General features: G+C 38.0%; 3 protein-coding genes and 1 pseudogene across 7 annotated transcripts in view; 3 read left to right on the top strand and 1 right to left on the bottom strand.

Annotated features, from left to right (window-relative positions):
- The window catches only part of dkk2 (dickkopf WNT signaling pathway inhibitor 2), an 18,417-nt gene extending 9,887 nt beyond the window's left edge, over positions 1–8,530 (top strand). Inside the window, exons 2-4 of the mRNA XM_048196309.1 lie at positions 1,706–1,856; positions 1,953–2,084; positions 6,976–8,530. Of these exons, the coding sequence (XP_048052266.1) occupies positions 1,706–1,856; positions 1,953–2,084; positions 6,976–7,226 (534 nt within the window). The 3' untranslated portion in view covers positions 7,227–8,530. The remainder of the gene's footprint in view (positions 1–1,705; positions 1,857–1,952; positions 2,085–6,975) is intronic.
- Positions 8,531–49,210: 40,680 nt separating this feature from the next.
- On the bottom strand, positions 49,211–74,141 carry aimp1a (aminoacyl tRNA synthetase complex interacting multifunctional protein 1a). 2 transcript variants are annotated; one of them, XM_048196307.1, is made up of 7 exons: positions 74,014–74,141; positions 71,046–71,179; positions 68,827–68,940; positions 68,191–68,352; positions 64,760–64,965; positions 53,567–53,735; positions 49,211–49,472 (listed from the first exon to the last, which is right to left on the bottom strand). In XM_048196307.1, coding segments are annotated over exons 1-7 (954 nt in total). In that variant the 5' UTR covers positions 74,016–74,141; the 3' UTR covers positions 49,211–49,305. The 2 variants fall into 2 exon arrangements, with proteins under 2 accessions (XP_048052264.1, XP_048052265.1); XM_048196308.1 differs by lacking the exon at positions 74,014–74,141 and adding an exon at positions 71,617–71,768.
- tbck (TBC1 domain containing kinase) lies at positions 74,131–143,020 on the top strand. 4 transcript variants are annotated; one of them, XM_048196303.1, is made up of 27 exons: positions 74,131–74,272; positions 74,586–74,804; positions 78,393–78,465; positions 82,430–82,544; positions 83,268–83,341; positions 83,878–84,019; positions 84,552–84,612; positions 84,741–84,802; positions 85,192–85,253; positions 87,128–87,276; positions 87,388–87,526; positions 87,656–87,755; positions 89,118–89,167; positions 89,280–89,409; positions 90,152–90,250; positions 90,853–90,915; positions 91,190–91,316; positions 92,242–92,292; positions 92,698–92,781; positions 93,219–93,304; positions 99,766–99,802; positions 100,514–100,675; positions 119,027–119,071; positions 120,554–120,729; positions 135,924–136,099; positions 142,398–142,557; positions 142,687–143,020. In XM_048196303.1, the coding sequence occupies exons 2-27, from the start codon at positions 74,612–74,614 to the stop codon at positions 142,795–142,797; spliced, it is 2,727 nt and encodes a 908-aa protein (XP_048052260.1). In that variant the 5' UTR covers positions 74,131–74,272; positions 74,586–74,611; the 3' UTR covers positions 142,798–143,020. The 4 variants fall into 4 exon arrangements, with proteins under 4 accessions (XP_048052260.1, XP_048052262.1, XP_048052263.1 ...); XM_048196304.1 differs by having other exon boundaries at positions 74,132–74,272; positions 74,605–74,804; XM_048196305.1 differs by lacking the exon at positions 119,027–119,071.
- LOC125273188 lies at positions 123,653–123,769 on the top strand (annotated as a pseudogene).
- Positions 143,021–144,179: the final 1,159 nt, after the last annotated feature.

The raw sequence follows: 144,179 nt of genomic DNA, 5'->3' as shown, positions 1-144,179 counted from the left end.
GAGGTCGGTGACTTTTTAGTATTTAAACATTTTATGGGCTTCATTCATTCCTTATTCTTCTCGTGAATGCATCGTTGGTGGTTTGGCCGGGTTTCATCATGTGTTTTCAATGTTACCAATTCTGTTACTTGCATAAGAAAGGAAGATTGCCCTGAGGTCTGTCAATCTACAAAACAGAATCATTTCTTTTGTTATTAGATATTGTTCCCCCCTTGTCAGACCACATGTTCTGCATTTGATGCTAAACTGAAGATTGTTACGGGTGATGTAAAGCATTTCCCTCAGCAAATTTTCACTGGCTGGTTTCTTTTCTGGAGTTTGTGATTTGTGTAACTTTATGTTCAAGGTCTCAGTCTCATCTGTTTTATCTTATATTAAGGTCATTTAACCTTATATTAAGGAGCCGGGTCTGGTTTTCTGATTTTGGAGGGGGTTGGCGCACCAGCTAGACCACTTTAAACCAGTTTAGCCTGGCCTAACTTGATTATAACTCAAAGGTATGCTAATATAAAACACATATTAGACAACTTGTCAGTGTACTGTTATGTACTGTTAATGAAATGAATAAAATTGCATTACAACATTACAGATTAACCACATAAAAATCGTGGTTTTTGTTTTCCAGACAAATAAATCCAAAATTTTAAATGCCCACAGATTTGTGGAAACTCATTCCACCTGCTGATGTTGAGGGATCATCGCTGTAGGCACAAAGTTTCTTCGTGAAATCTACAAAATGTATTTTTATTATGCTGTTCTCTGGAATACTTGATTCTGCTTGGTCAGTTGTGAGATCCAGTGGTCTGATGGCATAAATAATGCTCAGTCGGTGCAACGATACATTTATCGTCAGAAGTCTGAAAATGTTTTTTAGATGTTATTAATGTTGAAGTATTTATGAAATTTCGCTGCGTCTGAAATCGCATACTATATAGTAGGTACTACATGTGGTTTGAAACTAACTTCGTGACCATTAAAAGAAGTGTGTTCTATGTAATATGAATGTGTGTAGTATGAAAGAAATTCGGACATTCTATATCCGCCATGTTGTCACTGTCATGTGACCTACGGCATCAGTTGCGTCACTTCACTGCCATTCAGAAGTCCTCTTCCGTAGCCTCATGGGATAGTAAAGTGTCCATCAGATGCACATTACAGAATCTTGACGGAAGTATCCGGTCATCAGAGTACTTTTCATTTTGCCTACTATATAGCATGGAATTTTTGGTCAAGATCTTGTATAGAAACATAATAATCACTGCAATAATGATACAATCATAGACTCTTAAGCATTTGCCTATTTTAATGTTTCACCTACTATATAGCATGGAAGTAGGCATATTCAGATGCAGGATTTGTTGTTTTTTTTAATTTGTTGATTTGCATGGAGTTTCATCCAGAATTTTCACATATTTTAAATAAAATATGGCTGGCAACAGGGTTGAGTGATGGTTGATACTGGGGATCCAGAGTTGGAATAATCAAATCTAATAAATGTTAATATTTTCTGTTTCTGACAATTTGATGGCATCACTTATCCTCTTATTTTCAAGACAGTTTTAATGTTTGTGACCTGTTGGTAAGACAGATTATATACACAATCATCACTCGTAATTCTTACTGAGGAATGTATAATGGCTTACTCTGATATACCTCAAACGTAGGTGGAGAAGGGCTGGACCTGATCTGTCTTTCTCATCCTCAGGGCTATCCATGCAGCAGTGACAAAGAGTGCATGGTGGGAACTTACTGCCACAGCCCTCAACACGCCCCGTCCCGCTGCCTCACCTGCCGCCGGAGAAAGAAGCGCTGCCATAGAGACGGCATGTGCTGCCCTGGAAACCGCTGCAGCAACTGTACGTTCCTGTGTTTATGCCAAATCGTCACAGTTTCCCAGTGTCTTTATACTAACTTGGGGAAATTTACAATGGATTTCTTCTGTCATTCCTTAGATATCTGCATCCCCATCTCAGAGAGCAGCCTGTCATCGCACAAATCACCTATGGAGGAGCACAACACGCTTTCTATCAATGACAAAGGCTGGAGGAAGAATAGCAAACCTCAGGCCAAGATCTCTCTCAAAGGTGAGGAATCGACAACATCACAAATGGAGAAAGAGGTGTTTTTGTAAGATCTGCACGGTTAGAGAGAGCATAGACTCGCACAGGCTTATACGATATAGTCTTGCTGCTTATTCTAGCTAAGAACCATCCACCAATAATGAACTTGAAAAATAAAATCTATGAAAAATAAAATTCATGTACAAAATGTCAGTCCACAGAAATGCTGTTGAGAAATGTGGATGATAACACTTTACAATAAGGTCCCATTAGTTAACATTAGGAAATGCATTTACTAAAATTAAATAACAATGAGCAATTCAGCTGTTACAATATTTATTAATCTTTGAATACACCTGTTCATTGTTAGTTCATGTCAGTTTAATTCATTAAATAATCTTAACAGATACAACTTTTAATTTTTGCAATGAGTGGACCATTTTCACAGACTATAGTGAGATGTTTCCAGTTATTAACATCTAGCAATTTTTTAAAAATATTTTCAATGTTAAAAAATGTATGTACATTTAAAACACTAAGCTTGTTTCCACTACTGAATAAAAAATAAAAAAGGTAATTACGACTTTTTATCTCACAATTCTGACTTTTTTTCCTCGCAATTGTGAGTTTACATCTTGCAATTCTGACTTTTTTTCTCAGAATTGTCAGAATTGCGTGATATAAAGTCACAATTGCAAGCTATATAGTCAGAATTGTGTGATATAAAGTTGCAATTGCGATATAAATTCTGACAAAAAAGTCAGTAATTTTTTTCTTCAGAATTGGACTTTATAACTCGAAACTGCGACTTTATATCTCGCAATTCTTTTCTTAGAATTGTGAGATATAAACTCAAAATTGTGAGTTACAAAGTAATTATGAGTTTATATCTCGCAATTCTGACTATATAACTCGCAACTGAGTCTTTATATTGCGCAATTCTGAGATAAAAAGTCGCAATTATCTTTTAAATTGTTTATTCCTTGGCGGAAACAAGCTTCCATACTTTGTGTTTACAGAAAACTAGTTAATGCTTCTGTGTGAGTGTTTCTAATACAACGTCTGAGAGAGTGATGGCAAATTTGACAATCAATCTCTGGATATATTTTTTTCCTTATTTGGAAAGTCAGAAATGCTATCATGGATTTTTCTTTTCTTTTGCTATTGGATCAAATGGAAACTCAAAAAATATATATGAAGTTTAAAAATATATGGATGTATATAGAAGTTTACCCAACTATGACAACTTCCATATCTGAGAAACTTGGAAATGTGATCAGGGTCCCTTAGTAAATGTTGAAATTAACATTAAGTAAGATCAATAAATAGATCAATAAATGCTTGACAAACTTTCCAGTGGTTAATTTGTCCTCAAAAGCGCTCACAGTGTAGCCTGAGTTCAGGAAGTTACAAATAATTTCAAGCAATGTGATCAGAGCATGTGCTTTTCTGTCTAGTTTTGTGCGCATCAGTCAATGATGGGACTGTGGGCGGTCTGTGGCCATCTGAGACTGAGAGTGTTTCATATTGGTACTCACTTATGAACAATGTCTGCAATGAGTTGATTCACTGGCTGTGGTTGCATGCATGTGTTGAGGGGGACGGCGGCCCACAACTACACGCACCTCGTATATCTTGAAGATTTAACCACAGCGGGAGGCCTGTGTAGGAAGAGTCACAATGCTGTTTCCACACCTCTGTATTCTCGCCTCAGTAACATGGCGGCACAGTCACGCTTGAACATTAATTAAACCACACCAGCCAACTGAGGCACCTACATTTTTTTTCCTTGTTTGAGAAGCCGTTTCACACTGATATATACGTAACAATAGGGAAGAAAAGGTCGCAACTTCTATTTTTATGCTGACTTTAACCTGCTCTGTTTCTGAACAACCATTGGAAAATTGCTTTGCATTTGTTTGTAAGTAGATCTATATCAGTAACAGTGACGTATTTGTTTTCACTTTATTTTCTCATTTCACTTGAACGTTGTGGAGAATATTTGCATGAGCGATAGAAAGGTGTAGTGTGCGTAAGAGTTGCCTTGGACTGGGTTGCCATTGAATGAGGGAAGGATAACACTTATAGTCTTGGAAATAGTGACAGATCTTTTCTTCTGTGTTGTGACATATATCTGAATGAAACGGTTTATCGAAAAGAAAAATTATTAAATGGTTGTTGATTGGATGGAGGCAGATCTGAATGTAAGCTTGAGAGATTGTAAGAAAGGGCCGGGGTTTACATGGACATTTTAATTAAACATTGCAAGATAAAAAAAGTAAAAAATAAATATATGAATGGAGGAGAGCTATTACTTTGAAAGTGAATATTTCCTGGCTAAATGTTTTTTCTCCTATATTCCATATACAGTTGCTCTGGGAGGAACTCATAAAAACACTTTTTGCAGAAAATTATTATTTAAAAAATATATATTTTTGTCATTATTTCCTTGTTTGATAGAAATGTGATATGCTTTCTTTTTTTTTTTTTTTTCCGTCAGTTGAACCCCTTTGACCTTTTACTTGAAGTAGAGTTTTTTAGTTAATATTTCAGTCATTTTAATGGTTCTCTGATATCAGTTAATGATCACATGACATATAGGTAAAAAAAAATGTAATCTTTTTTTATGTAGTGTTTTATTTTCATGATTTTATTAATTAATAGTTTTTAATCAACTCACAACCCCCCAGAGGCTTGGAAAGCTCTGTATTAAAGTAATAGTTCACCTAAAAATTAAAAGTAATTTTCAAGCAACTCAGCTGCATGATTCTTCAGAAATTCTAATTCTGTGTTTTTGAGGCTCTTGAAAAAGAAAACATGTAAATAAAATTTAATGTAAATGAAAAAATGATGATGTAATTATTTCTTAAATGCAAAATAAATATTTTCTGCAAAATCATCTTCATAAACAGTCATTTAAAAAATACAAAATAATAGCAAAAAATAATTATCGGCAAAACCATCTTTTTCCCAGAGAAATTGTTTATTGAATATACATTTAACCAGGAAATATTGGTTTACAAAGGTAACTAAAGTTCTACAGATTCCATCTTAGTCATGGTTGTATTTTATTGCATTACATTTACGCTGCATTCATTCACACAGGGCATCGGCGTTAACGCTTCTCATTTGCTTTGAATGCGTGACGTCATGTGTTGCTGAACTGAATTGTGGGTTCTGTTTGCGTTGCTTCACTCAGAGATTGTATATTGTAGGGAGATGAGAGGGTCTGTATCTCTTACCATTGGAGAAAGCATAACAGTGAACATAATCACGTGGGGCAACTCTCAGCCTATCGTGTAATGGCCTCTGGTCTCCTTCCCTGCATACCGCCACAGCATTAGCATTAGCCGTTACGCTTTTTTGGCTAAAGGTTACAGACTTGCCTTCCAGTAGCTTTGGCTTCATTCACGTTGCTCGCGGCAGAAGTTGAAGATTTCTCAACTTTTCAAGCGGCATCGCAGGCGTCAGCCAATCAGATCGCTAGACAATTGTGTTCATGCAACACTGGAAAGTAATGTGATTGGCTGTTGTACTATGACGGTCACATCGGCGCAAGCTTCAGACACGACCTTCATTAAGCGTTGACGCCAACACCCCGTATGAACGCAGCGTTATGCATTTGGCAGACACTTTTATCCAAAGCTATTTATATTGCATGCATTCCCTAGGGATCAAACCCATTAGTGCGTCCAAAATTGCATACTGCCTGAGTAGGTACTACACTTGAATTTGATTCGCGACCATTAAAAACGTATGTTCTATGAATATGGGTTGTATGAATGAAATTCGGATGTACTTAAAGGATTAGTTCACTTTCAAATTAAAATATCCTGATAATTTACTCACCCCCATGTCATCCAAGATGTTCATGTCTTTCTTTCTTCAGTCGAAAAGAAATTAAGGTTTTTGATGAAAACATTCCAGGATTTTTCTCCATATAGTGGACTTTAATGGAGCCCAAATGGTTGAAGGTCAAAATTACAGTTTCAGTGCAGCTTCAAAGCGTTCTACACGATCCCAGATGAGGAATAAGGGTCTTATCTAGAGAAACCATCGATCATTTTCTAAAAAAATTATATACGTTTTAACCATAAATGCTCATTTTGAACTAGTTCTCTTCTTCTTCTTCTCTATTAGAATTCCGGCAGTGTAGACACTGCTAAGTGTATTACTGCCCTCCACAGGTCAAAGTTTGAACTAATTGTTATATACTTGCACTAGCATATTGTCTATGACAATTTAGTTCAAACTTTGATCTGTGGAGGGCAGTAATACACTTAGCAGTGTCTACACTGCCGGAATTCTAAAATCCACTATGTTGTTACTGTCACATGACCTACCAGTGTCAGCTGAGTCGCTTCACTGCCATTCATAAATCCTCCTGTGGCCTCATGGGATAGTACACTCTAAAAAAATGCTGAGTTGAAAATGGTCAAACCCAGCGATTGAGTTGTTTTAACCCAGTGGTTGGGTTAAATGTTTGCCCAACCTGCTGGGTAGTTTTATTTAACTCAACTATTGTTTAAAAATTAGTGTATTGCTTGCTTAATATGAACCCAAAGTATGTTGGAAAGGAACTTTTATTAAAATGCCTCTTGTAATTTCCAACCTATTTTGGGTTAATTTTAAGCCAGCCACATAGTAATTTTAAACAATAGTTGAGTTAAATAAAACTGCCCAGCATGTTGGTCAAAACAACCCAGTCACTGGGTTTGTTCATTTTCAACCCAACTTAGGTTGTTTTTAACCCAGCATTTTTTAGAGTGTAAAGTGTTCATTGAATGCACACTTCAGAATCTCTTTCAATTTGTTTTATTTGATTTCGGACGCAGTGCATGATCTTATCACACTTAGGGTTCTGCTCTTCTTTTTGAGCCACAGAAATGGCATTGACTTCTCCCTTCACTTGCAGGTCACGAGGGCGACCCTTGCCTGCGCTCGTCCGACTGCTCGGAGGGCTACTGCTGCGCTCGCCACTTCTGGACGAAAATCTGCAAGCCTGTGCTGCGGCAGGGTGAAGTTTGCACCAAGCAGCGCAAGAAAGGCTCCCACAGCCTGGAGATCTTCCAGCGCTGTGACTGCGCCAAAGGACTTGCCTGCAAGGTGTGGAAAGACGCCACCTCCTTCTCCAGGTCCAGGCTGCACGTGTGCCAGAGGATCTGAGACGGGAGGCCCCTGCAAAACAAGCCGCACCTTGGGGCCCCTGCGTCCCTCTGGGGGAGGAGTGGGCGAGGACTCCTTTCTCCAGGACTTACTCAGCTGTGATTAAGGGAGAAAGGGTGAGATACAGATGAATGTGTGCCAGAACAGGGTGGGAACGAGCCGATATGGTGGACGCTCAGCCGTAGCAGTTGAGGAAGCACTCCATGCCTCTTTTCAAGATTATTTGCTGGAGGTTTATTGATCTACAAGCCATATTTATCACTGATGCGATTGATGCAAGCGCTGGCATTATTTCGGTATGCCTGTGCTGTCAGTTTAGTATCATTTTCAATGCTCTGATTTGGTTCACTAAATATTTCATGCACATATGATAGTTTTTCCACAGCATAACCACTAAAATATTAACTTTTTTTTTTTTTTTTTTTTTGGGTTACATTATCACAGACTTTGATTCTCATTTGCTAATAATTCTTTGGAGAGCAATTTTCATATGTAGTTGGGTTTTTTTTTCTTCTTCTAAATTTCAGACATCTGCCCTTCTGAAAGTGCACTTTGAGTTTGCTTGTATAAAAAATGGTCCTATGTGTACATAACACCCAAACAGAAGAACAATAGTATGTTTTCAAGGTAGCCACACACTAGCAATGCATTAGCCTGAGAAATATGATCACTAGTTCAGATTTACTCAGTAGATAGAATTTTTTATCATTGGTTCTGATTATCAAGGGGAGATGTTTACAGTTTGAGTGCTGTTCGGTGAATGTGCAGATGCTTTTAGAATTATGACATCATGAATCATAGTCCGTAATTTTTGTTCTGTAAAATTCTACACCAACTTTTAGCTAGAATTAAAAAATAATAATAATTAAAATCTAATAAGCTCTTATATTGTAAATAAAATGCAAAATTGTCAAAATGTATTTAAGAAACAGTTGTATATCATGTATATATTGGTAAAAAGGAACAGATGGGGAAATAAAGTACCGCAACTAGACATTAAACACTTTTTACTTTCAACTTCCTGTTATTGTCATAGCATGGTGTGAGATCATTTCCTCAAGCTGTTTTACACCGCAGATATGAATATCCCAACGCAGAACTATTTCTATTAAATTATTTTCAAAACATATTTCTTCACAGAGCTTATGTTGTGTATTGTTTAATGTCTGATTTCCTGGGTTAGTCCTTTACTTTGTTCCTGTTGTAACAGTGCTGTTATGTCTTATTGTGTATTTACAGTGATTTAAACAGATTAAAGAATGTATTTTGTATTACAAGCATTCGACTGCTCTCATATTTTCAGCTTTGAAACAAACAGCTACAAATACAGATACAAATTGGTATTTGATAGTGTTGGGGACTGGATTCTAGCAATTATAAATAAGAGCCTTCTTTCTGGGTCTGTTCCAGCTTTTTGTAAACACGCTATGGTGAAACCTCTGTTGAAAAAGCCATATCTGGACATAACCGTTTTATTGCATTTTAGGCCCATTTCAAATTTACGTTTTATTGCAAAAATCTTAGAGAGAGCTGTGTTTATGCAGTTACGGAGCTTTTTGGCAACAAATAGTATTTTTGAAAAATTCCAGTCTGGATTTATGAAAAATCATAGTACTGAGTCTACACTTCTAAGAGTATTACATTTTATTATTCGTTGACTCTGGGAACTTTAGTGCTTTTAGATTTGAGTGCAGCTATTGATACAGTTTATAAAGATATTCATTTATCCCGCCTTGAAAAGTGTGTGGACATCCAAGGAACTGCCCTTAGCTGGTTCAGATCTTTTCTTAGTAATAGAACCTTTTCAGTAGGTATTGCAGTTTCATCTGTAGCACCCCAAGGATCTATTCTGGCTCCCATTTTGTTTTCACTTTACATGCTTCCACTATAGTTTCAATTTTTAGGAAGCATGGAGTTTCTTTTCATTTTTATGCAGATGACACCCAAATCTATTTACCTTTAAAACATAATGACAAGCAAGGCCTAGAAACCTCGCTTGCATGCTTAGCTGATGTGCAATCTTGGATGTCTCTGATTTTTTTGCATTTAAATGAGGGTAAGACTGAAGTAATTGTCTTTGGGCCCTCAGTGGGAAAAGGAAAACCAAATATTAACTGTGGTCATTAAAATTCTTATATCAAACGAACTGTGAAAAATTTGGGAGTTCTTTTTGAAAATTCTCTTAAGTTTGACCAGCATATAAATTTAGTAGTTAAGTCGTTAAAGTCGTTGTTAAAAGTTAAAACTTTCCTGTCTTTTAAAGATCTTGAAAGAGTCACACATGCTTTTGTTTTTATCTCGATTGGACTACTGTAACTCATTGTATGTTGGATTACCTCAATCCTCCATGTCACGGCTTCAGATGGTCCAAAATGCCGCAGCCAGGTTTTCAACTGGGGTTCGTAAACGAGAACACATTACTCCGATTTTAGTGTCTCTTAACTGGTTGCCAGTGCGTTATAGAGTTGAATTTAAGATTTTGCTGTTTGTTTTTATGTCTTTAAATGGTCTGGCACCTTCCTATTTGTCAGAACTTTTAAATGTGAATAAGTCAGTTAGATGCTTGCGATCCTCAGACAGTGTTATTCTGTCTTATCCAATATCAAGATTGAAGTTGAGAGGTGACCGTGCGTTTGCAGTGGCCGGTCCTAAGGTATGGAACATTCTTTCTTTATCTATAAGATCTGCTTCTAAAATCATTTATTTACCGTTTATTTATAGGACAACGCTGTATCGGGGGCCTGAAAATGCAAATTTCTGAAAACGGGTTTCAAATTGCAAGTTTCTGAAAACAATACCGATATTGTCTCCGTGTTTTGACAACATTGTCGTCTGTATAAGAAAATCGTCTGGTGCGATTGCTCTGTTAGTGCGGTTCATTTGAACGTGTGAACGCTGCCATCCGAACCCTGGTGCAAACAAGAAGACCGAGACCACTGAAAAGATTGGTCTCGGTCCACTTCAAAACGAACTCTGGTGCAGTTTGAATGATATATGAATGCAACATGGACCAAGGACATGTAAACTGAACCAAAAACAGGAAGATGAGAAGCTAAAAAGGACAGAATCCTCATGCATATCGTTTTTTTCTTACTCTGAACGCTAATCGGACCAGGACTAAATGTTTTTTTTTTTTTTTTTTGGTCTGGACCAAACGAACTGAACTCGATTAAAACGAACCCTGGTGCGATTGCTCGGTTAGTGCGGTTCATTTGAACATATGTGAACGCTGCCATCCGAACCCTGGTGCGCACCAAACAAGCGGACCGAGACCGCTGAAAAGATGGGTCTCGGTCCGCTTCCAAACGAACGGTTCGAATGATATATGAACGCAACATGGACCAAAGACATGTAACCGAACCAAAAACAGGAAGACGAGACCCTAAAAAGGACAGAATCCTCACGCATGTCGGTTTTTCTCGTCATAGACGCGAGTTTGCCCATCACAGGGATCAGACGCGCGTCTCCATGCAGCAGATCAGATGTGTGTGTGACGGATGGATTCCCGCCGGTGTTTTGACTACTTTACACATTTTATAAGCTCTTCACGAGTTCCCAGCTGGCCAAAATACAATCACATGCAGGCTACGCACCGCTACGCGTACACAACGAGCACATTTACCTCAGCAAACAGCATTGTTTTGGATGTTCGGTAAGTTCCGTCTCAAAATAGGCAATACGTCATAAAATCCGACCAATCACGTTGTGAATGTATCCCTATGCCTTAAAGGTGATAGAGAGGAGTTTTTCGTCGACTGAGAATCCAAAGACTGTTACTGAGTTTTTGAAATGAGCGCATGCGTAAGAACAGCCCCCCTCCTTCACAACACATTTCAAAGGAACGCCTCCCAAAACTCGTAAACACTCGTATTGGAACACGAGTGTTTACCACCGGCATTCGCTGTGTCGTGTTTTTTGGATTCATTATGCCGGACTTACCGCAGGTAAGTCATGATCTGCACTTGTTACTCCTGTCTCCGGACAAAAACATCGCATGCGGCGCCTGTGGAGTGTGGAAAGTTACTGGAGCGCGCAGCCGCGCTCGTATTTCACAAGGAACATCATGGCGGTGATTGACAAGCCAGAGGGCCAATCCGCGCACGTCTCTCACAAGGACCGTCACGGCAGTGATTGACAAGCCAGATGGCCAATCGTTTACGTGATGATCGCGTAAACGATTGGCTGATGTTTTTAAGGCCCTACCTCGTGCACAGATGATGTATATTAATATTATTACTTTCAGTGCACCTAATAAATAGTCTTTTATCAGTTAGTAAAGACAGTTTCAAGTAATATTGCAAAAATGTATAAAACAAAACATCCTCTTTAGCACCTTTAAGGTTCGGTATTTTTTGGTTCGGTGATAAAATTGCCAATCTGAACGCTAACCGGACCAGGACTAAATGTTTTTTTTTCTTCTTTGGTCCGGACCAAATGAACCAAACGAACCGAACTACAAGTGTGAACGCACCCTAAGAGGCACTTCAAAGATGTCCGAGTGAAATGACTTTGCTATAGACACTGTGATGGATTTATGTATAAATGTGAGTTATTGTGTTAGTAAAGACTTTAAGGTATCATGAGGTAAATGTCAGATTGCTTACAGTTATTTCTTCTAATAACTGTATTTTACCTTCTCAAAAGCCATTTATGAAACTGTCAGCGTTCTGTGATTAAGTCTCAGTGGTTTTATATGTTCTATATTTCTGTGACTCTATCTGGGATGACATTTATTAGCTAACACACTTAAGGCTCTTTATGTTGAAAATAAGCAAGTTACATGCTTTTTCCCTTTCTTCTCAATGGCCGTTTCACGATTGCCTTAACAGCCATAAGTCTAACATATCAATAAAACATAAAGACTGGGCCTTGTGTTTCTGGCAGACAGGTTACGAGTAGACGAAAAAAATATAAAATGTCTGAGGCCGTTAACATGACAAACCACTTGCAAAGCTGGAACGGCCCATATAATGCTCGACTTATATGACTTGATGTTCATCTCCAACTTTAATACGACAATGTCCTTTGGGAGCAAAGAAAAAATGAACTGAAAATTCAAGTTTGTTTAGTTTGTTAATTAACACTTCAACAGAACTGTAAATCACAAGCTTCATAAAGTAAACATCATGGAATGAATCATGCTGTTGAAGGTTCATTTCACATAAATAAAGGTTAAATGGCACTATTTTTTTCAGTCATATATTTTAGTATACAACAAGGGTCCTCGCTAAAATTCAAAGAGCCTGGGACAAGGAATTTCTTGTGATTTTTGTGGACAAAAAGGATATGAATATGATATAAAGGAAAACTGGAAAAAATACCAGTCTCCAGGCCTCTAATAGAGTTGCATGTGGCAGCTCTACAAACATTGCGCTTTACTTCTTTCATCAGCTGAACGATTTGATTGCTTTCATTGGAAGTGTTGAAATCGCAGAGACTTTCCACACGCATTCCTTAAAACACCTTGAGAGTGCAGCACATAAAAAGACATATTTTTATGCTTGTATTTTTTTATTTTAAACAGATCAAATGTTGTCATAAAAAACAATTGGTCAGTGATCTAGGGCTAGTGAAAATCATTCTGAGCGGTTTATTTTTACGGACCATTAAAGGACCAAGCGTCTGATGTTGCAGCCCATAATAAATCATTTTCTCAATTTTTTTTTTTTTGGACAGTCTAGAGGCACAATCTGTAATAATTATGAAATACTAGCCTTTCAGCTCATGGTCAACCAAGTTATGCTGTCCAGGCGTTCGTATTATGTTTCACATGTGTTTTGAATTCTAAATAATGACTTGTGTCTTAAGCATTGGGTGGGCTTTTGGGACCTAGGTAAGTATTGTTCTTTGCTGCAGCTATCTATTAGTTCGTATTCATAAAAAGGTAGAGAGTCCCTCGATGGTCATTGAACCTCAAATCCGAGTTGAAATATAATGCTGACCAAAGCTCTTTTTTGAACACCAAAGCTAAAGAGAATGAGAAGTTAGGAACAGTCGGCCACCCACTAGCACAGAGCAGCAGCCGTAATCTGCTAATTGGTTCAAAGTGATGTCTGTGGCCCAAAGCGGCTCTCTCCTCAGAGACAAATGTGTCATCGTAATCCAACACAGTTGTTAGCGTTGGCCCTCCATGTGACTGTGCATGTGCCAACAGGCTTCAATGTCGTGTTGATGGATGGAGGGCCCTGGTGGTGTGCCTGAGGTAGCATGTGGCACACTTTCCTGGACATCAGATGTGGAATAATGAAAGTCAAGGCCACACAGACATCGGGGTGGCAGATGAGACCCCACCTAGTACTGGAAAAATTCACTTTCTTTTTGTGTCAGCTGTGACTTTTTCCCCTCAGATATATTAAAGAAATTCCTTTTGGCCCTTTGGGAAATTTCGCAAGCTGGGTTCGAATGTACATCGCATGAAAGCTGCAGCTCAATGTGTGCTATATTTTAATTTTTGTTTTCAACTTGAACTAAACTCTAATTTTCATTTTCTACACTAAGTTAACTAACATCTGTGGGTGAAATCACATATGAATATGAAGTTATATTCATGACTAAATTTGAGATGTATTTTGTATATTGACACTGACCATTTTAGATAAAAAGTGCATACCCATATGCAAAACATATTACGACCAGAATATATTTAAATATTTATTGTAAAACATATATTCAACCTTATATCTTTAAATGCTGAAATATGTAATAAAATGTCAATATATGAAAACACATTTTTGACTCATAGGATAATACAGGTTTACACGTTCTAGTGATAGATAGATAGATAGATAGATAGATAGATAGATAGATAGATAGATAGATAGATCACTATGACCTTGTTAAAACTATTCTCTCCACCTGAGTTTCAGTAAAAGACTCAAAGTTTCCATTCTTCGTTTCTTTTTCTACTCCACTATGACATAAGCCATTTTTCTTATGCTTTTTAAATCATTTCAATCAGGCCAAACCTCCCACAGAGGCCAAGAAACGGGTCATAATTGTTTCAGAGTTTATCCAAACACACTGGCTGCAATATGCCAGTCCCTTATTTCTGGAGCTCTTCCTGGTGAAACAATCACTCCGGCTCTCTCCTCATTACTCCACACTGAGCAGAACCCCTCAGACTGCCAGACAGGAATTCAAAGAAGCCCTGTACCTGTCACAATCCAGCTGTGTATTTTTAATTGGAAGACAAAAATGTTACAATTGGGAGAATTTATGAGACAATCTGTCATCATTAGATTAACCAAATCTTTGGTTTTGTATTCAAACAAGTGCCAGTTGGGAATTTGGACACATTTCTTGCAAACAGGATGAATATCAAAAGTTCTGGCTGCATGCTTTTGAAAGAATCTCAGCAAACAAGATTAAATGTAAGCGATATTATCTCAATATGATTAAATGTCAGCGATGTTATCTCAATTTATGTTTGCAAAAGATCACAATGAAAAGGAAATATTGCATATGTGGCTTTCATATGTCCAAACACAACAGATCCATTCTGACAGATCATGTAAACAGCTGCAGAATGTCATGTGCATCACAGAAAATATTTACTTTGAACTGGATGCTTCAATTTTGGTCAGAGGGTCACTGAATGCATACTTTAAGCTCAAGCTTGCATTATCTATTCCAGTTTATTCTGAGGTATGTACACATTCTTATAGGAAAACATCACTCTAATCACTCTTTTATTTCCCATTTATGCATTTGGCAGACACTTTTGTCCACAATGCATTCAGGACATACATTTTAACAGTTCATTCCCTTGAGACTGAACCCAATCCTTGGTGTTGCTAATACCATGCTCTACTGTTTGAGTTAACGCCCATTCACATCAAGAACGATAACTATATTAGCGTTCCCACCAGTGGACGATATTGTTCTGTTTATTCTAAGCACATGCTGTAGTTTTATCACCTACTGCTTTAAATGCTTGAGCTCTTAACCCTCTGTGGTCTGCGGATTTTTATGCTTTTTTCAGTTGCTTATAAACATATTAATGGCAAAAGTGTTATTACACTGTATTCAGCACAAACTAGTCTACCATAATATGTGAGCAACATGTATGTATAGTACATGATTGTATTTTTGAGAGAATAATGTTTATGCGTGGTTATTGAAAAATAAAAAAAAAATTAAGTCACTGAAATAAGGCCACAAAACAAATACTAAATATGTGTCCACAAGACTTCTGGGTACTGAATGTAGAAGCCTAGAAATTTGCTTCAAAATGATGTGAAAATCATCCTGCCAACTCATTCACATAACAATATATTGATTTAAATTTTGTAAGACATTTTTGGTTTAGAAAGACAGTATGTGTGGAGGTGCTGTGATTCACACATGAGGAGACAAAGACTTGCATAAAAAGCTGCACAATGAGCCTTTCAGTCAGGTATTTGTGAGAGAACTAAAGAATATGAGGACAAAGTAGTTTATTTTGTAATTTATTTAGAATAAAGTCAACAATATAAATGAGAGTTAAAGGCACATTTTGAGTACACAGTTTTACCTGGAAATAAATCCTGTTCAAAGATATAAGTGAACATCACCTGGAATTCCAAGGTGTTTGGCGTTTCTGTGTACTGGAGAAAAAAACGTTCCTGCTTCCTATCAGTGATCTCACCATTATATTCAAGCAGTCTAATTTGGGCCAATATCTGGTCACTATGATTCTCACATCTGTGAGATAAGAGAAAAAAACATCTGTGAGCATACTGATAACAGGATCATATCAACTATTGTATTAACGTTAATATAATGTCCACTCTAAACCGAAAACATGATTTTTGTGATCTCATGCATGCATGAATTATTACACATCATGTGAAGAATTTTTTTTGTATAGGCCTATTATATTTTAAATTACATACAGTACCTACCAGTCAAAAGATTGGACACATTACTATTTTTAATGTTTTTGAAAGAAGTCTCATGCTCATCAAGGCTGCATTTATTTGATCAAAAATACTGGAAAAAAACCCAGCAATTTTGTGAAATATTAGGCGATTACAATTTAAAATAATGGTTTTCTATTTTAATATACTTTAATATAATTTATTTCTGTGATGCAAAACTGAATTTTCATCATTCATTGTGAAACAAAAAAGCTTCATTGATGTGGCACTTCACATGATGGCTATTTTACAGTATACCCTTCATAATCTGTCCGAAACAGGCCAAAAAATATTGTTTAAACATTCATATTACCCCTATGACATTTTATGTATTATATTTGTTATATTATAGAGTCTATAAATGTTAATTTATAGATTTATTTATAGATTATAGATTTATTTAAATTTGTTAATTTTAATAATGCAGTTTAATATATTGCTTTTATTTCAGTATTTATTACGTATTTCAGTCAATTTCACTCATCTCAGTATAGAAATATTTTTGGGAAAAGCCAATAAGTCTTATAGAATGTTGTGTGGGCCTACCTATTATGACTCACTTGTGTATTTTATTAATTAGGAGACAAAATGTTACAACTGGGAAGATCTGTCATCATTTAAAAAATTAAATATGAGCCGATAAGATATTATCTCAATTTATGTTTGTGAAGCATCAGTGTTAAAAAAATTCACCACATATGTGTCTCTAAGGTGTCCAAACACAACAGATTGATTCTGACCGATTGTAAACTGCAGGATAATGATATGTGCGTCACAGAAATCGGTTTATTTGTTTTATTTGCTTTTAACAGTCTGCTCCAGGTTTGGTCAGCAGGTCAGAATGCACTCCAACCTCAGACTTGCATTACCCATTATTTATTTATTCAATATTTCTTTATTTATTGATTGTGGCTCTATCAGTTTGCCTGTAGCCTACTCTCGCTTTTTTGATGAACATTTGACTTTGGTGCACTTCATGAGTGGTAAACATTATGTTTTATTTGTACCTTGCTTTGATGAAGTGCACAGTATAAATCATTTTCAATCACAGATGACAGTAAATTATTTTATGCATCTGGGAATAGAGATCAGATAATTGTGTTTTATCTAAAACCTGTATCTGGTTTGAAATACATGTATTTGTAATAGGCCAAAATAGAGATTACAATCTAGAAAAATAGAATATAGAGTACAAAATAGAGATTATGATCAGTTTTCAATAATTTAATCATGATCATATTTTACTCAAGAAAAAACTGAGATAAGCCAAAGCCAGTGTTTATTATGTACATACCTCATTAAATTGCTTGTTGAGCCCAGTTTTTATTTCTGATGGCCTCAAATATAGTAGATATTGAAACAAAACTCCAATTTATTTAAGCTAGGTTAGTACATTTATATACACTGGGAGACGTGTCATAATTTTTGTCTGTTTTAATTGACAGCATGCCATGGATGCTGTCCATAAACATTAAGTTGAAAATAACCAAGAATATTCCCTTATTCCATCAGCTCTCATAGTTCAAATTGACTTAAAACATTTTCCACCCTGCCATAGTTCAGAAAACACTTCACTTGTCAAGTAAAGACCACTTTTGGCTCTAAGCGTGCGTTTTGTCAGGTCCGATATGGGATTGACAATTCACAAAGGAAGAGAACTTCTTTTGACAGCTTGAACAGCCAAATAGCATGAAGCAAAGTGAATGCAAAACTGCACAAAACAGTTCCACAAAACCACATCATAATACAAAAATCAAAGGAGCAGGGATATCCATTAACACAAATCATTTTAAGAGACCATGTAGGCCTACTACAGCATTTGTTTGCAATATGTGTAGTTATGACCAAATATGAAACTGACATTAGTGGCCTGTTTTGCAATATGACATATTTTCAACGGGATATATTCGACAGAAAAAATGTAGGATGGGACTTGGGAAATGCCTGCCATGCAATCTGAACTTTTTTGTTCTCGCGCTAGCCTTGAATTTCACCTGTAGCTATAGTGACTAAAGTAAATATCAAAGATAGTGATGTCCGTAACACTTGCAACATCTTACCTGTAAATGAGTCCAATCGAGACGCCAGTTAAACCATCAGATCAATTAACTGACAGCAGCGTTACCTGTGTGGAAGCAGAACGTGACATGCGCAGAACACATGGCGGGACGTGGGAGCGGGCAGCTCCGGTGGAAGACGGTGACTGAGTGGAAAGAAATACCTTTAGATGGCATGGCACACATCTCATCTCCGTTTCTGTGAGTTAACGTTTCTGAAACCACACATTAAAACACGCAACACACACGAGCAGCGCTGAGTGGTGTGAAACTACAGTAGTTGTCCAGTATGGTTCCATTCACACAGCAGGAGTACTGAAAATTTACAGTTCAGTTGTTGAATGCGGTTGTCACTGTTGTAAATATCCGAACTGTGTGTGAACGTAATGGTATTAAGAGCTACAGGGATGAATATCGGATTTTGCTTCATGAACATTGCTCATGGCGGGAAGATTTAATGGATTTATATGTTTGACAGACTCTTTTCATACATTTTTCCCCCCAAGATATTCAAAATGCAGTATTAGATTTTATTAAGTTTTATGACACTGCATGACATTATATTGAAAAAATGAAATGAGTTCAAACATACAGTCTTTTAAAGAGAAACATCATTTGTTGTTCATAGTTTTAATTTATTTGTTGTGATAGTCTTTTCTTCCCTATTGTGATATATAGCCTAGGGTTGGCAGGTTTTCACAACAAAACCCACCCAATTGTTAATCAAAACTAGCCCAGTCACTTTTCAGGGAGGGTAAAAAGCGTGCTCCTGGGGGTAAAATCCATGGTTTTGGGGAGGTTCCCCTGGTAAAATTTGCATCATGTTATTTGAATATCATGTTATTTGGGGTCGCTTCAACCCTCAGACATGAAAAACAACCCGCGGCAACAGTGTTAATGTAGCCCAATTCCACTGGAAAACCGCAGACTTGGCAACACTGGTATAGCCTATCTGAGTGAAAGTGAAACGACTACTGAAATATATGTAGTGCAGGACTTGATTTTGTCCATTGGGGATTGATTGGATCATTGGATTGTTGTCATTTGCTATAATGAGGGCACATGAATTAAAAAATGACAAACATTTATAATAAATACTGCAGTATTCCATAAAAAACAATAACTGTCTATTTTGATTTCATGGTGATCAAGTTTATTGACACAACACACCATGGCTGTGTCCGAAATCACCCCCTATATAGCCATTTGTAGTAGTGTCTGACTGTATAGTGGAGTGCACTCATTCAATCCCATAACAACCGATGTACACTCAATGGCCAGCCACTATACCAATTCAGTGTGAAAGCGTCACGCCAAATGAATTCCCATTTCTTGCCAGAAGATCATGGAGTTCGCAGAACTTCTGGCATACTTGGTTTCAGAATTCGCTATAATAGGGGAGTAATGTAGGGAATAGTGAAACTGAAGTGACGTGTAGCCAAGTATGGTGTCCCATACTCTGAATTTGTGCTCTGCATTACACATACAAGTGCACACAGACATCGTGAACACACACCCGGAGCAGTGGTCGGGCGTTTGTATTGTGCTGAGCCCGAGGAGCGATTGGGGGTTAGGTGCCTTGCTCAATGACCTCAGTTGTGGATAATGAGAGCAGAAGAGAGCAGGTACTGAGACTCAAACCTAGTTACAAGTCCAACTCTCTAACCATTAGGCCGCAACTGCCCCTATGGGGGTATGGGGGTGATTTCAAATACAGCTCATGTGTTATTGGGATGAGAATCTGTTTCCTGTTTGTTTTTAACTGCAGCACATGTAGGGTCAAGTGTGCCTGTCTACAAACAAACATGGGCAGTGTTTGTTTGCAAAGCAATTGAGGTCTTCGGGAGTGGGTATCCATCTTGTACTTTCCTCCTTGTGGTTTCCAGTGTTAAAAACCCTTGATCAACAGGAGGAGCAACAGTTAAGGGGTGTTTATGTACTCTAGGATCTCACAAATCATGCTGTGAGAGTGCAAGATCTGTCAGCAATAGTCCAATAAAAACGTCTGCCAGCCATTGCTCAGCTCTTTATACAGCTATATCCAGTCATATTTCACATAAGGGGTTTTGTTAAAGAGCTAATTTCTCCATCTAGTCTTGAAAGACTACAAAAGATAGCCACTACAAAGAACATCTATTGTCATCGAAACTCTGCAAGTTTACATCTACAGTACAAAGTGAAACACATGATCAGTTATTTATTGTGATACTGCTGGTTATCCAGCATGCTTTGCTGCTGGGTTCAAATCGGATTGATCTGATGATTCGGTAGGACTGTAAAAGTGTGTGAAACAGGTTTAGCAGGGTATTCGTAGTTAGGGTTTACATTGTACTATTGCAGATGTTTGTTACCATTGTTGAGCAGTATAGTCCAAAAAGCCATTTTCATTTATGTTTTGTTTGTTTGTGTTGTGCTGCTTGCAGTTGTCTGCTCTGTTAGTGTGACTTCAGTGTGATATAGATAAAAATTTGATAAAACTAATTGGTAATGCTTTAATTTATGGTCCAATTCTCACTCTTAACTAATTGCTTAATAGCATGCATATTACTAGGTTTTGGCTGTTTATTAGTACGTATAAAGTACATATTAATGCCTTATTTTGCATGACCATATTCTACATCCCTTAATCCTACCCAATACCTAAACTTAACAACTACAAACAATTTGGACCTTCAACCTGTTGAACCCATGGTGAAGTCCACATTATGGAGAGAAATCCTGCAATGTTTTCCTCAAAAACCATAATTTCTTTTTAACTGAAGAAAAAAGACATAGGGGTGAATAAATTATCAGGAAATTTTCATTCTGAAGTGAACTAATCCTTTAATATCAGGTACACAAATACATTTAGTCAGTTTGTTTTATGTAATTTTGTTTTTGTTGTGTTATTGTATTCAGTCAGTATTGAAATAATATTGCGTGTCACATTTGTATACTATTTTGTAGGTTTGTAGGGGTCTAAAAGTCTAATTTTCCCATTAAAGTGATCTGATTACTATTTTGGGGAAGTAATTAAGAACCTGTAGTGCTTTATGTTGAACTTCCTCCACGCCGCTGTTACCCCAGTCACCACAGCAAATCCATTTGTCAAACAGGACAATATGATATCCTGTTGTATTGTGCACCTTTCAACAGCTTAGAGCGACGACACTGCCACTCCTATTCCCAAGAGGATGGCTCCAATCGCCTCATCCCATCCACATCCAGTGTTATTCCGCATCTCCAAAAAGAGCTCTTTGTCCAGATGTCTCACTTTGGCAGTTTAACTGGATAGGGCCTTATTGAGTGCTTGTGGGTGGCAAAGGGTACAATTTCTCCCTGTCAACAATTGCAGGGCCCTTGGTGAATCAGCAAATCCATTGGTTGTCCCAACGTTCTCCCGACGCTTCCAGGAGACAGTGGAGCCAGAGACCGACTGGAGGTAGAATGTCACGGACAGAGCTGGAGCCAGCTGCTTCTGCTTGTAATCAAACTAAAGGCAGAACCACATGCTGCGCTCTGGTTAAGAGACATGCAAGCTCATACTTGGGTTTTATTTATGGGCCGGGTTGAAGCGCATTTGCCAGAGGCCACTTCAGCACATGTAGCCCTAATTGAGTCGCAATCACTGTTTTATGCATTAGCCATTTTGCTGACGGTTGCGCTGAAGGCAATACTGGAATCCTGCAGTGGCATCTATATGGAGCTGGTTTATAGACGAGCGCCAGGGGCCATGACTTCATCTGGCACAGGCGTATATTGCTGAAAGACAGTGAATGGGTGGCTGTGAGGGTGGCAGGCACTTCTTTTGCTGTCAGCAGACTTGTTCGACAGCAGCGATTACATGGAAAAGTAACATCTACAGTATATTACTGGGTTGTGCCTGATCATACATTACATTACATGCAGAGGTGTTTAGTGCACTGCTGTTTTCCAAGTTCCTCTCACAAATCAATTTCTGACCACCCCGGCGCTGACCACCTTTAAGAACATACGGCTAATTGGACGGATAATGCCTGTCGGATTATTCACAAAGCATTCCCAAGTAATGGAAAAAAGTCTTGTGTGAGGTCTTAATTATGGTAGTTATCAACTGTTGTGTTGCAAACTTTATTTGTGAGTTTGCTTCTATTACGACTGCATTGCTGAACTCTGTTGTTTACTAGTGATCAAACAGTTTCTGCTCTGATAAAACAGGTGGAAAAAACGCATAGACTCAAACTATATAGAGTTCAGAATATACAAACACGATTCCAAAAAAGTTGGGACACTGTACAAAATGGGAATAAAAACAGAATGCAATGATGTGGAAGTTTCAAATTTCAATATTTTATTCAGAATACAACATAGATGACAGATCAAATGTTTAAACTGAGAAAATGTATTTTAAGGGAAAAATAAGTTGATTTTAAATTTCATGGCATCAGCACATCTCAAAAAAGTTGGGACAAGGCCATGTTTACCACTGTGTGGCATCCTCTCTTCTTTTTATAACAGTCTGCAAATGTCTGGGGACTGAGGAGTTGCTCAAGTTTAGGAATAGGAACGTTGTCCCATTCTTGTCTAATACAGGCTTCTAGTTGCTCAACTGTCTTAGGTCTTCTTTGTCGCATTTTCCTCTTTATGATGCACCAAATGTTTTCTATGGGTGAAAGATCTGGACTGCAGGCTGGCCATTTCAGTACCCGGATCCTTCTTCTACGCAGCCATGATGTTGTAATTGATGCTGTATGTGGTCTGGCATTGTCATGTTGGAAAATGCAAGGTCTTCCCTGAAAGAGATGACGTCTGGATGGGAGCATATGTTGTTCTAGAACTTGGATATACCTTTCAGCATTGATGGTGCCTTTCCAGATGTGTAAGCTGCCCATGCCACATGCACTCATGCAACCCCATACCATCAGAGATGCAGGCTTCTGAACTGAGCGCTGATAACAACTTGGGTTGTCCTTGTCCTCTTTAGTCCAGATGACATGGCGTCTCAGTTTTCCAAAAAGAACTTCAAATTTTGATTCGTCTGACCACAGAACAGTTTTCCACTTTGCCACAGTCCATTTTAAATGAGCCTTGGCCCAGAGAAAACGTCTGTGCTTCTGGATCATGTTTAGACATGGCTTCTTTTTTGACCTATAGAGTTTTAGCCGGCAACAGCGAATGGCACGGTGGATTGTGTTCACCGACAATGTTTTCTGGAAGTATTCCTGAGCCCATGTTGTGATTTCAATTACAGTAGCATTCCTGTATGTGATGCAGTGCCGTCTAAGGGCCCGAAGATCACGGACATCCAGTATGGTTTTCCGGCCTTGACCCTTACGCACAGAGATTGTTCCAGATTCTCTGAATCTTTGGATGATATTATGCACTGTAGATGATGATAACTTCAAACTCTTTGCAATTTTTCTCTGAGAAACTCCTTTCTGATATTGCTCCACTTTTTTTCACCGCAGCATTGGGGGAAATTGGTGATCCTCTGCCCATCTTGACTTCTGAGAGGCTCTTTTTATACCCAATCATTTTGCCAAATGACCTAATAAGTTGCAAATTGGTCCTCCAGCTGTTCCTGCTGTATGTATATTTAACTTTTCCGGCGTCTTATTGCTACCTGTCCCAACTTTTTTGGAATGTGTAGCTCTCATGAAATCCAAAATGAGCCATTATTTGACATTTCAAAATGTCTCACTTTCAACATTTGATATGTTATCTATATTCTATTGTGAATAAAATTTAAGTTTATGAGATTTGTAAATTATTGCATTCCTTTTTTATTCACAATTTGTTCAGTGTCCCAACTTTTTTGGAAACCCAGCAAATGCATGTCAACATGCAAGAAACATTTTAGCATCACTGCAAAGTTACTTCTTTTTTGCTTGTTTTTCCTGTTAAAATATCTAAAAATCCCTAAAACAAGACAAATTTGATAAATTATGTCTTAAAATGTATTAAAATAGAAAACAGTTACTTAAATTTGTAATAATATTATGTTTTACTTTGTGTTGTTAGCTTATGAAAGGTTGTCTATGACTATTTGAGATGCTCTACCGAAATATCTTTAAGTGCTATAGTGTATTTTAATGTTTTTTAAGCAACTGCTAATCTACAAATCACGATTAGCATGCTAAGCCATATTTTCCTCTCACGTGGCACACGGCCCCCTCGTGGGAGCGATCCTTTGACAGTCTTCAGCGGGCTCGGTCGTGCTCATCGGGGACCGCTGTGAATGAATGACCTGGAAATGGACGTTTCATATGACCACTCTTCGGAAGTGGAGCTGTGAGGAGTCCTATTATGTGCTCAACAGCTCCCACGTCCATACACACACACAGAGACAGACAGGAAAGAGAAGGATGAAGGGAAAAAGACAGAGAGGGAGAGCGAGAGAAAGGGGCAGGGGCAAATTGGAGGGAGGGAGGAACGTACCCCACCCTGTTTGCTCCACACTAGGGATTCCGGTGCCCTGGTGACATCATGTCTCTTCAAGCGAGCAGACTGCATTGTTATCGCTGACTGGCTCAAACCTTTCTCTTTCTCCCTCCTTTCCTCTCGGTCTGTTTTTTTCCCCCTCATTTCTTTTTCACTCGCTGCCCTTTTTTGTTTTGTTTTTACAAACAACAAAAGGGACGCCAGAGTTTCATCAAGGCAGGAGACATCCTTCCTCTGGCGGTTAAAAAGAGAAGCACCCCACCTCCCCACACCCCACCATATGAATGGGCAGATCACACAAATTGGGCGGCTCCCACCGGATAACTTTACCTGGGTCTTTCCTCTCCCGCACCACCACAACCCCCTCCCTCCACAATCCCATCATTCATGAAATGTTGGGAAAGATCTTTTGAACGTCCAGGCTGATGCTCTTATGAGCTTTACCTGTGATAGCATACAGATTTATATCACAGGGATGAGCTCATCAGATGAAAACACCCATTATACTTTGTTTGATTTTATCTCAGATGCTGGGGGTGGGGGGTGGGGGGTTATATATGCATTACTGGGTTGAATCACTGTGAGAGGAAATTTTTTTTCTCAGTTTTTCAGCCATAATTTTTTCCCCATGTAGCTTCATCTGAGATGCTTTTTTGGGTTATATATACTTTATGGGGTTCAATCACTATGCGAGGAACATTTTGGGAAAAAATCTAGAAACAGGTTGTTTTCCTACATCAGAAGAATAAGAATTTGTACTGACTGAAAACACAGCTGTATACTCTTTCTTCACGAGTGGAGTGTGTGGCCGAGCAGATCATAAATTGTATAGTGCTCAGTTTTAGCTTGTCAGCTCTATTCATCATAACATAAAAGTTCTGAAAGAGCTCCGCTCTTTTGTTAACCCCGATTCAGCTTAGTGTAGGTCACTTGCGCTTCTGTTACCAATCACTCAGCCCACACAAAGGGAAATTCAAAATATTGAGTGTGTATTGTGAGAACTCTGCCCGTGCCACGCCAGTACGTCATGATCTCGATGACCCTATTCTAATGGATCTAACGTTCTTTCTGCTCCCTTCATAGACAGTTTTATTATTAATGAACATTTGCCTCAGTTTGTCAGCCATGTTTTTTTCCCCACCACAGAGCTTGTTGCTATGCATAATGGGATTAAAAATATGTACTATGCACAGATATTTAAGTAAAACTTAAGTAAAAGAGTTATGAAATATTGTAATGAAAATATGTATTATGTATATATTTATGTTAAATGTAAATGTATTTAAGTAAAACTTTAAAAAATGAAAACATTATTATTAAACATTGCAACATGTCATGAACTGCTCGGAGACGGAGAGGTTGAGGATACATATGCAGTAGTCTATAAAGGGGAATCCAAAGTCATAATTCAAAAAACAGGCAAAGGTCATAAACACAGGGTAAACAGTCCAATACAACACCAGGCAGGAAACTCAGGCAAACAGGGTGATCCAGAAAACAAGAAAACAGGGAAATCCAGAAAACAGGCTAATCCAGAAAACAGGCTGGGGTCAAAGCCATGGAACAGATAATCAATGGAGCACTTAGAAATGCAGTAGTGACATACAAGACTTGACAGAGAATGACAGAGACAACCAGGCTTATATAAGGTGAGATAAACAGGCTAATGAGACACAGATGTAAGCAATCAGGGATGAGATCAGGCAATGGGTTTGGGAAATGTAGTTGTTGATTGAGTGGCAAAAGTCTGGGGTGGAGTGCCCTTTGGTATGAAGGGCACTCCAGCTGGTGATTGTGAAATAGCCCTCCTATTCCAGATGCTCCTCAAAGGGTCACAGAAGTCCAGGAGGGAGGTGGAGCAAAGGCAGACCCAGAGGCGGGATAGAGGGTCAGGTCCATGGAGTGGAGGAAGGACTGGAGGCCAGGGCAGAGCAGGCAGTGCAGGTGGCCAGAGAGGAGCTGAAGTCCATTTCTGTGGAGTTAGAGACCACCATGGTGAAGCAGATGGCCACCACAGCAGAGCAGATGATACAGAAGATCCCCAGGGTGGAGCCAATGACCACCACAGCCGGGCAAACAGGACTGAGGATCCTCACAGTGGAGCCAAAGACCACTGCAGCATCGTAGACAAGAATGAAGATCCCCATGGTGGAAAAGATCACCACAGTTGAGCAGACAGGCCTGTGGATACCCACGGTGGAATAGATGACCTCCACAGCAGCGTAGTCAGGACTGAAGATCAGCAGACAGGGCCACCAAGGCATAGCTGAGGACCACCATGATGGAGTCGGTGGGACTGGAGGCCCTAAGGGCAGAACTGAAACATAGCTGAGCTCTGGGGCAGGAGTGGGCTCTGAAGCAGACTCATGGGCTAAAGCGGGCTCTGGAGCAGACTCATGGGCTGAAGCAGGTTCTGGACCAGACTCATGGGTTGGAGAACAGTGTGCAGCCCAAACACACAAAATGGCCATTGACGTAACATGGAGTACAATTGACGGTGGAAGAACCTCTGGGACCTTCAGACTAGAAACCACCACAGAGATGCCAGCTGCTCGCACCAACATCAGTGGTGTGTCCTCCAAACTGGAAGCCAGTCTCAAATGCCCAGGGACTGCCCTGGTAGCTTCAGATGCAACGCTTATGTTGGCCGGAAACACTGATGTGGCATCCATGACGGCTGGAGACTCGGGTCTGGTGGCCATGATGGCTGGAGACTCTGGCACAGTGGCCATGTTGTGAACAGGCACTGGTGTGGAGATAACTGGACTGGAAGGTACTGAAAGTACAGGGCTAGCGACCATCAGAACTGGACATGCTGGCAATCGTGGTAGGCCAACTCCCTGGCCACCAGAGCTTGCTGCACACTACCCTCCCCCAAAAAATTATTTAGGGGCAGCATCCTCCTCTACCTCCTTGACAGTGAAGGAGGAACCACTCAACAGCAGGGCGTAGTCCAGAAACTCAATCAGTGACCCTCAAGCAGTGGTGGAAAGATTATTAAAAAATTCTACTTAAGTAAATGTATTGCTACTTAAAGGCACAATATGTAATTTTTCGCTACTAGAGGTCGCCTATTCAAAACAAAGGTATAGCTTGATAATGCCGAGATTGAGCGTGGAATCATGGGAGATGTTGTCTTCACCTCACAGTCGGTGGAAAAGAATCCGATGGGATTCAGGTAGAAATCATGTTCATGGATGAGATTATTACCGTTACTGTAGAATGAAGCAGAGCTGGGCTGAGGAACAAGGCCGCTGGAGTGATTGCTAATGAGAGATGAGTGCGAAATGCGGCTCGAGAGCAGTGGAACTTTTATTATGCAACAGTCGCCGCTTCTTCCGGTCAAATGTATGTGGGTAACGCAGCGCTGTTTGTCATATTAGATACATTCGAGTGTGTCGAAAATGATGCTATAACGTTACTCGTTTGCTAGGTGGCTGCTATGAGACACTTGTTGCACACTGTAGTAAGCTAGATCAATATTGGAATTTCATATTGATGAATGCTGGAGATTGTGACAGTAATGAAAATATGTAGTATGTAGAAATATTTACATAAAACTTAAGTAAAATTCTGTCTTGGCTGATGGCAATAAACAAATCTTTATATTTCCAGAGATGCTATGGAAGGTGACAACAATGCATTAGAGTCTAGTAAAAGAGATATTATTAAATATTGTAACGAAAATATGTAGTACGTACTAATATTTATGTAAAACTATTACATATTTAACAGACTTATTAAATATTGTAATGAACATTTGCCTCAGCTTGGCACACATCATTTTTTCCCCACAGAGATTGTTGCTGTGCATTATGGGATTGACTGGATTTGGCCAAAAGAAGGCAGAATCTCAATTTCATCTCAGAAAATTCTGCAACAGACCTGTAGCGTTTCTCCACATTTTCACAGTTTATTAACTGCACAACTGGCTTTGTTCTTAAATCGACTCTGACTTGTGGTGTTTTTCATTCTGCCCTTTAACCGGTCCTAACCCTGTTTAATTGTCTACTCCACCCCTCTGGAGACTGATGTTACAGGTCCGACTATCTCCGTCTGCAGGAGGCCAGAGTCTCCAATATGTTGTTGTCACCTTCCTAGTGCCGTAGCAGCTCTGGAAATATAATGATTTGTTTATTGTCATCAGCCAAGACATAGAATTGGGTCCCACCGTGGGAGGAATGATGTATTCTTTGGCATGTAAATTGATACTTTTCTATCAAAAAACCAAACTCTGCACTGTCATGAGAAATTAACAGTAGTGATCCCCTGAGAGACTTTTTCTATGGGGATATGGCAAAACACTTGTTTCTATATAAGTAATGGTGCCTCACTATGTTAAGTATCCATGGAAATTGGAACAACAGCTTTAAAAATAAACTGCACACTAAGGACATTTCAGGGATAGTGTCTGGAGGAGAGGTGGCACTGTTTGAGTGTGTGCATGTGCGCTTAGGTAAGGGAGGGTTTGTTTAAAACGTGTGCTGAGAAAATACCATATGCACTTTGTCTTGGAAATTAGTAAGTAGAGAGAAGTTTATCTTAGTCAAAACGTATTACCCTCAAATAAGCGATATAAAAAGATGTTCCAAAAATTTGTGTAACGCACATTGAAATTAATGCATGGCTAAGAACAATCTATGTTTTGAAGTAACTACTAAAATTGTGTTTGATGAAAACAGCATGCAAGCCATTTTTCACACATGCTCTTCAGAACCTCATTAAAACAGACAGAAAAATGAAAGCCAGAGAGTCTGTTACTATAACAAAATAGCATCAACTTGAATTTACTGCCTTTTTTGTGGCCAAGCATGAGAACTTTTTTTTTCTTGTAACAAATAGGGCCTTTAATCATGGCAATGTATCATTTAATAAGGGTTAAGGACAAAGCTGGGGGCAAATAAAACTAAATAATATCAACAATAAAAATAAAACTGATCATATTCTCTTTGTTTCATATCGGGCATGAAAATAAAAGGCTCTTGGTTAAGAATGCCTGCATTTGTAACTTGTGGAGGCTTCATGTACATTTCCATCCTGCTGAGCAGTGCAGATTATTGACTGGCACTTTTAATATGCTTTCCAGAACTCGGTGGGTGGCTCTGGAGGCAGCGCACTTGAAATCTCTGGTGTTTTAATGTTTCATCTTTGCTAATATCCTCAAGGTCACTGAGAAAGTTCCTTTCAAAGCCAATTGTCTTCATCTGGACTGAAAAAAAAACAAGAATACACGTCGTGGATGTAACATCAAATGGCTTGTCTAATGCCACGACTGTGGCTCATCCAAGTCTCACACTGTTCAGATTTTGTGGAAAAAAGCTTAAGTCTGCTCATCTTTTAGACTTTCACTGTAAAGAGTTCTTGCCATTCCTCTTGAAGGTTTTCAGGTCGATGGAGGGTTTAGGTGATGACAGTGCTCGTAACTGACCTTTCACCTTTACTTTCGCGCCAGTTCCTCCTCGTCTTTTATGTTGCGGAATCTTGCTCTATGTGCTTATGTATATGATGAGCAGGCGCTACACTTCCTTCTACATTTCCTTAGCATATCCCCAGGCTACTGGTAGACCCTGGGATAAAAACTCCTCTCTGTGGGTCATTGTTAGTTGGGACCCACAGACTTTTGTTTTGATCCTTACAGAATGGATTTTTTTGTGTTTGCATGAGAAATGACGTGGCGTCCGATCTAAAAAAAAATCATCCGGAACAAAACAGAAAAAGGCAGGTAGAGAAAGAGACAACAAAAAATACAAACTACAATGCTTTTCCCAATGCTCTCATGTCTTTTCTTTGCCGCTGTCCCTTGTGGTAACAGGACACCTGGACCATTGGTGTGCTGTGTTTATCTAAATGTCTCTAAGGGACAGTTAAGTGTGGTTCCTTAATGGGACTCTTTTCACTGTTAACAAAAAAGTGCACCTCTCCCATGTGATCCATTCTTCATCCTTACTTACAGAGCTATACTTATGCAGAAACGAACAGGAACAGCCAAGACAGGTCAGACTGTATTCCCACCCTTATTGACACCACCACTGTTAAAAAACCCACTGGATGAATGGGATGTCAAGTCCAAATACTTCTGAATGTTTCTTAAACTATCGACAACAATTGAATTTATAAAAATGACCCCTTTTTAAAAGTTTACATACCCTTGAATCTTAAAGGGATTAGTTCACTTCAGAAGTAAAATTTTCTGATAATTCACTCACCCCCATGTCATCCAAGACGTTCATTTCTTCAGTCAATTTGTCTTCAGTTCATTTCAAAAGTAATTATGGTTTTTGAGGAAAACATTACAGGATTTTTCTCCATATAGTGGACTTCAATGGCTACCAATGGGTTGAAGGTCCAAACTGCAGTTTCAATGCAGCTTCAAAGTACTCTACACAATCCCATATGAGGAATAAGAGTCTTATCTAGTGAAAAAATCAGTCATTTTCTAAAAAAAATAAAAATGTATATACTTTTTAACCACAAATGCTCATCTTGCACTGCCCCGCCTACGTCACACGGGACATTTTCAACGTGATTACGTAATGTGTGGCGCATTGCAGAGCAGTGCAAGTCGAGCATTTGTGGTTAAAAAGTGTATAATTTTATTTTTTTTAGAAAATGACCGATTGTTTCGCTAGATAAGACCCTTATTCCTCTCCTGGGATCGTGTAGAGCCCTTTAAAGCTGCACTAAAACTGCAGTTTGGACCTTCAACCCGTTGTTTTCTAGCATCATCTGCATATTTGTCCCCTTTCCAACAGTGACTGATTTTGAGATCCATCTCTTCGCAACTGAGGGACTCATTCACTGATGCTTAAGAAGGAAATATGCCTTTTATGTAAGGTGTGCTCTCATTAGCGATATTTCAGCGAAAATTTGTGAGCAAAAAAAATGTTCATTGTCTTTTGTCAATATGTATAAATCACAGCTTACAGAGAAGTCACTTTCAAAGTACTGTAAGAGGCTTTCTGTTGGTCAGCATGGTGAATTCAAATGATTATCTTGTGAAATCTGCATAGAGATATTTTTCACCTTCGCTTGAAGTCCCAGAACGCGCAGATTCCTATTGGAATGACTTAGGGTACGTTTACACGAAAGCAATGTACTAAAAACAGAAAAAAATTTCCTTTGCATTTTTCGTGTACAGGTGACAATTTTGTCAAAATGATCCTGTTCACACGGATCCACGAAAATGACTAAAAACGCTATAGTATGCTGCCAGGCCAGTAATATGCATGCACATGATGTCTTCGTTTTTACAAATTTGTGTTTTTGTAGTTGACACAGAGATGATAATGTTATCACTTTCAAAAACTTTGAAACCTGTTTTCAAAAGTTTGCATTTTCAGGCCCCAAAAATGCCATTGTGTAAATGAATGGCCAAAACGCAAAAAAAGTTTTCCGTTTTTAGTCACTGACCAACAGTAAACATGACCGCACCTGTACCCTTATCACAGACCCATAATTTTCATTCTTAAAATATGAAAATGCATCATAAAAATGCTAATTACATTTTTGAAAAATTATTAATATCAATATTTTTTTCCCATATTCCATTTATATTAAAGATGACACATTTAGTAAGTAGTGCAGCACATTTAGATTTATTAGCCCATTCACTTGCTGTAACTTCTGCACAGCTGGTGCAATCCTGTCCAGGATTTGCTATAAAACTGCACACTTATCAGCGGAAATGTTTAAATTACATTTTCATCCTTATTTAGAGGAACAAGTACATACTTCAGCTCCTTATCAGGCTGTAAGTCTCTTATCAGGCTAGATGTTTATGCTGTAACCTGATCTCTGGCTTCAGGCAAAGCAGATAGCATTTCTCCTATAGTTCGCTCTTACATTCGGCAAAGTGTCCATGTGCCATGATGACGGTTTGAGGAGTGATGGACGTGCTTGAAATAGAAGGTCACTAAAAGGCAGCTGAGGTTCATGGAGGGCTAATGGGGGCCAGATGTAATGCAAGGGTCAAAGGTTATTTCCCATCTCTCTTCCTCTGTCAGTATGAATGCAGTGCATTGACACCCAAATCCAAAGAAGCTTAATTTCTCTTCTGATGAGCTAAGCTGGCTATTGTGTTTTAGCATATCATGTGACAAATTTCCAGAGGAAGACAATCAAACTGCAATCAAAATCCTGACTGCTCAAATGTCAGTATAGATAGGTAAGAAATATACTAAGACACTAAAAGCAGAGAATTAATCACATTTGAAACAAATCAGAATCAAGAATTCAACAATGCCATTGTATAAAGTTGTGCATGACATGGCTACAGTTAGCATTAAGATATCATGCTTTAGATTTCTGCAACACATTTCGTCACAGCATTGGAGTCAATTGTGGAAACATTGGCAGACCCTTGAGGCTGATGTTGGTAAACCCCTAAAACCCATCATGCGGTCACATCTGTCATCACAGGCTTTGATAAAAACAACCACCACACATCATGAGTAGATGATCTAGACAAATTAATTTCAAAGTGGGAGAAGGATTATGGAAAATGGCCACCATCAGTGCTGAGGACTATTCAAAGTAATGTTATATTATCACATTAGTATTGCATTACTTGTATTACAAAATAAGTTATTATTATGTAATTAAGTTGCATAGTTTGATGGAAAGTAACGGAATGCAAACTTGCTCCCAATCAAATGGTCAAGGAGCCTTTTTACATCACATGTATAGTCTCTAGTGAAGGGTTTGGGACTGTGCATGTTCTTCTGATGCCATCAGCCAATCAGCATTATGACATCATTTTTTAGCAACTCTAGAGAACTGGTCACATGGCATATATCACTTTGGTGATTGGCTGAAAGAATAGTCCAATAGTCTCTTGAGTAGGTACTTAGTTTGAATAAGTACTTACTTTGTGGCCGCTAAAAAAGAAAAATGGTTCTAAATAGTACCAAATTAGGGTTCATCGGCTTGCAACAATAGCAGAACCCTTTTTGGTGCTAAATAGAACCTATTTAGCAACTATTTCTATTTAGCACTGATTCATTTGTGCTCCGATTCTTCCTGAAGCAGTGAATAAGTCGGGGTTTTTTTTGCCGCTGCAAAAATATTTTCGTCACTTTATTATTAATATTGAACCACTGTACTCACATGAACTGATTTAAATGTGTTTTTAGTACCTTTATGGATTTTGAGAGAGGAAGTGTTATTGCTCCCTATGGAGGCCTCACGGAGCCATCGGATTTCGGATTTTTGTGTTCCGAAGATTAACGAAGGTCTTACGGGTGTGGAACGGCATGAGGGTGAGTAATAAATAACATTATTTTAATTTTTGGGTGAACTAACCCTTTAACCACACTTCAGAATCTTGCCAGAAATAGATCATCTGGGTACTTTTTGCCTCTTTTATGAGTACTGTGAATTTGGACATACTACTCTTGTTGCATACTATTTTTTCGCCTACTATATAGTAGAGAAGTACAGTATGTGATTTCGGATGCAGCCCAGAAGTGAGTGTCAATGGACAAAGATGGCATAATTCAAACAGCATACTTCTTGTGGTCCTGCACTAGCTGAATGCTGACATTGAGATGAGTGCTAATGGCTGGGTTTCTCCAGGTATTACAACCTTGTTGCTCCCAGAAAGGATCTGTTTGAATCGATGTCACATTCTGAGTTAAAATGCATAGAACCTTGAAATACACAATACATTTACACAAGCTGTAGTTGATTTGTATGATGTTTGGCTGTGAGACCAATAGGTCTCTTCTTTTACATAATTTACCAATACATCTGCCCTAAGCACGTGGTCTTCATTTGGCTGTACTGGAAGATAAACTACTAAAAACATTCTGAAGCGGGTTCTGGGTAGTGTCAGAAGATCTGTGCTTGGTTGATTTTTCACATTGCGTAATTGTAATTATAACTCCAGTGTTGGGAAAAGTACTCAATGTACAAATCCCTCTAAAAAGGAAGCACACTAACAGGAATAACTGAAGACTTTAAAATCAGTCACCGCATGATTGTAACATATACCTCTATATAAACTGAATAGATAATAAATTGCAAATGTGTTCAAGATACTGTAACAAATATTTTCGGATTTTCTAGACAATTTTAAGTACAATTTATTTTAAGTAAAATTTAGCGTACAGATTCGACAGGCATGTATTATGATACTAAGTGGGGTAAGCGGGTACCTGAGCCCTTCCCATCTCTACAGCATCCCACTATTTTCCAATGAAAATCTGTGGTGAGAAATGGAACTGCAGCGCACTCTAATTAAGAGCTATTGGGGCAGACTGCCCTGCTTATTTTCACATTACCTTACCATAAACCTTGCTCCAAATCAATACGATATCACTATGCTTCAGCTATGTGTCTGCATCGGGTCAGTAACTAGATGGCATGTCTCTTCTTTGTATCAAATTAATGAAAGTTTAAACATGCTAATGTGAATGGTCTTTATATAGTTCTGTTATGTTTGTTTTATGTTTGTTCTGAGAATAGAAATGACTTTCTTTTCCTCACCGGAATTCCTCAACAACTTGTAACATTCTAAAACATCATTTGGAGGCAATAAATACTACAGGACGTCAGACCTCTGCCAAAAGTGTGTCTGCATGTGTTCAGCAATTAGAATATAAAGCTTACACAATGTTCATCATAAACTAGTGCTAAGAACCAGAATCTGCCCTACTTAAATTTACGGTCAGGAGCCGCTACTGGGTAACACATTGATCTGACAAAACCTGACAAAGTTTCTGTTGCCGTTGGTCGCCCTCTGTCCGTGTAGTGTGAATTGGCCTTTAGAGATCTGGGATTGTGGGATTGCCTTCTCTACAAAAATTTGGCCAAATCTTAAAATTTGCCTATATAACAGCTCACTATGTGTTTTGGAACAAAGCATCATCATCCTTTCTAATTTTTAGAAAGTAAAACCAATACTAGCCATGATTTGGTGGGTGTGCTAAAAAAAAAAAAGAAAGTAGGTTGAATTCACCCGCGTTTTGTACTCTTCACCGCCGAGGATCACAGAGAACAGTGACGTGGACTTTCCAATTTTCTTTTAATCTTTAGAACTTAATATACTAGAGCAACAGAAACCATAACAGGTCGCGACAGCTATGACCATCTGCTTCCTTTCAAATGATCGTCACTCACCACCATGGAAAGATCAATAAAAGCACAGTCTTAAACAGCAAGGATGACTGCTTTCTATTGCTTTGATCATGATTTTCTCCAGTCTATATTCCAGATTCATCACCCCCTTTATCAAGGAGATACAATCAAATCTCAGCTGCAATCTAAAGCCCATTATGAGATTCCAAGAACATACTGACATTACTGACTTCTGTTAAGAGTATATATCTTCAATTAGGTTTTTTTTTTATTTTAATTTTTTTTTGTGAGGTTTATGTTTAAGACAAGAAAAAGTCCTCACTACTATATATATATATATTGTTTGACTTGGTTAGGGGTTTCCCCAAATCATAACAGACAAATTGAAGCAAACAAAGCCATCACTTATGATTTGGCACTGCAGTATTGCCAGCATCTATAACTCTGTCTTTGTTTATAGTCAAACCAGCTGGGCATAGCAAGTGTAACGTAACACAAAGCTAGATTTACAAGACAAACTGTACTAATATCACTTACACTTGCCTGCATTATGATAATTGGCCGCAAGCGCATTTGGAAAATGTATTTCATATGTGAAGTATATCTTTGGAAAATCCCAGTAAGACGCTTCAAACGGTCCTGTAAGAACATAAGACTTCAGGCCATTAGTGTGCTCAAATGTGTCTCAAAATGCTTTGAATGATGTACTGAGGTTGTGTGGGTAATATTCAGAAAACCAAAGAATATATCAGGCTAACCAACAGTGTGGTAATTGGCAACCGCACTAAGTGTTGACACAAAAAGGCTCTTTAGAGGTCTGGAACCTAAAACTACAGATAAGTACTGGGTGCTGAAACAACATTTGTCCGAAGGTGGCTAATATCTGGCCATCAGCCTGAAATTTGGTTGATTTCACCTGCGGGACAGTGGAGTCCTTGTCTTCCACTAATTATGGTCCTCAAATTCTTCCCCACTGGGATTCCCCACAAGTCTTCTGAAGCAGTTTAGTAGCTCCTTCTAAGGAACAGACTGAAATTTAAGATGTTATTCTCTGAAAATCTGCCTTTCTGCTGTAGCTCTCAAACCTCTTGTGCACCGCAATCAATCGTGACATTCGTGACAACATTTCAGCAATGAAATCAAACCTGGTTTGATACGTCTTTCTGCTGCATATTTGAACTGAATGTGAAGACTGAATACTGTTACACTTTAACATGAAATACACCTTAAATTTCAGACATCAGAAGACTTAAAATGTTGTGGCCACAATTGTGGTTACCATGTAAAGATAAAGATAATTAGTATAAGTGAAACAAGAATTCTTAGGCCCTGTTTACACCTGGTAAAGGATTATTTCACTTTTAAATTAAAATTACCCCAAGCTTTACTCACCCTCAAGCCATACTAGGTGTATATGACTTTCTTCTTTCAGACCAATACAATAAGAGTTATATTAATAATCACCCTTATGCTCCCCAAGCTTTATAATGGGAGTGCACGGAAACTACCTGTTTGAAGCTCAAACAAGTGCATCATGGGGTAATTTTCAATTTAAAGTGAACTAATCCTTTAAGATGCGTTTTGGTTGATCAGATCACAAGTGGACGATGCTGAATACAGGTATAATTCAATTCAATTCAATTATGTATAGCGCTTTTCACGATACTTATCGTTTCAAAGCAGCTTTACAGAGAATGCATGTCAACATCACAATTTAAAGAATGCAGTTAGCAATAATGTAATAATTTAGGCAATTAATTTACAATCACTGTTAGCAGTTTAACTGAACGTAGAAGCAATGGGGTGTAATATGTTTCCACTTCCAGAGGTAGTCGAAAACGCATTTGACCGGATTGCTTTCGTAGTGTAAATGCTCACAGTGGCGGAGCCCGGATTTTTGTCATAGGGGTCGCCAGGCAGGCGCCAGCAACCAGTCTGGGGTGGCACAGAAATCTTCATTATTTCAACATAAAAATGAGTCTGACTATAATGTACTCTGTGCCAACTACATAACTGAATACAGTTAATTTGTACTTAATTGTAATTGAGATAGTGAATTAGATCATGGAATGTTGAGTGAATTTGACCTTTTTTTTCTTTCTTTTTTTTTTCTTTTTTTAAATCATTCCCACTTGCAGGCATATTAATAAAGGGGCTCACACAATAGCTAAATTTCAACTTTTTCAGTCAGTTCTTGTTCTCCATTGTTGCATCTCCATCGATGAGACATGCAGATAACTACATGTCAAAGATTATTCAGCCTTCATTGAATTTTATGTATAATCAATTAACTTCAACAATTCTGAGTTTGTCTAAAAAACTAACCAAAAAAGTAAACATTAAATGTTTAACTTTCTATATCGTCATTATAAATAATTGCAACAATTATATCATACCTAAATGAAACTCAGTACAAAGAAAAAAAAAGTGTTCTCTTTTGAATTCCCAGGGCAGAAGTCAACAGCATATAAATGCCAGAATCTAAAATGAATTATTTTATGTTTAAATGTGATACATTTTTGTTTGTACTTTATAAATTAAAGCGAAATTAGCAACTTCTAGTACAAATGCACAGTTTTCACATTCATTTATTCATTAAAAAAAAATACATATCAGCTTGTGCCTTATATTGTGATCTCACATAGTGGAATATTTTAGTCCAGAGACATGTGATGCATATAGCATATATCAAATAGGCCTACACACACGCATGCACAGTTTTAACGCAGCTTTAATCGCCTTTTTGGTTATTTCATGACTTAATAGACGACAGAACTACGGCGTTGCATGCTGGTATTTTATTTTGCGCTTTATTTAGTGAGTAATATACAGCACACCGTATTTGCGCATGATTGAAAAGTGCGCGGTCTTGCAAACACTGACGTAGCTATATATAATGTTCGCCATTCACTGTTGTTCTGCTGAAGCTCATTCAGCACCTGTATCATTTCCGCGCGTTTGACTTGTGCCTGGAGCTGAGGTTAAGTTGAAGTGAGCGTCTGAAAAGTGTCCCGTTTTTGTGGTCTTAAAGAGACGGTTCTGCACTTAAGCAATTCTTGTCAACAAAAAAAGTAGACAGAAACAGCAGTTGTGAGCGGGGTGGCCAAGCTTAGGCCAAGGGTGGCCACGGCCACCCCTGGCCACCCCCTGGCTCCGCCCCTGAATGCTCATGTGGTTGAATGTATTCGAACAACCACAAAAGACTGTCTACTCTCAGACTACTGACCTAATGCGTAAAAAATTATGGGAAGCACACTAGCCAGATGGGATGTAAACTTTGTCGGCTGGAAGCCCAAGTTTGGTTTGAAGACAAAAACGTACCAAGCACAATGTTCTCTCACCATTCCTGATTTCTAAGACACACTCATTGCTTTCGGCGTGGTCCTGTGGCTGTTAGCAGAAACGAAATCTGTTGCTGTCTGTGTGTTTTTCGGTAGTCTCCAGTCGCGTTCATATGTAAATTGTGTGAGCTTATGTTATCCATTAAATCGAAAGATCTGAACCCATACTTTACCCAGCCATAGACCCTCCCCTCGATGAAATCAGGACAGACGTGGTTGAAAGTGAATGTGAAGACCAAAACACATCTTAATACCAGGTGTAAAGAGGGCCTTATGACTGCTTACAAACCCTGTTTCAAACATGTAATTTTAATATTCACACTTCATAAACACCTTATAACTAAATCAAATGGTATAGTAGATTGATTAACTGTTATAATCCATAAATTGGATTAAGTGATTTATTTATCTGTTTGGAGATTAGTTGTAATTTTTCAAACCATTTATTTGTGAAATACTGAGGCACTTATTTGTTTTTAACTTTTAATATTTGAAAAAAAAAAAAAAAAGTCTCAAGATGTAATTTTACACTACAAATTCTTAATTCTAAATCAGTTTTATTATATTATTTCTTTAAATTATAAGCTTTATCTTTCTCACCCCATTGTGAAAAATTTATTTTTAAAACAAAGCTCATTAAATTTTGTTTTAAATTTTGATTTATACTGAAGTTGTAAGAAAAATACACAGCATTCAAGATATATTGTCCTAATATATAATGCAGTTCATTTAAAGATTCAGTATTTTTATTGGAAAATCAATACCAATTAAGAAGTGCACTGCTTTGATGAATTGACCTTGTCGGCACAGTCCCCATTGCTGAAGACACCATTAATGGTTAGGCTCTGCCCTCCTGTGGTCGTCATGGCAACTCCTCCCCTCCATCACCCTCAAGGTGAACATGATTTCACCAAGTACAACATGTTCCTGTATCAACATCTTTGTTAATCCTGGAACAACATTCCAATTAAATCCAATCAGATTTGAGGGACAAGTTTAGAGTTTATGTCAAGCTTATGCTTTCAACCAGGGTTAGGTGCTTCTACATCAGTGTTATTCATCATTTCCCTCTGATTTTAGGAATAACTTATGGGTAGGGTTAGGTTTAGGGGTAGGGATAGGTTTAAGACAAAATTTTTGGACAAGAATGTTGTTCCAGGATCAACAAATTATGTCTTACTTGGCAAAATCACGAAGACCTCACACTCTCAGGGAAGGGTCAGTGGTGAGAGGTCAGAAAGGCTGGAGTCCAAACAGATCACTGCTTTACACAGTCATGCCATGGGAACAAACCGCATGAAACCCTCTGCCTTCTGTCATGTGCATAAGAACAGTGATGAGTGTTGACTAATTGGTAAACACTTCCTGATCTGTGGCTGTGCGCAGGGAAACTGAACAGAATTAAATTACACAATTGGTCACACTGCTCCACTTGCAGCTGCACAACTTCTTTTTACCGAATGGAGCCAAAAGGGTCACTTCAACACATGCTGTGCTATAGGGACGGAGAATGATTCTTTGATTCACATTATTCTAAACAGAGATTAATTCAAAAGAGCTATTTAGGGTTTGGATTAGTGGACCGCAGCAATGTGAAGTATTTTGTTTCAAGGGATCCCTCTGTTCTCTTGTTTGTTGAGTCTGTCATTACAGATTTCATGCAAACATGATATAAAGACTCTGGTTAACGTGTCACGGTGGCCCCGCCAATCCACAACACACAGGAACACTTATGTGCCCGTGTCCCACTGTGAACATGGAACTGGTATTAAGCAATGAATTACTGAAAACTGATTTAACTTCACTTCTTTTTTGGATCATTAAGAATGACTGCCTGCAAACTTCAGAATGTAGGTTTATAAATAACTTGCCAGTATAACTGAGTCTTGGTGGTCTTCCTCGCACAGTGACTCAGATTGTGAGGACAACCCATTCGGATTTACAGCTTTTCTGATTTTCAACTTTCTTCTACCTTCTATTTTTCTAGGCATTAAAATTGAAAGTGGCCAATATTTTAACGTAAAAAACAAATTTTAAAAGGTCCCATGGCATGACAATTTCACTTTATGAGTTTTTTTTTTAAAACATTAATATGAGTTCCCCTAGCCTGCATATGGTCCCCCAGTGGCTAGAAAAGGCGATGGGTGTAAACCGAGCTCTGGGTAAATTGAGAAAATGAAAGCTCAGATGGCCCAATCTGGAATCTTCCCTATATGTCATCATACGGGGAAAGGTTTCCTCCCCTTTCTCTGCTTTGCCCGCCCATGAGAAAATGAGCTACTACAGTGAGATTCGAGCACAATATTTTTTTTTTCTCCCTCGAGAGACATCATGGCTTGTAAACGAGCGAAGCATGGCAGTTGCTCAGTGTTTGGATGTACAAATGAACATCCGAGCCTATGAAGAAACAGTGGGTTAATTTTATTTTCTCTGGTAATGCTCCGATACAACTTCCCATAGTTTTGTATGTCTGCGCCACACATTTCACCAACGACTGTTTCCTCAGCGTGGGCCAATACAGCCCAGTTACTGTTGCTAATGTAAAGGTAGACAGCATCAAGTATGTGTGTGAATACACACACTGTAACGCCAGTGTTGTACATTTCTTTGTTGTTTGAAACCGTTCTGCTGTTATGGCGCACACGATATCCACATTTGAAGATTGCAGAGCTTGATGTAATTGTAATAAAGAAAGATTGTAAAAACTTTTAAGATTTATGAAATATAAAATATGTAAACAAATAAATGATGTTGGCATGGTAGCACATTTTCCAAAATGGCACCTATCCGAAAAGGTAACTTGTAACAAAGACTATAGAATAACACAAGACGTGTCACTCGTATTGTTTTGAATGGGAGAAAGTGTAACGCGCAATATGGCGGAACAAGTCCCGCCTTCTAAATAAGAGCCAATCGCCGACTGGTAAAGTCATCGCGTCACATCAGCGGCCGTTAGAATCACCGGTTTCTATAGAAACAGTCAGACGCGCGCCTCCGAAGAGACGTGCATTTAGGTCTGCGCATGCGGATTAGCTTGATCCAGCCTGAAAAATAGTTTTTTTTGGTCATGATTCGAGTTTAGAAACTAAATTTATGAGCCGGTTGTTGTTCATTGGTGATTTCAAATATGAAATTTAATCGTAAGGTTGGCAAACAGTTTTGGAGAATTTGATGTTTCCCCATTCAAAGAGATTGCATGATGCCCAGGATGCCCGAGCGTTTCAAAGATGGCCGCCGAGTGAAATGACTTGTCTTAAAGGGACTTTGCTTGTAATAATGGCAGAGGACTAATTTAGTTGCGCTGGTTAATGTCTATAGCTGATAATTATATATATAATACGATAGCAAATCAGAGCAACATGAAAAGCCAACAATGTAGGCTAGCATTAGCCACATGATAATAACAGTAACAGCATACATAAACCAACTAAAGTACTGTATACAGACACAATGTTTTAAACTAACCATTCGGAAACGTCCGGCTGTAGCCGCTGAGTTGCAACTGCTTCATCCGGATCAGATTCTGGGTCAAACTGAAAGCTTGAACGACCGCGTGTCTATGAGCCATTGGATACATCCACTTTCAACATGGTACAGTGGCCGCGAGCTGGTTAAGGCCACACCCACCCTCCACCTTGCCCCGCCTCTCTCCTCCTCATTAGCATTTAAAGCTACAGACCCAGAAACGGCACGTCCTGAGGACAGCTCATTGTGGGACTGGCTTGTAGTAGCTGAAATTCTGCACCAAGGCTGAATTTCGGGAAAGAGATTTCAGATACAGTACTAGGGACCACTTAGGCCTATATAAAAGCATCCAAAAAGTAGCATGTCATGGGACCTTTAACAGTAAAGATGTAAACAATATTACTGTGAAAAAAATACTTGCTAACTTTTTCTGTTGTTCTATGTTAAAACAAGACTTTATAATGGAATAATAATGTTTGTCTTAAAATGATAAGCTTCACATTTCTTTGGAGTCCAAGAGAAGAACAGAGTGCAACAGTTGCATTCCAGAAGGAAAAACTATTAATTTTCTCCCTAGGGAATTTTTTTTATGATGTTCTAAACCTTTAAAGACAGCCTTACTCTAAGCTACGAGGTTGTTAATTGATGATATTTGCTTCTGTTGAAGCCGTCAGTCCACATTATTTCAACTTAGTTTTAAAATAACTGTTTCACAGTGGAAAGTGGTGAAAAACTTTATTACCCATGATGCTGTACAGAAAAAAAAGTCAAAACAAGCAAAATGCATGAAAAAATATCTTTAGCCCCGCCCACTCCCATGAAGCACTGCAAATAATGTAATCGAGTCAGTCTCTCTTCATTCTCAAAATATTTAAGTTTTGCAATAAACTTTTGCAAAACAAAAATATATATATATTTATGTTCTCAATGCTTCTTGGGATTGTAGTTGTTTCCCTCACTAAAGCTGTTAAAGGGTCAGTTCACCCAAAAATTAAAATTCTGTAATTAATTACTCACCCTCATGTCGTTCCACACCCGTAAGACCTTCGTTCATCTTCAGAACAAAAATTAAGATATTTTTGATGAAATCCGATGGTTCAGTGAGGCCTCTATTGCCAGCAAGACAATTAACACTTTCAAATGTCCAAAAAGGTACTAAAAACATATTTAAACAGTTCATGTGACTACAGTGGTTCAACCTTAATATTATAAAGTGACGAGAATACTTTTTGTGCGGCAAAAAACAAAACAAAATAATTACTTTTCAACAATATCTAGTAATGGTCGATTTCAAAACACTGCTTCGAAGCTTTACAAATCTTTTGTTTTGAATCATGGTTCATGACCATGGTCAAAGTCACATGATTTCAGTAAACGAGGCTTCGTTACGTCATAAGTGTTTCGCAATTCCAATTGCTTTACTTTAGCAGTTTGATACATGCTCCGACTATATATATATATATATATATATATATATATATATATATATATATATATATATATATAAACATTGACTATAAAAGATCTGTTTAGTCAACAGGAATAATTTGCATAAACTGCATATGAACAGCATCTTACTAGAATGGATGTAGTCTTATGAGCAACTTTAAGGAAGACTGTGCTGCTGTTTGTGAGCAAAAAAATGTCTCAGTTGGTTTTTTAACATGGCTAATAGATTTCCTATGCTTTCATGCTGTATGAAACCACACACATAACAGCAGGCTTCTAACTTCCCTTTTAACAGCAGCCAAACATACTTGGACTGCTCTGGATAAAGATTAATACTTATACTAAGATAATTCCCAAGAATAATTTTTTACAGACCCTTCGAAGCTCTTTACAGAGTTTTTATGGGACCATAGTAAACTTCAAGTCAAGTGTGTAGATTTTCATTACTATACGCACATGTATGCCATTTATTTCGATCTCAAGCTGTTAATTCACTTTGAAGAGTGGCCTAAAACATCTTTGCATTTTCACATGTACATGTTTGTCAACCCGCATGTATGTCCCAGCTATGCTTTGAAGGACTCGGTCGCTTTTAACATCTTCGGTTTTGCAGCTAATTATTTCAATGTCACTTTGGGAGAGGAAATCCAAACAATGGATTTGTTTGCTGTTGTTTGTATTGGGTTTTAAAAGCAATATGGAAAATTCTACGTAATTCTAGGATATAGCCTTGTTCTGACTGGGTGTTGTCACAACAGTCGACCGCAAAAAGGCACACAAATGTGCAACAAATTTGTGATCAGAGAGCGCTTCATGTTGAGTAACAGCATCAGAATCCTTGACACACTTGACAAGCATTCTCAATGTCTGGAAGCCAGTTGAAGGTAGAAAGTGCACTCTCTTTCAACTCAACATATTTGTGACGAGCAGGGCGGGCAAGAGCCATGAGGGAACGGAGCGAGGCCGGTGACGCGAGTGATAATGAGCATCAGCTGCACGTTGCACCGGTCTCGAGTCTCTCACGGAGGAGCTCCGGAAGCATAAAAGGGGAGCGATGACAGTGAAGGACGAGAGAGGACCAGGCCTGGATTTTATATTATGTTTTATTATGTTTGTGTGGCCAGCAGACGTCCGTGAGGGTCTGCTGGCATATACTTTAGTGTTGTATTTGTTTATTTTATATATTAAAGTTATGTTAAAAGTTCGCCGGTTCCCGCCTCCTTCTTCCCGTACATACGAACTACGTTACAGTATTATTAAATATGTACATTACAAATAATCCAACTTCTATAATTATACATGTATATGTTCGGTAACACTTTACTTGAAGGGGTGTGCATAAGACTGACATGACACCTTCATAATCATGACATGACACGTGTCATGAATATGAAGGAGGTTTTATGCATGTTTATGACAACTGTCATTAAGTGTCATTCGCTCAGTTATGTCATTTTTAATGCAAAGATGACATTGTTTGAGATGTCTTTGTTACGACAACTTGACAAACCAATACATCATAACCTGTCAGTGTCTTTGTCATGAACAACTTGACATTAGCAAAACATCATAACCTGTCATAAACATGACATAGCAGATTAATTATCAAACTTAAAAAAAACTAATTAGCTTTATGGGTTAACATTACATTACATTATTTTGGTAACATTTCAGTATAGGGAACACATATATAAACGATTAACTATGACTTTTCCCTCAATAAACTCTTAATTTACTGCTTATTATAGTTAATTGTTAGGTTTAGGTATTGGGTAGGATTAAGAATGTAGAATAAGATCATGCAGAATAAGGCATTAATATGTGCTTTATAAGTACTAATAAATAGCCAATATTTTAGCCATATGAATGCTAATAGTAATAAGCAACTAGTTAAAATACCCTAAAATAAAGTGTTACCATTATTTTATAACAGTGTCATCTTTTTTACGAAATTTGAAATTGTCTATTATCTGACCTTCTGTTGGAGGAAACTTAAGAAAAACAAAAAAAAGAAAAACATGAAATGAAAAATAGTCATGACGCTGTTATAAAATTATTTGTCAGAGTATTGTCACTTAATGACATTTTAATGACAAGTTCAATTTGTACCACTGTACTTGAGCTCAAGATACATATTTATGACACTATTATAATGGCCTCATGACAGCCAATGTCAAAACCAACCACATGACAGTTTAATGTAATGTTAACCCATAAAGCTAAATGATGTCAAGCTGTCATGACAAAGACACTGACAGGTTATGATGTATTGGTTTATGTCTAGTTGTCATAACTCGGACATCTCAAACAATGTCATCTTTGCATTAAAAATGACATAATTGAGCGAATGACACTTAATGACAGTTGTCATAAACATTCATAAAACCTCCTTCATATTCATGACACGTGTCATGTCATGATTATGAAGGTGTCATGTCAGTCTTATGCACACCCCTTCAAGTAAAGTGTTACCATATGGGTAAATAACAGATAACAGACATTACTACTGTATGTCATTATTAATTAAAAACAAGCAAAATGCAAAAATCATACAGGAAAAAAGACAAAGTAGCAATTCCATGAATAAGGTACAAAATGGGCTCTTCAAAATGAAATTATTAATTTTTTTTATGTTAGTGAAAAGAATGTTTAGATAATGTTGATCACCTAAATATCTAACAAAATATTTCTATTTAGTTGAACTTATTTTAGAATTTTATTTTCTATTCATTTTAAATTTAAGGTTTACAGTTTTCGCATAGTGCCGGTCAAAAGTTTGTAAACATTACTATTTTTAATGTTTTTAAAGGAAGTCTCTTCTGTTCATTAAGCCTGCACTTTTTTTATTCTTATAAAAAAATACAGAAAAAACTGTATTATTGTAAAATAGAAATCTTTTGTAACAATATACACTACCGTTCAAAAGTTTGGGGTCAGTAATTTTTTTCTTTCACTTTTATTCAGCAAAGATGGGTAAAATTGATAAAAAGTGATAGTAAAGACTAATATTGTAAGAAAAGATTTATATTTTGAATAAATGCTGTTCTTTTTAACTTTTTATTCATCAATGAATCTTGAAAAAAGTATCACAGGTTCCCAGAAAATATTGGATGGCACAACTGTTTCCAACATTGTTAAGAAATCAGCAGAATGATTTCTGAAGGATCATGTGACACTGAAGACTGGAGTAATGATGCTAAAAATTCAGCTTTGATCACAGGAATATATTATGTTTTAAAGTATAAAAATAGAGACCCATTATTTTAAATTGTAATGATTTTTCACAATAATACTGTTTTTTCTGTATTTTTGAACAGACTTCTTTCAAAAACACTAAAAACAGTAATGTTTCCAAACCTTTGACCAGTACTCTGTGTATGTGTGTTTACATTGTCTTTAGTCAGCAAATTTCCTCAGAGAAGCCCTCAACACCACAATATACCAAGTAAACACTGGATACTAAATGATTCTAAATGAAATGACTGTGATTTGCACATTTTTATGAACTTTTTTTCAAATATAAACTGTATGCTTTCCCTAATTTGTAACACACTTTAAAGGGTTAGTTCCCCCCAAAATGAAAATTCTGTCATTACTCACTCACCCTCATGTCATTCCACATCCGTAAGACCTTCGTTCATCTTCAGAACACAAATTAAGATATTTTTGATAAAATCTGATGGCTCAGTGAGGCCTGCATCACCAGCAATAACACCTTTTTCAGTGCCCATAAAGCTACTAAAAACATATTTAAAACAGTTCATGTTACTACAGTGGTTCAACCTTAATATTATAAAGTGTAGAGAATTCTTTTTGTGCACCAAAAATAACAAAATAGCTACTTTATTCAACAATATCTAGTGATGGGTGATTTCAAAACACTGCTTCATGAAACTTCGAAGCTTTACAAATCTTTTGTTTCGAATAAGTTGTTTGGAGTGTTTATCAAACGATCGCAAACTACCAAAGTCACGTGATTTCAGTAAACGAGGCTTCGTTACATCATAAGTGTTTTGAAACTTCAATAGTTCACGGGACTCTGGCTGTTTGATACATGCTCCGAACCACTGATTCGAAACAAAAAATTTGTGAAGCTTCATGAAGCAGTGTTTTGAAATCACCCATCACTAGATATCGCTGAATAAAGTCGCTGTTTTGTTATTTTTGGCGCAGAAAAAGTATTCTTGTCGCTTCATAACATTAAGGTTGAACCACTGTAGTCACATGACCTGTTTTAAATATGTCTTTAGTACCTTTCTGGGCATTGTTATTGCTGTCAATGGAGGCCTCACGGAGTCATCGGATTTTATCAAAAATATCTTAATTTGTGTTCTGAAGATGAACGAAGGTCTTTCGGGTGTGGAACGACATGAGGGTGAGTAATTAATGACAGAATTTTCATTTTTGGGTGAACTAACCCTTCAAGTCTTACCGTTAGTTTCAACTAAAATCTTTAAATTAATCAACATGTGCAGCTAATTTTAGTGACAAAAACTAAGGAAAGGAGTGAAAGGAGTAGTTTCAGAACAAGTTTCTTCATTGTATGCGATTATGCAAAAGAGATACATAATACAAAACTGAAAAGTATGTTTTGTTTTTTTTAGATGACACTGATGTTGAGCTCATGGAGTTCATTATTTTTGACAGAATGGGGTTGGTATGGACATATAAATCCATCAGTTTAACAGAGCAGAGCAGAGCACAAGAGCAGAATCTGTTCAGCAGAAAATGACACTTCCTGTGCAAACGTCTATGATGTTCCTCTGGAGGGATCAATAAAACTAAGCGAATCAAAATGGCTTCAAGAAACAAGCTCAGATAAGATTAATTCAGAGGAAATGAACATGATTAAAAAAACTATTAAACATAATTATTTCATTATGGATCTTAACAAACAAAGGAACAGTCCAGACTACAACACCACCTGTTTCTGGACTTTAAACTGCTGCAAGAGCTATAAAATGTTCCTGTTCAAAATAGTTTTTTCTTTATATTTTTAGTTTAGATCTTTAACATACCTAACGTTGCATTATCAACAAATGTACTGTTTTATAATACACAATACTGGTCTTATTGTGCATGATTCATTGGTGCACATTATTCTTATGGGGAAAAAATGTCTTCATAATTTTGGTAACACTTTACAATAAGCTTCAATTCATTATTATTAATATTCATATTAACTAACAATAAAAACTCACATTTTATTAATGTAGATTAATGTTAAATAAATATACCATTGTTATCTACTGACATGTCAGTGTATAAACACATACCAAGAAAAAAAGACATTCAAAGAATAGTATTTTAAATACTTTATTCTCAAACGTGTCCCTTCATTCAACATAGTTAGAGAGGTCTAGAGGTTAGAAAATAAGCCTTCTCACAGAAGTTTCTATTTGATACCGCTGTTACTCATTGTCTGAGCTTTGCACACTCCTTTGCCAGCAACCTCAAAAGCAGCTCCCTTGTAAGTGGCCACACATTGGTCATTGGTGCGCAAGTCTGGCTGGACCTGCTCCCACACTTTCTTCTTTGGGTTCAGCTCCTTGTCAGGCTCACCTGGACCGACAGAACAAAGAGCGCTGATTAGTTTTTTTCCCCCAACAGCTGTAAAAAGACTGAAAATAAAAGCCGGTTTTGAAATCAACTCGGGGTATCATTAACATCCACTTCAATAGGCCAATTCATTATGAATCTAGAATGATTTTAAAGTGACTCAGTTCCATTAAAATCAAGCCGAGCCAAAGCGAGATGCTCCAAAACTCAAGGACTCATGGAAACCAGATGAAGACACCTGTTTTTGCTACTACCTACAATAAGCAGACATAAATCAAACCAAAATGAATCCAAACACTTGATTTGAATGCAGACTGGGATCCTGGTTTTGTGTCTGTTCTAGTGCTGACCTTTGCACAACCACCATAACTGCTACAATCCAAACGAGACGAAAAATTCACAGAAAGGTCACAGTCTGTCCCCATTACATTTAATGACAAGTTACAGATGCATGCTATGAATACAAAAAAAACCTCCTCACGATTGAAATGAATCACAGACGTTTGCGTGGGACAATAACAAATAATTGCACGTCAATTCATAAAAAAACTGCAGAACACAAGAAGAAAGTAGAAAAGGAAGTAAAAAATATATCATCAAACTTGTTGGCTGTAATCCCTCCCTGTAATTATTGTGTTGATATGGCCATTTTTTGTTGTAAAGGTCATTTTATGACTCCCAACAACTGGAGGAATTTGGAGAACTGCCTTATTCCTGCTACGTGCTTTGTTTTTCCATTGGGAACAACTGAGAACAACAACTGTGATTAATTGTGAAAAATAAAAAGAGACTGGGACAACATATTAGGCTTTTCAGCCAAAAGGAAACACAAGGAAGAGCTTGACATGGAGAGGTAGGAAGGTGAAAGAGACATTATTCTAACCGTGTCCTGTGCAGATGGTCCACCTCTGCACTCCACATTCACACAATTCTTGGGAATCTGTGCTCAACCACGAATGCTACATTTTTTCAAATCACTTGCATGCCAGATCCACCATATTTCACAGCTTGAGAATAAAATTGGGATTGTTTGAGGCTCCCCAAAGCACTGAGGAATTTGCTCTTTAATTTTAATGGGAAAATAATATTAGCTAATATAGTTGAATGTAAACAACTAAAGGCTTGAATACACTGTGAAACAGATTTATATTCTGAAGAAGCCAAGTGAAGTCACATTTATTTATATAGCACTTTATACAATACAGATTGTTTCAAAGCAGCTTTACAGGGAAAATAATGATTCAATGATGCAAACAGAATTCAATTCTGCTGTAAAGCAGCTCTAAAAAGACAATAGTAAACAGTCATTATTCAGTTGAAATCACTTCAGTATTGATTCAGTTTGGTTCAATAATTGTGTAAAGTTGTAGTACTTATGTAACAATTTCAATTGACCCTTCTCCGGGAGTTTGATTGACAGGTGATCTAACCAATCATAATGCTGAATCCGCTGTTATGTCTGACAGAGCAGTCAGGGGAGTAGGTAGTTTAACGTAGGTGGACTTGAACTTTAAAAATGGTGTGTAGACGTTTTTCCGCATTTGAAACAACATACCTTCTGATGTTCATTCATGTTTATTTGATGCTATGAATGAACTAGTACACTGTGTGCAGAATTATTAGGAAAGCTAACTTTCTGATCATATTTTTTTTCCAAACACATTTTACCAATTTCAATCCACATCAATCTTAATAACTACTATTAATAATGTTTTTAATCATTTATAAGTGATATATAATTGTTCATGAAGGCTGGAAATGAAAAATGCCTTATATTCAGGTGTGCAGAATTATTAGACAGGTTTGCTTTTACAGGCAAAATGACCAAAAAAAGAGATTTAACTTAGACTGAAAAGTCAAAAATGATTAAATACTCACGAGAAGGATGCAATATTAATGCAATACTAGAAATTGCAAAAGTTAAAGCATGACCAATGGACAGCAAAATGCTCATTAGGTCAGCGGGGTCATACAAAAACAGGTGGAAAAGAAAAGACACATGTTAACTGCAAAAGAGTTAAGAATTAAGGTGAAGAGTTAAGTGTGAAACCATCAGGAACCTTTTAGACTCCAGCGCCACCATTTTCCAGAACTGCAACCTACCTGGAGTCTCCAGAAGTGCAAGGTGTCTCAGAGACTTAGTTAGGTTAGCTAAAGAATCCTAAAAAATGACCCGCTCTTAATAAGAATCACAAGCTGAAGTGTTATAAAATACATGAAGACTGGGTTTTTATAGGCCTTATAGACAGACAGATTGAGAGTGACTCCTGAAGGACCAGCACCACATCCTCTTTTACCACTGTTTGAAGAATTTATCTTCCAGAATCTGGCAGTAAGTTTTGGAAGATCATTTTTAGTCCATCTCTGCAAGACGGACATTTCAGGATAAGAGAGGGACTAAAAGTGAACTCCCACACCTTACTGCCAGATTTTGGAAGATAAATTCTTCAAACAGTGGTACAAGAGGATGTGGTGCTGGTCCTTCAGGAGTCACTCTCAAGCTGTCTGTCTATAAAGCCTATAAAAACCCAGTCTTCATGTATTTCACAACATTTCAGCTTGTGATTATTATTAAGAGCGGGTCATTTTTTAGGATTCTTTAGCTAACCTAAGTCTCTGAGATCCTGACACCTTGCACTTCTGGAGACTCCAGGTAGGTTGCAGTTCTGGAAAATGGTGGCGCTGGAGACTAAAGGGTTCCTGATGGTTTCACACTTAATTCTTCACCTTAATTCTTCAATCTTTTGCAGTTAACATGTGTCTTTTCTTTTCCACCTGATTTTGTATGACCCCGCTGACCCCATGAGCATTTTGCTTTCCCTTGGTCATGCTTTAACTTTGCAAATTCTAGTATTGCATTAGTATTGCGTCCTTCTCGTGAGTATTTAATAATTTTTGACTTTTCAGTCTGAGTTAAATCTCTTTTTTTGGCTCATTTTGCCTGTAAAAGCAAACCTGCCTAATAATTCTGCACACCTGAATATAAGGCATTTTTCATTTCCAGCCTTCATGAACAATTATATATCACTTATAAATGATTAAAAACAATATTAATAGTAGTTATTAAGATTGATGTGGATTGGAATTGGTAAAATGTGCTTGGGAAAAAAATATGATCAGAAAATCAGCTTGCCTAATAATTCTGCACACAGCGTAGGAAGAGATGAACTGCTATGCTACAGCAATCTGTCATCAGCTTATTATTGCCAAACATGGACAGGAACAGACCACCTGAATGACATTTCAAACGGCCGACCGGTAAATCTGGGCATCCGTAAAGGCCGAGATATACTCATGGCGAAGTTCTTTTCAGTTCTTCGCTTAGGGGTAAAAAGAAGTTCGAAATACGTGAGCAGCGATATACTGTTATCGAATATCCGTTGCCGCCCACTCTGCTGAGATTCAGTCTCAACTTGTGAGACATGTTTTCACTCACAGACGTCTGACCTCAACGGACTGAACAGGATAAATGAACCGGAAAAGATTTCCACGTGAAAGAATGTGGAGCGTAACGTACTTTCTCTGAAAAAGTTTTGAATGGCAAACGAACTTCGTTTTGGCCTGATTTTGTTAGAAATTACATCACATCAGTTTGTTCTTTGATTTCGTTTTAAGTATATCGGGGCCTTAACAAGATGTTGTCGCAGGTTTGATCAATGATGCAAAAGAAGTTTGAGAGCTATGGCAAACGTGAATACCGACAAGCTATTATATGGCTTCAGAAAACTTGGAAAATAGTGCATGCGTCGTATGGATCGATTTTATGACATTTATATGCAGTGTTCTTGTCCATTTAGAGCACGACAGCTGCTGGACATCATATGCTCGTTTCATCTTCAAAAACAAGAAGTGTGAACATTTTGCCTAATGTCTACTTTTGTGTCTCATGGAAGGAAGAAACTCATCCAGCTTTCGGAGTAACGTAAAGGCTAGTAAATCAGAGCAGAACTTTGATTTTTGTTAGAGATATTCCTTTAATAAACCAGCATGAGGCACTCTGATGGGCTCCATGAAGCAGACTGCAGATGCCATTGGACCGCTGGACAGTAATATCGTATTTCATCGCAGTATATTTGTGTATAAATATGAAACGTTACCTGGGAAGCCCTGGACGGAAACCCTGTCTCCAGCAACGGCTCCACTCGGGGGATCCAGGATTTCAACTTTCTCTGGAGAGCTGGCACACATGACCATGGCCTGGGACAACACACCTCTCATCTTAGCAGGCTTCAGGTTGCATAGCAGTACAGCCATACGATTCTGCATCTGAACGGAGGAACCATAAGACAGTCAAATGGTCGGCATGGGAATCAAGTACGATCTTCTGAAGCAGAAGACTATAAATTAAATATATAACTTATTAGTGCATGGCAGAAAGAGAAGTTATGCAATGGTCCAAAACCATCAACATACTATATAATAAGGAACAGCTGGGCAACTTCATAATAGACGAATTTTTCGTTTTTATAACCAAGAACAAGGGATGCAGAACAAAACAGACCCCTAACAAAATTAATAAACTGAATACATGCAATAAGCAATCTCATTCATCTCATCTACTTCCAAATCCTGTATAAAACCAACTGTGGGCATTCATTATTATTTCAACTCTATAAATGCACAAACATACGTAAAGCAACTGTGATGTAGTCATAACCAGAGTGGGGAAACCCAACAATATTAAATGAATGAAGGAAACAGATGCGTTTTATAGGTGTAATTAGAATTTCTGACGAGCTGCTAGGAATCCCCTAAACAAATCGTAAACTTGGGGTTCTGGAAAATAAAACAAGAGACTGAGCTGTCTGCATGGAGCAGGTTTATGGACCCGCATGAATCGTGGTAGTGCAGACGTTTTATATGAAACAGTAAAACTGAAATATCCTCCTTCACAATATTCTGACACATAACACCTAATCAACAAAAGCTGCATTCTTTTTATGGCAAACAAAGATTGCTCTCAGTTACAGTACCGAGATGTACAGTGTTCAAGTTACTTCAGACTATTGCGTAACAGTCTAGTAGGGGTGTAAATATTAGCTTGATTACAAAGATTCAATTCAGATTTTTTACTGAATGATGCATTTGGCTAGTCTGGGTAAACCCAGCTTGATCTCGCCTGATTTCGCTCGGCAACTCAGTCTGGAAACCCGTGCATTCATTTCTGCTCCGCTGTTACACTTTTGCGGGAACCAATCACAGACTGGCTTATCCACCTTGCTCGCTATTGACGGGTATAACACGATGACGATAGAGAAGCGACGGCAAGCGGCTTTCAAACTCTATCTGATCTACCCGCCTCTCGCACGACCGTCACTTCAATATAACAATGCACAATCACAGTGACGCCGATTGTGTTAAGCATTTACCTTATCTGAGAGAAATGTAGCAGAGCGCTGATCCGACAGTCTCTTCATAGGAAGATTACAAACGGTGATTGATGACACACGACGATTCTCTGCTGTTATTTGGTGGTTTGCTTCACAATGTGAGCACAGGACTCTTTTACTTCAATGCCCCTTGATGGTAGACAATATTTTTATTATTTGCTCTATATGTTTCGTCTCCCTGCTTCTTGAATCTCGCCCCGCCTGAGCTGACTGGAATTCTTTTTGGTTGTCATGACAATGACGTAGTTTAGGGCGGCTATATTCCGCATTCATTTACACTGAACAGAACAGTATCAGAGTCGCCTTTTAACCTCTCGATGATGCTGAAATGACTTCTTTATTTAGCAAACAAATTGCTCGAGTGGGTGTATAGAGATCGCTAAGACATGTGACCAACTGGGTGGCAACGTCATCAGAACGCAAAGAATTATGGGTATGTTTGGCCAGTTTACATGGGCTGGCATTGCAGGCTAGTGTTCTGGCATGAAAATAATTAAAAATTAGCGTGATAAACAGAATATAATCCTACAAAATGCAGCGGGCTAAAGAAAACATTGTCGGACCATACCGCCTAAAACTAAATCCTAATGCAAAGACGAGATATGACGAGAAAATAAAGGGAATCAAAGGACTGGATCCTTAAGAGCAGCGCGACTGGTCAAGGGACGTCAAACTGTTGCCCAACTTCCAGCACCCATATATATATATATATATATATATATATATATATATATATATATATATATATATATATATATATATATATATATATATATATATATATATATGGGAGAGAGAGAGGTTTTAAGCCCCCTCATAAACACTCATTTGTCCTCCTTTTGGAGTTGCGCTGAATCAGCCTAAAAAACCCGCTCTAGAATCTTTATTAGGACGCTGCAGCATAGCGTTTAATGCCGTAAGATCTGGTCAAACAAACGATTGTCTGAAAGCGGTGTCAAATAAATATATATCATTGGTTAAAACGTAAACAAGCCGGCTGGCTACGTCATATCATCACGTTTTGTATATGTATTTGTTATTTCCAGAAGTCCATTAATTGTATGATTTCAGGCACTGTGCACTTTGCAAGACTTTTTTGAAACAGACATCACAATGTCTTGAATAAATACAAATACTGTGAACAAACACTTTTTGCCTCTTCTGTTACACATAGGTCTACATCAAATTGTCCGGCAATGAGTTCTTTTTCAGAATCACTGTATCATGATACCATCGATATAATGGACAAAATTGTATTACGAGTACATTGTAGTCGCGAGTACATCAGAGTCCTATGCAATTATTCTTGCCTCACTAAATGCCGCAAAGTGTCCTCCTTTTTGGTGTTATGGAAATGGCCACCATATATATATATATATATATATATAATTTTACACACAAATATATATTTACACACAACTACATGATATTAAGTGTTAGTGCATACACACACAAAGTTTTCAGTAACTTCAAGTCGCTGCAACAGGCCCAGGTTTACAGATGGATGGGTCCAGAACCTGGAGATTGTAAAAGTGGGGCAGAAAACTGTCTTCCGTTCAAAGGTATGCTAATGTTTTTAGCACACACTCCTCGCTCTCTCTCATCTATCTGCGTGCAGTCAGTTCCCTTTCGATACTTCACTCGTACTGCGTATGGGGAAAAGTCTCCCTTTTTCCCCGTCACTGAAGCCTTTTTCAATAACGCAGTGTAACTGCATCGTCATTGGTTCACTCATGAGAAGTTGTTGAACCAATGACGGCGCGGCATAGCTGCGCGCCCTATGGCGAGAAAGCGCGCGAATTTTCCCGCCGAAAGGGGCGGGGTTGAGTGCTATATAAGCGGGCGTTTCGCCATAGGAATTCAGTCCTTTCTCCTTCAGCGACGACTACACATCTCTTCGCTGATCTCCGCGCTGAAGCCGAAGAAGCTCGCCGCCTGGAAGAAGCAGCTCTCGCCGCCGTTGAAGAGGCCCCGCAGCGGACCCAGCTGAGCCGCCGGACTTCCACAGAGCCGGCGCCCTCGTGGACTACTGCCCCGAGCGCCGTCTTCAAGACGCCCGCCGCCTGCTTCCTGTTCCGGCTGCCGTCTCCTGCTGCCATCCGGCGCCCCCTCTGAGAGCGTTTTCCTCGCGGTTTATTACCGCTCTAAGAGCATTTTTCCTAGCGGATTCGTCCGCTCTAAAAGAGCTTCCGCGGCCCTCGCCGCTCTATAAGAGCCCCCCAATCGCCGTTTTCACGGCGCCGGCGTTGTTACAAATGCCGCGTCACTTCTGTGACACCTGCAGAGCCCCTCTGCAGGACAGCGATGGACACGATGAGTGCGTTGGATGCCTGGGTAAGCCCCATGCGGAAGCCGCGCTCACCGACACTTCATGCCCGCACTGCGAGTGCAAGAGTCTGGCCTCTCTGCGCACGCGGGTTGCTTTCTTTGCCGGAAGCAGTCCCGCCGCTCGCGCCCTCCCGTCCCCTTCCCGCCGCGAGCCTGCGAGGAAGAGACAGCGGGGTAGAGCGACTCAGCGCCCGGAGATGAGCGAGCTCACGTCGGCCCAGCCCCCGCGTGCCTCGCCCTCTCCCACCAGAGAGCAGTCGCCCGTCAGGTTCTCCCACCCTGAGCAGCGTCCCTCAGCACATGCAAGTGACCTCGTCTCATTTGGTGGATCCGGCGAAGAGCCACTGGATGAGTCCATGTCTCTCGCGGCTTCTGAAGCAGAAGGCTGGGTTGGCGAGTTGGACGACCCCGCCCCCCCGCCTCCGCTGGAGCCCATCGAACACGGCTCGGGTATGGACGCCGAACTTCTCCGCGTCCTCTCAAAAGCTGTGGAGGAGCTGGACCTGGATCGGGCTCCGCCGGAAGAGCCGTCACGAAGCCGTCTAGATGAGTGGTTCCTGCCGGGAAGACGCCAGGCCCCTCGTCAACGTGCTGCCCCGTTCTTCCCCGAGGTACACGAAGAGCTGACCAAGTCATGGCGCGCTCCTTACTCTGCCCGCCTGCACACCACGCACCGTTCAGCCCTCACCACTGTAGACGGCGCTGAAGAAAAGGGTTACGAGCACCCGCCACCCCTGGATGAAGCAGTGGCAGCTCACCTCTGTCCTCCCACGGCCATGGGCTGGAAATCTAAGAGAGCCCTTCCTTCGAAGCCCTGCAGAACTACCTCCACCCTGGCTTCGCGAGCCTACGCCTCAGCTGGCCAAGCTGCCTCGGCGCTCCACACTATGGTCATCTTCCAAGTGTTTCAAGCCAAGCTTCTCCGCTCTATGGACGAGTCCGGCTTTGATGCACCCGCCTTCAGGGACCTCCGCAGCGCCACTGACCTAGCCCTGTGAGCCACGAAGGCCACAGCCCAGGCCATTGGAAGGTCCACAGCCCAGGCCATTGGAAGGTCCACAGCCCAGGCCATTGGAAGGTCCATGGCCAGCCTGGTGGTTTTAGAGCGCCACTTATGGCTCAACTTGACCGAGATCAAGGATGCAGAAAAGATGGCCTTTTTAGACGCCCCTGTCTCGCCTTCCGGTCTCTTTGGGCCATCGGTAGAGGGTCTCACCGAGCGATTCAACGCAGCGCAGAAGTCGTCTCAGGCCATGAGACACTTCCTGCCAAAACGCTCCAGCTCCGCATCTGCTTCAAGCCGACCCAGGCCTGCGCCGGCTCAGCAGAGCAAGCCTGCCCCCTCTGCCTCCCAGGCAGCACCGCCAAAGGAGCAACGCCACCGCTCGCGCTCTGTTAGACGCTCCTTCCCGAGACGCCAGGGACCCCGGCCCAAGATTGCGCTGGACCCTGTGACGCCTAAGTCATCCTGATCCAAGAAGGAAGAGGACGGGGGAATGTCTCGCTGCGGCCGGACCACCCCCAAAGCTCCTTTGTGCAGTTTCCCCTCCGCCTCGTTCACATCCGGGCACGGGAATAATGCTCAGTGTTACAGATGGACCCACAAATGTTGCGTCCACTCAAACCGCCGTTTTCACGGCGAACACATTTTTACCTTCTCTAATAAAGGGCAAATTTCCTCTTCCACTACCCTCGGTGCACAGCCCCCCCTCAGGCGGGCTGTCAGCCGATGTTATTCAACCTCTTGCCGCCCGGGTCGAGGCTTGGCGTGCCATCCCCGGGCTGTCAGAGTGGATCCTAGGGATCATAAGTCAGGGCTACTCGCTCCAGTTCGCCCGAAGACCCCCACGCTTCGGCGGGGTGCTTCAGACTTCGGTGAATTCAGACAGCGCTCACGTTCTCCGAACCGAAGTCTTGGCGCTGCTCAAGAAAGGGGCTATAGAAATAGTTTCTCCTCCAGAGAGCGAGTCGGGCTTTTACAGCCGTTACTTTCTGGTCCCCAAGAAAGACGGCGGTCTCAGACCCATCCTAGATCTCAGGATCTTGAACCGCTCCCTCATGAGACGGAAGTTCAAGATGCTGACGCTGAAGCAGATCCTCGCACAAATTTGTCACGAGGACTGGTTCTGCTCACTGGACCTGAAAGATGCTTACTTTCACATCCAGATAGCCCCCCACCACAGGCGGTTCTTGAGATTCGCCTTCGAGGGTGTGGCTTACCAATACACGGTCCTGCCCTTCGGGCTGTCCCTGGCTCCTCGCACTTTTACCAAGTGCATGAATGCGGCTCTTTCCCCGCTCAGACAGATGGGAATCCGTGTCTCGACGATTGGCTCATTCTGGCCCACTCGCGAGCAGAGCTAGAACTTCACAGATCCGTGCTCCTCAGCCATCTAGAATGCCTGGGACTCAGGGTCAACCTATCCAAGAGCTCGCTGCTTCCCAGCCAACGCATCTCGTTCCTGGGAGCGGTTTTCGACTCTGTCCGCATGACGGCAGTAGTCTCGCCAGAGCGCGCTCTGGCCATTCAGCAGCTCGTGGCTTCTGTCACAAACAAAGCCTACCTTCCTCTGAAGTCCTTCCAGAGGCTATTAGGGCTGATGGCTTCCGCCTCCCCAGTTCTTCAGCTCGGCCTTCTTCGGATGCGGCCTCTGCAGTACTGGCTGAAGTTTCGGGTCCCCCCCCACGCCTGGCGGCACGGCCGCTTCTGTCTCAAGGTCAATCAGGCCTGTCTATCAGCCCTGAAGCCCTGGTTGAACCCCGAGTGGTTCAAGCGTGGTGTACCCCTTCAGGCGGCGTCGCGAAGGACGGTGCTCTCGACGGACGCATCCAACTCGGGTTGGGGCGCTCTTTGCGAGGGCAGACCGGCCTTCGCCTCGTGGTCACACGAAGAGAGCCATCTCCATATCAACTGCCTAGAGATGCTGGCAGTGATACGTGCCCTTCACTTCTTTCAGGCTCACCTGACGGGTCGCCACGTCCTAGTCCAATCGGACAGCATGACGGTGGTGTCGTACATAAATCACCAGGGAGGTCTTTCGTCCAGCCGCTTATGCGCACTGGCGAAGCGCCTACTGGAATGGGCTCTACCCAGATTTCTGTCGCTCAGGGCGACACACATTCCTGGGAAAACCAATCTGGGAGCAGATATGTTGTCCCGGAGCAATGTTCCCTCAGACGAGTGGACGCTCCACCCCCAGACGGTTCTCACAATATGGGAATTCTTCGGGAAGGCAGAGGTCGACCTCTTCGCCTCAGAAGACAACTCTCATTGCCCAACTTATTTTTTGAGGAAGGACGACGCGCTGGCCCACCATTGGCCCAGCTCCCTTCTCTACGCATTCCCCCGATCGCTCTGATCCCTCAGGTTATCAGACGAATCAAGGAAGACAAGCACAGAGTCCTCCTGGTGGCCCCGCTCTGGAGGAGCCATATTTGGTCCTCGGAGCTGTTCAGGCTCTCCACGAGAGCCCCGTGGCCCATTCCCCTGAGACGGGACCTTCTCTCTCAGGCGAACAGGACAATTTGGCACCCACAGCCAGAACTTTGGGCTATGCACCTATGGTCCCTCGATGGGAGCCGGTCAGCCTCCCCGGGGACGTGTTGAACACCATCTCTCAGGCGAGAGCTCCGTCTACGAGACGTCTCTACGCCCAGAAATGGTCGATCTTTGTTGACTGGTGCTCTGCACGCAACATAGATCCAGTGGAGTGTGACGTATCTCAGATACTGTCCTTTCTCCAAGAGCGTTTGAATGCAGGACGAGCTCCTTCAACGCTCAAGGTTTACGTAGCAGCCATTGCAGCGTTTCACTCTCCTATCGCTGGCCAGTCGGTAGGAAAAAACGGCCTAGTGGTGCATTTCTTGAGGGGTGCTAGGCGATTGAATCCTCCTCGCCCCCTCACTGTTCCTACCTGGGACCTATCTATGGTCCTTAGGGCTCTCAAAGGGCGTCCCTTTGAGCCGCTGTGCTCAGCTGACCTCAAGCCCCTGACACTTAAGACCGCGCTGCTACTGGCTCTAGCATCGGTTAAACGTGTCGGCGATCTGCAGGCCCTCTCTGTGAGCCCTGCTTGCCTTGAGTTTGGACCCAACGACTCTAAAGTCGTATTGAAACCCAGGCATGGCTACGTCCCCAAGGTGCTCTCGACCCCGTTCAGAGCACAGGTCATCTCCCTCTCTGCGCTCCCTGTCTCGTCAGAAGAGCAAGAGCTGGAGTTGCTCTGCCCTGTTAGGGCATTGAGAACTTATGTAGAGCGATCGCAGCATTTTCGGCTATCAGATCAACTCTTTGTTTGCTTTGGCGGCCGCACCAAAGGGTCTCCGGTCTCAAAGCAACGTCTCTCGCGTTGGATTGTCGACGCCATAGCTCTCTGTTACTCCTCCATGGGCTCGGAATGCCCCATAGGAGTTAGAGCTCACTCCACTAGGAGTATGGCCTCTTCTTGGGCCTGGTCCAGTGGAGTTTCTATCAAAGACATCTGTGAGGCGGCCGGCTGGTCCTCGCCGTCCACCTTTGTCAGGTTTTACCAGTTGGATGTTCCGGCTTTGCAAGCTCGGGTCCTATCGGTCTGATGCAGCGGCCTCTTCGAGCTCCGCCTCAACCGGTTTAGGAGTGATCTCCTCTTGTAGTGTAACTAAGGGTTCGACGGCTTCGGCCCTCTCTTTAGTTTCGTGGACCCCTTCTAGGTGTCCCAAACATGTCCAGTCGTTCCCTTCCGTGGCACGGCGCGGTTAAATTCGTTCCCCATACGCAGTACGAGTGAAGTATCGAAAGGGAACGTACTCGGTTACTAACGTAACCTCGGTTCCCTGAGATACGGAACGAGTACTGCGTTTCTTGCCGTGCCACGAGGCTGCGGCTTCAGGGTCGTCGCTTCAGTCGATATGGCCTGAATTCCTATGGCGAAACGCCCGCTTATATAGCACTCAACCCCGCCCCTTTCGGCGGGAAAATCCGCGCGCTTTCTCGCCATAGAGCGCGCAGCTATGCCGCGCCGTCATTGGTTCAACAACTTCTCATGAGTGAACCAATGACGATGCAGTTACACTGCGTTATTGAAAAAGGCTTCAGTGACAGGGAAAAGGGGAGACTTTTCCCCATACGCAGTACGAGTGAAGTATCTCAGGGAACCGAGGTTACGTTAGTAACCGAGTACGAATTCAACAAACCAGCGTGTGTGTGTGAGAGAGAGAGAGAGAGGCGCGGGCGCGATCGAACAGTGGAAACATAAAAACATACTCCGTCATTTTGTTCATACAGGACATCTTTCAAACTGCAAAGTGTTTACTTATATTTGTGTACACACAATAAAACACAACATTGTGCTTTTGTCAAAATGTAAACTTGTCAAACTGTAACCTACAACTGTCACCCAACCAAAATCTCACACACACACGCTGGTTTGTTGAATTCTGACTGCATGCAGATAGATGAGAGAGAGCGAAGAGTGTGGTGCTTAAAACATTAGCATACATTTGAACGGACGACAGTTTTCTGCCCCACTTTTACAATCTCCAGGTCCTGCATCCATCTGTAAAAAAGACCTGTGCCTGCTGCAGCGACTTTAAAACAGCAGGTATACGGCATCTTGAACACTGCGTTCTTCCCTCCATGCAAAGAAGTCTGGCGCCTTGTGTATGTTTGTGCCGCGGATTCCCAAAATGCTTTGCGTTCACCACCGGGAATACGTCATGATGACGACACATTAGCAATCTCTATACCGATCACTTTCATGTTTTTTTGCACAACCTGCAAAAATCGCTCGATGCCATTGCTGCTTCTGCAAACCGCGGATCAATGCTGCAAACCAATACAAACTAACCCTGCGTCTCAATCAGCTCCCTAGTTCCCTAGGTTGTGAATCAGTATATCATGAAAGTGAATGTGGCTGATTCCCTGATCAGTGCCCTGACTACTGAACTAGGGAGCTGATTGAGACACACGGTAAACCTGTCAGGAGTTTTCGCATCGCTCTGCAAAGTACGTCACCCGGATCGTTGATCTGATTGGTTGAAGGACTATCCAATTGCGTGACTAATGCTCGTTGATCACGCCTCTTGTGCAGTAGGAAATACATAGCGAACTCCCCAGACCAATGTTCAATTTTAAATTGAGCTTGGTCTGGTGATAGCCAGACTAGCATTTGGCCATGATACAGTTTGATTCATGAGTGATTGAAGTTTCAGTAACAATTTAATTTAAGGTGACAGTTGCACATTACATGTACTTACTATAGTAATAACAGGAAATTATGCATAATTACAAGAAACTAAGCCTAACCCTACAGTAAGTACATGAAGTTAATTAATATTACTGAGTACTTGTGTAATTACACTGTAATAGCATCACCTTAAATTAAAGAGTGACCCATGTTTCTTTGAATATGCTGAAGACACAAATGTAACTGGAGGGACAATTTAATGTAATATTTTTAGTGGATTTGGTGGCTTTTTAAATTAAACTGAAATTTCCATAGTCAGATCTGACAATGAAAATTCAATGCAATTATAATAACTGGAGAAAAAAAACCTCATAACTGCAATTACAAAACTAATTACTTAAAGGGATAAGTACACTCAAAAATAAAAATTATCCCATGATTTATTCACCCTCAAGCCGTCCTAGGTGTAAATGACTTTCTTCTTTCAGGTGAACACAATCAGAGTAACATTAAAGGGGACCGATTATGCCCCTTTTTTACAAGATGTAATGCAAGTCTGGTGTCCACAGAATGTTTCTTTCGTGCATGTATCTTTAAATGCAAATGAGCAGCTGCTCCACACCCCGCTTTCCAGAAGAGGGCGGAGCCTGTACAACTTGTGCCTCGGATACTCTGCCAAAAATGCGATTTTTGCATGGATTATCATCTCTATCGCGACCACACTCAAGTGACATTGCAGTTCTTCGTCATCATAAAAGTTATTATTTGCATGCGTTTTAAAGCCATAACAGTTTAAACTAAAATTCGATTTTTTCAAAGAGAAATGTCGGAGGATTTCGATATAAGAGAAGAGGAGCTTGAGTTTGTTTGAACCGCGAGAGTCATCTACTCTCACCTAAGCTTACGCTACTCCTGTATCCTACATCATACGTCGGGTCAGAGGTCACTCTTCCACCGGAACTCAACTGTACAGGAAGCCAGCTATTATAGTTTATAAAGTTTTAAATATGGATATTTTTCTAACAAAAACCCATAATTTTGCTTCAGATGGCCTTTATTAACCCCCTAGAGCCATACTGGATTACTTCTATGAAGAATAGATGGACTTTTTTGTGGCTTCAAATCTTCACTACCATTATAAAGCTTGGAAGAGCTGGGATATTTTTTTAATTTAACTCCGATTGTGTTTGTCTGAAAAAAGATAGTCACACCTTGGATGGATTGAGGGTGAGTAAATCATCGTATAATTTTCATTTTTTGGGTGAACTGTCCGTTTAAGGTGCTTTATAAATTAGTGGATAAATGCGATAAATGATTTGTTTTATTGAATTGATTTCCGTAATGCTTTTAATTCTGATGATCCTCAAAACTAATAAACACAGGTGTTTGTCAGGGGTTAGATGGGTACCTGCTCCAGAGGGATGTGTTTGACCAGGCCACTGACGACAGTACGTGGAGCCGCTTCGCCCACATCCACCTGCTCAACGTAGAGAGAGTCGGCGTCAGGGTGCTTCTCTGCGCTGATAATGCGGCCCACTCGCAAATCCAGTCGAGACACGTCTACTTTCGCCTCTTCTTGAGGCGGCGCCGCTGGTTTCTTCTCTTTCTTCTCACCTGGACCAAAAGCATGTCACAGAGCATTAGAAATGTGTCTTTCAGATATTTTTGTGTTTGTAAATCAGGACAGAATTGCTAAAATATGAATCATCAAATAACACGCCATATATCTGTAAAAAGCATAAGCTGTGTATGTACTGCTATTACAGATATTGCACCAACCTCAGCACACAGTGTCATTCTGGGATTTTATTACAGTGCATGTCCACCCTGAGGAAATGTGCCTTTAGTTTGTGAGGTGTTTTTAATGCAGCTCTTTGATAGTTATTATTAGCTTGTGCATATTGTTCCCCAGGGAGCTGTTGGGACACATCTCAAGCCATGGAAATTATACAGTTGTCATTTCTGTTCTGTTTTCAAGCTTTTCCCAAAATAGCTCTGCCAACAATGGCTTCAGTATGGCATTTGTTTCTAATCGTTCCAGTCATTTGAAAAGAGTACAACTTTATCACTGTTTCCGGACATATAGGCTAGGGGGAAACCGTTTTGGACCACCACTTAACCCGGCAAATCATGAAATTAAAATGTTTAGTCTATACATGCATAAGTACTGAACACAATGATACTCAGGCAGAGTTCTGGGTGTTTTCTTAGAAACAAAGTGCTTATTTAAAAAGTTTGAGGTCATTAATTAATAAATGAATACTTATACAGCAAGAATGCTTTAAAAATCAAAAATCATAGTAAAACCCTAAAGTGTTACAAAATGTTTCTATGATTTAAAGGTGCCCTAGAACTTTTTTTAAAAAGATGTAATATAAGTCTAAGGTGTCCCCTGAATGTGTCTGTGAAGTTTCAGCTCAAAATACCCCATAGATTTTTTTAAATTAATTTTTTTAACTGCCTATTTTGGGGCATCATTATAAATGAGCCGATTCAGGGCTACTGGCCCTTTAATTCTCGTGCTCCACGCCCACGGAGATCGCGCTTGCCTTGAACAGTGCCTTAAAGTTTACACAGCTAATATAACCCTCAAATGGATCTTTACAAAGTGTTCGTCATGCATGCGTCGGATTATGTGAGTATTGTATACTGTTATATTGTTTACATTTGATTCTGAATGAATTTGAGGCTGTGCTCCGTAGCTAACGGCTAATGCTACACTGTTGGAGATATTTATAAAGAATGAAGTTGTGTTTATGAATTATACAGACTGCAAGTGTTTAAAAATGAAAACAGCGACGGCTCTTGTCTCTGTGAATACAGTAAGAAACGATGGTAACTTTAACCACATTTAACAGTACATTAGCAACATGCTAACGAAACATTTAGAAAGACAGTTTACAAATATCACTAATAATATCATGTAATCATGGATCATGTCAGTTATTATTGCTCCATCTGCCATTTTTCGCTATTGTTCTTGCTTGCTTACCTAGTCTGATGATTCACCTGTGCACATCCAGACGTTACTGGCTGCCCTTGTCTAATGCCTTTCATTATGTTGGGAACATGGGCTGGCATATGCAAATATTGGGGGCGTACATATTAATGATCCCGACTGCTACGTAACAGTCGGTGTTATGTTGAGATTCGCCTGTTTTCCGGAGGTCTTTTAAACAAATGAGATTTATATAAGAAGGAGGAAACAATGGAGTTTGAGACTCAGTGTATGTCTTTTCCATAATCATAATAATTAGTTTATTGCAAATAAAAATTAAAATTGTTGATAAAATCAGTTTACAGTCAAGAAAGTAAATTCTCTGAGGCCAAAATGACTCTCTTACCCTTAAAAAAAGTCATTTTGGCCACAAAAGTTTGATCTTTTTGACTGTAAACTGTTTTTATTTTATACAGACATTTGATGAATTTAAAAATTTTCATGCCAAGTTAATTTTACCTTAGATCAATTTTATCTAACATATCCCTTGTTTCATTTCTGACTTTAATACTTGAAAAAGTCACAGAGCACAAAACTGCATTTTATTCGTGGAAAGTGCCAGTAATGCAGTTCTTTCATAATTATTCACTTTCACGAAGCATTGCAAGGCAGTCTGGTTAAACCCTCTTCACTTTCTCAGAACACCTTTTAAATTCCACGTAAAGTTGTCAACAGCTGTAAAATTGGCTTATTATTCCAAACTTTTAAAGAGGAAAAATGAGTGCAGTAGACAACCCTTCACTTTTGAATGCAGGCGCTGTATATAATTAATTTAATCACAGCCTTTTGTGGTTTAATAATCACACAAAGCTTTTATGATTTCTATTGTGATTTTGATTAATCATACAGCCCTAATTTAAGTCTAGAATAAAATGCGCCAAGATTCCTCAAAGCCTTCTAAATGTGACAAGTCATTTAGCACTGCCAAGAAAGAGATATGCATGAAATACAGGTGCAGGAGAGGCTCTCATTCACATTGAAACACAGCATTCATCGACACTGAAGGAGAAAAAGAATATTATTAAACTGCTTTTGACATCTGGCCCGCAGGAATGTCAGAGAAACACAAAAGTTAACTTGTTTTTCCTCAGCCCATAAATGCACAAAAATGATCTGCGATTTGTACTTCAATATGAACAGAGCGTTCCCAAGTTGAAGGGATTTGAGCGATTTGAAATGAAAATAATTTTCATAATAAATAACCATGAAAGGAAATCTGAATCATTTCAAATGCTCTGTTCTTTAGGGTATGAATACTTAGAAATATAACAACCAGAATACATCTTTAAATCTGGTTTGCCTTCAGATCAGGTTGTAACCCAAATGAGTTTGACCTTCATCCACAGCTAACATTCGCTTGCGGTCTCTTCTCAAACTCTATCTGTTCATTACACTGCATTATTTATGAGAGTAGGGTAAGCTGTGTTTAGAATGGCACTGTCCTTTAGTAAAATGTTTTTATGTGCTTATTTGTAAATCATCCACATATTCCCCAAAAATTCAATGCACCCCTAGACAAGATACAGCCTACTCTTAATAATTTTTTTTTTTTACAGTGTCCTTGTCACATATGTTACATGTAGTTACTATAGAAATTACTATAAATTATGCATAACTACCCCAAACGTTTTTGCCTTTCTACTGTATAGGCAGACAATTTTTATTAGAAACCCATTTTGCCAGTGGTGAAGTACCTTTTCAAAATGTATAAAGTTCTGACCATCCAAACGTTTTGGATGGTGTTGAAAATGAATCAACAGCAATGCCTGGAAACTTTGCCACTGCAGAGATGAACTGTTATAAAGGAAATGTCATTTTAATAGTCTCAAAAGTATGCTTACCCTTCTTCTCAGCTTTCATCTTTTTCATGTCATCGTTGTTTTTGGCTGGTGGGGTTTTTGTAGCAGGAGCAGAAGGGGCTGCTGGGGCAGGTGGCTCTGCGGCTGTCGGTTTAGATACACACTGGATGCTGGGCTCCTTTGAAGGCATAGCCACCTCATTTACTGCGAAGAACAGTTATTTTACTTCTTTATCATTAGAAAAACAATGTTTTGTTAATCCCAAATACTCACCACAAGGTGAAGGTTTCTGTTTGTGAAACAAAATAGTGCCCTCTATTTTGAAGGCACTATATTAACACTCATCTTACACTACACAGATTTGTATCCACTCAAATTCAAAAATGAGAATGTCCCTTCCCCTAATACCGCCTGCAACTAACTACGAATATAACAAGAAACAGCACAAAGTCTGGCTAACTTTTTCATATTTTACTTTTAAAATCAGTTCTGTGTTTAGGAGTTTCTGACCACCCAGCAGGCAACATTGATGTTTAAATGTGGGTGGTCATGTGTTGATGCGTTTAATTCTGGACTGTAGAAGTTTTGAATTCTAAAAGTTACAGTATGTTTTCCAGTACAGTATTTCATTATTTCAAGAACATCAGCAAGAATACAGTATGTTGCGTGATATTATACCTCCTCTCCTTCTTTCCATTTCAATAAGTTGTTTCTTCAGCTCCTCAATGTCCTTCTTGATCTTGGCGTTCTCCACCATCAGTTTCTTCTCCTCTTTCACTGTGGCCTGCACAACTACACAAAAAACACATTTATTAGAACAAGAAACACATCAATTCAGCAGTGACCAATAAGAATGCAGTCCCATTTAAAATATTATTAAAGGGGTAGTTCACCCATAAACGAAAATTCTGTCCATGTATTCATGCTCAAGTTGTTCCAAACCTGTATGAATTTACAGTATTTCTTCTGCTGAACTCAAAAGACAATATTTTGAAGAATATGGGTAACCAAATAGGCCAAAAAATAAAAATAAAAAAATACTATGGAAGCCAGTCAACTGTTTGGTTACCGACATTCTTCAAAATATCTTTTCTTGTTTAATTCATACAGGTTTGGAACAATTTGAGGGTGAATAAATTAGGTGAACTATTCCTTTAATATCTGAAAAATCCACTAAATCAAAGTTGTTGTACTTTAAACAACACAAAAAGGCATTTTAATTTTTATATTAATTTTATATTTGAATCAAAAAGGTAAAATTTTTACACCACCTTTCAAAAGTTTCATTTGGGGTCAAGTTTCTTTTCATGTTTTTGAAAAGTCTATTATGCTCACCAGAGCTACATTTATTTGAAAAAATACAGTAATTCTAATATTATATTAATTAATTTTCAGCAACATTACTCCAGTCTTCAGTGTCACATGATCCTTCAGAAATCATTCTAATATGCTGATTTGCTGCTCAAACATTTCTTATTATTATTATTATCAATGTTGAAAACAGTTGAGCTGCTTCGTATTTTTGTGGAAATCATGATGCATTTATTTTCAGCATTCTTATGAATAGAAAGTTCAAAAGTACAGCATTTATTTGAAATAGAAATCTTTTGTAATGTCTTTACTGTCACTTTTGATCAATTTAATGATCTTTTCTGAATAAAAGTATACATTTCTTTAAAAAAAAAAAATCTTAGTGACCCCAAGCTTTTGTAATTTTTCTGCTCAAATGTTTTTCTTTCTTTTAAAAAAAAAATAAATGCATGAAACCTTATAGAAGCTTGTTTCTGCCACTGAATTAAAAATAAAAAGATAATTGCAACTTTTTATCTCACAATTCTGATTTTTTTTCTCACAATTCTGATTTTATAAGTTTATATCTCACAATTGTGAGAAAAAACGTCAGAATTGTGAGATAAAAATTCACACTTATCTTTTAAATTGTTTAATTCTGTGGCAGAAACAAGCTTCTATAAACCTCCATGAAAGCAAATATTATATATTTCTAGGAACTTGGCATTTGGATCTTGAACAAAATTTTTAAAAGATTCTTTCTCTTTCTACTTTTCATCATCACACTGTAAAACCGAACAGTGAAATTAATTAAATGAAATGAGTTCGATTTGACTCAAATAATAATGAATGTTCATTGTACTTAATAAAAAAAAGGTTGCGTGAACTCAAAATTTGATTGTAGTAAGCTGAACTTAATATGATTGATTTGCACCAGATTTCTAATTCCGAGCATGCTTTCCGTCAGACTGTATAAGGAAAATAAATGTTGAAATTAAGTGTTATTTTGCACAAGATTAACATGCAGAGACAAAAGTTAGTGTTTAATGTTGTGTAATGTTGAGATTTACAGGGGGTTCTGTTATGTTAGTTTTGTAGGGTTACCACTGTGGTAGAAAGTAGAGCCTGTGGATAGGTTGAGGATGGACTGCAAAACTTTTAAGACCACATATACTGTATGTTGTTTGATTATATACAGGCAAGTATATAATAACAGTCTCTTTGATAGTTATAATAGCATGTATTTTTTTACTATGTAATATTTAACCAAGATCTGAATGTGATGTTTTTGTAAATTTACTGTATGTAATTAACATTATGATGAGTTGGGCGAGGCTGAGAACTGTGGTATGAAGGGATGTCGGTGACGTGATTGTTAATGAGAGACACCGGTGCTCTACACTGACCTAGTTCCGCTTCCCCAACCCCACCCCACTTGTCACCAAAAATGTAAGTTCTACTAACTTAAAGAAATTATTTAGTTTACTTAAATGTTTTAAAGGTAATCATTTTCCTCAAATGTTTTAAATATTCTTAACTTATTGAGCTTTGCAGTGCACAAACGTCCTTTTTTGCAACACACATGCATGCCTCATGCATCCACTTACTGGCTTTCTCCTTCAGCAGCTGGACTTGCTGCTTGAGGTATTCGATGAGCTGGTCAGCCTCCGCGGCCTTCTGTTCCAGTCTCATGAGTGAGGGTGTGTGGCCTGACATCCTGAAGAGGGATCTTACCAGGAACCTGGAAAAACAAGCCAAAGGGAAAGATCAAATGTGGTAGGAACTCTTAGTCACTCATAAACATGCTTTAAAAAAAGAGGATCTACAGGGACATCCTATCCCTGTTTGGGAACATGCGGCACTTGAGAGAGCATGACCTCTTTAAATGAGATCTTTCAGATCTTTGGCGCACGTAAACATGAGGTGTTTTGGCAACTTTACACGGTGCTTTAATTTGTAATTTATACCAATGTGTGGCCAAGTTTCTGTCTTAATCCGCTTCCATGAAGGGGAATCATAATGAAACATCTGACACCAGCCAGATGCTTAACAATAGATCGGCTAGACGCCAAACAACATGTGAAAACCTCATCAAAGAGTACATTCTCCATCCTAATCCCAGCGAACCCTGTTTCACACTCTCACTTCAATACCATTAGACCATTTGAATCAGCTCACCAATCTCCAGGTCAAGTAAGTCAACAAAAATATTCCCGAGCAAGGAAGAGGATGGAAATCAAGCCATATGGCATCTAAATGTGTGTGTTCTCATGTCCACCATGAGACAAATACTGTGTGATTGCGTCACTGTCCCCCCGCCACCACTATAAAAGTGTTTTGATCGAGGAATCCTCTTTGGCTCCACAATGGATCAAACAGCAATTCCCATTCAGTCAAAAGACAGCTGGTGAAGGAAAATGGACACATTACACGTTTGGCTTCGGCTCATCCACTGCAAAAGGACTAAGGGAATTTTTACAAGGCGTAGGAAAAGAGAAGAACACATCATAACACATAGTGCAGGGTGGTGCTGGAAAACAACAGCTGGCGCAGGATGAAAACAAAAGAGTTCAGATGAGGAAATTAGAAACACAAAAAAGCTGGAGTTGATAATATCGTGGATCAAAGTCTCTTGTTTTTGAAGTTCTTGAACTGCTTTAAATGGGCCTGTGGTGGAAGAATTTATGAGCACCATGACAGGACTGTTTTCATTTGCATAACCCCTGAAAACGAGTCCCGGGGCCGGAGCCGGAGCCCAAAAACACTTCCAAAAACATTTCCAAAAAGCTCAGTTGTCACCGTTTTCCTCGCAGCGGTGGTCATCGGCATCGCATGACAGCCAATAAATGTGAATGTCAGCCATGCAACGGATATAAAATTTGTGAAACGCAACCAAAAACACAACGGCGTCTGTGAAATAAACCATGAAAACATCAGTGCTCTTGAAGAGATTTAAAGCCATGTGTTACATCCGACACCAGTGAAAGTAACACTTACAGGAGCAGCTGTCACATTCATGCAAGTCTGAATGGAGAGAAAATGACCACGCACTTGTGCCACCCATGAGTCAGCGTTTTCATTGGCCATCAACCCCAGCCATATCGCAATTAAAACTTCATTCTCTTCCACTCATCTTTAAAGGGATAGTTTACCCAAAAATGAAAATTGTGTCATCATTTACTCACCCTCAAGTTGATCCACACCTGTATAAATTTCTTTCTAGGAAGATATTTGGAAGAATGTTTGTAACCAAACAAATCTCGGCCCCCACTGACTACCATAATAGGGGGGAAAATACCATGGTAGTCAAGATCTGCTTGGTTACAAACATTCTTCCAAATATCTTCCTTTGTGTTCAGCAGAACAAAGACATTTATACAGGTTTGGAACAACTTGAGGGTGAGTAAACGATGACACAATTTTCATTTTTAGGTGAACTATTTCTTTAAGAAATTCTAAATTATTGTAAATACCAAAACAAAATATTTTGTTAATTTATAATAATTATTTTAATTTGATAGTAATTTATTATTTAAATATATATATTAATGATAGTGATATTCTAACTTATTTATTAAGTTTAAGGTTTATAAAACCAACATATTAGGCCCATTTTAAGATAATAGAACTGAAGATCTGGTTATTTTATCAACACATTTATGATGACACATATTAATGTTTACAACACCTCCATGCAGAAAGTCACTACACTGATTTGTAAATTGTAAAGTAGGACATGTTCAATTATGTTAAACAAATCATAGAACAAGATGAAGGCTATCAGTCATATCTACTTGACTTAAGCAACACAGTATAATCATGCACTATACTAATTTCAATTATGTATTTGGGTACACTTTATTTTAAGGTGTCCATATTACAGTGTAATTATACATTTTAGTACTGAGCAATAAAGATTAAATACATGTACTTACTATAGGGTTAGGGAGTTGTTTAGGGTTAGTTGCATGTAATTGTGCACAATTTATAGCAATTACTACTATAGTAACTGCATGTAACGTGTAACAAGTACACTGTAAAATAAAGCGTTACCATGTATCCTAATTGAAATGGTAATTCAAAGTCTTTTTTAAGCCCTTCAGAACATGCATGGTGGCATTTTAATATGTTGACTTGTTCAGGTGAATAAACCAGTTTGACAGACCATATATAGTGCAAGTGAAAGTGAAGGTAAGACAGAAAGCAAGTAAGAATTGTTATTTAAGAATTATTAATTTCAAAGTACAATAGTATAAATGTTAAAATGACACACAGAGGGAAATATTTATATTTATTTCACTTTTTAACCCTTCACAGCAGATGTCTACGCAAGGATAAACATTTAACCATAATATGATTTTTTATGAGTAGTGATATTCATACAGGAGGATCATCATGACTGATGACATTATTGTCTTTATATAGATACAGTGCTGACTGTCACTTCACATGTCAGTCCACACAGCACATTTGTACGTCTACAGCTCTAAAACAGAGACTTACATTTCCTAATACGCTACATAGACAAATAAACAATACTCAAATTAAAACATTACTTCGTGCACTAGTACTTACATATAACTGCAACCGTATGTTTCTTTGCTATTAAGCCACACGCTACACAATCTTCTCTCACCGTCGTCGGATGATGACGCCACGGTCACGCGTCGTTCAGCTGTTCGCCGGCGCGGGATAAACGCGTCGCCACGCGCGTTTCAGCTGTTTACAGTCTCCGGAAGACTCCACCGATCTCTCAAAATCACAAATATATATCTGTAATATTATCAATGGACACGTGAATCAAATGGAGCAGTCTTTCATTTCAGATAAACAGGTATGCTGCAGATTTGTAATTCACAGTTCAGAGCGCCAGCAAGCATGTGTGTACAATGAAATACTGTAAAATATTATTGGTTTAGTTTATGTTGTAATCATGTTCATGGCGAAATATTATGTTATGCTCTAAAAGGAAAAATACACGTTTTAGTGTTATGAATAATCTAGGTTCTCCTGATTTATTAACTGTTGTAACTATTTATGTTGTATTTAAAAACACCTAGTATCCTTACTGATTTCAGAAATGACAAAATAATGTAAAAAAACCATTTAAAGTGATATAACTCTATATCTAAAGTGCTCCATGTCAGTGTGTTTGTTGAGCATCAGGTGAGTCATGCAGCCCCTCAGAGATGCTGAACTGGGGGCCTCCACCTTCTTCGCCTCTCCTCTTCCTCATGATGTGTGTGGCAGCAATGGACTTCCTCTCACCCCCAACTCCATCAAGATTCTGGGACGCTTCCAGATCCTCAAGACCATCACCCATCCCAGACTGTGCCAATATGTGGACATCACCAGAGGGAAGCATGGTATGATGGCTTTATTCTGTTTCTCGCCAAAGACTGGCATATCATCATCTTCCCAAATAAGAACGGCCGGCGGTAAATAATAATAAACAGTTGGTTTATTTCACAGATATAACTCTGTGACTCAATGCTATCTAGTTCATTTGCTACTCTCGCAGAATCTTTAAAATATGCATTGGCTTTTGTCAGAAGTGCTTGTTTTAGCAATATTGTACCTTGTTAAGAGTTTTGTTTCCTTCATAAAGTTTGAACTTTGCAACACTGTTATTAAACTGAATGGAATCAAAATTGAACTGAATTGAGCTGAAACATGACAATATAGTCAGCTACTTTAAAACCTAAATTGACGTCTTTTTATAATAGATGTACTTGCCATGTTCACGGATATTTTCCTGATTATTAATGTAAAGCTGTAGGATATAAAGCGCTACTTAAATAAAGTCATCCAATCATATTAGAGCTTTTTTTGTGCAATATATATCAGATTCTTGTCATATAAATAGCTGTCTATTGTACACCTTTTTTATTTGATTTTAAAATTAAAAGAAATATGTCATGGCACTTTTTTGCAAGTCATTAAAGGGTTAGTTCACCCAAAAATATTAAGTTCTAACCCTCATGTCGTTCTACACCCGTAAGGCCTTCGTTCATCTTCAGAACACAAATTAAGATATTTTTGATGAAATCAGAGAGGTATTTGACTCGTCCATAGACAGCAATATAATCAACACTTTCAAGGTCCAGAAAGGTACTAAAGACATTGTTAAAGGTGCCCTAGAATCAAAAATTGAATTTACCTTTGCATAGTTGAATAACAAGAGTTCAGTACATGGAAAAGACATACAGTGAGTCTCAAACTCCATTGTTTCCTCCTTCTTATGTAAATCTCATTTGTTTAAAAGACTTCCGAAAAACAGGCAAATCTCAACATAACACAGACTGTTACGTAACAGTCGGGATCATTAATATGTATGACCCCAACATTTGCATATGCCAGCTCATGTTCAAGCATTAGACAAGGGCAGCCAGTATTAACGTCTGGATCTGTGCACAGCTGAATCATCAGACTAGGTAAGCAAGCATGATGCTTGCTTACCTGTTTCGTTAGCATGATGCTAATGTACTGTTAAATGTGGTTAAAGTTACCATCGTTTCTTACTGTATTCATGGAGCGTGCGATTTAAAGGGGCCGCGCGCTGAATCGGTGCATAGTTAATGACGCACCAAAATAGGCAGGTAACTAAATTAATTAAAAAAATCTATGGGGTATTTTGAGCTGAAACTTCACAGACACATTCAGGGGACACCTTAGACTTATATTACATCTTGTAAAAGCTGGTTCTAGGGCACCTTTAAAACAGTTGACGTGACTGCAGTGGTTTAACCTTAATTTTCAACCTTAAAGCGACGAGAATACTTTTTGTGCACAAAAACAAAACAAAAATAATGACTTTATTTAACAATCTCTTCTCTTCCCTGTCATTATCCTTACGTAGTTGCCGCAGTAAGCCCAGTAAATGCTTCTGTCTTTACGCCCGAATGCCAGCTCACTATTGGCCAAAGCTGATCACGTGAGCAGTACGACGGATGCGTGTGATGCTGATGCCGGCCAATAATGAGTCTGTGTTCTGACGTAGAACCTGGAAGCGCTACACGTGAACAATATATGAGAATTACACAGAAGAGAAGATATTGTTGAATAAAGTCATTATTTTTGTTTTGTTTTTGCGCACAAGAAGTATTCTCGTTGCTTCGTAAAATTAAGATTGAACCACTGCAGTCACGTCGACTGTTTTAACGATGTCTTTAGTACCTTTCTGGACCTTGAAAGTGTTGATTATATTGCTGTCTATGGACGAATTATATACCTCTCGGATTTCATCAAAAATATCTTAATTTGTGTTCCAAAGATGAACGAAGGTCTTACGGGTGTGGAACGACATGAGGGTGAGTAATTAATGACAGAATTTTCAATTTTGGGTGAACTAACCCTTTAAGTTGAAATGTTTCCTTTACCTTTTAGAGCCTCATCAAGCCTGGTTTTGTTTTCTGGTGCTCTTCCTAGTGATTTTTATCTCTGTGGTTTAATGACATTATTCATGTGGGGAATCTTTGTGCGAGAATGTTTCTTTTTATCTTTACTTGCTTTATGGCTGTTAGCTCAGTATTTATCATGCACAGTGTGCTTTGTTCAATGCATGTGTGCCCTATGAGATCGATGCATGTGTATGCAAACACTTGTGTTTGAAGTCCTGTCCTAATGACATTATGCGGATTTATTAGTGTTATAACTTTCTTTCATGTTTGAGAAATGACCTTGAATGCAGGTCATCATCTTGCTGGAGGGAATATTCATTTCTGAGGATATTGAAAAGCAGTTTATAAGACGCTCTTCTTTAGGGAGCCAAGTTTTTTTTCTTCATTGTGTTGATTCAACTGGGAATAGTATGCAAGGATCTTGTACGTTTTGGAGCGGTTGCAGTTATAAAACAATAGTGTTTGTAAAAAAAGTAATAATTAAAATGACTGCAGCATATCAAAGTATCTCAAAGTTTGAATCTGTCCATTTTTAAAGGGTTAGTTCACCCAAAAATGAAAATAATGTCATTTATTACTCACCCTCATGTCGTTCCACGCCTGAAAGACCTTCGTTCATCTTCAGAACTCAAATTAAGATATTTTTGATGAAATCCGATGGCTCAGTGAGGCCTCTATAGACAGAAATGCCATTGTAAATCTCAAGATTCATGAAGGTACTAAAAACATATTTAAATCAGTTCATTTGAGCTCAGTGGTTCAACCTTAATATTATAAAGCGACGAGAATACTTTTTGTGTGCCAAAAAAACAAAATAATGACTTTTCAACAATATCTCGTGATGTCATTTCAAAACACTGCTTCAGTGCTTTACGAATCGAATCAGCGGTTTGGAGCACCAAAGTCACGTGATTTCAGCAGTTTAGCCGTTTTATAGGAGATCCGAATCACTGATTCGATTCGTAAAGCTCTGAAGCAGTGTTTTGAAATCGGCCATCACGAGAGATTGTTAAAAAGTCTTTATTTTGTTTTTTTGGCACACAAAAAGTATTCTCGTCGCTTTATAATATTAAAGTAGAATCACTGTACTCACTTTAAATATGTTTTTAGTACCTTTATGGATCTTGAGATTTACAATGGCATTGCTGTCTATAGAGTCTTTGGAGTCTTTGGATTTCATCAAAAATATCTTAATTTGTGTTCTGAAGATGAACGAAGGTCTTTCGGGTGTGGAACGACATGAGGGTGAGTAATAAATGACATTATTTTCATTTTGGGTGAACTAACTCTTTAAATATATATATTTTTTTAATCTACACTGTACATGTCACTTATTTTGGCCAACAAGTAAAGATATTCAGCATGTAATTAAACGTCCAGAAAATGTCAAAATATCTTTAAATAATAATTGACTGATAAAATGTATACCTTGAATGCAATGTGTAGATAATTGATATTAATATTATAAATAATATTAACCTAATACGTTCAGAGAATATTTTGTCTGTGTTTGTCATCTAAGCAAGTACTTCTTGTCTTCTTGTTATTTTGCAGAACGGCTGGTTATTGTTGCTGAGCACTATGAAAAAAGCCTAAAAGATCTTCTGAAGCAGGGGAAACCAGTCAGGTAACAATCAAGTCCAACTGAAAATAATGCGTGGTTCAAATGTTTGGGGTCTTTTTTTTTATATTTTAGAAAGAAGTCTCACCAAGAATGCATTCAATTGATTAGAAATGGCCAAAGCCATTACTCCAGTCTTCAGTGTCACATCAGGGTTCGTACAAGGTGCTTAAAGGGATAGTTCACCCAAAAATGAAAATTTGATGTTTATCTGCTTACCCCCAGCGCATCCAAGATGTAGGTGACTTTGTTTCTTCAGTAGAACACAAATGATGATTTTTAACTGCAACCATTGCCATCTGTCAGTCAAATAATGCTAGTGGATGGGAACTTCTACTATAAGAGTAAATAAAACTTGCATAGACAAGTCCAAATTAAACCCTGCGGATCGTGACGACACATTGATGTCTTAAGACACGAAACGATCGGTTTGTGTGAGAAACCGAACAGTATTTATATCATTTTTTACCTCTAATACACCACTATGTCCAACTGCATTCATCACTCGATTCGTTTGGTCTGATCGCGCTCTGACAGCGGCAGTGATGTATCGCGCATATACTTCAATGAGAGCGAGACATCACTGCCGCTGTCAGAGCGCGATCAGACCAAACGAATCGAGTGATGAATGCAGTTGGACATAGTGGTGTATTAGAGGTAAAAAATGATATAAATACTGTTCGGTTTCTCGCACAAACCGATCGTTTCTTGTCTTAGGACATCAATGTGTCGTCACGCGCTGCAGGGTTTAATTTGGATTTGTCTAAGCAAGTTTTATTTACTGTTATTGTAGAAATTCCCATCCACTAGCATTATTTGACTGACAGACGGCAACGGTTGGAGTTAAAAGTCATCATTTGTGTTCTACTGAAGAAACAAAGACACCTACATCTTGGATGCTCTGGGATGCTCTGGGGGTAAGCAGATAAACATCAAATTTTCATTTTTGGGTGAACTATCCCTTTAAGGTGCTTAAATTTGACTTCTTGAAATTTAAAGTCCTGGAAAACCCTTGAAAAGGTACTTGAGAAGTGCTTGATTTATTGAAAGACTATATATGAAATTAGTGTTTAATTTTATCGATAAAACAAACTTTTCACAGAAAATTAACAGTCTGGTATAGATATAGAGACATTTCGCATGGCTATGAGTGTGATATTGCTCATATAAATATCCAAGTATATGATACAGCTTTCATTCTTCAGGTCAATTATATATTCATGGGGAAAAAAAAGTTTGAATAAGGAAAGCGTTATCTTTGTCATAGTATCCTTTCAGTGGTTAAAGTTACCACAATCGTTGCATGTGCTGCACTTTATTTGTATCATTTTGTTTTATTAGTTTATATTTATTTATCTATTTGCCTTATTTGCCTTTTTAGAATTTGAAAGATAATAAAGATATATTTTGATAAGTGAGATCTCTGATTGTATTCCTTGATAAACAAAAAAGTAGTGCTTGAAAAGTCCTTGAAAGTCCTGGAATTTCATTTTACAGTATCTGTACGAACCCTGTCACATGATCATTCAGAAATCATTCTAAAATATGCTGATTTGCTGTTCAAGAAACATTTATTATTATGTTTATTATTATGTTATAATGTTTTATATATATATATATATATATATATATATATATATATATATATATATATATATATATATAATATAGCTTTTATTTTGACATTATTTTAATTCAGCATTTGAAATAAAAGTAGTCAACATAAATGTCCGAACTGTTGAAAAGTACCATGACATAACCATTCGATGCTATCACTGTACCATGGTACTGCCACAGTATTTTCTGAAAAGCATATTTGAACAGTTCATATTCTTCAGACTTCACTCAGTGACTAGTTTTATCATTTTTAATCTGTTCTATATTATCAGGTCAAAAGACCCATTGATATTTGTTGCAGAGGTTTTTTTGGTCTGAGATTCATTAGTGGTTTGCATCCTCTCATGTGGAAGCTATTGACACTATTGTCAAATTCTTCATGGGGACAGTTTTTGGGAAGCTTTTCTTTTCGTGAAAGCATTTGATCACTGTGTGTGTTATTTTTGTTTTTGTTATGTGTGTTATTTTTGTTTTGTAATATTGACACAATTGAGATCAGAGTTTAAGAAAATGATGAATGTTATCAGCAGGTGTAAATTGGGCCAATGTGACAGCGGTTCACTGTCAAAGACTATTGCCGTAGATGGTATTTTACTGAGCGAATGTTCCTAAAAATGACTAAAACAAGACAGAGGACAAAATCAACTTATTGAAACCAGTACAACTTCAAATTTTAGACAAAATGTAAAACATCAAGTGAGAATTTACAGTCAAAGCAATCAGTCTAGCAATATTTCAGTACTCCATTGAATAATCTATCCAGATATTTTTAAAGGAATGTGTTTTTTGTCATCCTGAATTTTCTACAGGTTTCTAGTCAGTGTGTTTTCAGTTTCCAGTGAAATTACATGAGTACTTTATTCAGTAAATTCATCCTTATTTTTCAATTCCATATTCCTGATTCAGAATAAAGCATTAATTAAATTAAATATTGTTTCTATGCATTTATATTTAAAAGAGCTGTAACATCACAAACAGCACCCAAATCTTTAATCGGCACTTCATCATAAATTCACCAAAAACTAACTCTTTTGTTCATGAAATGGCATGGCATAAACATTTTATTCCCATAAGGGATTTCATTCACTTTCATTCTTTAAGGTTTCATTTGTTAACATTAGTTAACTACCTTAGTTAGCATGAACTAAGATTGAACAATACTTCTACTGCATTTATTAATCATAGTTAATGTTAATTTCAACATTTACTACTACATTTTTAAGATGAAAAGTTGTGTGTGTTAACATTAGTTATTAAACTGTGAACTAACATGTGCGTTTTTATTAAAATCCCCCGTAGTCAATAATTTTATCACTTAAAACTCATCTTTGATTACCAAAATTACATGTTTTTTTTCCTGTAAAAAAAAAATCTGCCTTAAAATAGCTTGAATGTAACTCTACACCCTTGCCTCATTTAATATACACGGCTCTATGAATATGATAATTAGCCCCGCCTCCACTCACTCGCACGAGCTCAGACGAGATCCACTCGGTCAACTTACTGAGATAAATGCTGCACAGTGCTATCGCTTTTTACAAGTCGGACACATAACGGTAATTAAAGGTTCTCTAAGCGATCCTGGGTGGAGTAACTTCCTGTTGACGTTCGAAGTGTTGTCAAACAAAACAGAGGCTAGCTAGACCCTCCCTCCGCCTCCGACTGTCTTTGGTTTACTGCAGTTTTAAAGAGAAAAAACTCAGCAATGTTGTTGACATATGAATTTGCACATGGTTTGTCTTAAAGCATGTTAAAAACACAACATAGACATAAAAACAACATTAAACACTTGATTTTCACCACAGGGGGACTATAACTATCATTAACAAAGGTTAATAAATTATTGTAAAAATACATTTCTCATTGTTAGATTGTTAGCTTATGCACTAACTAATGTTAACAAAAGAAACCTTATTGTAATGTGTCACCGCAGTGTCTTTCGCTTTCAGCTCTCTTTTGTTCATGCAATATCATTGAGCATATAAATAGCTGTAAAAGCAGCATTCCCAGGTAAACCAGTGGTATATTTCCAATAACTGATTGATTTTAGCAGTGACTGAACAGCTCAGACTACTCTTGTTCTGCCATCTACTGTCTAAATCAGACAGTTTATTATGAAATAATGGCGCTTAAATTAATTCATAGGGAATTATACAGTATTTTGCCATGTTATTTCTATTGTGTACAATTGGATTATGCCTTTTATTTGACCTCACAGAGCCTTATTCAGTCAAACATGGCATAGGTTAACTCATGTGTATATCCATAGTTACTTAAGTTTTTATATATATGTATTGAATTTTCCAGTTTGATTTGATAGTGATGTTTTCAGATGTTCTTGTCTCTCTCTTAGTCCAGAGAAAGTGCTTCAGGTCGCTTATGAAGTGTTAGAAGGTTTGGAGTTTATGAACGAACACGGCATGGTGCACCGCGCATTGTCTCCCAACAATGTTCTCCTGGATCGTGAGGTATGTGGAAACAAGGAAGTGTATTGAGAACTCATTGGTGTGTTGTGTTGCATGATGTAAAAAAAAAAAGAAAGAAAAAAAAAAAATTTGGGGTGACCAAGTGCTCAAAACCATTTTATTTTATTTTATTTTATTTTATTTTATTTTATTTTATTTTATTTTATTTTATTTTATTTTATTTTATTTTATTTTATTTTATTTTATTTAGTGTTTTTTATTTTATTTTATTTAGTGTTTTTTGTTTTGTTTTGTTTATTTTATTTAGTGTTTTTTATTTTATTTTATTTTATTTTATTTTATTTTGTTTTGTGTTTATTTTATTTTATTTTATTTTATTTTGTGTTTTGTTTTTTACTTTAATTTTTGTTTTGTGTTTTGGTTTGGTTTGGTTTGGTTTGTTTTTTGTTTTGGTTTGGTTTAGTTTAGTTTTATATTTTTATGTTATGTTATGTTATGTTATGTTATTTTTTTTATTTTTGTTTTGTTTTGTGCTTTATTTTTATATAATTCTAACCTGTCATTATTGTTGCTCAAAAGTGTAACAGCTGTAGTTTAAGAGCTTTATAAACAAACTGATAATTCTGACAAACTTAAAACAGTAAACCCAACAAATATTAACAATGTGATGAAGTTTGTCAGAATGATCAGTTTCTTATTGTTACTTTGTCTTGCTTTCAAGTCACTGTTTTCCTGGAATGAAATGTTCTTTTACAAACTCAACAGGGTAAAGTGAAGTTGGCCAAATTCGGCCTGTATCATATGACCGACCACGGAGCAGATGTTGACTTCCCTATTGGGTACGTCATTCAGCTATAATGTTTTCCATTTGTTTCCTGCTGTAAGATATTCCTCAAAATGAAACTCCCGTGCTTTGGTGTCTATATAAGGGTACAGATAACATCTCGGCATCATTATAGCGGAGCAGAAAGTCAAGGCGAGCTTTAAATCTTGTGCGCCGTCTCTTTAAGATGCATTGTGGCTCTGAACCGAAGCGCCAGCCTTTCATGGAAAAAAAGATCAGTGGGTCACGCTGTGCTCTCGTAATAAAGAAAGATGAACTAACATTAGATGCGCATCATTGTGGCTCATCTTTGTTTTGATCAAAAGCAGATCCTGGATATCAAAGCGGCTTCCTTATGTGGCATCTTAAATAACATATCTGAGTGGCACGGCTAGGAGCCCTCATGTTCTCAGAGGGGCTGTCTTATAATATCCGGTTGTGATTTGGGTTTTGTGGGACACATCTTTTGTTATCTGGCATCACAAGGACCACATCTGCACTCTGTGAGACCTTTCCAGCACCCGTGTTGTCTGTTCCTCTCTGTTTCCGTAGGTATCCATCTTACCTGCCTCCAGAGGTTATTGCTCAAGGCTGTTTCTATTCCAGCGACCCCTCTATCATTGAGGCCCCGCTTCCTTCAGGGCCCAAAACAGACGTTTGGTCTCTCGGGGTGCTTCTGTTTGAACTCTGTGTGGTACGCTCTGAGTTTTCATAGATTCAGCTCAACAGGGACTAAACTGAATTTTACATTAATGCAAATCGGTTTTCCCCAGGATATGAATAATTTACAATGTTACATATATTTTTTATGCTTTATAAATGAAAACCCTTTTCCCCTAAGGTTTTACTTACAGTTTACATATTCATGAGTGTGTATCAGACAATGGCAGTAAAGTTTATAAATTACTTTTCCCCTAAAATAATCCATTGATTGAAATTTTGTTGATTGCAGAATGTCATGCAAGTCCAGTTATGTCTTCTTAGTCCAATTATAAACATTTGACATCAAATTGAAATGTTAACTAGATAGTAAAGTTTGTAAACAAGCTTTAATGTTGTTTAAAGTCTGTTTTAAAAACACAGATAGATGGATGGATGGATGAATGGGGTAGAACGTTTGCTTACTGCAGAAATATTAACTTCTCATTTTCACTGACTTTTTAACTAACCACACAGATTCTATAGCATTTACTATTTGATATCATGTGACTTGTGTTGTCCAACAGGGAAGGCAGATTCTGCAGAACATTGATATTAGTGATAGAATGAAATTCATCATCACCTTAGGTGAGTTCATGTTTACATTACGCTATTTATTCATTCACATCACATTATTCTGTCCATTTTCTGTTGTAATGAATTTCACCATTAGAATATCTCTGATTTTTTTTTTTTGCTTCTTATTGTCTCTACAGGATGCATGGATGACATAATCACTGTTCTTGCTGAGGAACACGGATGCTTGGATACAGTTAAGGTAAGTTTGCTCGTCTTAATGGATAGACTTTCATCGTTGTACTTTACATTCCATACAAAGATAGATCTCAAGTTTTTTTGTTTTTTCTAAACCTTTTACTGCAGGACAGAAAAGTACACAATCAGTGTCACAGTAAGATGTGGTTTATCTCTGTGGTTTCATTTCAAAGGGATTTAACTTTAAAAGGTTTACTTTGAAACCTCTCAGATAAACTCTTCTTAGCTTGACACTGAGCGCACACCAGTCGTATGGCTAATGTTTTCCAAATGTCCTCATAAAACCTCACTTTTCAGTGGAGTTTATAGCGTGAATGACAGAAAGTGCTGATTTATTAGAGTATGGCTGGGTTTGATGCTTTACTAATATTCTTGTCTCTGACTTTTCCCCAGGAGCTGCCTGAAAATGTGCAGGCTTTATTGAGGAAATGCCTGACGTTTCTCCCCTCAAAAAGGTAGTCTGTCCATCTCCTTTATCATTTCTTTATAGGAAAAAAAAAAAAAAACCTCCTTCTAATCTTCCAAAGCTTTTTATGCAGTCATATTTGCTTATAAATGGAATAAATATAAATAATAATAATATATAATAATAATATAATTCTATAATTGTAAATAAAAATAAAATGATGAATTTAATTATATTATTTATTTAATATAATATATTACATCTTTTATTTTATTTTATATATTATTTTTTTTAATATCATATTGGTGCATAATAAATGGAATAAATATAAATAATAATATATAAAAATAATATAATCGTAAATAAAAAAAATAATAATAATTTAAAACTTTATAACTTATATATAGTGGCATGAAAAAGTATGTGATCCCCTTGCAGAATCTGTGAAAATGAGAATTATTTTAATAAAATAAGAGGGATAATAAAAAATACATGTTATTTTTTGTTTAGTACATCCTGAGTAAGATATTTTACTTAAAAGATGTTTGCATTTAGTTCACAAGACAAAACAATAGTTGAATTTATTAAAATAACCCCATTCATAAGTATGTGAACCATTGATTCTCAATACTGTGTGTGGTTACCTGATGATCTACAACTGTTTGTTTGTTTTGTGATGGTTGTTCATGAGTCTCTTGTTTGTTCTGAGCAGTTAAACTGAGCTGTTCTTCAGAAAAATCCTCCAGCTCCTGCAGATTCATCGGTTTTCAAGCATTTTTGCATATTTGAACCCTTTCCAGCAGTGACTGTATGATTTTGAGATTCATCTTTTCACACTGAGGACAACTGAGGGACTCAAACTCAACTATTAAAAAAGGTTCAAACATTCACTGATGCTCCAGAAGGAAACACGATGCATTAAGAGTCGGGGTGTGAAAACTTTTGAACAGGATGAAGATGTCACAATTTTTCTTATTTTGTTTAAATATCATTGTTTTTCATTTAGTACTGCCCTTCAGAACCAACAGAAGACACTTGCATGTTTACCGGAAAAAAAATTAAGTACAATTTACCTTGATATTCGAATTCAAAAGTTTTCACCCCCCGTCTCTTAATGCATCGTGTTTCCTTCTGGAGCATCAGTGAATGTTTGAACCTTTTTTAATAGTTGAGTTTGAGTCCATCAATTGTCCTCAGTGTGAAAAGATGAATCTCAAAATCATACAGCCACTGCTGGAAAGGGTTCAAATATGCAAAAATGATTGAAAACTGAAGAATCTGCAGGAGCTGGAGGATTTTTCTGAAGAACAGAGCTCAGTTTAACTGCTCATGAACAACCATCGCAAAACATAAAAACAGTCGTGGATCATCAGGTAACCACACAGTATTGAGAATCAATGGTTCACATACTTATGAATGGGGTTATTTTAATAAATTCAGCTATTGTTTTGTCTTGTGAACTAAATGCAAACATCTTTTATGTAAAATATCTTACTCAGGACAGTACTAAACAAAAAATAACATGCATTTTTTATTATCCCTCTTATTTTATTAAAATAATTCTCATTTTCACAGATTCTGCAAGGGGTTCACATACTTTTTCATGCCACTATATCTATATATATATATATATATATATATTTGTGCATATAAATGGAATAATGTAATCTTATAATTTTAAATAAAAAAAATAGTTAATACAATTATATATTTATTTTTTTATTTATTTTGGAGTGTAAACATTATATATTTCACTCAGCCCAAGTCAAGTTATTTGCTTTGGTCTAATTGAATCGTCATGTTACTGGAATTGATTTACTATCTATTAATTATTAATAGAAATTTGAATAAACAGAGCAGAGCAAGCTTATGCTTAATTAATAATGATGATTAGTGTCTTCGCTAATTGTTCCTGTCTTTCAGACCCACCCCAGCAGAGCTTCTGGGAGACTCTGTGTTTGAGAGCATTTCCTGTCAGTACACGCCCTACCAGAGCCCTGTGCGTCTGTTTGCCGCCTCCCCGCGCTGTGCCCATTTAGAGCTTCCTGAGGACATCAGTGAACTCTGTAAAGGTTTGGGTCACCAGAACTCACACTAGAGAAAAATGTTGAAAATCATTTTAATGACTATAAAAAGGTTATTGCTAAAAATAAAGTTAATGAGTGTGCTGCTGTGTTGTGTAGATGATGGAGAGAACTACCTGGCAGAGAGAGGCATTGATGAGGTGTATCACCTGTGGTGTCTGGCAGGAGGAGACCTAGAGAAAGAGCTGACCAATCAAGAGATCATCCAGTCAAAACCTCCTGTCTGCACCCTTCCCAAGTACCCACACATCTCTGATCCCCACATAATGCCAGCTTTAGGATCAGCTTTATCATTATTTCAGGGTGCAAAATAAGACATCTTGTCATTTGAATTTTATTAATATTGTTGAATATGTTTGCTATTTAGGTTCATTTTGGAGGATGGCGAGTCTTTTGGTCAAGGCCGGGACAGAAGTTTCCTATTGGATGACACAACTGTGACACTTTCTCTTTATCAGCTCAAAAATGTAAGTGTATTTGCTCGTATGGGCCATCAAATGTAAATAATTAGAGGTGTGATGAGACACTTAGCTCACGAGACGAGACACAAGAGTGGGTTCATAAGAACGAGATGAGATTTTTGCACAGCATTTTTAAGAAATCCTCAGTGACAAAATTCATGACTGGAAAAATAGTCTGCATGTGCATTTTGAAATGTTTTAACTAATCATCTTGTAAATGAATGTAATTTCAGTTGTACTTTCTGAGTACGAATTATCATATGTATTGAAAGACAACAATATATAAACCCTGTAAAAGGTTTTGCCACAAACTCAAATGACTGACTTCTCTCCTGTATGATTTCGCATGAATCTCTTCAGACCTTTCTGTACATGAATTATGAGCTTCCAGAACTTCTGATTTAAGCTGTGTGTGACCTCCTAACTCTTTTCCACAAGTTGAACAGTGTAGTAGACTTAAGTTCGTAGTGGGGGAAGAAGGAGGCGGGAACCGGCGAACGTTCAACAAAACTTTAATACCAAAATAAACAAAGAACAAAACGAAAGTAATGCCGGCAGACCCTCGCGGACGTCTGCCGGCCACACAAACATAATAAAACGTAAAATAAAGTCCAGGCCTGGTCCTCTCTCGTCCTTCACTGTAGTCGCTCCTCCTTTTATGCTCCCGGAGCTCCTCCGTGAGGGACTCAAGGCCGGTGCGCCTCCCAGGTGAAGCTCATTAACACTCGCGCCACCGGCCTCGCGCCGTTCCCTCACGGCTCTCGCCCGCCCTGGTCGCCACAAACAGAGAAAAAGAAACTGTATAAATAACAAAAATCTTAGTCTTATTAATTGCAAACCTTAAGTGCAACTATAATCAAAGTACTCTATTAGTATTCAAAGTGAAAATGGCGAATCCTCCGCCATGGTCTTGTCAGTCATCTCGCGTTACTCTCATCACGTGATCAGTGAACTGTGATTCCTGCTGCACTATATGCAACTCTGCAGCTCGTGCTGGATGAGCAGAGGAGACGTTTACAAAAGTTTACAACTGAAGTGACCATTATCCAGCTGAATTAAATGTTTTTTTATTTATATATATATATATATATATATATATATATATATATATATATATATATATATATATATATATATATATATATATATATATATATATATATATCAATTATCTTTAACAATAACATGATTAACTTTTTTTTAAATGTCTACAAAATTGGTTCGTGTTGAAGCTGTCAAAAGTTTTGAAACTAAATCTGGACAATATTGGGCATTTTTTTTTTTTTTTTTATAGCACACCCCATATGATTTAACAAATCCAAATAACGTATTTTGACATGCTAAAACACTGCTAATCTCTCATTATAGAGGCTGAAGGATGTTGCAGGGGAGACGTACTATCCGTTATTGGAAGATGAGTAAGAAATCTTCTCTTGTTCATTAGCTCTCATTCTGTGTTCAGTATTCTGGTGTGTTTGGCAGCAGTCTGTGTCTGTCTGATGGTACAGAAATGTCCCGTGTGTCCCGCAGGCAATCCAGCCTGCCTCAGTCTAACAGCAGTAATGAACTGTCTGCCACCGTCACACTGCCCCTCATTATCCGGGAAAGAGATACCGAGTACCAGCTCACCCGCATTGTCCTCTTCGACAGACTGCTCAAGGTCCTTTACACACACACACAGTTTCTGAAAATGACCATATAAGAATAGCTGATGAAATCATCTCATGATGGACGTCCACCCACAGGAAAATTGGTTCATAAAGATTCTAAATTATGTGCTTTTTTTTATCTAAAAATGCTAAAGGTTGTTTTTTGAGGTTAGTTTTATGATTAGGGCTATTAACATTTTCATAAAGACACCAAAAACAGTCATTTCATGTCATTAATGTTGATTTATCGGTCCTTTTGAAACCTTTTTTGTTGATGGTGATAGCTGAAAGTTTCGTGTTGAGTAATAATTCATAGTAATAGATTTCATCAGCTCGTAAAATAAGTTTTAACACTCTGCTATTTCTATAAAATAATTTTATAGTGGAAAAAAAATAAGTGCAGCAAAACTACCATGATGAACAAATATTTTACTGTTATTTTACAGTTTAAATAATAACTCATTGTATTTTGCATAAAAATATTCAGAATAATATATTTTTTTTATATTTCTTCACTGTAAAACAATGCTGACTTTCATATCAATAAAAGCAATTTCTTTCTTTGTTTCTTTCTTTCTTTCTTTCTTTCTGAAAGTAATGTCACAGTGCATATCTTAAACCTCCTAAAAATACCTTTTTTTCCTTTTTCTCCTTTGTTTTTTATTGTGAAATATGACCCGGGCATGTTCTTGACAGGTCTTATGACATTCCCCTTTGTAATAATGCCATAAATGTTTTGCATTTATTTTTTAGGCATACCCCTACAAGAAGTACCAGATCTGGAAGGAGGCGAGGGTTGATATTCCTCCTCTTCTGAGGGGTCTGGCCTGGGCAGCCTTACTAGGAGTTGAGGTACCAACAAAATACTGCGTTGTACACCAAGGAACAGATTGTTCAATTTAATTCAGTTCACGTTTATTTGTATAGCGCTTTTCACGATACATATCGTTTCAAAGCAGCTTTACAGAGAATGCATGTCAACATTACAATTTAAAGAATGCAGTTAGCAAATAATGTAATAATTTAGGCAATTAATTTGCAATCACTGTTAGCAGTTTAACTGAAGGTAGAAGCAATGAGCTCCTGGAAAAATGAATTACATATTAACAATAACAATTGTCAAGGAATATATTGTAATTGTTCAGCAATAGATGTTTCACAACCTTTTTAATAGGGAACTGTGAGCTGGTATATTTATTTATTTATTTATTTATTTATTTTTTTGTGTGTAGTCAAATCAAACAAGTAAAAAGCATGCCTTGCATTTTTGGTCTTTAATGGACTATCGATTCCTATGTTTGCATGACGTGTGCAATCAATCAAATGTTGACATAAATTCAATGCACATTTCACTTTTAAGCAATGACCTTTTCCATTGTAATTTTGAACGTGCCTTTTAGTGCAACACTCCTATTTTTATTCCCACATTCAAATCAGTTTACAAACTCCCACAGGGGGATATCCAATCAAAATATGACGGCATCGATAAGGACACGCCCATCCCCACTGATAGACAGGTGAGAATCACGTCCATGTGTTTGATAGTCTTTGCACTGATTAGAGTTATTGAAAAACTGAATAATTCATCAGCCTGTTGAATAATTCACTTTGTTTGCGGAGTGCCTGTCTTCACCTTTAAGCCTTGTTAAGATTTGACTATCCACTGCTGAATATTTCAAGCAATCCTGGCGCAAACAGCGCTGACAGAAATCTGAGTTCATTTAAGACTGCAGATTTTATGCATTAGAAGCTTTAGAGATTCGTTCAGCCTTTGTTATATATGTGACACAGATTGAAGTGGACATCCCTCGCTGTCACCAGTACGATGAGCTGTTGTCGTCGCCTCAGGGTCACGTCAAGTTTCGGCGGGTACTCAAGGCCTGGGTGGTGTCTCATCCTGACCTGGTCTACTGGCAAGGTGATGGAGCAATAGTTGGGTGGGGTCAGATGCACGGTTGAATTTTTCTACCACTAGATGGCAGCAAAGCCTCACAGTGTTTGATTTGTAACAGGCATCTTTATGGTCTAGTGGCCTAAAGGTTCTTACTATCTGATAAAGATAACAGATCAAATCAAGTTTGTGCGCTGATGTGATTTATTAATGTCTGTGTGGGTGAGTCTCACAAAATCTGTCAAGAAGATCTCTGGGTCATATTTCACCCCAATGCAAAGAAAAATAATCAGAAATTATATTTTCTTTAGAGAAAGGTTTTTTTTTTTTCATTTATTATCATTACAATTAAGCAAATTTTCCATCCATACATAACTCATTTAATTTTGCATCAAGAAAATTTGGTATATTTATTTTCAGGATGTAAATTTTATTACAATTAAACTAATTTTCTCCTCTAGAATTCTCACTAAAATGTAAAGGAATTTAATAAGATATTATATTTTCCATAAAAAAAAAAATTAAGCTTATTTTAGGACCATTAAGGTGTTTTTCATTATGGCATTTATTATCATTACAATTAAACACATTTTTCACCCAGAATTCCTCTTATCATGATATGTAATTCTTCTCATTGGTGATTCTCATTATATTCTCATTACTGTAATACAGTCATGTATGCCTAGTTTAATTAAAAAAACACAAATCACTGCAATTTGTTAAAATAAATAAATAATTGCAGCAAAACTGCCATGATATAAAAATATTTTACACTTTAAATAATAACTCATAATATTTTCCATAAAGAAAATACTATCTTCTTTTTATTTTATTTTATTTTATTTTATTTTTTTCTTTTATGGTGAAATATAACCCAGGCATGTTCTGGACAGGTCTTATGAGATTCCCTTGTGTGTGTTGATTACTTTCTCATTTGATGTTTTTGCTTTAGGCTTGGATTCCCTTTGCGCACCTTTCCTTTATCTAAATTTCAACAATGAAGGTAAGATTTCTCACTTTACATTGAGGTCCATTAGTCAATGTTTTTTGATGTATTAACTATCATTAACTAACAATGAGCAATACTAGAGACACTAATATCAGGACAAATATCATGTTTAAAAAATAATAATTTGGCCATAAATCAGTAACACTTTACAATAAGGTTCCAGCTGTGTGTTAACCTTAGTTTACTACATTAGTTAACATGAACTAACAATGAAACATAATTCTAAAGCATTTATTAATATTAGTTCATGTTAACTAATCTTAACAGATGGAATCTTATTGTAAAGTGTTGTAAAGTGTTACTGATTTCTGGCCAAATTTTTATTTTTTTAAACATTCTTCCTGATATTAGATGCCTCTAGCTGAGCTAACTCAGTCTTGATTTCATTTTCTCTCCCAGCTCTTGCGTATGCATGCATGTCTGCCTTCATCCCCAAATATCTGTACAATTTCTTCCTGAAGGACAACTCACATGTTATTCAAGGTAAGGTGATCTTTCTGTCCCTCCGTAAAGAATATAGCTACAGTACTGTGTTGGGAACATGCAATTTTCATTGCAGGCTAAAAAAAAAAAAATACCCACATTTTATCAATTTACAACATTTCTGACTTTTGTGTGGCATTTACACGTGCTTGCTTATGATGCAGCTGTTTCGTAAAAATCCTTTAAGTGTGTATGGCTGTTACACTACAGTGATTACAGCCATAAACACTTAAAGGATTTCTGTAGTCTGATATTCGGGCATGTTTGTTGTTGAGTTTTGCTTGCTCAGCTGTCAGCACTTCAGCAGCAGAATTGCTTTGTTTTGCTCTCTGACTGAGCTTTAAGCGAAGTGTTTGTCCTGCCATGGGTATAACGTGGTAAAAGTGTTTTTGGCTGAAGTACAAATGCCTGAATGCTCTTATTCTTCACTTCTTCAGAATATCTGACCGTCTTCTCGCAGATGATTGCGTTCCATGACCCTGAGCTCAGCAACCACCTCAACGAGATTGGATTCATACCTGATGTAAGTGTCCTCCTGAGATAAATATTTCAAAACAACATGAAATCACATCAAAATCAAATCAAAACTCACCCTATATTTACTTTGTTACATGCTTCATGACATCTGTATTTTACTTTTGTGGCTTTTAGTTCATTCTTGTTAGCTTTGAGTGTCATTTCTAAGCTAGTTTACTTCTAAAAGAAGTGTTTCCATTGGCAGAGCAATAAAGTAATCGTAGTGCTTCTTCGCCCCAAAACCAGTATGGGATGAGAAATCGTAGAGCTTCACCACTAAACACATACTCAATGAGAAATCATAGCACTTTGCCACTAAACCCAAACTCAACGAGAAATCGTAGCGCTTCGTCACCACTAAACCCATACTCAATGAGAAATCATAGCTCTTCGCCACTAAACACATACTCAACAAGAAATCATATGGCTTCACCAATAAACCCATACTCAATGAGAAATCATAGAGCCTCACCATTAAACCCATACTCAACAAGAAATCGTAGAGCTTTGTCGCCACTAAACCCATACTCAATGAGAAATTGTAGCGCTTCGCCACTAAACCCATACTCAACAAGAAATCGTATCGCTTCGCCACTAAACCCATACTCAATGAGAAATCGTATGGCTTCACCACTAAACCCATACTCAATGAGAAATCGTATCGCTTCGCCACTAAACCCAAACTCAACAAGAAATCATATGGCTTCACCACTAAACCCATACTCAACGAGAAATCATAGAGCTTCGCCACTAAACCCAAACTCAACGAGAAATCGTAGCGCTTCGTCACCACTAAACCCATACTCAATGAGAAATCATAGCTCTTCGCCACTAAACCCATACTCAATGTCAAAATTATATCGCTTCGCCGCTAAACCAATACTCAACGAGAAATTGTATCGCTTCGCCACTAAACCCATACTCAACGAGAAATTGTATCGCTTCGCCACTAAACCCATACTCAACGAGAAATCGTATCGCTTCGCCACTAAGCCCATACTCAACGAGAAATTGTATCGCTTCGCCACTAAATCCATACTGAATGAGAAATTGTATCGCTTCGCCACTAAACCCATACTCAACGAGAAATTGTAGCGATGCACCGCTAAACCCATACTCAACGAGAAATTGTATCGCTTCGCCACTAAACCCATAGTCAACGAGAAATTGTAGCGATGCACCGCTAAACCCATACTCAACGAGAAATCGTATCGCTTCGCCACTAAACCCATACTTAACGAGAAATCGTATCGCTTCGCCACTAAACCCATACTCAACGAGAAATTGTATCGCTTCGCCACTAAACCCATACTCAACGAGAAATCGTATCGCTTCGCCACTAAACCCATAGTCAACGAGAAATCGTATCGCTTCGCCACTAAACCCATACTCAACGAGAAATCGTATCGCTTCGCCACTAAACCCATACTCAACGAGAAATTGTAACGATGCACCGCTAAACCCATACTCAACGAGAAATTGTATCGCTTCGCCACTAAACCCATAGTCAACGAGAAATTGTAGCGATGCACCGCTAAACCCACACTCAACGAGAAATCGTATCGCTTCACCGCTAAACCCATACTCAACGAGAAATCGTATCGCTTCGCCACTAAACCCATACTTAACGAGAAATCGTAGCGCTTCGCCACTAAACACATACTCAACGAGAAATTGTATCGCTTCGCCACTAAACCCATACTCAACGAGAAATTGTAGCGATGCACGGCTAAACCCATACTCAACGAGAAATCGTATCGCTTCGTCACTAAACCCATACTCAACGAGAAATTGTAGCGATGCACGGCTAAACCCATACTCAACGAGAAATTGTATCGCTTCGCCACTAAACCCATACTCAACGAGAAATTGTATCGCTTCGCCACTAAATCCATACTGAATGAGAAATTGTATCGCTTCGCCACTAAACCCATACTCAACGAGAAATTGTAGCGATGCACCGCTAAACCCATACTCAACGAGAAATTGTAGCGATGCACCGCTAAACCCATACTCAACGAGAAATTGTAGCGATGCACCGCTAAACCCATAGTCAACGAGAAATTGTAGCGATGCACCGCTAAACCCATACTCAACGAGAAATTGTATCGCTTCGCCACTAAACCCATACTGAACGAGAAATTGTATTGCTTCGCCACTAAACCCATACTCAACGAGAAATTGTAGCGATGCACCGCTAAACCCATAGTCAACGAGAAATTGTAGCGATGCACCGCTAAACCCATACTCAACGAGAAATTGTATCGCTTCGCCACTAAACCCATACTGAACGAGAAATTGTATTGCTTCGCCACTAAACCCATACTCAACGAGAAATTGTAGCGATGCACCGCTAAACCCATAGTCAACGCGAAATTGTAGCGATGCACCGCTAAACCCATACTCAACGAGAAATTGTATTGCTTCGCCACTAAACCCATACTGAACGAGAAATTGTATTGCTTCGCCACTAAACCCATACTCAACGAGAAATCGTATCGCTTCGCCACTAAACCCATACTCAACGAGAAATTGTAGCGATGCACCGCTAAACCCATACTGAACGAGAAATCGTATCGCTTCGCCACTAAACCCAAACTCAACGAGAAATCGTAGCGCTTCGTCACCACTAAACCCATACTCAATGAGAAATCATAGCTCTTCGCCACTAAACCCATACTCAACAAGAAATCATATGGCTTCACCACTAAACCCATACTCAATGACAAAATTGTATCGCTTCGCCACTAAACCCATACTCAACGAGAAATTGTATCGCTTCGCCACTAAACCTATACTCAACGAGAAATTGTAGCGATGCACCGCTAAACCCATACTCAACGAGAAATTGTATCGCTTCGCCACTAAACCCATAGTCAACGAGAAATTGTAGCGATGCACCGCTAAACCCATACTCAACGAGAAATCGTATCGCTTCGCCACTAAACCCATACTTAACGAGAAATCGTAGCGCTTCGCCACTAAACACATACTCAACGAGAAATTGTATCGCTTCGCCACTAAACTCATACTCAACGAGAAATTGTAGCGATGCACGGCTAAACCCATACTCAACGAGAAATTGTATCGCTTCGTCACTAAACCCATACTCAACGAGAAATTGTAGCGATGCACGGCTAAACCCATACTCAACGAGAAATTGTATCGCTTCGCCACTAAACCCATACTGAATGAGAAATTGTATCGCTTCGCCACTAAACCCATACTCAACGAGAAATTGTAGCGATGCACCGCTAAACCCATACTCAACGAGAAATTGTATTGCTTCGCCACTAAATCCATACTGAATGAGAAATTGTATCGCTTCGCCACTAAACCCATACTCAACGAGAAATTGTAGCGATGCACCGCTAAACCCATAGTCAACGAGAAATTGTAGCGATGCACCGCTAAACCCATACTCAACGAGAAATTGTATCGCTTCGCCACTAAACCCATACTCAATGAGAAATCGTATCGCTTTGCCACTAAACCCATACTCAACGAGAAATCGTATCGCTTCGCCACTAAACCCATACTCAACGAGAAATTGTATCGCTTCGCCACTAAACCTATACTCAATGAGAAATTGTATCGCTTCGCCACTAAACCCATACTCAATGAGAAATTGTATCGCTTTGCCACTAAACCCATACTCAACGAGAAATTGTATCGCTTCGCCACTAAACCCATACTCAACGAGAAATTGTATCGCTTCGCCACTAAACCTATACTCAATGAGAAATTGTATCGCTTCGCCACTAAACCTATACTCAATGAGAAATTGTATCGCTTCGCCACTAAACCTATACTCAATGAGAAATTGTAGCGATGCACCGCTAAACCCATACTCAACGAGAAATTGTATCGCTTCGCCACTAAACCCATACTCAACGAGAAATCGTAGCGCTTCGCCACTAAACACATACTCAACGAGAAATTGTATCGCTTCGCCACTAAACCCATACTCAACAAGAAATCGTATCGCTTTGCCACTAAACCCAAACTCAACGAGAAATCGTAGCGCTTCGCCACTAAACACATACTCAACGAGAAATTGTATCGCTTCGCCACTAAACCCATACTCAACGAGAAATCGTATCGCTTCGCCACTAAACCCATACTCAACGAGAAATTGTAGCGATGCACCGCTAAACCCATACTGAACAAGAAATCGTAGCACTTCGCAACTAAACCCATACTCATCGCGAAATCATACGGCTTTGCCACTAAACACATAGTCAATGAGGAATTGTAGTGCTGCACTGCTAAACCCATACTTAACGAGAAATTAGACAGGTCCACCCCCAGGGCATAATCCGTCCCTGGTATGAGCCTTGATATTTCAACAGCAGATCCTCCCCAGAGTGATTGAGTGCATCTATGCATTCTTGTCCTGTCACACATCAGATCTGCTGTGGCTTCTGTCATTGATAGGGCGCTCACACGCGCAGCTGACCCTGAGATTTGAGCTCTGGCCAAGTGTTCCACAAGCACGCACGGACCGGAACGTTCTGGAATTCACACACGCCTCCCTCTTTATTTATTAAAATGCCGGGTTGATGTCTCTCTACACTGATAGATAGGTGACCTCCACAGACAAATTCACCCACAGCTCTATGATTGAAGGTCCAAATAAAAGATGAGTTGTGGGAATCAACACTGAACTGGTCTTTGATGCAAGAGGAGTGAACTGGCGTTCTGTTCAGCCTCTGAACAGCTGCTGTTATGGTTCGACAGCAAGAATGAAAAGAAGACTCATGAGAGGATGTAACCACTGCCGAGCTCTGAGAAGACCATTATATACGCTTAACCCTGCCATAATTCCCAATGCATTTGATCTGGAAGTGTTTGTTTTCTTGTCAGCACAATCCCAATGTCACCTTGCGCTCTTATAAAAGGGCCACGTTAATAGCATTTTACATCTTTCATTGAAAGAAAATGAGCCTTGTTAACTTGGGCCAGAAAACAACTGCCCAGAATATGCTAACAACCATCTGCTCATGCTCTAGCAACCACCAAGAACACCATGGTGTGTTATCCATGGGCAAACGCCAGTCATATTATGTTCAGAAAAGTTTAATCTAGTTTCTTTTTGTCTGAAACCAGATGCTTTCAAACGATGGCCGTTTCTTTCCATAGTTGTCATTTTAATTTTCCCTGTAGTTGGGATAATATTTGATCTTGATTTGACTTATCTTGTTATTATCAAACTGTCTTTGAGGCATGAATACATCTTGGCTGATGTTAGTTGAGGATTTGGCTGAGTTCAGTATGTCTGCATGAGTGCTATTATATTTGGCAACATAAGGCCTGAAATGCAAAGCAAAGTGACCTAGTTCTGTGTCCTGCTTCATGTTGGCATTCTGATGATGTTGGATAGGCCCATTTTTTGCCAAAACTAACCTCTATTATTATGCTTTCCTTTCAAAGCATTCATTAAATTGCTTGGGCGAAATAGCAAACACGTAATTTTGGACCTAATTGGGTAATGTTTGTTGTGATGCAATTGAAGGCGGTCATTTTCTTGTCATTGTCTTTTCATTTTCTCAAGATCAATGTTAGAAATACAAAAATATTAAGCAGCACAAATGTTTTCAACATGGATCAAACGTTTCTTGAGCAGCAAATGAGCATATTAGAATGGTTTCTGAAGGATAATGTGACACTGGGATAATGATGCTGAAAATTCAGCTTTGCATCACAGGAATAAATTACATTTTTAAATCTATTCAAATAGAAATCAGTTATTTTAAATTGTAATAATATTTCACAATATTACTGTTTTTATTGTATTTTTCATCAAATAAGTGCCGTCTTAGTGAGCATTAGAGACTTCTTTACAAAAAATTGCAAATCTTACCAACCCCAAACTTTTGAATGGTAGTGTATATTGTTCTATATTGAGTGTCAGGATGTCACTGGACCTCATCCCATCATGCACCGCTCCTTATTGCCTCTTAATTCAACTCCTCCGCGGCAATGCTGTCATGTTTAGCAGCGGTCAGTCTGTCTCAGTTGGAGATGGAGCTCTTCCCAGCAGGGAGCTGAGCTGGCTAGACCGAAGCCTGTCTCGCGCTCGTCCTCTCATTTCTCTCTAAACCCCTCTGAGGCCGAGCCACCAATCAACTGCTGAAATGGATTATACATCCTACCCAACCGCAACAGAGCAGAACCATGGGAAAAGAGGCAGTGTTGGAACAGGTGCTGGAGGGAGACGGCAGTGAGACGCAGGGATGTTGGCTGTTCATTACACTCCCACACACGTCCTCTCGTTTCACAGTGAGCTGTGAAGCAAAGGCCTGAATTACAAATACAGGTTTCCTCTGATGAATTGAACAATAGCTGAGGTGTTTTATTGGGAATTCTAAAAGGGCCCGTGCTGTTTATTCATATTAATCACATTGTTGCTCATGTAAAAATGGCTTTTGTGCACGACTGAACATTCTTTCTTTCTGTTCCTTTCAGCTGTATGCGATCCCCTGGTTCCTTACAATGTTCACACGTAAGTATCAGCGACTCATGTTGAATACAGATCTGAAGCATTAGGCAACGTTTAACTATTTTCTAGATTCATAGATGATACCTAATGCACAACCTATTAACAAATAGGACCTTATCATAATTATATTAATAGGACATTATTATAATAAAGTGTCAGTTTTCCTCGTAAAGTTGACCAGTTCCTTTGTTTTTGCGACCTTAATTTGAAGAGTGTTGAGATGATCCAGATGGTAAAACTATAGAAGGATGTATAACTAATTATGGTGGGTTTTTTTTTTTAAATGATTTGCACTGTAGTAATTTATGGCATTTATTTTGGTTTGAAATATGAAATGTGCATCTATCTTCAAAGACGTAATCAGAACAAGAATTGTTCTTTTTCAAAGACTTGCATTTCCAAAACAATAAGCACTGATGGACTAATCCTGCATTGTTTCATCAAACACGCTGTAATATGCAGTAGCTTGTGGTAAAAATACACATAATAATAGCAACAATAATGATATTTATTATTATTATTAGTCTCTGAAACAGATGGTTTGGATAGTTCCTGTTCTGAAATCTCAAAATACACAATCTGGGATTACAAAATACACAATATAGCAGCAGTTATGATATATTAATGTTGACCGTATTAATGCACAGCTGTTTCAGTGCAAAGGCTGCAAACTACACTTGCAATAAGTCATTCGTTGTCCCATTTCCTTCGCAGATGTGTTCCCCCTGCACAAGATCTTCCACCTGTGGGACACTCTGCTTTTGGGAAACTCCTCTTTCCCCTTTTGCATCGGCGTAGCTATTCTACAGCAGCTGAGAGACCGTCTGCTGGCCAATGGCTTCAACGAATGCATACTGCTCTTCTCAGACCTGCCCGGTAAGAGTCAGCGGTGCACACGCACACGGAAAACATTTTTTCATTACCATGTTCTTTTGAAAGCATTTCATGTTTTCCCCTAAAGTCGTGATTTAGTTTCTCATAACCGCCTCTGACCCAACAAGCTGTTGCCTCTGTGCCTTTAAGACTTGACAGCTGTTAGGTTTAGCTAACCTCTGTATACCAGTTTAGTTCAGACTCTCATTCAAGAGGGCAAGTTGTTTGAATACTGAATATTGATGTGTAAGCATGGGCTGTTGTATGCTTATGGCAATTTGTGAATTACTTTTTTGCAGTTTAGTTTGTATAAATTTGCATTGCGGATGAACATTTCTGCATTGGTTAAAAAAGTTAGGAAAATCCAATTTTGACCACTAAAGCCAAGTTTACACTACAGGACTTTAAACGTCGGCAGATCGCTGTGCTGTTCACAGCGTGACTTTCTGTGGAGTCTTTAAGTCGTTGTGGTGTTCACATGACGTGACCCTATGTAAATGATCTGCAACAGGAGGTTACACACTACACAAGCTGACGACAACTGTCACCCAACGACTTTATTTGAAAATGGATGTTGGGAGGAAATTAGATTAAATTTTGAATTCAGTTTAATTAAAATTAAAATAACCCTTTCACACATCAGTTTAAAACATTCTGGCTGACCTACCAGAGTTAAGGCGTCTGTTATTTTAGAACGTTTCCCTTTATTGTTTCGATGACGATGCATCATGCTTGTCACGTGACACGCCGCAGCCAGCTGGCCACACTGTATGACAGATGTATTGCTTTTCTCACCATGTCATCCGATATTCCAATTCTCAAATATGTGCAAGTGAGTGTTTTGTCATTTAAAAACCTATATAATGACCTTGATCCTAATATATAACGTTAATTCATCCATTTGTCCTGAAGTGAGTGAGTGATTGTTATCATTGGCTGTTGCGTCGCGACACGTGACACCACAGGACATCGAGTCTGCCGATAACTCCAGATATTTAGCGTGCTAGATATTTGTCTGGCTTCAGTGAGGTGTCGGCGACGCGTCAGCGAACCTCTTTGAAGCGGCGTTGAGTAGATCACACATAAAGATTGGCGAGTGCCGATCACATGCTGATTTTCCCCCGATCACAGCCCGACCTGTCGGCGAGCTCGTTAACTTGCAAATCGGGCTTAAAATCCTTTAGTGTAAACTTGGCATAAGTGTATGCTGGAATTATGTAGACCAGGTGCATTGTGGGTAAATCTGCTTTATACTATTGAAACGGTGAGTGTACACTCAAGAAAAGGTTGTATATAGAACCTTAAAGTGCTCTATAGGGGCTTTCGCACCAGGTAGTCATAGGAACTAGCCACCAGGACGGTCCCCCGAGATCTAAATTTCCCCCTAGGGCCATTTTCCTCGTTGCAGTAGTAACTCTGAAGTGACGTAAGCCAGCAGACACCGATGTCATTTAACAGCATCAACAACTGGAGGATGGAAGACGCTGTGATCGGTTGAGAAGTGCCTTCGGCGTTGGTTCATCTATTGTTGTTTTCCTTGTTCGTGGATTAAGTATATGTAAACTGAGTTTACAAGGCTTTTTAAAAATGGCAGGTGCAGGTGTTTCATATGGCATGCATTCGACCAATCAGCACACACTTAAGTTATGTCGCTGGTAGTTCATATTGTGCTTGGTTCAGCCTCAGACGTCATGCTCACAGACCGTTTGCTGAATGTCTGATGCATATGGAAACTTAACTGGAAACACTTCAGGATTTTCGAAGTCGTCATCTGGTTGGTTGAATTTAACAGGATGTCTAGGAGACATGTGTGTCACGTTCTTTGACGGTCCGTCTGGAAACAAATGCTGTGACGCCAAACCCCCTCATAGAAGAAGAAAGTCGTCGTGTTTACAACTGTGACAATAAGCGCTCACCAGGATCAACTAAACGCTGGATTCTGAAAGTATGTAAAGTTCGCAGCTCCATTGTTGCAGTAAACTTGCACAACATTTTTGAATTAATAGTTTATTATATCTGTTATTATAGGGACATCGACTTTACATTTTCGGAACAAAACAAACTGTGATTGGTTGTGTTACATACCTATTGGGTGGTCCTTGGCCAATGAAAGCTGCAATACATTCCAGACCTTCTGCCATCAGTTTGAAGGTCTGGCTATGCAAGACTAGGTTAGACCCAACTCTGAGCTAATTTAGTTCCCCCAAAAGGTGTTTCCATAGCTAAAATCGTTCCCAGTTCCTGTGGTGCGAACACGCCAAAAAGTGTGCACTTCCACTAGTAGTTATAAGAACTATGAAAACGTTCCTACTGTGCGAAAGCCCCTTATCAGGCGCTTCATATAGAACCTTTTAGGGGTTCCCATTATGGGAATAATGTTAAAATGATGTTAGAATAATGTTAGAATAACGTTAGGGGAACGTTAGAATAACGTTAAAATAATGTTAGAATAATGTTAGAATAACGTTAGGGGAACGTTAGAATAACGTTAAAATAACATTAGAATAATGTTAAAATAACGTTAAAATAACATTAGAATAATGTTAAAATAACGTTAAAATAACATTAGAATAATGTTAAATTAACATTAGAATAATGTTAGAAAATTGTTAAAATAACGTTAGAATAATGTTAGAATAACGTTAGAGGAATGTTAGAATAACGTTAAGGGAACGTTAAAATAACATTTGGGGAATGTTAAAATTATGTTAAAATAATGTTAGAATAATGTTAAAATAACGTTAGAAAAATGTTAGAATAACGTTAGGGGAACATTAGAATAATGTTAAAATAATGTTAAAATAACATTAGAATAATGTTAAAATAACGTTAAAATAACATTAGAATAATGTTAAATTAACGTTAGAATAATGTTAGAATAACGTTAGGGGAATGTTAGAATAACGTTAAGGGAACGTTAAAATAACATTTGGGGAACGTTAAAATTATGATAGAATAATGTTAAAATAATGTTAGAATAATGTTAAAATAACGTTAGAAAAATGTTAGAATAATATTAGAAGAACATTAGAATAACGTTAAAATAATGTTAAAATAACATTAGAATAATGTTAAAATAACTTTAAAATAACATTAGAATAATGTTAAATTAACGTTAGAATAATGTTAGAAAAATGTTAAAATAACGTTAAAATAATGTTAGAATAACGTTAGGGTAATGTTAGAATAACGTTAAGGGAACGTTAAAATAACGGGAACGTTAAAATTATGATAGAATAATGTTAGAATAATGTTTTATTCATTTAGATTTATTTAATTTGTTTAATTTTTAATTTTTAATTTAATTTTATTTTAATTTGTTTTTTATTTTGATTAAATGTTATGAATTAAACAGCTCTTAACATACTTAAAACACTAGAAACAATTAATTAATAATCTGTTAAAGGGATAGTTCACCCCATTTTCGAAATGAAAATTCTGTCATTAATTACTCACCCCCATGTCATTCCAAACCCGTAAGACTTTCATTCATCTTTAAAACACAAATGAAGATTTTTTTGATGAAATCCAAGAGATTTCTGTTCCATTGACAGTCCATGCAACTACCAATTTGACGCTTCAAAAAATTCATAAAGAGATCATAAAACTAATCCATATGAATTGAGTGGTTTAGTCCAAATTTTCTGAAAAGACTCGATCACTTTATATAATAAACAGATTTAATTTAGGCTTTTATTCACATATTCAGCAGAACCTGCTTCAAGCACAAGAGCAAACCTCTTCCAGAAGTTCAAATGCGCTGCGTAACACGAGAATGAACCTCATTGGTTTTTGCTGAAGTTCAAACATGATGCGTAACACAGGAGAGATTGGCAAAGTGGTAGTTGTGTAGCTGACTATATAGGGACAGGTAGCTCTCAGATTTCATCAAAAATATCTTAATTTTCCGAAGATGAACGAAAGTCTTGCGGGTGTGGAACGACATGAGGGTAATTAATGACATAATTTTCATTTTGTGTGAACTAACTCTTTAAGCATGAAGTATGTGCAATCATTAAGACATTTCTCCTTATATAGAAACTTTTTTGAATAAAAGTTCTTTAAAATTGAGTTAACACTCTAGAGTTCTATATAGAGCCCCATTTAACCTTTTTTCTAAGACTGTAGTGCTATAAGGATGCTAATAAATGCACGTGAGTTTCTGCAGTTGCTGTGTAGCCAAATTTGGAAACGGCAAAGTAATGCACACTTATCTGTCTAAACACACCTCTGTCAAACAGTGTGCTTTATTCCCTGTAAGCTTCCCGATGCCGGGCTCAGTTGGGACTTGTTTGCGATGAGCTCAGGATAAGTTATGTGGCTTATGCCATTCTTTCCCCGTGGTATGTTGGAGGAGGCAGCTGGTACCGGTGTGGCCTGACAAGTGGCGTTCCGGTCAGGACAGCTCCGTGTGTTTCCTCTGGCATCTGCCTGCCACGATTCCCCGAGGTTGCTGTCAACACGGAGTGTGTGCCGTGGCTGAAGTGATGGACGATGATTGAGTCTAATGTGAGGGAATTAGCTAGGAGCGTTCAGCGCTGCAGGAATGCTGATGGTGTGTACACTCAGTCACAATGCAGGGATTACTTCCCAAAATAATGTGGAAAATACCCTGTTACCATGGCAGTTGAAAGCAGGAGAATTCTTAAAACTTGTCGTGGTGTCTCTCAGGACAAAACACACAGGTGTAAACAAGGGTTAGGTCAACAAGGGTTAGCTTGTTTCGTATTGAGGTGTGTGAGTGTGTCTGTGGGTGTGTGTGTAAAATCAGGGTACAAAAAGCAAGAAAGAGGCATTTAAATGTCTTGTTCTTATTTAAATGGCAATGGATATGCATGCTGGTCATACTACCAGCCAGGCGCATTGAGATGAAAACATCTCAACTTTTCAGAATGACGCAAGTGCACTGCAGGTCATGTGACAAGAACCAACCGATCAGCTTCAGGATTTCCGTAACAAAACATCGAAAGCTCAGCCGAACCGCTGATCATAGCTGTATAGCATAGGTTTTTATATCTCATCTCCATAAATACATCTAGTAGTAAACCTAATGCAAGGTCTAGAAATCAATTTATCCTTTGCTGAAACTCCCTCGCCGTCTTGGAGAGCACAGTTCATGGTTGCATAACGACAGACGCCACGGGAGCGCAAGCGCTTCGGAAAGAAGGAGAAAGCGAACGGCCCCAAATGCAGTTAAAAATGTTATTTTAGTTTTGACATCAGCTTTTGGTCCAACCATTCCTTTAAAGGTGCAATTAGTACTTTTTTCCACTTTGCACGCTTTACACATAAACAAATGTGACATTTTTAAAAACTTGTGCACTCAGATGAGATGAACACTCACCTGGTCCAATGTTGAACCTAAATAGAAAAATTTAAAAAAATAAAAAACAAATAAAAAACAAAAAAGCGCAAAAAAAAAAAAAAATCTAAAATTAAAATTTAAAAAATCTATAAAAATAATAAATAAAATAAATATAATAATATAAAATACAATCTAATTAAAAATTCAAAATATTAATCAATACTATAATAGAATACACATAATACTAAAATGACCAGTACAAAAGCTTGTTTTCGCCACAGAATAAAAATTCTGACATTTTCTCACAATTATGACATTTTCTCACAATTGCGAGTTTAGATCTTGCAATTCTGAGAAAAAAAGTCAGAATTGTGAGATAAAAAGTTGCAATTACCTTTTTTATTTTTTATTCAGTGGCAGAAACAAGCTTCCATAGGCCGGCTTATTCTAGTATTTGACCAAGTTAATAAACTAAAACACCTCGACCTTTGACATGTTGGAATGCCTGTCTGTTAGGCCGTTCTTCTAGTGGAGACCACAAGGAATATAATACTGTCATATTAGCTGTTTCGGAAGACATATATGAAACATAAACACTACTTATTGCACCTTGAAAGCTGGCACTAGTAGCACCAAATGGGATTGCAAAAGTAATTACTTCTAACTCATAGTACCGTCTAAATTCATTTTTGCCATTTCCAGAGACTAGGGTTGTCACAGAAGACAAGTATGATTTGGCGGGAAGCATTATTTGGTTATATCTGTCAGGTGGTAGGGGTGTTTTTATGTGAGGCATTCCAAACCAATTTTGAAAAAGGCAAAAGAAAAGCAAAATTCTGATCAAATCAACTTCAACATCAGCAAAACCATTGCACCAGCAATCACAGAGAAATCTGTTATAGATATGGCAACGATGTTCAACAGCAGCCTGTGAGACACACCATTACTCTGTCCTGTCAGGAGACAAATATCCAGCTGGAAGCAAAGCACAAATCACATTTTGACAAAAAGAGCATCTGACTACAAGTGGCTAATAAGCATCTGTCACTGACAAGTCTGAAAATAGCTTCAGAGATTTTACAGGACAGTCTTTCATCAGATACTTCTGAATACTTGACTTCACCAGAGAAATGCTAGGGATGCACCATGGCTTCAGGCTGCAAGACTGGGGTTTGATCAGTTTCCAAAGCCAGATTAACCAGCAGTGCTGTTTTCGAGCTGTCCAGTTATGTCAAAACCTGTTAGTCAAGGTTAAATCATGTAAATATACTGGCCTGTATAAGTATCTGGAGTCTAACACTCAGTGGCATGCAGTTGACTTCAGAAATAAGGAAATTTCCTTATGAATTATAAGGAATAAGTGGTCTGGATATGTTTTCTTTTTATTATTATCCATTATTAATGGACTAAATCAGCTCGGGCATACATCATCCATCAGAAATCATTGCTGTTAGATATTTTCTCTTTAGAAAAAGGAGTTCTGTACATAGAGTTTGATCTCTTTTTTTTGTAATATTTGTTTTATTTTTGTACTGTTGGTTATTTTATCACCTCTAACACTATTTTCTATTTTTTTTTAAACATGCTTTTTGATTCTGTATCTTTCATTTCTGTAAATAGGTCTGTGTCAAATAAGGGTATGCATAGGGAAAATCTTTTAAAAATCCAATAATTTAAAAAAAAATGCTTGTACAGTACTTCAAAAATTGACTGAAATGTGTTTAATGAAATTAATGAAAATGAAAAGTGTAAAGTAGCCGTGCATTATGGCTGTATATCAGTATGGCTGTGATTCGGCTGGATATACAGCCATATCGCAGGTCTACGAGTGTGTGATAATGCATTTATAGATCAGTTTGATGGCACAATTGAGTAAATAAATAAGAAACAACAATGGAGTATCTTTAAAAACCCTTTTCTGTGCAGAAATACTTCAACTTCAAATCTGAAGTTGACAGTTTAACAGTTGTGACCAAACCCATATAAAATAATGTTTATTGAACAATAATATTTAAATGAATAACAATCGCCGTTATAAGAGACAATAGGAAATAAACACACACAAACAATTCAGTCAAATATACCAAAGCAGCAGTATAGGAGTATAGGATTTTAAATATAGCCTAAATATTAAGTTGTGAAACTTAATTTTCCCCTTAACCCTAATTGATTTGCTCTGGAACAAGTAATAGATTAATAAGACCAAAGAATGCCCATTTGATAGACCACAAATTAATTATATCTCATGTTTAACCACTATAAGAGCCAGCTGCAAATTCCCGAAGGACTTTTGACATCATCTTGAAGAGATTTAAAATAATATTAATAAGAAATAGTGACCTTGACAGACAGTCATGGCAGTCTACAAATGTCTTTTTTTTCCTGATAACATAGCCTGATTTTCAAATACTAATAATATTTTATAATAAATGTGGTACTGTTTTTCAAGACATATTAATGCAGTGAAGTACTTGGGAAAAAAAAAATTACTATCTCCAGAGCGTTACACCACCTAGACACTTTTTTACTTTAACCCTCTGGAGTCTGAGGCTGATTTGGGGCTTGGGGAAGTTTTGGCATGCCCTGACATTTTTGCTTTTTTCAGTTGTTCATAAACATATAAATGACAAAAGTGTCATTACACTGTATTCAGCACAAACTAGGCTACAATAATATGTGAGGAACATGTATGTACATGTTTGTATTTTTGAAGGAATAATGTTTATGCGTGGTTATTGAAAAAAACAAAAAACTTAAGTCACTGAAATAAGGCCAAAAAAAGTATATTAAATCTGTGTTCACAAGACTTTTGGGTATTGGAGGTTGTAGGCTAGTTTTTGCTTCAGAATTATGTAAAAATTATGCTGCCTACTCCTTCATATAAAACAATATATTGATTTAGTTTTTGTAAGACACTTTTTGTCAAGAAACACAGTGTGCATTGAGGCGTGAATGATCATGAATAATGGGCCATTTACACCTGAGAAGACAAAAGAATCACATAATAATGACCTGAAATGACTTGCATATTAATGAGGCCTTTCAGTCAGGAAGGCTGTGAAAAAAACCCTCTGTAATAATGTCTCAGCTCAATTTAAAATAATGGTATTCTATTATATTCTTTAAAATATAATGTATTTATGTAATGCAAAGTGTCTGAACAATTATGTTACCTCTATGGCATTTCATATAGGCTTTTAGCTTAAAAGCATGCACATTTGGAGAAATATTGATGGATTCTTATATATTTATGTCAATTTTCTATACTGAGAAGTAATATTTATTGTCATCAATATGAGTGCTGGATACTGTGTTTTCAATTCATACTTGCAGCCGGAGGGCGCTCTCTGTACACCTTTAGGCCACAAATTCATATAAAGAAGAAAAGGAACTAGGAACTAACGGCATGTCTTCTACAGATCGCTAACCATGGCTTTAACATCCAAATAAACACTTTTCAAGACAATAAATACACGATTGAGACAATGAATGCATGTATTGCCTCTGAATTTGCGTCTGAATAGCGCTGGCTCAGTGGCCGTGGCCGCATTAGCGGGTAATGAGCTGAATCACAGACTTCTGACATGGCTCACTTTTCATACAGATTACATAAACACAGAATGTTTGTTTTCGATTTGACTTGCACGATTTAAAACCTGACATTTCAACGTTTCTTTAGACATAAGTGTCATTTTTTTTTGTCATTAGTATTCATAAGTTACAGTTCATTTTCTGAGAACTATCAGATTGAACTCACTTCGTTCAGAGGGAGAGGAGAGATCACGCATCATGTTAGTTTTCTTTATTTTACAAAAAGCACAACATTGTGTTTTTACTCTGAGTGTACACAAATAAAAGAAGACATTCTATAGTTTCAATTGATATATTACTTATGTCTCTATGACAAGAAATGACGGAGTATTTTAAGTCTGTTTTGCTGCAATGTGAAAAAAATCCTGCTAAACGCACCGGCGCGTTTTCAGACCTCAGGGAGTTAAACTCCACAAAAATATCAAAATGAATTTTAAATTTGAAACATCATACAAGAGATGTTTTTCAGTAATTTCAGTCTGTACTAATTGCAATTTTAATGTAATTTCATAGATGGTAAATAATGATCATCTCTGATTAATGTTTTATGCTTTCTATGCTGTTAAGTACCTTGGTATTACCATGGGTTTTAGATATGCTATGCTTGTGTTATTACCTTCATTTTTAGGCATGTAATTCAGTAGTACCATGGTATTCTGTGATGTTTTTTGGAGTACCATACTAATATCATTGCATATAAAACAAACTATCATACAATACCATAGTATGTTAAAGTGACATAGTTGTATCATCTATTATGATAATAAAACTTTTGCAAGGCTCAGCTAGTTGTCTAGGTAGGATTTTGTGATTCAGAGGAAGACTTGAAGAGAATTATTTACAAACATGTCATATTTTTTCTCTCAGGGAAGTCTGTAAATATTGCCTGGGGTTTTTGGGCATATGCAAAGCATCTGTATTCACAAAGCAGGGAATTTGTTTCAAAGCAAAACTTTTGTCAGCTTACCGACTAGTAACATTATGCTGTGAAAATCTAAGCTCTCAGAGAATTAAACGCCTTTGAAAGTTTCGCTTTTGAAGCTGAGGATGGGGCTTTTTTTTCGCAGGTTGAACTGAGGTCTCGAGGGATTGGCATCTCTTCTTTTTTCTGTCTGTAATTGTGGCAGCAGTGTAATTAACGCCGCGTGGGGCAGTAATTCCTGCCGAACGTGGATGAACATGCAGACACTTATGTTTGAGAAGGTCACGGCTGTCATTTCTTCCACCACATGCTGTTGAGTTGTACTCCTACCTTTAATGCATGCCTCAAATGCCTCGATTTGCCTCGCATGCAATGCGTCTGCCTCTGCTGTTATTGGATATCCTTGGCAGGCGTCCATGATGTGGGCCGTTATCTCACATCTTGAGATTGTTTCGGTTCGTTTGTCTCCAAATCGCTCGTTTTAAATGGCTATTTCCTCGTCACAGAGGAGCGAGTGGCATTAAACATTTAAAAGCCATTGGAAGGAGGCTGGTGTATCCAATCAGGGTGCGGGGTCAATGCAGCTGAGATTTAGGGGTTTTCATTTTTCTGTTATTTTCACTGGCAAGCCAAATGAAAGTCTAAGAAGTTGAGGAAGAAAACTCCTTTTATAGGTAAAATATTTGTCCTTGCTGCTTACCAGCTCACTTCAGTCAAACACTTTCACCTCAGATGTTGATTTCACAGTTTTATATGCAAACCCAAACTCTAAACCTAACTCTCAAACCAAATCAGTAGATTTAAAGCCAAACATGATTGTAAGGGCATTTTAAAAAATGTGATCCTTTTAACTATTGCCAAACCTGCACACAAATGGTAATCAGAAGCACTTGTTTCTTCTTTGAGATCCAGCCAGCAGTGCATAAACATATGAATCGCTTGCTGCACTTGTTCAACTCATTTTTACATTTGCCGCAGAGCGTGAGCAGTGCTTGGATGTGCAATTCTTGCTTACCGCAATGCTATAGTGTTGTGGATGCTTGCCAGGGCATTAAAATTTTATGATAAAAATATCAATATTTAAGGCGCTATACATTGATTGTCATTGTTAACCACTATGATTGAATCATTGAGCGAGATGAACCCAAGAACTGAGTCAGTTCCCTTCTTGAACAAATAATTCTGACCGGTTTTGTCAGCTGATTTCTTCCATGAACACATCAAGCATTTTGGTGAGTAATAACTTAAATTTCGGTCTGTTTGACTTCAGAACTCTTTAAAAATGGTGCACAATTCATATGGACCACTTTTATACTTTTAAGGTGGTTTTTTGCATGATTAGGAGTTCAACTGAGTAGTACTGAAACCCTACTGTAATCTTTAGAATTTCCAAGGATCAGCATTCTCCCATAAAAGTGATTGGGCAGACCAAACCGTAAGTCATAGAGACTTGAAACTCTGAGGAATGTTAGTACCCACCCCATCTACAACGTCACCAAGGCTCGCCCCAATTGGCCTGATGGTGGCGCTACAACGAATGTAATGGCTCTTAACTCCTAAACCATTCATTGCAGGCTCAAGTGTCCTATATCATTGGAATCCTTGACTTGATGCGGATAAAACGCACGTCTCTGATTTGATGGTCACTCTATGAAATTTTCGGGTATTTTGAATTTTTTAAAAAGCTACTTTTGCAAACTAGTTCTAGGTTTTTCACCTGATCGAAACCAAACCAGTACAGAAAGATTCTGATTGTCAATTGATTCACATCAGCGACAGGACGCCAAAACGTTCAGGTTTTACTAAAACGGATATCCCTCTTGAAGGAAATGAGATCATTTCACCAAACTCTATACACCAGGGATGGGCAACTTCAGTCCTGGAGGGCCACTGCCCAGCAGAGTTTAGCTCCAACCCTAATCAAACACACCTGAACCAGCTAATCAAGGTCTTCAGAATTAGTAGAAAGCTATAGGCAAGTGAGTTTTTATCAGGGATGGAGATAAACTCTGCAGGACACTGGCCCTCCAGGACCAGAGTTGCCCATCCCCGCTATACACTTAAAAAGGATGCGGTGACTGGCCACTTGGTGAAGTTATAAAATGGAAAAAAAAAAAGGAAAAAAAACTACTATAGCTACACACCAGTCAGATTGACTTGAAAACTGGCATGCGGTGTCTTTGTAAAATGTGCTGCGACCATCTATGAGGATATTTGCGTATCTCGAAAAAACACGGCTGACTTCAGCCAATGAATTCCATGCAGCTATCAGATAAGGTTAGCGGAGGCCAGTCGGAATGAAACTCGCTGGGCCTGTTTGACTCACGGCCCTAGAGGCCTGTGAGAAATTCAAAATAAATTGGCCACTGGGGGGCGCCTTTGCGTTTTTCACTGTGTAAAGGATTGTATATTACGCAATTATTTTTTATTTTTTTTTGCACATACCCACGACATTAATACCATATAGTAGAATTCCTCATTCTGAGCATCTTTACCTCTAGGACCGCCACTGTCCATCGAATCATTTGCTAAATATTAGAGATTGTGTCAAAATCTACTTTTGCGAACTAGTCCTATATTTTTGGCTCAACATCCATCCAGAACTGTTAAAAAGCTTTAAATCATATATTTCCTTTGTAAATAGTTTCGGCTGTAAATAGCCTTTTCCATCTATGATCTAGGTGGTTACAGGCTTGCTAAATAAAACACACTCTAAGAAATAAAACATTGGTTCAACAAAAAAAAAATGTTAACATTTTCCACTAGAATTTTTAACTTAAGCCAATTGGGAGAATTACATTAATTCAAAGCAATATTTTGAGTTGATCCAACATAATGTTTTAAGTAAGGTGAAGACGTTTTTTTTTCCACAATAAAAACACATTTCTAAGTAACATGAACTTAAAAATTGTCAACATGAATGCAACTATTTAAGTTGATCCAACATAATGTTTTAAGTAAGGTGAAGACGCTTTTTGGACACAATAAAACGCATTTCTAACATGAACTTACCAAGCACCGCTTGTCACCATGATGGTAAATCTCCAAAAACCCACATTAACAGAAACTCTTCTAAATTAGCATAACAAAACATTAATTACTGCTAAATCTCCCTTACCATTAATCTTGTGCAAAAAACATTATATAACACTTAATTTTAGCATTTACTCTCCCTTTCAAGTGCCATGGGCAAAGCATGATGGGAAATATAAATCCCAGCCCAGTTTCACTTAACTTAAGTTCATCTAAATTAAAAGAAGTGTTCATACAACTCAAAACAATGAAACACGTTTACACGTCATCAGATTGTATTTTACATTAACAGAACTTAAAATTAAATACATTTTTGATTAACTGAAAATGTTAAACTATGACAAGTCATGATAGTATATCGAATCAATAGGCATAATTTGTGTCATCCAAGCTCAAAAAAATAACAATTACAAGTAAAAAGTCTAACAGCAATTTTTTTCACAACAATATATATTTAAGTAATGACTAAAGGTCCCCTGAATTAGTTTTTAGAATCACCTTTTTTTACGCATGTGCTTAAATGCCTCCAAGCGCTTCAACCCCGTTAATTTTTCGGCATGAAACGGAAGTTGCGATAGTCTTTTCTTTCATATTGTGACGTATTTCTGAGTGAAATGACTTCTTGAACAGGAAAAAACGTCCTCACGCCAGTAATCACGTCATCAGAGAAGAGATTATGAGGGCACATGAATAAAAAAAAAAATGATGTGCATGGTTAAATCTTTTATAATAAATATTGCAATATACCATAAAAACAATAACCTCTTCCACAGAACCCCATTTTACACTGTACACTTTAAAGTGCGTTATTAATTTATGCCCATGTTCTTCTCCCATTCCCATAGCATCCAAAGACATTTTTCTATTGAGACTTTAAGCACCATCATCACATTCCTCAGTCCTAACGTGTTTGTTTGACCCACTTGTTCCGACATGACTGTGTTTACTTTACACTCTGTTAGCGCTAAATATAGAGTTGGTGAATCTGTGCCTTTTAATTCCTGCCTCCCATACACAAACGTCTCAACTTGTTAATAACATGTTACCGTTTTTTCATTTTTATTCTCTCACGCAGGTTGCTAATTAAATGATGGAGACCGGGTTTGTATACATGACTGTGTTTTGTTTTGGCCACAACTGCAGACATTCTTTTTGGTTTTAAATCTCAAAAGCAAGCTATATTTCGTTTGAGAAAGGTCATGGAGGTGAATTTTTCTCCTCAGTCTTTTTTATTCACTCATAAAGAGGTCTTAGCTAACCGCTATCATCTTTATCAAGGCCATTCTTTCCCCTCTTGTGCATTTTGGAAACTGTGGGCTGGAAAACGATGGTAGTGATGAAGTGTATTCATGAGCTGATGGGTGTTAAATGGCCCTGAATCACTCCCTTTTGTCCCTTTGTAGACTCTGAATCGACATGCTAACATTAATCCGTTCTGTCAAGAGAAGTTGTGAAGATCTGTGTGGTGTTCAGTGTAAGTGCCCGACATTTTTTTTAAAGGGCCATGCTGACATTGACGCCAATAAAGGCGGGTGGTACTGTTGATGCTATGATATGATATTGATATGATACTCTTTAATGATAGCAAATGTACGGAAGAGGATTAGGGCAAAGCAATAATAAAAAAATAAAACCATCTCGAGATTAAAGTTGTTAAATTTCGAGAAAAAAGTCGAGATAAAATGTTGAGAATAAAGTCATTAAATTACAAGAAAAAAAGTCGAATTACGAATTTGTTCTCGTAATTTAACGAGTTTTTTTCTCGTAATTTAATGACTTTATTCTCAACATTTTATCTCGACTTTTTTCTCGAAATTTAACAAGTTTTTTTTCTCGTAATTTAACGAGTTTATTCTCAACATTTTATCTCGACTTTTTTCTTGAAATTTAATGAGTTTTTTCTCGTAATTTAATGAGTTTATTCTCAAAATTTTATTTCGACTTTTTTCTTGAAATTTAACGAGTTTTTTCTCGTAATTTAATGAGTTTATTTTCAACATTTTATTTCGACTTTTTTCTCGAAATTTAACGACTTTTTTCCCGAAATTTAACAACTTTAATCTCGAGATGATTTTATTTTTTTATTATTGCTTGGCCCTAATCCTCTTCCAAACAAATGAGACATTGCTGAAATTAAATATTTTATACGTTTATTTAATAATATTTAATATTACATAATATACAAAAAAATCTAATCAGTATATCTTGGTATAAACATTTTATAAATTTTTTTTTTCATTAGCATTCAAAAGTTTGGGGTTGGTAAGATATTTTTTTAAAGAAATTAATACTGTTACTCAGCAAGAAGTGGCAGTAAAGACATTTGTGATTTTTTTTTGAAAACTTATTTTCAAATAAATTCTGTTCTTTTAAACATTCTAGTCAGAGTATATGCCAAAAATGTATGCCAAATCATCATATTAAAATGATTTCTAAAGGATCATGTGACACTGAAGACTGGAGTAATGATCACTGGAATAAATTACATTTGACAAGATATTAAAATAGAAAACAATTATTTTAAATTGTAATAATATTTCACAGTATTACTGTTTTTACTGTATTTTTATGAAATAATTGCAGCGTTTTAAACACTGTCAAATCTTACTTACCCCAAACTTTTGAACAGTAGTTCAATTTATATTTTTATTTAGTTGTTTTCCTCTAAATCAACCAAGTGGACTTAGTCATGTCTCAGCGCTGATATAATTTCATAATAGAAATTCTGCAAAAATGGGACAAAAGCACGCACCTTCACTGGCAAAAATGCTCAGGTTGGGTGCTCGACAAAGGAAGTCATCCACCAGGTGCCCAAAAAAAATTACCATGATAACCATTTGTTTACACCAAAATATTGTAGTTACTACAGTTATTGTTGTTACAAGCATAATAATAATGTCTGTTCCACATCCTGTAGAGGCTGACTTCACTCCTTCAGTTGTAGAGGATGAAATCAAGAGAATTTAGTACTCTGTCATTTAGTTCTTATTCCCCTTTACTACTGAATCCAGATGCATTTCATGCCATCTGAAAGTCAATATCAGTGTCTGGATAACGTCTGCAGCTAATACTGTGACGAAAGCTGTGTTTATAAAGATGAAATGTGGAATGCATAACCAGACCTGTCTTTCGATTGCGTGGTATTTGTCTTGACTACAGTGGGAATACTGTGCTGGAAGGTGAAGGTGTTTCATGCAACATTCATGCATTGTGACTGAATGTCTTTACTCATTCCTTCTGTGCCACTGTGTAGGGTTGGGATTTGAGACACAGTTCTTATGGAGTCTGGATTGTATGTGGGGCACACATGTCAAGGACCCCTGGTGCATGCATTGTTCTCTTCGATTGGGAGGATTGTATGTTACTGCAGAGGTGACAAGCACCATATTTATGATGTGCGCATTTCTCGAACCTCCAGATCCATATGCCATTCCTCATCTCAGCCTTTAGATTTGGGTCAGCGGAAGGAGAGACAGGGAGGTGATGTTTGGAGGAAAGGCGGATCATCTGTCAAGTCTCTAATGCACTGACTGATTGGTGTCTCATCTCTCATGCTGTTTGCATTCATCCTCCTCCTCCTCCTCTGTCTCTGTTCCAAAGCCTTCCTTGCCATCTTATCAGGAATGAGTCTCATAGGTGACTGATTTGAAACACATCACATAGCCTGAAACTCTGTGTGCCATACAAATAGCAATTCTCACACAAGCATATAAGACACTTGACTTGATTGCAGTTGCATGCAGTAGTCAAGTTCCAGACATGAAAATCACATTTATTTTTTGCATTGACAAGTCTTTTTTTTTTTTCTGAGAATGTGTACAAATTTTAAGACAAACATAACATGAGTGTTGAGATGTGATGGAATATGTAACATTTATAATTCAAATAAATGCTGTTCTTTTGAATGTTCTATTCATCAAAGAATCCTGAATTTCACTGTCTCCACAAAATATTAAGTAGCACAACTGTTTTCAACATTGATAATAATAATAAATGTTTCTTGAGCAGCAAGTCAGCATATTAGAATGATTTCTGAAGGATCATGTGACACTGAAGAATGGAGTAAGGATGCTGAAAATTCAGCTTTGATCACATGAATAAATTGCATTTTAAAATGTATTAAAATAGAAAACGGTTATTTTAATTTGTAATAATATTTCACAATATTAAAGCTTTTAGTGTATTTTTTTATTAAATATATGAAGCCTTTGTGAGCATAAGAGACTTCTTTCAAAAGCATTAAAAATCTATATAAAGTGGGTACGGAAAGTATTCAGACATCCTTAAATTTTTCACTTTTTGTAAAAATTGCAGCCATTTGCTAAAATCATTTAAGTTCATTTTTTTCCCCTCATTAATGTACACACAGCACCCCATATTGACAGAAAAACACAGAATTGTTGACATTTTTGCAGATTTATTAAAAAAGAAAAAAAAAGCACCCTTTTGATCTAATACAGCCATGAGTCTTTTTGGGAAAGATGCAACAAGTTTTTCACACCTGGATTTGAGGATCCTCTGCCATTCCTCCTTGCAGATCCTCTCCAGTTCTGTCAGGTTGGATGGTAAACGTTGGTCGACAGCCATTTTAGGTCTCTCCAGAGATGCTCAATTGGGTTTAAGTCAGGACTCTGGCTGGGCCATTCAAGAACAGTCACAGAGTTGTTGTGAAGTCACTCCTTCGTTATTTTAGCTGTCTGCTTAGGGTCATTGTCTTGTTGGAAGGTAAACCTTCGGCCCAGTCTGAGGTCCTGAGCACTCTGGAGAAGGTTTTCGTCCAGAATATCCCTGTACTTGGCCGCATTCATCTTTCCCTCGATTGAAACCAGTCGTCCTGTCCCTGCAGCTGAAAAACACCCCCACAGCATGATGCTGCCACCACCATGCTTCACTGTTGAGACTGTATTGGACAGGTGATGAGCAGTGCCTGGTTTTCTCCACACATACCGCTTAGAATTAAGGAACCCTAAGTGCAGCAGTTTTGTAACCTTGGCCAGTTCTGTGCCTTGCCACAGTTCTGTCTCTGAGCTCTTCAGGCAGTTCCTTTGACCTCATGATTCTCATTTGCTCTGACATGCACTGTGAGCTGTAAGGTCTTATATAGACAGGTGTGTGGGTTTCCTAATCAAGTCCAATCAGTATAATCAAACACAGCTGGACTCAAATGAAGGTGTAGAACCATCTCAAGGATGATCAGAAGAAATGGACAGCACCTGAGTTAAATATATGAGTGTCACAGCAAAGGGTCTGAATACTTAGGACCATGTGATATTTCAGTTTTTCTTTTTTAATAAATCTGCAAAAATGTCAACAATTCTGTGTTTTTCTGTCAATATGGTGTGCTGTGTGTATATTAATGAGGAAAAAAATGAACTTAAATGATTTTAGCAAATGACTGCAATATAACAAAGAGTGAAAAATTTAAGGGGGTCTGAATACTTTCCGTACCCACTGTATATCTATATGTATATTTTTTAAAAGCTTCTCTTTCTCTCTCGCTCAGTCTCTCTTATGCTACTTTGGAGGACAGTAATCACAGCCCCTCAGAGTAAGTCCAGTGTTTATAATCCAGTATTCAGATCATATCCTCTTAAATAAAATGAAGCTGTCACACTCGGCTTGATTTGAATAGGAGACCAAACAGGCTAAACCACTTCATTAGGGATACTTTTTTCACTAACAGGATAGAAATTGAGTGAGATAGCGAGGAAAGAATTCTTGATTTGTTTATATCCATGTGAATCACTTTCACTTTAATCTCCGGTTTAAGGCTCATGGCTCAACAGAGTTCGCTTAGCATTTGAAGGAAGCAGTTGAATCTCCCCTTCTACTCTTCATCTGCTGCTGTGAGGGTGTGAATGAAGTGTTGATGTCTTCACTAAATTTGTTTTTGACTGAATGAAGCATTGGCAGGGAGTCAGAGTCTCTGGATCAGTTGGAGGGAAACTCTGGAGAGGGTTTCCAAGGTCATCCAAGGCGGAAGTTAGACAGTCTGTAATTCTCCTGTGGCTTTGCCAAATGAGCATAAAGTTGCTATTCTTCTTAGCACTCTTAAAGTGATAGTTCACCCAAAAAATTTGTCATCATTTACTTTCCCTCATGTTGTTCCAAATTTGTATGAGTTTCATTCTTCTGTTGAACACAAAAGAAGATATTTTGAAGAATGTCAGTAACTAGGCAGTTGACAGCACCCATTGACTTCCATAGTATTTTTTTTTCATACTATGGAAGTCAATGGGTGCTGTCAACTGTCTGGTTACCGACATTGTTGAAAATATCTTCTTTTGTGTTCAACAGAAGAAAGAAACTCATACAGGTTTGGAACAATTTGAGGGTGAGTAAATGATGACAAAATGTTTATTTTTGTGTGAACTATTACTTTAAGATATTCAAATCACCCAGAACTGCAAGTATTCAATAGCTTAGGACTTGCTTATCATAATGAAATAATTTTATTTAGGATCACTATCCTAAAGCACGATTTGTGCTTTACATCACTACATATACACTACCGTTTAAAAGTTTGGGGTCAGTAAGAATTATTATTATTTTTTTGAAAGAAATAATACTTCTGTTCATCAAGAATGCATTAAATTGATCAAAAGTGATTTTTTTTTTTAGGGATTTTATAATGTTATAAAAGATTTCTAATAAATGCTGTTTTTTTAGCTTTCTATTCATCAAAGTCCTGACTTAAATTGTATCACGGTTACCACAAAAATATTATACATCGATATCGTTCAGCGCAACTGTTTTCAACATTGATAATAATCAGAAATGTTTCTTGAGCATCAAATCATCATATTAGAATGATTTCTGAAGGATCATGTGACACTGAAGACTGGAGTAATGATGCTGAAAAATTCAGTTTTTCCATCACAGGAATAAATTACATTATAAAGTATATCAAAATAGAAACCAATTCTTTCAAATTTTAATAATATTTCACAATATTACTGTTCTTACTGTATTTTTGATCAAATAAATACAGCCTTGGTCAACAATTCTCTCTTTCCTGTTTTGCATTCAGAGATCGACATTGAACGCTGTGTCCGGGAATCCATCAACCTTTTCTGCTGGACTCCTAAAAGTGCCACTTATCGTCAGCATGCCCAGCCAAACAAAACTGCCAGTGACAGCAACAGCTTCGGGAAAACACCCTCCTTTTACTCTTCGGAATATCAGGACCTGACCAAAACGGACCTGGTAAGTGTCCTGAATTGACCTTTGACCTCTGAGTGCCTCAGCTCCATAGTCAGTCATCTCAGAAAGAAGCTTTGCTTATAACAGTCAACAGTCAGATGTCATTTCAGAAGATTATTTACTGTAATCAAACTGTTTTCCTTCATTTTGGTGAATGTAGTTGGTTTTTAGTGGTGAAAGGCCAACAACTAACTTTTGAGAGAAACTCTCTTTCTCTGTTATATTACTGTCATGAGAGTAGTTGCTATTGGAAATATAAAGGTAAAAATCCTAAACAACAGAGTGACCTTTATTACAGTAATCGCCTTCGACATCTTGCTGAGTTCCTTTTGCCCTTTTGGGATTTTAAAGATTGCCTTGTGCCGAAAGGTAAAGTCAGAGAGTATGAAGGATGGAGCCAATTACCCACTGCTAATCAAATGATCCATGAAGGTTTGCAGTCAGAAAAGTGGTGAGTTTAGCCACTCATGATCTCAGCCACCCACATTTCCTAATGAGATGCTTTAGCTCGCTAATAAACTTTCCAGTGCCTGCCTAAAGCAGAGGTAAATTGGAAGATGGCAAAGGTATGGTCTATGTATCTTCTTTTTTTTTCAAAATTAAGAAAGTTTAAATAATGAGTCAATACATTATCAATTCTTCCAAAAGGTGTTTTTGTCTTACCCTGATTCACTATGGTAAGCCTATTATAAGCGTTAATATTTTAGACCTGACGAGATGGTTTTGACAGTAAATTGCATTTATACGTCACTCGCCCGTGCCTGTCTCATCATATCCGTAAATAGAGAAAAGTTGCTCCAGCTGGTGTGGGAGTGGCATAATTTGTCACAACGAACGAAAAAGGTTTACATTGAGGAATCACCCGGTTCAAACAAAGGAGAGTCTGGTGGCAAAAAGAGAAACTGAAAAAGCTTGTAATAAAACCAGAATCAACATTGGCTTGGCTTTTCGGTGATGGAGAGAATTGATGGATTTGAAATTATTTAAAAGTGACACAGAGATGGAGTTTTTCATCCTTTCCATCTACACTGGTTATATCTCTTAAAGGTGCCCTCGAATGAAAAATTGAATTTATCTTGGCATAGTTGAATAACAAGAGTTCAGTACATGGAAATGACATACAGTGAGTCTCAAACTCCATTGTTTCCTCCTCCTTATATAAATCTCATTTGTTTAAAAGACCTCCGAAGAACAGGCGAATCTCAACATAACACCGACTGTTACGTAACAGTCGGGGTGTACGCCCCCAATATTTGCATATGCCAGCCCATATTCCCAACATTATGAAAGGCATTAGACAAGGGCAGAACGTCTGGATCTGCACAGGTGAATCATCAGACTAGGTAAGCAAGCAAGAACAATAGCGAAAAATGGCAGATGGAGCAATAATAACTGACATGATCCATGATTTCATGATATTTTTAGTGATATTTGTAAATTGTCTTTCTAAATGTTTCGTTAGCATGTTGCTAATGTACTGTTAAATGTGGTTAAAGTTAACATCGTTTCTTACTGTATTCACGGAGACAAGAGCCGTCACTGTTTTCATTATTAAACACTTGCAGTCTGTATAATGCACAAACACAACTTCATTCTTTATAAATCTCTCCAACAGTGTAGCATTAGCCGTTAGCCACGGAGCACAGCCTCAAATTCATTCAGAATCAATGTAAACAATATAATCCGACGCATGCATGCCGCATGAATGACGAACACTTTGTAAAGATCCATTTGAGGGTTATATTAGCTGTGTAAACTTTGTTTATGCACTGTTCAAGGCAAGCGCGAGCTCTGTGGGCGTGGAGCACGAGAATTAAAGGGCCAGTAGCCCTGAATCGGCTCATTTATAATGATGCCCCAAAATAGGCAGTTAAAAAAATTAATTAAAAAAAATCTATGGGGTATTTTGAGCTGAAACTTTATAGACACATTCAGGGGACACCTTAGACTTATATTACATCTTTTTTTTTTTAAAGTTCTAGGGCACCTTTAAGCTTAGTAGTGGATGTTTTATGAGCTGTACGATAATCTATCTCTCTCTTTTAGTTATGAGAAAGAACCATAATCATCCGTCACGCAGAGCCGAAACACAACCAAAACAATGTTTTTCTGCAAAATGCATGCGGTTTTAACTGCTAGAGGGCCAAAAGTTACATAGTGTACTTTTATTTCAGAAGTGTAGGACTGTTCATAAGTAATTTAAAAAACATAAAAGTATAGAATATTTGCAAACTAATCACATAAAAATATGCTTTTTTTTAATGCGTTTGCTAAGATTGTTAAATGTAAATGTATGTGTGAGTGTGTAGGCATGTGAGACCCTGAGCGTTTATCAGCCTTTCACAGATACAGATATAGCTAGATATCGCTGAAGCAATGCATTTCCAGACATCAGGCTGTGTTCAGTCAGAGAATAGAGAGAGATTAGGTCAACAGCTGAGTGTTTGTGAAGCTTAGCGCTGCCTTGGCCCATCGCTGATGAATCACAAACAGTTTAAAATGACATGAGTGCAAGTAAATGATGACAGATTTTCAGTTTTGGGTGAACTATATTTTCAATAGTTCATAGAAATGCATAAATGCACCAATAAATCAAATCTTCCAGGTGTTGTTGAACAGGTAGTTGTAGGACATTTTGTTCTGGCTATCTGTTCTGCTGGAAACTCTCACATGTAGGTTACAGGCATCAGTTGACCTCAGTTGCCTCGCATGCCACCATTAATTTGTGAAAGTAAGTCTTAATGCATGCAAGACTTCAACCCTTACCCATAAATATTCCATTTTCTGCTCTCATCCAACCTTTCTGATGACCTGACCTTCTGATTTTGCTCGTTACTCTTCCTGTCATTTTATGAAAATCTCCTGCTTGACATATACCAAAGAGCAAAGGTAATACGAAGACTTTTCATATTCTTATTAAAGGCTAGCCAGCAGCCATATCACCCTGTAGCCCAAGACTGGTTGCCCACTGAAGCTAAGCAGGGCTGAGCCTGGTTAGTACCTGGATGGGAGACCTCCTGGGAAATCTAGGTTGCTGCTGGAAGAGGTGTTAGTGAGGCCAGCAGGGGGTGCTCACCCTGTGGTCTGTGTGGGTCCTAATGCCCCAGTATAGTGATGGGGACACTATACTGTCAAAAAGCACCGTCCTTCGGATGAGACGTTAAACCGAGGTCCTGACTCTCTGTGGTCATTAAAAATCCCAGGATGTCCTTCAAAAAGAGTATTTCAAATTTGCCCATTGGCCTCTGTCCATCATGGCCTCCTAATCATCCCCATACACTGATTGGCTTCATCACTTTGTCTCCTCTCCACCAATCAGCTGGTGTGTGGTGGGCGTTCTGGCGCAATATGGCTGCCGTCGCATCATCCAGGTGGATGCTGCACATTGGTGGTGGTTGAGGAGATTCCCCCTTCAATATGTAAAGCGCTTTGAGTGCCCAGAAAACCGCTATATAAATGTAAGGAATTATTATTATTATTATTAGTTTTAAACACATTTGGCTGCTGTTTGTTGTTGAGAATCTATATAGATATATAATACAATAACAGTATTAATAATAGTAATTAATAATATTAATAATTAACCTTAATAAGCAATATAATGTATTAATAATATAAGGTTATTATTATAATTAGGGGTGCTTGTTATTTTTACCTAAAATTTGCTGTTTAGCTTCCTAAATTTCAGATTTTTCCCATTTTCTTATAATGGAAATAAGTTAATTATTAAGCTAGATATACATATTAAACACTGGGGCTTCACATACTTTAATAAATATTTTATAGGTGTTTCTGCAAAACCAGGATAAAAATTATCAGTTACGCCGCCACTTAATGAATATAATAATCCGGCCACATCATTAGGAAGTTTTTGCTTGCTTCAGAAGCATTGGCATATTCTATTAAATTGCTTTTCTTAGCACCGATGTGACTGGTTATGTGCCATGAGGATGTGAGATGCATTTTGAGTCACACTGAGAATGTCTATCTAACCTTTTACCTCTTTGCGTTTGGCTCTCTGTTTGCGATTCATCAGCGATGGGACCAAGGCAGCGCTGAGCTTCACAAACACTCAGCTGTTGACCTAATCTCTCTCTATTCTCTGACTGAACACAGCCTGATGTCTGGAAATGCTCTACTTCAGCGATATCTAGCTATATCTGTATCTGTGAAAGGCTGATAAACGCTCAGGGTCTCACATGCCTACACACTCACACATACATTTACATTTAACAATCTTAGCAAATGCATTCTTACATAAGCAGTTAACAGCAAGTGACAATAACCAGCTAGAAAGCATCTCAAGTGTGATTTGGACTGGTAAACAAAAGGTTGTAGCTTTGAACCAAGAGGGTTTGTGTAGAATCGGTTCTCAGTGGCAGTTATGAACTTAAACCAAGCGTACTACAGCTACTTAATGAGTCTTTAGTGCATGTTTTGAACCAGTTTAACTATTTTAGACACATTCTCCTGGGTCATATAAGACCATCCAAATTTTTATTTATTTTCTGTTTGGACTAGTATTTGGGTCAATGACGTGACGGGTCATTTTTTTGTGTCCAAAGGCCTTAATGATAATGAAAAACAAAGATATGACATCCAAAGTATGTAAGATAGTACAACTAGATCTCTTTTATTGAATCCAAAAGGTTTTAAATAATTTTTGCTACATATAAAGGTATTTTAAAGATTTCAGAAGAAGTCATTCGGTTTAACCGTCCAAAGGCTAATACAGCCATTTCATTTGTGATTAAAATATCATAAAATGTAATAAATGTATATATTTTTTTATTCTGGCATTATTTTACAACATCATATATCAACATAGTGCAAAATGGGATTAAAATTATGTGTAGAAGTCGTCGCTTTTGTTATGAGAAAGAATGTCTGGAAAAATTAATTTCATTGATGTCATTCGGCGTAACCGAATAAGGGACCATTTTGGATCAAGTCATGCAGTCAGTATCATGTGACAGGATGTGACATCATTCAGACACCTGCAAAAGACCACATGGTCGTGAAGCAAAGTGACTAACTCTGTCTTAACTCTTTGACAAATTCATGTTTTCACTCATACACGCGTCCCGAAATATCAGGTCATTTGGTACAACCGCTATAAAACATGGAAAATGTTGTAATATTTGAAAAACTTGTACTAAATATGAAATGTTTGATTGTCCTTTTGTTGCCTAGATATCAGCCTGTTAGCATTGTTTGAAAATATCGTCATTCGGTAAAACCGATATGACTTTTTGGCAACAAATTTTGTCCATCTTGTAAAAAATGACAAAAGCAATGTTAAAGGTGCAATATGTAATGTTTTTGCAGTAAAATATCCAAAAACCACTAGGCCAGTGTTATATATTTTGTTCACTTGAGTACTTACAATATCCCAAATGTTTCCAACAACCCGCGTTACCCTCGGTTTTTATTTTGTAGAAACCATGGAAACACCAAAGATGCTTTAATATATTACATGTTTTAATAGACAAGGGAACAACTGTTTTAATATATTTATAGACAGAAAACGAATTATTGTTATAAAGCTCAACATGTTTAGTCTTATTGTTTAACTCTAATTTTCTTGATTTTTTGCGAGTACCATGCTTTACCATGCCTCAGAGAAAAACACTATTTTGTCAAGTAGCTAACATAGCATAATCAGATGCAGCTTTATTTTTAGTAACAGTAATACAGAATTTTCTCCATCATACAATATGTGTTAAAATGAATTGCATGCCATTTATCAACACAAGCCATCCAGCATTTAATATGATATTCTAAAATCGATCTATCATACTGCAGTGTGTAACAGTGTCTCACAGCAGCCACCGAGTGAACGCACAGAGTAACGTTATGACATCATTTTCAACACACTCAAATGTATCTAATATGATAAACAGTGCTGTGTTACCTCATACTCATGACCGGAATAGCGAAAGCAGCGCCGGCGACTGTGGCATAAAATATCTGCTGCTCATGAGGCGTGTGTTGTGCAATCGCTCCAGCGGCCTCGTTCAGCTCCCACAACACTCGGTCCTGCTCTGCTTCATACTATAGTAATGCTAATAATCACATCCATGAACATGATTTCTTCTCAAATCTCTATTCTTTTGCAATGTCCGTTGAGGTGGAGACCACATGTCCCAAGATTCCGCTCTAATACTTGGCGTCATCAAGCTACGCCTTTGTTTTGAATAGGCCTCTAGCGACCTCTAGCGGCCAAAATTATTACATACTGCACCTTTAACTGATTATAAAAAAACATAATATCACTGTTATCACTTAATAAAACTTCAAAATTAATTATATCTCCATTATGTTTTTTTACTCTTTTAAAAAACGTATTTGTCAATGACCCATTTATTCATCCTTTGTCGTACATTTTCTCTGTGCAGTATCACTGGTGTTCTCTCTAGCTGTGTTTCGGGTGGTAAATGGTGCGGTTAGGCCTGCTGTTGATTGTCATCTCCTGGTCATTAGAGCATGATGTGTCTGCTGAACAAGCTCTTTCTCTCTCTTTTTGTCGGCCATCTGACAGGCGCCGTCACTAAAGCCTGACTCCAACAAGTCGGAACTCGCAGCCAGACCGTCTGCCAGTGAGCGTGTGTGTGTGCGCGATAGAGATGATGATACCAGTGACTTCGACTGATTATGAGAAACATCGTGTGCATGGCTGAATGCGTTTTTAGTAGTTGTAGATGGCGTCGTTCTGAAATTGCTGTCACGATGAACAGTAATAACCACAATATGCCTTTTATTGTGATGGTTACTGACTGCAATAAAGTATAATCAAATGGTCATACCTGATATGGATGCATAACACTGGCTAGACTTGATTTGAAATGTGTTATGTAAAAAGGCAATATATTTCTGTGATTGAATTAGAATTTCCCAGACCATATGTGCATCGTTTGGTGCGAGCTGAAAACTCAAAATCAATTACATATTTTGCTTTTTTCTACACTTAACATTTAATTTAAGCATAAATGTGTTGCAATGTATTGTCTGAACTGGACTGATACGTTTTTGTAAGGTTAGAGAAATGCTATTTCTCTGCATTTTAAAGGGATAGTTCACCCAAAAATGAAAATTTGATGTTTATCTGCTTACCCCCAGTGCATCCAAGATGTAGGTGACTTTGTTTCCTCAGTAGAACACAAATGATGATTTTTAACTCCAACCGTTGCGATCCAAACGATCGGTTTGTGCGATAAACCGAGCAGTATTTATATCATTTTTTAACTGTAATACACCACTATGTCCAACCGCGTGCAGCACTCGTTAGTAAGGTCTGATCGCGCTCTGACAGCGGCAGTGATGTCTCGCTCTCATTGAAGTATATGCGCGGGACATCACTGCCGCTGTCAGAGCGCGATCAGACCAAACGAATCGAGTGATGAATGCAGTTGGACATAGTGGTGTATTACAGGTAAAAATGATATAAATACTGTTCGGTTTCTCGCACAAACCGATCATTTCGTGTCTTAGGACATCAATGTGTCATCACGAGCCGCAGGGTTTAATTTGGACTTGTCTATGCAAGTTTTATTTACTCTTATAGTAGAAGTTCCCATCCACTAGCATTATTTGACTGACAGACGGCAACGGTTGGAGTTAAAAATCATCATTTGTGTTCTACTGAAGAAACAAAGTCACCTACATCTTGGATGTGCTGGGGGTAAGCAGACAAACATCAAATTTTCATTTTTGGGTGAACTATCCCTTTAAGACCTGTCTAGATTTACAGGAGAATCCTGATGCTGTTTGAGACTCATTTCTGAGCTTTAGTCCTTCAAACAGTTCTATCAGTTGCTCATTAAAGTCCCAGCCATTAAACGCACAGTAATGTCAGTCCATGTTGTGAAGAATCTCCCTCCATTAGTCCGACTTTACTAGCTGCTTTTAAAGGCTATTTACTGCTTGTTTCGTGAATAAGCTAGTTTACTCAATAACTCAATAACAAGGTTCTCAGTAACATGCCACTCTAACACAAAGAGCCTGTGGGTAATCCTCTTAAAAACATTCCTTTTAAGCTGTGTACATGGCCTTTGTGTTCACCTGTTAATAATCGACTGTTGGAATGACAGAGCAAATGACTTCTCAGTGAACTGAGGTTATTGTCACGACCAAAAATCTCGAAGTGAGTGGACCTGTATTGTGTTCTCAAATATCATTGTAGTGTACTACTCATGTCTATGAGTCTTTATGAGACAATATTTACCTCATGTTGGATAAATAATGCAGATTGCTGCTGTACTGTTTTGCTGTTCAATTCTTTATGTGAATTGGTGTTGTTGGGCCACTGAGTTACAAGTCATGTGGTCTTAATGCTGTCCTTTAGTATGTGGGCGTCTCAGTGTCAGTGTGTTTCATGTGTTGGACATTAAGGAACCTGATATCTGTAATCACCTATCTTCCAGCTCTGCTGAGGCAAATAAGTAACAAAACAAAAAACTGAATATATTAGCAATGAGCAAACTACATTCCCACTGTGATGTTATTATTGTACAGAAAAAAAGTATTTGGTTACACTTTATTTTGATGGTCCTTTTTACACATTCTGTTGACTATAAGTAACTTTGAACAGTTTGGAAGCTGTAAGATTTTTTTTTGTTTTTAAAAGAAGTTTCATCTGCTCACCAAGGCTGCATTTATTTAATTAAAAATACAATAAAAACAGTAATATTGTGAAATATTATTACAATTTAAAATAACTGTTTTCTATTTGAAAAATTTGTAAAATGTAATTTATTCCTGTGATCAAAGCTGAATTTTCAGCATCATTACTCCAGTCTTCAGTGTCACATGATCCTTCAGAAATCATTCTAATATGCTGATTTGCTGCTTTTGGCTGGTAGTGTACATGTCTACTAACTTTTAATTAGAGTGTTGCAATGTTCCTTGTGATATACACTTGTTTAAAGGTGCCCTAGATTCAAAATTTGAATTTACCTCGGCATAGTTGAATAACAAGAGTTCAGTACATGGAAAAGACATACATTGAGTTTCAGACTCCATTGCTTTCTCTTTCTTATGTAAATCTCATTTGTTTAAAAGACTTCCGGAAAACACGCAGATCTCAACATAACACCGACTGTTACGTAACAGTCGGGGTGTACGCCCCAATATTTGCATATGCCAGCCCATGTTCCCAACATTATGAAAGGCATTAGACAAGGGCAGCCAGTAACGTCTGGATCTGCACAGGTGAATCAACAGACTAGGTAAGCAAGAACAACAGCGAAAATGACAGATGGAGCAATAATAACTGACATGATCCATGATAGCATGATATTTTTACTGATATTTGTAAATTGTCTATCTAAATGTTTCATTAGCATGTTGCTAATGTACTGTTAAATGAGGTTAAAGTTACCATCGTTTCTTACTGAATTCACGGAGACAAGAGCCGTCGCTATTTTCATTTTTAAACACTTGCAGTCTGTATAATGCATAAACACAACTTCATTCTTTATAAATCTCTCCAACAGTGTAGCATTAGCCGTTAGCCACAGAGCATAGCCTCAAACTCATAGAGAATCAAATATAAACATCAAAATAAATACTTTACTCACATAATTCGAAGCATGCATACAGCATGCATGACGAACATCTTGTAAAGATCCATTTGAGCGTTATATTAGCTGTGTGAACTTTGTAAATGTGCTGTAATATAATCGAGAGCTCGTGTGGCAGGGAGCACGTGAATTAAAGGGGCGGCGCGCTGAAAAAATCAGTGCATAGTTAATGATGCCCCAAAATAGGCAGTTAAAAAAATTAATTTAAAAAAATCTATGGGGTATTTTGAGCTGAAACTTCACAGACACATTCAGGGGACACCTTAGACTTATATTACATCTTGTGAAAAAGCATTCTTGGGCACCTTTAAGTGTTGTATTTTAAAGACAGTTTTTCATCGCAGTTGATGCCTTTCACTTTTTCACTAGTTATATGGCACTATTTTTTGGTAATACTGGTTTGGAATAATATTTATTATGCAAAGTTGAATTTAAAATATAATTTTCAAATATTGGGAAGCAAAAAAAAAAGCTGTTAATTGACTACATATAAATATTTAAAATATATTTACTAGCAATATATATAAATGTATTCAAATATACAATAAAAAATAAATTTTACATTTTATGTTTTATATAGTTTAGTACAATGACAAGTCAAAGCTAATAATTTAATTTTGTCTTATTAATATTATGCTTTCTGTCAGACACAGTACAGTATATGGGTCTGACCTCGAAATTAAAAAGTTTAAAAACACTTGATGTATATCAACAGAAATATAACTGCACTGTATGTGAGCTGATTTTTTATTTGTGTTCAACAAAATGCCCTTTTCTTTGTTTTTAGTAGTATATTCCAACAGCTTTGATTAGATGGACTGGTGCCATTTACTGTATTTGGCCTCGCCGCTGCAATGTTGAGCTCTGATTGGACAGGAGGGGAAAGTGAGCAGACCATTGTCTCCTTTCTTAAGTGTTGGATCTGTCTTTTTATTTCGATTCCAGACTTTGTGTGAGACTCTCTGATGTGTGGCAGCCTAAGCACGTCACCTGTTCCAGTGCAGCCAGATGTTGGATGGTTAAATGCCTCTCACGCACCACAGGGCATCGTCACAAGACTGAATTTATGCAAGATCTCCATCCTTCATCATTTTTGATAAAAGATAGCATACATTTTTGACAGCACCTGTCATGTAGATGTTAAGCCTTTCAAACTCAAGCTTGTTTTCAGATTTGCACTGGTAATCCTTTTCAGACCGTAAATACCCACAGGAATGTTTGCATGGATTTGATTATTTCTGCATTTTTAAGGCTAGCTTCTTTCAGCTTTGAGACCAAACATTTACCATTTTGACTTGGTGATCAGACCAGCTCAATGGCTTTCGATTCTCTTGGCCGTCTGCGAAACCACAGAGCATCCAAACAGGCAAGTTTACGGCCTATTGAAATGTCACCAGTGATAATAAAAGGTCAAGACTCTTGCCTGCATTTAGAGTTTCTGAAGCCAGGGCACAAGGGCCTCCTTTAGGCAATGATGAGAATGCCACAAGCCCTACGGGTCTAGTGCACTTTAAAACCAGAACCCATTGGACATCAGCCTCCCTCCATTCCTCAAACTTACCTCCATTGCTAAGGTGACCTCATAGGTAATTGGCTGCACTCTGTGGGAGGCTGGTACTCTGTGACTGATTGGACTGATTTCATGGGCTACTGAACATTGACATTTACGAGATATCCCCCCACCCCACTGCCCTTTCCTGTGCTGTTGCCCTTTGTTTCAGAGTCCTGCTCCTAGAAGTGTGGAATTCAGCGATAATGCGGATTGTTATTAGGGTGGGACGGTATGACCGTATGTATGCCATGCACCCACTGGTGCTTTTGTCACTAATCAATTGTGAAATCAATCTCAAAATTTACTTTATACATAAACTACCTGCCAAAAGTTTTTGAAAGAAGTCTCTTGTGCTCACCAAGACCAAGATTTATTTTGATCACAAATACAGTAAAAACATTTCTTAAAAGAACCAATTTTATTAGTGTGAAGAACATTTTAATAATCTAAAGAACCTTTTTCCACTATAATGGAAATGGAAAGGAAAGATTGATGGATGTTGAAAGTTCTTCATGGAACCATGGATGCCTATAAAGAACCTTTATTTTTGAGTGTTAAAGGATTAGTTCACTTCAGAATTCAAATTTCCTGATAAGTTGCTCATCCCCATGTCATCCAAGATGTTTATGTCTTTCTTTCTTCAGTCAAAAAGATATTAAGGATTTTGAGGAAAACATTCCAGGATTTTTCTCCATATAGTGGACTTCAACTGCTACCAGTGGATTGAAGGTCCAAATTGTAGTTTAAATGCAGCTTCAAAGTAGTCTGGGTAAACCCAGCCTGATCTGCCGGCGATTTGATTTCGCTCGGCAACTCAGTCTGGAAACCTGTGCATTCATTTCTGCTGCGCTGTTACACTTTTGCGGGAACCAATCACAGACTGGCTTATCCACCTTGCTCGCTATTGGCGGGTATAACACGATGACGATAGAGAAGCGACGGCAAGCATCTTTCAAATTCTATCTGATCTACCCATCACTTCAATATAACAATGCACAATCACAGTGACGCCGATTGTGTTAAACATTTACCTTATCTGACAGAAATGTAGCAGAGCGTTGATCCGACAGTCTCTTCATAGGAAGATTACAAACGGCGATGATGCTGAACAGTATCAGAGTCGCCTTTTAAACTTTCGACGATGCTGAATGACTTCTTTAGTTAGCAAACAAATTGCTCGAGTGGGTGTAAATACCGATCACTTTCATGTTTTTTGCACAACCTGCAAAAATCGCTCGATGCCATTGCTGGTTCTGCAAACCGCGGATCAATGCTACAAACAAATACAAACTAAACCTGCGTCTCAATCAGCTCCCTAGTTCCCTAGGTCGTGAATCAGCATATCATGAAAGTGAATGTGGCTGATTCCCTGATCAGTGCCCTGACTACTGAACTAGGGAGCTGATTGAGACACACGGTAAACCTGTCAGGAGTTTTCGCATCGCTCTGCAAAGTACGTCACCCGGATCGTTGATATGATTGGTTGAAGGACTATCCAATTGCGTGACTAATGCTCGTTGATCACGCCTCTTGTGCAGTAGGAAATACATAGCAAACTCCTCAGACCAATGTTCAATTTTAAATTGAGCTTGGTCTGGTGATAGCCAGACTAGCTTCAAAGCGTTCTACACGATCCCAGACGTAAGAGTCTTATTTAGTGATATGATTGGTCATTTTATATATTAAAAAAATTACATACTTTTTAACCACAAATGCTCGTCTTGCACTGCTCTGCAAAAGTCAAACGCCCTTTATAAAAAAAGATAAAACAACGATATCGGACGATGTTGAAGTTGGAGGAGAAAATGAGTTTTTCGCCCTTCCGCAGTACTTTCACCTACGTCACACCTGACCTTTCCAACGTGATTACATAATGTGTGGTGTATCACAGCATTTGTGGTTAAAAAGTATATAAATTTTTATTTTTTTAGCCAGTGAAGTCCACTATATGGAGAAAAATCCTGGAATGTTTTCCTCAAAAACCATAATTTCTTTTCGACTGAAGAAAGAAAAACATCTTGGATGACATGGGGGTGAGTGAATTATCAGGAAATTTTAATTCTGAAGTGAACTAATCCTTTAATTTAACACATTTTACATTTTTGCATTTGCCAGATGCTTTTATCCTAAGAAATCATTCAAGTCAAGTCAAGTCACGTCACCTTTATTTATATAGCGCTTTTTACAATGTAGATTGTGTCAAAGCAGCTTTACATTGATAACTGGTACATTATTTTAGCTGCACAGCAGCTCTTAAAGAATAGTGTCGATGCAGGCAGATCAAAGCACTGTTGAATATCAAATGTCAAGTCAAATGTCAAGTGTCCCCAACTAAGCAAGCCAAAGGCGACAACGGCAAGGAACACAAACTCCAACAGGTGACATCTGGTGACAAACAAGTGGCAAATAGGTGTTAAAATGGAGAAAACCCCAGGCTTAGTCGGAGGGCCAGCTCTCCTCTGGCGAACACAACAAAGTTAATGGATTCCATGGGAATTGAACACATGATGTCAGCATTGCTAGTGCCTTGCTCTGCTGTTTGAGCAACAGGAATGCAGAGGTTTAAATATATTTCAATCTTTCAAATGGAAAAAGGGATAAAATACTGCTAAGGAAAATGATTTTTATAAAATTACACTTTGTTGTTATATTAGATTGGTCATACTGCCCACCCCTATTTGTAATCCACTCACATTCTGCTGTTACTGTAGATGATTTGTTTGATAATTTGGCCAGTGTTGAGGTATAGGGAAGATATGCAGGAACAGTGATTGTTATTCACTCCTATTGTGCCTATTAAAATTGGTCCTTCCTGATAAAGATCTAATGTGCCTGAACCTGAAGTGCCAATTAGAGCTATGATATTGCTGTATTGCTATGCTTTTTAGTCGAGTGGGAGAAATGATATTTATGTGAGAATGGATAGTGTCCTTTTGAGTTCAACTGGTCCATTTGCTGCTCTTTTAATGATCAGGATGTGGCACAGATGGAGACATTTCCAGACAGGTGGGAGACTGCATGGAGCTAATTCCTCCAAACGGGCTGGGAAGAACAGGGTTTGATAATAGATCTAAGGTAACAGGGGCCCAGGGCATCGGCTGCAATGGTAGGCCAGAAAAAGTGTGTCTTGATTTAGATTCAGGCAAGTTTGGGCACCCCGTCTAGACTTAAGCAAAAATGCAACTTGTGAGGATTTCTGACAACAGCTTGTGATAGAATTTCTGGCGGTTAACTGTGAATTAAGCAGCAGTATTTTGGATGCCCTTGAGGGGTCATGCTGCACATACAGGTAGGCTGGTGAGCTGTCGCTTTGAATAAAAAATAGCTAGTCTTACAGACTTTTAACTTAAAAATATTTTGTCAGGAAAAGACCGTTTGACTGACATCTAAACATATTTGGTTTTGTTTCTACTTGTGGTTTAAGGTCGAGTGCAATAATGATAATCTCAGCCTCTGCAATCTGAAAAAAAAAAGGTTGATTAAACTTTTTTTTTTCTGAAGTTGTGCGTCATAATGCTGCAAAACTGTGTGAGTGCTTTGATGTGTTCACTGAATGTGCGCTGGTCATCTTGGATGACTTCTAGGACTTTTTTTCACCTCTGGGTAACAACTGTGTTTTTTCATCCGAGATGGAGAGATACTGAGTTGGAAACTATCTTCAGCAGCTCAGTCTTGACAGGTTGAGCTTGAGGTGTTGATTATTCATTCAGGTTGAGATGTCCGAAGGATATGAGATCACAGGGGTGAACACAGTTAGAGGCATTAAAAGCAGCTCTGATTTTTGTCGACATGGCAGTGAAAAAGAAAAGCCTTGCATTTGGATAAGAGAATCAAGTGATCCGGTAAAAATGGACATCATAGTGTCATCATAGTGCAGGATGCAGGAATTGAACATATGCATGTGTTTTCTTTGAATATACTCAGACTCTTCACTGTTTTTCCTGCTCAACACTAACAGGCAGGCTAACATTTCAACCCACACATAATTTTTTTCTCACATTTTTTAAAATACCACTCACTGCTGCAAATCTGTTGTTTTACCACATATTTCTTTGCACCCTCAGAGCCGCGAGCCACTCAAGCTGAGCGAGCTGAAAGCAGAAGTGTCTCCGCGTATATCTGTGGAAGACCTCATTGACCTGTGTGAGCTGAGTGGACCGGCTTGCTTTAAAACTCCTGCCAAGAGGGCCAGGACTGGGAAACCCAAGATTCTGGCAGTGGACATCCGGAGCCTTGAAGAGTATCCTTTTAGTCTTAATATTAAATGCAATTCTGACTCTGAAAAAAAGAAGCCTTTTTTAAATTGTTTTCCTGTATACCCTACTGCTAAAAACATTGGGAAGTTTTTTTTAAAAAATGAAAAAAGTATCTTATGCTCTCCAAAGCTGTTTATTAATACAGTAATATAATGAAATATTATTACAATTTAAAATAACTGGTTTCTATTTGAGTATATTTTAAAATGTAATTTCTTCCTGTGATGTCTAAGCTGAATTTTCAGCATCATTACTCAGTCTTCAGTGTCACATGATCCTTCAGAAATCATTCTAATATGATGATTTGATGCTCAAGAAAGATTTCTGATTATTATCAATGTTGAAAACAGTGCTGCTTAATATTTTTGTAGAAAGCATAATACATTTTTTTTTTCAGGATTCTTCAAAAGAACAGCATTTATTTCAATAAATTTTACCCCAAACGTTTGATCGGTAGTATCAGTGTATAAATGTATCTAGATTTTTAAGATATCAATAGTATTTTAGATTTAGATAGTATTTTTGTCAAATTTCCCTGTTAAGAGCAGGATTTTTTGCTGTCTATGTGTTGTCCCTGAGAGCCCAAACTAAACATCAGAACACTGATGTAAGAGACATGGAAAAATGTGGAAAAATTGTCAGGCCAACTCCAAGACATGAAAACATCTAGTTGTAATGTACTTGCTGAGTTTCCATAGTTGTGTTTCTTTCTTTGAAAGCAATCATTTAGGAGTTTTATTCTATTAAATTGTATGTAAATAATGTAAAAATCAGATCAATTGAAAGCAAAAAGTCAGACCCTGAGACAGATTGTTGTCTGTTGTTAGTAGTGACGGCATAGTGGAATGTGTGGGAGAGCATTACTGCGGTTAATTTGTTTTAAGAGGTTTGTCACTGTTTCCATTAGTGCAGCTGTAAGTAGATACACGATAGTGTACACAAGCAGGATAAGAGCAATCATAATGCATGTATACAGGGCTTTCAGGGAAAATTGAATGTCAAAGCTGCAGCACTTGTATATGGATATAGATATTCAGTGTTCTCTCATTTTGTATTCTGCACCATTTATGGCCATATCAATATTTGATATAAATGTTAGACAAAGACCTTTCTGTTCTAATGCCTGTTTAAGATCTGCATGAACATGAACATTTTCTCATCCTCTTGAGAAATGGAGAAAGGTCTTGTTAAATGTTTCTGAAAAGTTCCACTGCTAATCATTTTTATTGAAAGATGTAGCACAAATATCACTGGTTGTAACTTTATCTATGGAGGAAGGCAGCTAAAAAGAGTTATTATTCAATTACACTATGCACTTGTTCTCTTTTCCCGTCTCATCTTTCACTGCGCTCACCTGCTGCGCTTCTCTTTGAGACGCTGTTCTTGCGTGCGCTTGTCTTGGTCGTATTTAATCAATGTCCCAAGGGACTTTATTCTGCTCATTTTTTTTTATCTTGTCCTGCACACTTTGTTCTCCGTCTCTTTTCTTTTGTAGTTCTGCAGTGGGTTTTGGATGGAGTTGGACTGTTTCCACAAAGCCCACAGATCTGTGTAGGGTTTGTTCTGTAAATCCTGTGAACTTCACCTGACACAATTACAAACGACCAGCTCAAGAGCTTACAAGAGATTGTGTTCTGCTTAGATGTCTTACCGCAACACATGTATACCAAAGTACCTCTAGGTATTCACTGAATACACCGTAATGCCCACATTAGAGCTGAACTTCCTAATGATCTTCACATTTTTATTCTGACACTGTTCAGTCACTCTGAAAGCCACCAAACTTCTTGATCTAAATCAAAGCTTCTTCCACACTGCAAAACAAAAAAGGTTACACTTTATTTCAATAGTCCACTTTAGACATTCTACTAACTATAAGTAACTTTGCAACTAAATGTCAACTAGCAGTCATTGGAGTATTAGTAGACTTAATATCTGCTAACACTTTATTTTGATGTTCCCAAACAGACATTCTACTGACTAGAAGTAACTTTGAAACTACAGGGAGTGCAGAATTATTAGGCAAGTTGATTTTCTGATCATATTTTTTTCCCAAGCACATTTTACCAATTCCAATCCACATCAATCTTAATAACTACTATTAATATTGTTTTTAATCATTTATAAGTGATATATAATTGTTCATGAAGGCTGGAAATGAAAAATGCCTTATATTCAGGTGTGCAGAATTATTAGGCAAGTTTTCTTTTACAGGCAAAATGAGCCAAAAAAGAGATTTAACTCAGACTGAAAAGTCAAAAATTATTAAATACTCATGAGAAGGACGCAATACTAATGCAATACTAGAAATTGCAAAGTTAAAGCATGACCAAGGGACAGCAAAATGCTCATTGGGTCAGCGGGGTCAGACAAAAACAGGTGGAAAAGAAAAGACACGTTAACTGCAAAATAATTAAGAATTATGTGTGAAACCATCAGGAACCCTTTAGTCTCCAGCGCCACCATTTTCCAGAGCTGCAACCTACCTGGAGTCTCCAGAAGTGCAAGGTGTTAGGATCTCAGAGACTTAGGTTAGCTAAAGAATCCTAAAAAATGACCTGCACTTGATAAGAATCACAAGCTGAAGTGTTATAAAATACATGAAGACTGGGTTTTAATAGGGCTTATAGACAGACAGCTTGAGAATGACTCCTGAAGGACCAGCACCACATCCTCTTGTACCACTGTTTGAAGAATTTATCCAGAATCTGGCAGTAAGGTGTTTGAGTTCACTTTTAGTCCATCTCTTATCCTGAAATGTCTGTCTTGCAGAGATGGACTAAAAATGATCTTCCAAAACTTACTGCCAGATTCTGGAAGATAAATTCTTCAAACAGTGGTACAAGAGGATGTGGTGCTGGTCCTTCAGGAGTCACTCTCAAGCTGTCGGTTTATAAGGCCTATAAAAACCCAGTCTTCATGTATTTTATAACACTTCAGCTTGTGATTCTTATCAAGTGCGGGTCATTTTTTAGGATTCTTTAGCTAACCTAAGTCTCTGAGATCCTGAGACCTTGCACTTCTGGAGACTCCAGGTAGGTTGCAGATCTGGAAAATGGTGGCGCTGGAGACTAAAGGGTTCCTGATGGTTTCACACATAATTCTTAATTATTTTGCAGTTAACATGTGTCTTTTCTTTTCCACCTGTTTTTGTCTGACCCCGCTGACCCAATGAGCATTTTGCTGTCCCTTGGTCATGCTTTAACTTTGCAATTTCTAGTATTGCATTAGTATTGCGTCCTTCTCATGAGTATTTAATAATTTTTGACTTTTCAGTCTGAGTTAAATCTCTTTTTTGGCTCATTTTGCCTGTAAAAGAAAACTTGCCTAATAATTCTGCACACCTGAACATAAGGCATTTTTCATTTCCAGCCTTCATGAACAATTATATATCACTTATAAATGATTAAAAACAATATTAATAGTAGTTATTAAGATTGATGTGGATTGGAATTGGTAAAATGTGCTTGGGAAAAAAATATGATCAGAAAATCAACTTGCCTAATAATTCTGCACTCCCTGTACATGTCAACTTTTTCTACTAACCTGAACCCTAAACTAACAGTCTACTAATACTCTAATGAGAGTTAGTTGACATGTAGTTGCAAAGTTACTAATAGTTAGTAGAATGTGGACCATTGAAATAAAGTGTAACCAAAAAATCCTGATAAAATTAATGATAAAAATAATTTGTTTTCTGAAAGTATATAGTATCTTGAATTAAGTTCATTTTTCTTAACCCAGCCGAATCAATCGAAGATTGTTTGTGAGGTTTTGAAAAAACTTTAAAAAAAATGTATGACTACAACAAGTTAAATGTCAAAAAAAAAAAAAAAAAAAAAAAAATGGAAATAGGGTAAGAAAAATAAACGTAATTCAAGATAAATTCTTATTATCTTTCATAATTTTGATTCTCAAGTACATTTATCTTGATTTAGGGATGCTTAAATGTTTTCTTATAACAAGACAAAAATACTAATGGAAAAAAAAGTATTTTAGTCTGAAACCATTTTCATGGTTTTTCATGGTTTCCAGAAAAATATTAAGCAGCATAGCTGTTTTCAACATTAGCTGCTTTTCCACCGTTCTCTTTGCTTATCCGTTCCATTCCGTGCTGATCCGGCCCAGCCTGTACGGATATGGTTTCATTTTCCACTGAGGCTGATAATAACGTTGCTTTTTGGAATGTAATACAAATGTGTCAGTCGTTGTCTTGTTAAAGGGTTAGTTCACCCAAAAATGAAAATAATGTCATTTATTACTCACCCTCATTTTGTTCTACACCAGTAAGACCTTCGTTCATCTTCAGAACACAAATTAAGATATTTTTGATGAAATCCGATGGCTCAGTGAGGCTTGCATTGCCAGAAATGGTACTTCCTCTCTCAAGATCCATTAAGGTACTAAAAACATATTTAAATCAGTTCATGTGAGTAAAGTGGTTCTACCTTAATATTATAAAGTGACAAGAATATTTTTTGTGCGCCAAAAAAACAACAAAACGACTTTTTAATATCTAGTGATGGCCGATTTCAAAACACTGCTTTGGAGTGTTATGAATATTTTATGTTGAATTTGTGATTCTGATCGCATATCAAACCGCCAAACTGCTGAAATCATGTGACTTTGGCGCTTCGAACCACCAGGTACTGTTAGCTTTGGCACTGTGTGCATGTGCCAAGTCCTGTTGGAAAATGAAATCTGCATCTCCATAAAGTTGGTCAGCAGCAGGAAGCATGAAGTGCTCTAAAAATTCCTGGTATACGGCTGTGTTGACCTTCGACCTCAGAAAACACAGTGGACCAACACCAGCAGATGACATTGCACCCAAACCATCACTGACTGTGGAAACTTTACACTGGACCTCAAGCAACGTGGATTGTGTGCCTCTCCTCTCTTCCTCCAGACTCTGGGACCCTGATTTCCAAAGGAAATGCAAAATTTACTTTAATCAGAGAACATAACTTTGGACCACTCAGCAGCAGTCCAGTCCTTTTTGTCTTTAGTCCAGGTGAGACACTTCTGACACTGTGTGTTGTTCAAGAGTGGATTGACACAAGGAATGCGACAGCTGAAACCCATGTCTTGCATACGTCTGTGCGTAGTGGTTCTTGAAGCACTGACTCCAGCTGCAGTCCACTCTTTGTGAATCTCCCCCACATTTTTGAATGGGTTTTGTCTCACAATCCTCTCCAGGGTGCGGTTATCCCTATTGCTTGTACACTTTTTTTCTACCACATCTTTTCCTTCCCTTTGCCTCTCTATTAATGTGCTTGGACACAGAGCTCTGTGAACAGCCAGCCTCTTTTGCAATGACCTTTTGTGTCTTGCCCTCCTTGTGCAAGGTGTCAGTGGTCGTCTTTTGAACAACTGTCAAGTCAGCAGTCTTCCCCATGATTGTGTAGCCTACAGAACTAGACTGAGAGACCATTTAAAGGTCTTTGCAGGTGTTTTGAGTTGATTAGCTGATTAGAGTGTGGCACCAGGTGTCTTCAATATTGAACCTTTTCACAATATTCTAATTTTCTGAGATACTGAATTTGGGATTTTCCTTAGTTGTCAGTTATAATCATCAAAATTAAAAGAAATAAACATGTGAAATATATCAGTCTGTGTGTAATAAATGAATATAATATACAAGTTTCACTTTTTGAATGGAATTAGTGAAATAATTCAACTTTTTGATGATATTCTAATTATATGACCAGCACCTGTATATTGTTTAAAAGTCGTTATTTTGGGGGGGGTTTTGGCGCACAAAAATATTCTCGTCACTTTACAATATTAAGGTAGAACCACTGAACTCACATGAACTGATTTATGTTTTTAGTACATTTATGGAACTTAAGAGAGGAAGTAGTGAACTTCGCTTAAATAGCACGCTTGGTCAGCTACAGAGAAACTGGTAGCCAGGCAACAGACAAGTGACCAATTCTGAGTGGCGATGTCACTTCACTTCACTTTAGCCAACCGTGTTGAGAATTCTGGGCTGAGAACGGTTTGTAGTCATGCCGAACCAAGCTCAAGTGGAAATATAACTGGACCCATTCCTTACTGTTCTTAGAACCGTTCAGCCTGATGGTGAAAAAGTTGCTATTGATAATAATAAGAAATGTTTCTTGAGCAGCAAATCAGCATGTTGGAGTGATTTCTGAAGGATCATGTGACACTGAAGACTGGAGTAATGATAAACACAGTTATTTTATGTTATAATAGTACTGTTTGTACTGTATTTTTGATCAAATAAATGCAGCCGTATGACCCCTGACCGTACATGTGCAGCTTCAGCCGCGGTCACATCCCAGGCAGCATTAACATTCCGTACACCTCCACGGTTGGGCAGGAGGGAGAACTTCTCCAGTGTCCTGCCACCAGCACCCTGGCCGGATACAGATTCCGTGTCATTGTGATCCTCAGCAACATCATGAAGAACGCTACCACGGTAAGATTATTTCATTCAATGTTTTTAGGAAACACATGCACTGTTAAATGCATTCACTGTAATCAACTTTACATTAGACTTCTGCGATATGCATAACAATGAAAAAGTTCACTTCCTTTTCTCCTGTAGTTTGCGGCTCACCTGGTGAAAGTAAATTTCCCTCGAGTTTGTGTCTTGGATGGTGGCATGAACAAGATGAAGTCCACTGGCCTGTTAACGGTCCCATCTCCGCAGATATAACAGGATGTGCTTTGATAAAGGGAAACTGTTGAAATGTCTTTTACATGGTGCAAGAAGTGATACATTTCTCAGCTAAAACATTTTTCTTCTAAACTATGTCAAGAGTTCCTTCAAGGCATTATGCATGTCAGCACTGAAAAGTTTGAACTTGAAAATGCACACAGCTGTTTGAACTTCTGGGACCAAACAAATCAACAAAAATAAAGTTGTTTTTTTTACTACAGATGTTGTAGTCTCAGTTTGCTCAGTTCACTTAGTACTTTCCTTTTCCACTAGCGTCACTTGTGTTGTGAGCTATTTATGGATATTGGATATTTCCTTTTCCCAATTGCCTGAAAATCCACCTCATGAGAGCATAAAAACTTTTTTGCGATATATGGGAGTTTTTCCAAAATTGACGTGTTTCACTTATGTTGTGAGCTATTGATGGATATTGGATAATGGATAATGGATATTGGGTAATGTTGATGATCCAATCAATGTGAAGTTCCATCCTACATTTTCTCTCATCGAATATCCTGTTTCACACTGAAATTTCTGCCAGTACAAAAGAAAAAATGGTTTGTTTAGAGGGTTTAATGGGGAAATTTTTACATTACCACATTATCCAACAAAAAAAAAAAAAAAGAAACTTCCAGACCCAGAGAAAGTTATGATAAATGGTGAATAATATTCTATGGGTGAGAATGCCTAATTAATGTCTCGACCAATCCAACCTGACAGAAAGGTTGGGAAAATTTAAATCACCACATTAGTGTGCAAGGGCTTTCTTCAAACGCAATGCATCTTTTGATGTGAATGGGCTTGTAGAATCAGAAATGCACTGTGAGTTCCAGTCCTGTCAGTTAAGAATAGGAAAAGGAAATATAGTGGATTACTGGATATTTGAAGACTGGGGAAAATACATGCCTGGACTGATAAATCTTAAAAAGGGGACCTATTCCTTTTCAGAATTGCCTGAAAAACCACCGCACAAGTGTAAAAAACTTTTTTGGGGATATGTGGGAGTTTTTGCAAAATTGACATTTCCATTAGGCTTATTTTCAATTTGCAACTTCAATTTGCACAATTTGAAGGGTAATGGAAATGCAGCTGTCAAATATGTGAAAAATAATGTTTCAGGTATGAAAACCTATTCTAGTAGACCTCTAAAAACAAAAGCAATACTTTGAAAAAGGGCATAATAATTAAAAAAAAAAAAAATGTAGCATACATGCATGCATAGCTTCATTCCATGCAGTACAACCTAAATGGTAGTAAAATTATGATGGGAAGTTTTTTTGGCAGACATTTAGGGCCTCGAAAGAAATAGTTTACCCAGAAAAATAAAACTGTCATCATTTATTCACCTCATGTTGATCCAAACCTGACATTTTCTATTT

Source organism: Megalobrama amblycephala, linkage group LG7, assembly GCF_018812025.1.
Source record: "Megalobrama amblycephala isolate DHTTF-2021 linkage group LG7, ASM1881202v1, whole genome shotgun sequence".
Classification (NCBI taxonomy): domain Eukaryota; kingdom Metazoa; phylum Chordata; class Actinopteri; order Cypriniformes; family Xenocyprididae; genus Megalobrama; species Megalobrama amblycephala.
Note: the sequence above shows the minus strand (reverse complement) of the source record. Positions and strands in the feature narration are given on the sequence as shown.

Bases quoted from the DNA above. Each gene is read 5' to 3' on its own strand.
- aimp1a (XM_048196307.1), bottom strand. The intron at 68,941-71,045 runs GTAAGTGGATGC...TTTTTTGTGTAG, and splicing joins GCTGCTGAAGGAGAAAGCCA to TTGTGCAGGCCACAGTGAAA. The intron at 49,473-53,566 runs GTAACGTTTCAT...CTGTCGGTCCAG, and splicing joins TTCCGTCCAGGGCTTCCCAG to GTGAGCCTGACAAGGAGCTG.
- tbck (XM_048196303.1), top strand. From the start codon at position 74,612: ATGCAGCCCCTCAGAGATGCTGAACTGGGGGCCTCCACCTTCTTCGCC. The intron at 119,072-120,553 runs GTAAGTCCAGTG...TTTTGCATTCAG, and splicing joins AGTAATCACAGCCCCTCAGA to AGATCGACATTGAACGCTGT. The intron at 136,100-142,397 runs GTATCCTTTTAG...GTACATGTGCAG, and splicing joins GACATCCGGAGCCTTGAAGA to CTTCAGCCGCGGTCACATCC.